The 144,179-nt window shown below is 41.8% G+C and overlaps 1 protein-coding gene across 6 annotated transcripts; it reads left to right on the forward strand.

Annotated features, from left to right (window-relative positions):
- The first annotated feature begins 51,076 nt into the window (after positions 1 to 51,076).
- LOC147463112 (uncharacterized) lies at positions 51,077 to 107,433 on the forward strand. 6 transcript variants are annotated; one of them, XR_015184916.1, is made up of 4 exons: positions 51,077 to 53,700; positions 105,269 to 105,405; positions 105,489 to 105,661; positions 107,120 to 107,433. XR_015184916.1 is itself a non-coding variant. In XM_086487381.1 (1 exon), exon 1 carries the CDS (start codon positions 51,176 to 51,178, stop codon positions 53,600 to 53,602), a length of 2,427 nt encoding a protein of 808 aa, XP_086343507.1. In that variant the 5' UTR covers positions 51,077 to 51,175; the 3' UTR covers positions 53,603 to 53,918. The 6 variants fall into 6 exon arrangements, 1 of the variants encoding a protein (XP_086343507.1); XR_015184917.1 differs by lacking the exons at positions 105,269 to 105,405; positions 105,489 to 105,661 and having other exon boundaries at positions 107,120 to 107,422; XR_015184920.1 differs by lacking the exons at positions 105,269 to 105,405; positions 105,489 to 105,661; positions 107,120 to 107,433 and adding an exon at positions 104,543 to 105,148.
- The last annotated feature ends 36,746 nt before the right edge of the window (positions 107,434 to 144,179 follow it).

A 144,179-nucleotide genomic window follows, 5' to 3' on the forward strand; every position in this document is an offset into this window, starting at 1 on the left:
TTTTCGAATGTAAGATAGAACAATTAATGAACTTTACTTACTCTACACATTCTTGTGGATTGACCAAGGACAAATCTCCTTCTAGTTGGTCATGCCAAGCTCCAACATACTCATTTTAATCATGGCAAGTTTGTCCCTACCCCCCCTCCCCCCACCCCTCTTCTCTCTAGCTATGTGTGTGTGTGTGTGTGTGTGTGCACGCACGCGTGCAAAGGCAGTATTCATGATGGGTGTTGGGTGTAATTGCATGGCTATAGCAACTTTGTCTCTATATGTGGTAAATTTTAAAATTTTTAGGTTGGATTGCACTCAATCTAGCTAGCTTGTACACTATCATCTACCAAGACTCGTCACATGGATGTTGAGGTCTCTTGCAATTCACGATAAGCAGGTTAGTAATATAAGACACATATTGTTTGTTTGTGTACATTTGGGCACCATTGACACCTTAAAATGTGAGGGCAATGAAAGCAGAAAAATTCACTCAAACGTTTCTCTTTGCAAGAGTTTTGGGCATCATACTAAAAGAAAGGGCGTGCTGCAAAATACACACACACATACACATACACACATGCATGTTCTTCTTTGAGAGACCAGATTGTATTCAACCATTCACATGCTTGCCCTGACCCATAGTAGCCATTTGGCTTAGCTCCCACTCCCTTAAATGTGAGATAGAGCATTGAGGCACTACATGGAGGAGAGTCTCTTTTCGTATGCAATTATATGCCTTAACAATTTGTATGCAACATGACAACTTGTTGCCAACAATGTTTGGATTGGATAAGGTTTGCCTAAACATAATAGCTGAGAGTCGAGATTAATCGATCTCAAGACTCACGGGTCTCAAACCGAGTCAATAGGAAGAAATCTCTCTCTCTCTCTCTCTCTCTCTCTCTCTCTCTCTCTCTCTCTCTCTCTCTCTCTCTGAGGCTACGTGTCTAGTTTGTAATATTAAAATGAAGCATGTGAGAGGCTGAGAGCCTGGTCGCGTGTACTAGCGAACCTGCTTTCTGCCCGATCACATGAGCCAACTCTTCTCTCTCTACCTATCTAATCGTGGGAGTTAAGAGCTTCAAAATGGACATAGCCTTTCAAATGGTTGACTTTTGAGACCCTCTCGGTTAGCAGGACCCTGCTCAAGATCTGTCTCACCACTCAAACAAATCAAGAATTTATCTTCGAAGCCACCGATTTTCTTGACTTGCAAAGAAAGCTAGAAGGTTATTTAGCCGTTCCAAAGTGACCATGCTGTAAATGTAAGCAAAATGACATGGAGGCAGTCCTACAATTGACACACATGCATGGAGGAAACCCTACAATAAGAGACCGGAGTCATCATTTCTAGGAGGAGGCAAAGAGCCCACATTAGGTATGCAACACCAAGGAGGATCCAAATGAGCAAAGGATTGCTAACTTGAAGACCAAGGCCAATACCCTCGATTGGCAGTGATATCTTCCAATGCAATCACATCAGTGTTCTGGAAAAATCATTTTTTCAAACATACAAAATTACTTTCCTTTAATTTTCCAAGAGGAAATTTAGAAAATTATGTTTATTTACACTATTTTGGGATGGAATTTCTCCTTTTTCCCTTGCCCTCGACCGACATTTTTGAAATTAAGAACGGCATGATATTAAGCTGAGACACATTTTTCCAAAACACTGAATCGAAGACTCGCCTTGCATGACTGTTGTCGTGAGCACTGTAGCAGTAGGCAAGGCCACCTGTCACCTTGTAGAACCCCTTTTTTCTTGCCCATGTCAGAAGTTCGAGATGTGAAAACTTGAGAAAGCTAAAAAGCTTGGATAGTCCCGTTGGAGCTCTCAACATTGTAGCATCTGTTGATTGGCCGAAAAAAGACAAAGAAAGTGTGGACACGAATGTGGGACTCTCTCTCTCTCTCTCTCTCTCTCACACACACACACACACACACACGTTTGAAGCGAACCAACTTATCGACGCATGGCACATCTCGCTACTCGTTATTTTTCTAGGCCTGCAAAGTAGAGACACCCTTTACAAAAACAAAAGTAGTCACCCTTCAAAATTCAAGGTTAGAGTGAAAACTCCATGGCCTTGATAAAGAGTTTAAATAATATAAATATATATATAGTATACTAAGTATTGTGACTTTTTGACATAACTAAGTCAAAACTAAGTTACTTACCCTTCAGTTTACTTTTACATTTCAAACCAAATGTGTTTTTGAAACGAAGGAGAGAGTGACACATGGATGTTCTCTCTTTCACAATGTTGGTATTTCTATGTTGGTATTTCTATCTCTTTCACATGGATGTTCTCTTTCACAAATAGGAGTTCACATCCATGTTGATATTTCTACATCATTGGGTTTCACTTTGAGCCAAGGATTCTTTGGATGCTTTAGATCTACATAGAGCTCTTACACTCCTCGCATTTCAATACCTTCTAGATTTCTTTGGTTTTATGGATCAATCATTGCACCTAACATAGATTTAAGAGTATAGAAAAATCTTCAATGGTAGGTCACTATATGTAGTAATCAATGAATAAGCTAGAGTAAATCCAAAAACTTCACATTAAAAGAAAAGTAACCATTCATTTATAATTGTTAAAAATGTAGACTGAAGGCTTGTTATTTATAAAATTCCTTAGTTGAACATGATAAAAACCCCATCTTCCTTGGGTAAATTTAAAGCTTAGGTGGATTTGATTATTACATACTTGTGGTAATCTCTCTAATGTTATGCCAAGATAGTAATCTATCAAGGTCAAGCCTCTACTCTGGAAACTCAAGATTTTCTCATAAAACTTAGAGAAATCTATTTGATACAGAAATAAGATATAAAAATTTAGATTTGGTGAATTTATCCACATACATCATCATGAAAATCATACAAAAGAGCCACACCCAAAATCTCATGACGTTCTATGGAAAATTGGAAACTGCACAAATTACAAAAGCCAACTTCCATAATTTGACTTTTACAATACTACCGTGTACTCACCATCACGACTAGAAGTATTAATCATAGGCTCCCTTTTTTTCAACCAACATATGCATGAGATGCCAAGCATGAAAGAAGAACCACTAATGGACACTTATGTGTCATAGCTACTAGCCCAATTTGAGTCTAAAAAAGCATCTAAATTTGGCGGCAATGATACCCCTTGGGATAAAACAACCCAAGATGTTTAGTGCCAATCAATTAGAGAAAAATCCACTTATCAACGTTTAGAATGTGGGCTATGCATAAATTTGCTCATCTGTGAGACTACAAACTGAACATCTAGCCTTGTAATTCATGCATAAACCAAGAAGCCAACAACTTGCTAATAGAGAGTGACATCAAAATTGTCTCCAACGTCACCAACTCTCAAACTTGTCTTTATAGAAGTAGCAAAAGGCTTGCAAACTTCAAGGCCATATCAACACAACAACATCTCAATGTACTTTGATCGACACAAAGAAATACCTCCATCAACTTGTTTAAACTATATGCCCAAATAGCAGCACAAAAGCCCCAATTTGACATCTCAAAAGAGAGAATCAAATTAGCCATAAGATCAACAATATGACCCTCATTTGGTCTAGTGTGCAACAAGGGGATTTCCTCCTCTTCTAGAAACCTATCGCCTTTTGGGAGTAATTGAGGATCTACCCTACTATACGACAATGGCTACCCAATCGACTACTGCTGAACTCCGTGCTTGAGTTTATGTTTGGCCAAAATGTATCTAGCGCAAAAACACATTGTAAATATTTGAAATAAAGATGAATGATAGAAAAGCTACATGTCCAAAATCATCTTGTAAGTTGTATTGTTGTAAGTAAGGGGTAGAGAATGGTCATTTACTGACCATTCCCCATAATATTAATGACCCATGGAGACCGACAGAGACCGAGAGCCATGGTGGGAGTCAATGTTATGGGAATGGTCAGTAAATGACCATTCCCGACCGTCAAGGTCGCTCGGAGGTGGGCCACATGGATCACATGCTGACGATTGTAGAGTTGCACTCTCTCTCTCTCTCTCTCTCTCTCTCTCTCTCTCTCTCTCTCTCTCTCAACACTCACATGATGACCACTACAAAGCTGTAGAGCGCACACTCACATGCTAACGGCATCAGAGTTGCGAGTTTGATTTTTCCATGGCTAATGTGTCGCACGTTGATGTAATTCTCAGCACTGACTTGGCAAGAAATCATTTGATTATTGTGCCTCATGTGACCATACCGTAACACTAGCTAAAAGTCATGCCTCAAAAGGGTGCAATTAAAAGAAAAGGGGTTGAGGGGGCACCCCAAAGTTCACCATCATGACCCTCAAAAAGTTATTTTTCATATCACATGATGTCATACCCATTAACAACTTAATTAATTTTTGGAGATCCTATGAGATTTTAAAAGGCTAAATGATTGACACTATCTCTTGGAAAGCCTCAGGACTAAATAACACATAGTATTAAAGAGGGGGGGGGGGGGGAGGTAAGGGGATCGAGGGCAGAGAAGTGTGCGCACGAAAATCGGAGAGGTTGCAGTCGTAGATGGGCACTTAAAAACTAAATCCGGCCACAGATTAAACCCGGGCAGCGCTTATGTTTTAATAATAAAACCCCCAAAACCCGGGCCATGGATACAACATGTGCACGCGGGTGGGATGGTTACCCAATGCGTCACAATCTGGGCGACGAGACTCTGGGTTCAAATCGAGTCACTGCCCGGGTTCCTTTTCACATTGACTTGCCGCGCGTCCGGGTTTAATCTGCCTCGAGCTTCTCGCATCCACTTCCTCGCCGTCGATCCCCTTCCCCCCCCCCCCCCCCCCCCCCCTCCTTAATGTTATGTGTCCCCCTCTTTAATGTTATGTGTCACTTAGTGTCGTGGCTTGGAAAGGTCACTTTCCTCTTCTTGAAATCAAACTTCAACAAGTCAACTATTTTGGAGTCCATCGGTCAAGGCCACCCACCACGTGTTCAAAGAAAGACATTTCCAAACAAGGTGAAAGTTCACTACAGCCTGCATAAGGCTATTCGGAGAAATATAATAAGAGGCTCCTTTGCGCGAGAGAGAGAGAGAGAGAGAGAGAGAGAGAGAGAGAGAGAGACATTTTAAAACATTTGTTATCACAATAAAATATTATATTCTTTTAAAAAAAGTATAACAATGAACTACTTAAATTATGATAGTTTAAAAAAAAATAAAAAATGATGACAACAAGAACAATTGGAAGCATTGTAGCCAATTTTTAAAAAAAGGTGAAGAAAATGAGAAAGATTGTGTGCGCCCAATCAATGACAGTCTTTAGAGAGAGAGAGAGACACACACAAATGTCAAGAGAGAGAGACACAAATGTCAACAGCCTCTCACAAAGACCAAGGAGAAATACCAAAAGAAAAAGTTTGTTGTCATGTGGCACTAATTCTTACAAAGGCCTTATGCAGCCCAAAAAACAAAACCTTAAGTGGGTTATAGTGACACTTGTTTGTGTGCTTGACTTATCAAGGCCATGAAAAACAAAACTGCGAGTTGTCTTTTAGCTGTGGATTTAAAAATGAAGGGCGTTGCTTACAAAGTGAGATCTAAATTGTCAAATACACTTTCTCTTACGCACAAGGAGGTGTATTTTGCAACTTGTGGCCAGTGTGTGTGTGTGAGAGTGAGAGAGAGTGAGAGTGAGAGAGGGGAAGAGGTTTTCAAGTTTGTGCAACTTGTGGCCATTGTGTGTGTGTGTGTGTGTGTGTGAGAGAGAGAGAGAGAGAGAGAGGGGGAAGAGGTTTTCAAGTTTGTGCAACTCAGTGGCCAGTGTGTGTTTTCTCTCTCTATGTGTGCGGGTACATGTGTTTTCGTGTGTGTGAGGGAGAGAGAAAGAGAGAGGAAAGAGTTTCTTTACAAAAAATTGTGCAACTCATGGCTAATGTGTGTGTGTGCTCTCTCTCTCTCTCTATGTGTGTGTGGATACATGTGTGGGTGAGAGACACACACACACACACACACACAGAGAGAGAGAGAGAGGAGCAACAACACCTATATCACTCCTTTATTCCTCACGTGTGATAAAAACGAATAAAACTAATGTTAATGAGGTCATGTCATTTTGTGGACACGGTGAGAAAATGAGAGATCGAATAGTATTTATGCATCTTTGTATGGTGGAACCAGTTTATTACTTGGTGTGTGTGTGTGTGTGTGTGTATCAATTGCAGCTAGAAATGATGCATCAGAAGGTTTCATGCTAAGAACAATGCCAGATAGGTAGGTTTCGGCTCCAAAATAAAGCCAAATGTTATCGGGCTCCCATTAGTCGATCCGGAATGGTATCGGGCCAAATCTAGTCTGCTTATGGTTTTTGAAAAATTACATGTGTGCTAGTTCGATGAAATGATTGATGGTTTCATTGATTTGTGACCCAAAACTAAACTGGGATTGTGGCCGGTGTGTTTGAGACTTGGTCGATTTTTCCATGGACTCGTTTGGATTCAAATTGCATGTTTTATGGCCAAAAACCAAATCATGCTATGCAAAGGGAGGAAAGAATGGGGTATAAAACCAAAACAACGACATTTCCTTGGGTATCATAGGGGAAAGCCTCCCCTTGCACGGAGCTACTAGCGGCTGACGATGATGACATTGCTATGGTGACCGATCGGTGGCTTGAGTTGGGGTGGTTTCATAGTCGGGTAGTTCCCTAGGTGAGCCCTTATGCCAGAGTAGATTCACACAAAGAAGGAATTTCATTTGGTCATCACGGTGCTGTAACAAGGGATTTGGTAGGAGGCTACATGTGGATGATGTTACATTCCAAAAATAGAAAAAGAAAAACCAAAATTTTTTTTCCCCAAAACTCACAATTGTGAGTGAATTATATTAATCAACCCAAAAAGATTACAACGTCTTGTCATACTCGTGTTGAGCCATGACATCATCCAAGGACCATAATTACATCCCAACCAACTCGCCCCCTTCTCCTTGATACAAAAGTTCCATTATCATGTTCTTTTGAGATCTTTTAATTCCCGATAGCCAAGATTTTCCCCCATCCTAGGCATACCCTCTGCTGACATCAAGGCACAAGTAGTCCTAGACCAATCCTCGGGGTGTTGCTTGCGCCCGCGCATCCAAATTAACACTTTGCTTTCTTGTATAATTTCTGTGAAGCTTGCCACCTCAAGACCTCCTTCAAACACACGGCGGTTCCTTGTCTGCCATACATTATGCAAGAAGAAGTACCTAACGATTTGAGTGCTGATAAGGATGGCAGGACCACCTGAATTCTTCCCTCCAAGGAATAGATCAGTCTTGTAAAAACCAATTTTCCATGTTCTTTGGACCCATTTACAGATTTTCCCTACGAGGCCTTTGATAGTTGGGCAATCCATGAAGAGGAAAACCATTTTATGCTACTTTTTGGAACAAGCATCCAAAAAGAGAGAAACGAGTAATTTGAGAACATTTTGGATTGTTTTGGGTATGAGAGTTTTTGGTAGTTTGGTGGAGCTCTTGAAGGGGAAGAAGAAGAGGAAGGAATGGCGGGTATAGGCTCATTCTCTCTTCTTCAAATGTGCCTACCAAGAAGAAGAGGAAGGGGATGGCACATATAGGCTCATTCTCTCTCCTTCAGTTGTGGTTGCCAAGAAGAAGAGCTCGAGGAAGAAGACCGGATCCTTTCCTATTGTTTTTTTCAGAGTTCTCAACAAGCATGGAAGGTTTTGCTATTGACGGCAGTAGGAAATTTGATAGCTTTTGTTGTGCGAGCTTAATAGGTCTTCATTAGTGCGGCTTGAATGGGATTATAGCTACTTTGAATCAAATTTGAAACTATCTAGTTAATTATTCGTGGTGAATTGTGCAATCAAACTTGAAACTATCTAGGCAACTATTTGTGGTGAATTGTGCAATTGGGGTGTGTAACTATCTTTTTAGTATATGTGGTCGATTTGCAATGTTATTGTGCGAGTGAAGAGGGTTCATTTATAGTGAGTTGAGGTTTGGAGCGAGCTTCTTGAGTGAGCTTTGAAGTAAGCTCTCTCTCTCTCTCTCTCTCTCTCTCTCTCTCTCTCTCTCTCTCACAATCCATCCCTCTGACTCTCTCTATTTCTATCTCCTTCCCCTTTTTATATACCTCCCTTTCTATAAGATCCCCAATTTTTAGGTCTTTAAAGTGAAAAGCAAGGTCATTTTCATGTTCCAGTAGGTCACAAGGATGTTTGGTTCAATTTTGGAAAAATCTGCTTTTTTTTTTTAGCTTTTTGTGCTTTTCGGCGCTTTTTGCAATCAGCAAGGCCGGATCCTTAATCTACAAGTTTCAAAAACCTATGGTTCAATTTTGTAAAACTCTGCTTTTCAAACGCTTTTCATGCTACTTTTAGCTTTTCATGATTTTTAGTGCTTTTTAGTGCTTTTTAGTGAAAAACGAGTTTGCTTTCTTATTCCGGTGGACGAGGGATACCTGTGATTCTCAATTTTAGAAAATATTTTATTTTTCTTCTTTTTACGTTATTTTAAGCTTTTTGTGCTTTTCGACGTATTTGAAAAGCAACGTGCTTTTTAAGATGACCTAATATAAAAATATTATTTTTAGTCATCGTTGGGTATAAAAACGACCACTCGATGAAAAAACGAGATTTTTACGAGAATTATTTTCATAAAAATTGACACCGTAAATATGCTGGGGCAGTACAAGAAATTCATAATTATGTCAGGGCATCATGATGCAACATAGTTTAATCATGGTCACAATAGTTGCCAGGATACTGTCCAATTAGTCAATTTTTACTCTAAAAATTAAAGGGAAATTGGAAATATGACCACCAAAAGAAAGGCCATGTTTTTAGAAAAGTACCAAAAGCTGTGCAACTAATTCTGGCAAAGAAGGGGGCACCATCTCTCAGCTTGGGCAACACTCCAACTGACAGAGCAACTATAAATTGACTTATAAGGATCAATTTTCAGTGCTGATAGTTGTGACTACTACCGCACGGCAATACGTATCTATTATACGGATTGGTGCAAGCTCTCCATCACCATCTCCAAGATCTTCTCTCTAGTTCATGGGAAGAAGAAGAAGATGAACATTCTCTCTCTACTTGCTTACTATGTTCTCTTCTCTTTTCACGGTGTGCGCATTCTCCAACGACTTCGTGGTGAAAACCTCTACATAGCTCTCATCACCGCTCTCTTGCGGCAAAGCAAGAAGCCTTTTGACAACCATAATCAATCCTAAAGCACAATAAGAAGCTCTAAACTCCATAGCCATCATCTCTTTCTCTCTCTACTTTGTCTGAGTAACTACTCTCTCGGTGGTTGTTTTTGCGTATACGAGGACATATATGGACTTGCAGAGTGTATACGAGCATGCACCATGTTCATCAAATCATGTCTAGCACGCTGATTTATGCATATGCTGTGCTTATAGTTCACAAAAGGCGTTTTTTGTTTCAGTTCATGTAGGCGGTATGAACATTGTTTTGGTCATATCTCTCAAACGGCTATGAATCAGGTCGAACCCTTTAAACCAGAGATTAACCACATCATTTAGAACATTTTTCTCCCAGGTACCACATAAAAATTTTGCAGGAGCAAAGAGTTTTCTTCAAAAAACAGCTTGCTGCCCACTCCACTTATCAAATTTTGGGACCCAGGCTCCTTGGAGAACCACTATATAGACTCATTAGATGAGCGAACCCACTTAGCAAAATCAAAACCTTGGTCAAACTTGTTGATAAATTTATTTAGGTCACTCAGATTACTTCATGAGTATGCGTTATTGACCGTTCCATGTAATGGGTTACCTATGTGTATAGGGTGCTACCAAGGGGGAGTACCATATGACATTGTGAGTTAGATGATCTGTTCATATATGTTCTATGGTTTGTTTTGATGATTTGATTTCATGTATTTGATGTCCATAAACTTATATGGGGGTATATGGTTAGCTAATCTGAATCGTATGAGCAAATACGAATAAAATGGCTTTCTTTTTGTGTTATCATTTGTTGCATGAGTTTCATATGGGCAAAGTGATGTGATAAGGTGTTAGTTTATATTATGGGGTTGATCTTGATGGGGCTGAGTCTCATATGGGCAAAGTGATGTGATAAGGTGTTAGTCTATATTATGGGGCTAATCTTGATGCGTTGGTTTGAGGTCAAATACTCTCATTTGTGTATCATGCATGCACCCAAAAATGATTAAAAGTTTTTTTTAACATATATATATATGTGATGTTATGGTTTATCAAAGTGAAGAGGCTGTATCATATTTATGTTGATGGAATGATTTCATGTGATGTACGGAACCTCATGGATGGATGTGGATACCTCATGTGCAGGCGTGTGGCTTTCCACCCCTCAAGGAAAAAAACTAGCTCACGTGCTAGGGGGTAAGGGGCATCATAATGCATCACTTATGCATGGTTAGACAATGTCAAAATTTAATATTGAAGTCATTTTTATTCGCTGGTTGGACTTCTTTTATGCATAAAAATTTCATATCTTAAGGGCCATGTGTATGGGCTCACTTTGGTTGTAATGGATATGTCAAACTCCAAGTGTGGGAGTTGGTTCAGTATGGAATATGGTTTATGATCAAGGGTTGGGATCCCTTATGCATTATGGTTATGGTTTTGATTGTGGAAGCTAGTTTGGCTCTTAGATTTTTTAAATATAGATATGGTTGTACTGTCAAAATTGTTGAAGCTATGTTATGTGGTAAAGTTGTTTTGTAAGATTGGATGTACATCACCATGTGTTGGGTGGGGTGCTCACCCAAACGATGTGATTAGATTATGGTTTATGGTTTTGGATTGGATCATGAAGTGGTTTTGATGGTTTATGGTGGATATATAAGGATAGAGACCCTGTACAGTCTGACTACTTGGAAAGGATCGTTCGTACATATGGAAGATGCTATTGTGATTGGACTCATGTGTTATGTTTCTCATGGTGGCATCGCTACAAGACTAGGATCCCCTCCATCGCTTAGCCTGAGACAATAGGGTTGATGACATAGGGCTTTGTTGGATCAGGGGTGTTGTCCACCTAGATCGCCTGCAGCACAACAAGACTTTGCTGAACAGAACTTCAACCAAAATCAAAGACCTCCTCAAAATCAAGGGAACTTTATACCAGGAAACCCACCTTTTGTGAGAAATGGACAATCTAACAATAACAATGGGAATAACTTCAATTGTCTAGCTCATCTAGGAGGAGGAGGAAATCAAAGACCTCAAGGAAGAGCCCAAGCCAACGAACCTCAAGGTGCTAGGGGCGAAGGGAATTAAGCAAATGCATATGTTCATGCTACGATCAAACATCAAGGAGTGAATGAGCAATTTTTAGTAATTCAGCCCCTAGCAGAGTACGCAGGTAACCATTTTACCTTATTGATTGATTTCGGGAGTACACATTCTTTCATATCTCCTAGATACATTAGAAACCTCATTCTACGTGAACATCCCGATTCATACGTCACAGTGGAATTAGCTATGGGTAGGGAGGTTAAGTATTCTACTTCAATGGGTAACTTGAATTTTGTTTTGGATGGTCATAACACTTCAGCTCACTTTAAAGGATTACCCATAGGAGTCTATGATAGAATTCTACAAATGGATTGGCTTAAGACCAATGATGCTCATATACATTGTAAAAATGCTTCATTAACTTTCATAATTGAGCGAAACTCCAGAGTAACAGTTACAAGGAAGCAAGGGAAACCTAAACTTCAACTAGTAAACTTTACCAAACTTCTGAAACAGTATAGAAAGATGAAATGATTTATTGTTGGAATTAGGGTTGCAGAGAAACACACACATCTTGGAGAAGACGAAGGAAGCTCAAGGCACACAATAGAGAGTGTGTTACTTAGTGTGCAATGGAAAGATAGATAGCCCTAGAGTGATGGGCGCATATACAATGCATGGGGGAAAAACCTCCTAAAGAGGGAAAAAATGCCCCAGCGGTACTAGTGTGTTCACACACATCACTATCATGTGTATATGGTAACAAATCCCCCCTGGAGTGATGCGGTGAACAAGAGCTGGCACATGAGTAAAGGGAAGTGGCATGCCTTGAGGACATGATCAGTCCACAAAGGGGAGTAAGCCCAAAGCTTTGTGGAAAGCTTCTAGCTTCTCACGAGACAATGCCTTTGTGAAAACATCTACAAGGTTGTCCTGTGTTGGCACATAAGCCAAGCTGATCTCTCCTGTTGAGAGCCTCTCCCTGACATAGTGGTAATGCACCTCGATGTGCTTTGTGCGAGCATGAAAAATTGGGTTCCTCGCAACTGCCAATGCGCTCAGCCTGTCAATGTAGATAGTGTTGGCAATGTCCCGTCCAACACCCAAATCAGCCATAAGGCGTCTAAGCCATACACACTCAACCGTAGCTGTGAAGACTGCCCTGTACTCAGCCTCACAACTTGAAATGGCCACAGTAGGTTGCTTCTTACTCAACCATGATATACCGAAACTGCCAAGCATGAAACAAAAACCACTTGTGGACACTCGCGTGTCAAAACAACCAGCCCAATCTGAGTCCAAAAAAGCATGTAAGTCTGACGGCAATGATCCCCCCTTGGGATAAAACAAGCCAAGATGTAAAGTGCCACTAAGGTAGTGGAAAATCCTCTTGACAGCCTGCCAATGCTTAGAACCTTGGCTATGCATAAATCTGATGACCTGTGAGACTACAAAATGAATATCTGGCCTCGTGTTGCATACATAAATGAGGCATCCAACAACATTTGGTAAAGAGTGACATCAGCAGGATCACCAGCATCATGAAGACTCAAATTCAAACCTGTTTCCATGGGAGTGGCAATAACTTTGCAATCCTCAAGTCCAAACTTACGTAGCAATGTCTCTATGTAAGTTTTTTGACACAAGGCAATACCACCATCACACTGCTTAAACTGTATACCCAAGTAATGATGCAACAACCCCAAATCTTTTATCTTGAAAGTAGCATTCAAATCAGCCTTAAATTCAGCAATATGTCTCTCATTTGGTCCACTGATCAGCAAATCATCAACATAAAGAACCACAATGAGAAGTACATCACCCTCACGCTTTACATACAATGTGCTTTCTGTTGGACTGTTACGAAAGCCTTGTTTGACCAAATGAGTGTCAGCTTTCTCATACCAAGCACGAGGAGATTGCTTCAACCCATACAAAGCCTTGTTACATTTGCACACTTTGTCCTCTTGTCCTTTTATGACAAAATCGCGAGGCTGCATTACATGAAGTTCCTCAAATATGTCACCATTCAAGAAAGCAGTAACAATGTCTGATTGATGTACATCCCAACCAAAATGAGGTGCCAATGCCCATAGAAAACGCACAGTATTCATACGACAAGTGGGAGCAAAATTCTCTTCATAATCTATGCCTTTTTGCTGTGCATAACCCTTTGCAACAATCGAGCCTTATGGCGATCAATCTCACCATCCGGCTTGCGTTTCAACTTGTAAACCCACTTCGTACCAATGGCATTTTTGCTAGGAGGCAAATCACATAAAGTCCATATGTCATTTTCTATGAGTGCATCATATTCTGATTGCATGGGAGCCATCCAATTTTTTGAATTCTGTGCTTCATCAAAAGACAGAGGCTCCTCAACATCATGTAAGCTAGACACAGCCAAAGCATAACAATCTGATTCATAAGGTGCATGGCAAGAGCCTGAACGAGTACGAGTAGCCAAAGGTGCATTCAATTTATTGTCACGCAATGTATGCACCAGCCATTTTGGCATACCTCTATCCTGCTCATTTTCAACCCTTTCCTCATCATGTACATCTGCATCGGTAATAGGCTGATCTATAACATTTTCGAAAACCCCCATAGGCTGTACATTTGCCTCAGTGGAATTTACACTCGTATTTCCACGAGTAAAAAGAGGCAACAAAGTGTCATAAATGTCCTATGAGCTTACATTACTGTCTCTAGTACAAGACAACAAGGGCTGAACAGAATCTTCCACAAACACTACATCCTGTGAAACCAGAATACGTTTTGTTTCCGGATGATCCAACCTGTAACCTTTGCTTTCAGCACTATAACCAACAAAAATACATTTGACAGCCTTATCATCCAATTTTCCGCGCTGTGTTTGTGGCACCAAAGCATATGCCAAACAGCCAAAAACACGCATATGCTCAATAGAAGGCTTTCTATCATGCCATGCTTCATATGGAGTAATAGACTACAAAGCTTCTGTAGGACACCTGTTTAGTACATAAGTGGCACACATGATGGCCTCAAGTCAAAAAGAATGCGACAAAGCTTGACTTTTGATCATACATTGTGCCATTTCCATAAGTGACCTGTTTTTCCTCTCAGCAACACCATTTTGCTAAGGTGTATAAGGCAGTGTACATTGGTGTTTTATCCCACGACTAGCCAGAAATGCATTAAGTCCATGAGACATATACTCCTCCCCTCAATCGGAACGGAGGGTGTCCATAGTACATTTCGAGACATTTTCAGCCATAGCTAGAAATTGTTTGAAGCACATAAAAACTTTGGACTTCGCTCTAAGCGGAAAGACCCATGCATGCCTGGAGTAATCATCAATGAAAGTCACGAAGTAAAGGTAATTGCCCAAGGATGGAGTTTGCATGGGCCTACAAACGTCACTATGCACAAGTTGCAACCTGCATGTAGCCCTAACTGAACCGTCCTTTGGAAACTTAGAACGCTGCATGTTACCCAAAATACAACCTTCACAGACATGTTTGACAGCTACTTCAAGTGGCGGCAAAGAATCAACCATATCAGATTTCTGCAAATGTAGCAAGCTGACAAAATTTAGATGACCAAAACGTGCATGCCAAAGTTTTGCATCTGAAATAGCCCTTGAATCTGCAACTGCATTTGCAAAATTTTGTCCACACTTGTCATACAAAGTGAGCTTATACAGCCCGCGACACAAAAGCCCAGATGCAACAATTTCATCACCAAAATGAGATCATAAACTGTACATCTATCATCCGCAAATTTGACTACAAGTCCAAGTCTAGCAAGTGGAGATACAAACAAAAGATTCTTCTTTGTCCCAGGTACATAAAGTGCATCAACAAGTGTGAAAGAACTTCCATTTGCAGCAGTAAGCACAATCTTTCCAACTCCCTGAACTGGATAAGAGGCATTGTTGGCACAAGTGACTGAATTTCCATGAGGGATAGAGTCCAGAGAGGTGAACAATTCACGATGTGAGGTAATGTGCTTTGTAGCACCACTGTCAAAATACCACACATGTGAATCTGCAGCAACTGACATGCATGCATCATGGACAATAGGATTTTAAGTGCACTCTGCACTAAAAACCCATTGTGCATCAACATCAGCATTACAGTCTCCTTTTACAGAAGACTCAATAATGGCTGCATTTGTAGTGGAACTAGCATTTGGAGTGGAACCACCCTCTTTCTTCTTAGCCTCTTTTGCCTTCAACTTAGGACACTGCTTGATCATGTGATCATTAGCTTTACAATAATGGCAACGCATCTTCTTTTTGCCCTTATCACCAGAATTGCCATACAAACCGCTGCCAGCAGAAGCATTAGGAACAAAGTTTTTGCCACTCGTAGAGCAGAACCATAAGAAGTGGTTGCATTGCTGTTACCACCCTTTCTTTGAGAAGCAATAAAAGCCTGTTCAATTGCATACTATCTAGTCTTGTTTTTTCTGGAAAGCGACTCTTGCAACAACAATGTGCATAATGCATTAAACTTGACAACTTCAGGATTTCCTTGGGTCATAAGTCTGGTAAGAATCTAGTTAGGCATCAAGAACACTCTGCACAAGGGAACTGTCTGAAATGACTTCACCTGCAAAAATAAGTTGCTCATTGATATCCTTGACACCAGCAAGAAAAGTGTCCATATCATCTTCCTCATGCATAATCTTCGATTCCAACTCTTTACGCAGCAAAGCAATTTTAGCCTCATTGCGGCTTGCATAAAGACCTGCTAGAATATCCCAAGCGTGTTTTGCATATTTTGCTGAACGAATGTGAGGGACACTGGTGTGCTTCATTGACAACACAATCAAGCATGAGCCTGCACATCCTTTACATCCCAATGAGCTTGTTCTGTCGTAGTCAAAAAACTCTAGTAGCAGCAATTCTTGTAGCAAGACCTGCAACATCCTCAACATCGCCTACATCCTCAGAACCAAGACGTACATCAATGCCCTGCACAATATTCCAGACGCCCTTTGACACAAGAACATGTTGCATCATATAAGCCCACATAGGGTAATTGTCCCCATCCAACCTGTCCTCAGCAGCAAACATCTTGAACACATATGTGTTGTTGTCAGCCATGGTAAATACTGCACCTAATGTGAAAAATGCCCGAAAAGAGGAGAAACGGAGCGGGAACAACACATGCTATATAGCACAAACCGTAGAAGCCTGTAAGGCACCTGTTATGTAGAAAACGGCGTTAACAAAAATTCTGCACAAAATGACGAAATTGCCTTTGCAGACCTACCTGTAGTGGAAACGAAGGCCGAAATGAGCCCGAATCAAAAATCTAAGCGGACTAAGCTCTCCAAGATCTCCCAAAATATTTGTCGACCTGCAAACACTCGCCAAAGCTCACTAAAATTGGAGAAAGTGAGCAGGCATGTGCTGGAGTAGCTGGCGACTAAGCCCGGGAGGACGCAACCTGCTCTGATACCAATTGTTGGAATTAGTGTTGCAGAGAAAAACACACGTCTTGGAGAAGACGAAGGAAGCTCAAGGCACACAATAGAGAGTGTATTACTTAGTGTGTAATGGAAAGATAGATAGCCCTAGAGTGATGGGCGTATATACAATCCACGGGGGAAAAAACCTCCTAAAGAGGGAAAAAAAATGCCCCGGCGGTCCTAGTGTGTTCACTTTATGGGTTTGGACTTCTTAAAAACATTCACTTTACTCATTGAGTTCTATAAACTCAAGTACCGACATCTTGTATGGTCTACGAGCAATTGGTTGAGCTCCTAGAATAAGCTCTATTGCATGATCAACTTTACGCTTGTGTGGTAACTATGAAAGTTTTTCAAGAAATACATCATCAAATTCTGTTAGCACACTAGGACCGCCAAAAGAGCTTTGGTGAATGCTCCAATATTACGGGTTTTGGACTTCTTAAAAACATTCACTTTACTCATTGATGCAAGTGGATAAGCATTTGGTGTGTTATGTCTCAAGAAGGAAGGCCGGTAGCTTATGAATCTCATAAGTAATGCATATATGAGTTTAATTACTCTACGCATGATTTAGAATCGTTGTCTATTGTACATGCTCTTAAAGTATGCCAACCTTATCTTCTTGGAAGGAGATTTGAATTACATACAGATCATAAGAGCCAGTGGGTTTACACCCAACCGGATCTAAATATGTGGCAAAGGAGATGAACGGAGTTATTATGCAAATATGATTTTGAAGTTGAATATAAACCTAGAAAGGAAATCTTGTGGCCAATGCTTTAAGGAGAAATAGTATTGTAGCGGCTATCACAACCTCTACTACCTCTTAACCTATTTGTGAAGGTATGCCTCAGGATCCATATTACACAAAGATTCAGTATTTAATGAACTTGGGTAATCGCACACAGAAGCAAGAAAGACAAATTAAAGGCTTTCATGTTCAAAACAACAACTTTTATTCCAACAATCCTCTTTGTATCACAAACCACGGTGGGATAAAACTTCAAATACTACATGAAGCTCATGATATACCTATTGCAGGGCATCTAGATTACATTAAAACTTACACTACTGTAAGAAAAAGTTTATTTTGGCCAGGATTAATGCGTCATGTGATGAGCTATATTACAAGATGTGTAACACCTCAACATATTAAAGCTGAACGAGTTCGATACCCTGGTAGGCTTCAATCTATTGATGCACCACAAATGAAATGGGAATGCATATCCATGGATTTCATTAGAGGACTTCTTACATCTCTTGAATATGACTATGTTTTTGTGGTTGTTGATTTGCTTACAAAAATGACTCATTCTGTCAAGACAACATTTATAGCTAAGTATATAGCTCAAGTTCTCATGAAAGGTGTTTTCACATATCATGGCTTACCTCGTCGTATAATTTCCAATTGTGATGCACATTTCACCTCAAATTTTTGGAAAGCCTTGTTCTCAGCTACAGGAACCCAAATTTTAGTATTGCTTATCACCCTCAAACATATGGAGAATGGAGGGAACTGACCAAATAATTGAGGATGTGTTGCAAGCTTATCGTATGCAGGAACATAGTAAATGGATCATATATTTGTACTTGGTTGAATTTGCATATAATTTCTCTTTCCAATGCTCAATTGGAACATCTCCTTTCCAAACGTTATATGGACAAGAGTGCCTTAGTCCATTAAAATAGACAGACCCTTTCATAAGGGTTCAAGCATCCAAAGAGATGTTGCTGAAATGCAATTGTAGATGGACCTCATACGCCAAGACATAAAGACTACTCAAGATAGACAAAAGAGCTATGCTGACTCTAAATGATCTATTCAGAGGCTTTGATACTAGGTGAAAGATATACCTCCCCAAGAGTCTATGCAAAAAATATACAATTTACACTTTTATACAATTTCAATATACATCAGATTTGTAGAAGTGTTTGCATAGGGAGGAGTTCTTAGCACCTGATCTAGCATGGAGTTTAGGCCATGAGTCGAATTGCATCTAGAGGTACCTAGCGTCTAGTGCTACCTCTGAATGGGTGATATGAATGAAAGCATACTCAAGAAAATAACAATGTGGAGGGTGAAAATAAGTGTACACCGCATTGCGGGAGAAGAGAGAGAGAGAGAGAGAGAGAGAGAGAGAGAGAGAGAGAGAGAGAGAGAGAGAGAGAGAGATAGAGAATATATGAGGGTGAAATAGAGTGTGCAGAGACATAGGAGAATAGCAATAGAGAATCTTTAAATGCCCCATTTAAATAAACAGGTAACCATGTATTAATGCAATAACAAAATCTGGACATATCATAACATCAAAAATATAAAAATGACTAGCAGAGCACCGGACCCTGTGTAGGGATTGATCGGTCCACCCATCCACTTTCACTCTACTACACACATAGAGAATTTCACTTTGCAAGAGCGAGCCAAAACACCTCCAACCTACCCGCGTCAGACATAGGCTGAGGTCACTTCGCCTCCCTCCATGAACCGGAGCTTTGAAAGGGCCCCAAATACTAGTAGGTGGTAGTGTACCAACACCAACCACACTAGTTTGGCGCCATGCCTCTTCCACTTTAGGAAAAGTTTGGACTCAATTTTGGTCCTTATAAGCAATTTCATGTCAGCATAGAGAGAGATAATAGAAAGTCCATATTATCATTTTCCACGTTTGTTTTCCAAATATCCTAAAATCACCCATACTGTAGGGTACATTTAATAAAAGACTCAAAAATTGTTTAGGCAATGATAACCTTCAATGGCTTGGAATTGAAGGTCGAATATCTCAATCTTTTGCTTTTTTCAAAACTAAGACCTTCCATTGATGTCTTGCATCAAATGTCTTGAAAGGGGTGTGCTCTCACCCCTCATTCGTGCTCTCACCTGCTTTGGCCTCTCCTAGTTCTACTAGTCGTTTTGATGCTGCCATCGTCTCCTCATAGAAGTTCTGCCACGAATTGGAGAGACGTGTATCATTTGCATATAGAGCTCCCACGAGAATATGAGCCCCTCGGCAAGAAAATCAAGCAACAAACCATTTCTAAAAAAGCTTCAAAGGAGAATTTTAGGACACAAGGAAAGAAAAGTATGGACCTTTGGGTCGATGGTAGAATGTATCCTAAGCATCCCATCACAAACTCAACTGCACCTTCTAAGGACATAACCTCATTAGTGAACTATGTGGGAGATGTCCATAATGGTTTATACGTCTATACCAGGCACTTGGCTGCATGGAATGATATTTTGCAGCTTGAGAGAGAAATTGCATACAAAGAAAATCTGTGCTTGAATGAAATTGTAGAGAACTGTGATCAACAAATCAAAGGCAACAACAACATCATCACGAAGCTTACACATAAATTCAGAGAAAAAGAAACCAAGTGGGGTCCACGACAAAGAGAAAGAAGACTATAGGACATCGAACAACTAAAGGTTGGCTCTGGGGGAATTAAGAAAAGAGTTCGACCCATCAAGTAAGTTCATCTAACTCCATATGCTCTTTGTCTTGTATCTTACTCTTGACTTGCTTGCCTAGATCGTTGCTTCACCCCGAGTAGGATGTCGAGTGCAACATGCCTACTTTCTCTGCTCCATACAACCTCACATTGAATCAGGAAAATGTTGCTAGGCTGTTGGACGACAAGCACTATGGCAGATCATCGCCAAACATCTTCACAATATTTTGAAAGAGAACCAGCTTTCTGCACGTGATATTCAGTCTATTTTGGATGAAGCTGGTATTTTAGATAAAGGATATTTTGCAAGTTTTAGGTAATGTTATGTGCATCTCTCTCACACTATAAGGGGACTCAACTCACTGAACTCTGTCCTTTTCAGGCCCATGCAAAAACAAGGTAAGAATTCTCAAATGTAGCACACACTATTGCCAAACCCTTTCTCCATTCAAAAGACAAGGCATCAGGTCAACGAGGAGGTGTTGCAAATGCTGGGGAGCCCTTTCCACATTCAATCAACATATAGATCGCCATCAAGGGAAAAAGTGGTTTATGAAAAGTACAACAATATTTTTTTATAATTTGATCGTTCATGGCATTGTTCTCCATATCTTCAAAATCTTGCTTCCCTCTTCCTTTCTCTCTCTCTCTCTCTCTCTCTCTCTCTCTCTCTCTCTCTCTCTCTCTCTCTCTCTCTCTCTCTCTCTCTCTCTCTCATCTCGAGAGTGGGTGCTAGCGCTCACTCTCAGAGATGCACATGAGAGAGGGGGGGGGGGGGAGCATAGGAAGGAAGAAATATTATGTGGAAAAAGTTTCTTTTTTAAAAAGTGTAAGCCATAAAAAATGAAGGATTTTTTAATCTCTATCCCTCTCTCGCTCAGCCTCTCTCTCTCCCACCTCCCTCCCTCTCTCACTTGTGCTAGAGCAAATTTTTGGATAGGCGTGCATCCATCTCCGCCTCTGGACATGTCGCTTGACACCTTCATAAGCAAACCGACACCCCTGTCCTCCTCGTTTGCTCGCCCTGGCTTCAAAAGCTGTATCTCTCTTTGTATGCAAAACACTTCAAGCTCATTGTCTGTCTGGCCCCTACCTTGAGAGAGAGAGAGAGAGAGAGAGAGAGAGAGAGAGAGAGAGAGAGAGAGAGAGAGAGAGAGAGAGAGAGAGAGAGAGAGAGAGAATGATGGAATGGTGCATGAGCAAACAATTTTGAGAGAGAGAGAGAGAGAGAGAGATGGAATGGTGCATGAGCGTACAAAATTGTAGATGCATGTTCTCTCTCTTTTGCAAGCGAGAGAGACAACTATCTCTCTCTCTCTCTCTCTCTCTCTCTCTCTCTCTCTCTCTCTCTCTCTCTCTCTCTCTCTCTCTCATATGATGCAAGTTGGGAGCAAGCCAATGAGGAGCGCCAATGCGGGTGGCAAAGGCAGGGAGGGAAGCGAGTAGGAGTGATGGTGTCGTTTGGGGGGGGGGGGGGGGGGGGGGGAGGGGGTTGCACATGCCAGATGGTGTGGTCGCGAACTAACTGAGCAAGGGTGATGGTGGGGATGCACAGACTAGATGATAAAAATGGCGATAGGTAGAATTGGTTGATTTTGTGAGAATCTAGAGGCTTAATTAATTAATGAAGCTAATATGTGGTGCAAATTTTGCATTCATTTGTTTTTACCAAAATCTTGGGAGATGCTTCCTTAGATTTGAAGGGAAAAAATGAGGGGATGGGCACGTGTAGGTCTCTCAAATTTTACAAATTGAGTTCACTAGTAGGAATCTCAAGGGAATCTTGTGGAGATTCCAATTAATAAATATGAATAGAGCCATTATGAACAACAGTATTAATGTCAATAATGCCATGTATTATCATGCACAATGGCCATTTAATCCAATGGTTATAGGGCTAGTTTTTTCCTACATTGTCGTACCTACATACTGCCATTTGTTGGGAGAGGTTTTATTTGCACTCATAGGCCATGCATGTGAATTCAAAACCCTTGCAAGCTTGTTTTGAGCTAGCAATAGCAGTAAAGACTGCATGGGTAACCCTATGTAGCCCCCTCCTTCCTCAAGGCTCCCTTCTTCTCACCCTCCCCCTCCACACCCCCTCCTCTCTCCCATGCATGCACACATTTACACAAAGTTTCACACACACACACACACACATCTTGGCCACATTCACACATCCATACACACACACGCACGCACGTGCATGCATGCATACACACACACACACATCCTGGCCACATTCACACATCCATACACACACAGACGCACGTGCATGCATGCACACACACACACACACACACACACACACACAGAAATATGCATATGTGCTCTTGAACACAGACACATTCATATTACATCTTCATGCATAGGAAACTTTGATTGCATTTATAAACTTAACGTTCACTTTTTATTATTTAGACTTACTACTATGAGTAGATTACCATTAATGCTAGTTTGGTAACCTACGAGGACATAAAAGTGTCCTTTCAAGGTTTTGGAAAAAATTTCAATACTCATAGTATATGTGTGAATTTTCAAAAATCCTTACATGAGTGTCAAGCTAAGAACCCATTCCAATTTTGAAAATTAAGTAACATACCTATCTCTTGATTTCTTGGTCATGAAAAGCTTCCAAAGCCAAGGTAGTGCTGCATTTTTATCTAAAACATCATACTTTCACGGTTACCCCCATGGTACATTATATATAAAATTGTTCATGCGACAAACCTATTTTTACCATGAACTTCAATGGGTTCCTAGTCTTAGTATATGGCTGCTATAGCCACAAAAATTATTAAACTATGTGTGGAATTAGATACAAAAAGTGGCATTTTTTGCATTCTATTTGCCCACGCCCATATTCTGCACTATATAACATGCTTATTGATATATCTTGGTACTTCACCCTCATATATTCACCCAAAAACTATCAAAGACATGCAAACATGTCCTATTATGATCAATGATCATTCTAGACACAACCACAAGACACAAAAAGAGCGAGAATGAAAAAATTGAGTTCCCCAACCCAACCTTCTTGTGAAGCTACCCACAGACATGGAATTACAAACTTCCATGGTATAACTACTTCTTGGCCATATACCATCTTGAATGGTGTACAATTAATAGCCACTTTGAAAGTAGTCCGATAAGCCTATAGAGCTGATGTCAGCTTCAAATCCCAATCCGTGCGATGAGCTTCCACTGTTTTGGTCAAGATAGAAATAAAAGTCTTGCTAGTGCTCTCAGCTTGGCCATTTGCTTGTGGATAACAAGGTGTAGACTTATGGTGGGCTATCATGAAGTTTGTCGTGAGTTCCTTTATCACTCCATTTATAAAATGAGTACCATTGTCACTCACAGTCTCAAGGGGACAACAAAATCGTGTAATAATGTTCTCAAAGAGAAACTTAGCAGTTGACCTTGCATTAGCCTTGCGTGTCACCTTGGCTTCCACTCACTTTGTCACATAGTCAGTGTCAACAATAATATATTGAGATTAAGTGTTACGAGATGTCATACTAATTGGGCCTACAAAGTCTAAACCCCATTTTTCAAATGGTTGAGTCACTTTAATAGGATGTAAGGGCATCTTATCCTTCCATTGTGTGATATTGTAATGTTGGCATTCATCACACCCTTTTGCAAAAAGTGATGTATCCTTGAATAAGGTAGGCCACCAATAGCCTGATTGCAACACCTTTCTAGCAGTTAGCTCCCCTGAAAAATGTCCTCGGCTATACCTATGTGGACTTCTTGTAGTATGTATAAATACTCATCCTAACGAGCATAATGTCTAAGAATATCGTCCTTCCCTAGCTTGTAGAGAGTTCCTGCAATTAGAAGATAAAGTTCACATTCCTTTAATAGTTTGTGAGCTATATCTTTACGAAGCTCTTTGGGTGGAAAACCATTAACTAAAAAGTTCACAATCTTCTCACTCCATTCAGGCATGGTCTCGACTAGGAACAACAAAGTATTGGGAAATTCATCATTGATTCTAGTAGGGGCTTCGCCATTGGGTATGCGAGACAAATGATCCGCCATGACATGTCTTTTACCTTGGAACAAGGTTTATTCAGTAGATACAACATTGCTTGATGATCCACATAGAAAACAAACTTGTTGGCAAGTAGGTAGTAGCAAAATTTCTTTACTACATAAATCATAGCTAAACCTTCCCGCTCTGTAGTGGTGTAGTTCCTCTCAGCATCATTTAATTGAGACAACTTGCAAAGCTAATGGGGTAGTCCAATTTATGTTCTCTTGGTTGAGCTAGAACATACCCAATAGCAAAGTTTGATACATCAATATTCACATGGAAAATTACATTCCAATTGGGCACTCATAGGATGGAAGCACTTGTCAAGGCCTTTTTCAATAACTCATAAGCATAGTCACATTCAGCGGTCCAATGGAACTCAATAAGAGGCCTGTACAATGGGCGAGCTATCTCGGCAAAGTTTAAAATAAACCACCGGTAATAACTAACATGGCCCATGAATCTTTGAACTCCTTTATAGTTTGTAGGTGGTAGTAAATTGGAAATGGCTTTAATTTTGCTCTCATCTGTGGAAATCCCATTTTTGGACACTATATGTCCTAAAATGACTCCATGTTTAACCCAAAATTGGCATATGAAAAATTTTAATGATGCGATACAATCTACACTTTTCAAACACTTTTTGTAAACGTGATACATGTTCTTTCCAAGAAGAATAAACACAAAGGTCATCTAAGAAAGCTTCGAACAACTCCCTCAAATATTCCCTAAAAGCAGTGTTTATTAATCTTTAGAAGGTAGCCGGGGCACTGGTTAAGCCAAAAGCCGTAACATGAAATGCGAACACTCCAAATTTGGTTATAAAAGCACTTTTAGCTTGGTCCTCTAGTGCAATTGTGATTTGATTGTAGCAAGAGTATCCATATAAAAAGCTATAATTTTCCTTCCCTGCACTCTTTCAAGCACATGTTCCGAATATGGCAAGGGTAATGGTCTCTCCTAGTGGCGGCATTGACCTTCTTGAGATCTATGCACACTCTGAGTTTCCCTATCATAAAATCTAATATGTAGCCAACCCAAATGTTTTTCTGATATTAAACTGATCATTTAATGTGGGAGAATAAATGGGAACAAGGGTTAGAATATAGACATGTGCTTACAGATCTATCGCAGCATGGGGCCAATGGTAAATGGGTCCAAATGAGAGATGGTCTGTCAAAGAGCAAGGCTACCCAATGGAGCTTAAAAGACCTTAGGGTTAGCTTCATTGAAGACCTCCAAAGGTTAGTGTTAAAAAGTCCTTTGACCTTAGGTAAGCTAGGACTGAGCTTGAGGTGGGAACCTGGCCCAAGCTTGAGGTGCTTGTCGTGCTTACTGACTAAGATTCTTGAGATGCTTGTCGTGCTTGCTGACTAGGAAGCTTGAGATGCTTTTGGAAACATTACCCAAGCTTGAGATGCTTTGTCATACTTACTGACTAAGGTGCTTGAGGATAAGGTGTTCCACAAAGTCAACATCTATCCCTACAAGGAGGGCGCGAGCCCTACAAGAGGAGGCAAGCTTGGTACAAAGAAAGCATATAGGACACTCGTCAAGTTCCTCCTCATGTTGCCCTCATAGTGTGCCTAAAGCCTATTGGTTAGCCTCTCAAGGGGTCCAATGATAATTTAGTAGATTTAATTACTTGTTTTTGCATTTATCAAGTCCTCTCTCTCTCAAAGGGGAAAGGGGGACACTTGTCGCAAGACTACCCTTGTTGCTTGTAATGCATCGTGCATGTGATTGGTCATTCTTGCAGGGGCCCAATGAGCTTCAAGCTTGACCTACAAGGGGGGGGTCAACCAAAGCAAGAAGGGGGCTAGCTTGTGGGGTATACTCTCCCACACACACTCTCATTGTGTGAAGTGCAAAGTGCAAGAGCTCCATCACCTTCTCTAAGCTAGTAGAGAAGTTGAGAGCCTACACCAACACTCTTGGCTATGGAATGCAAATCCAACCAAGAACCATGCTTCAATGCTTAAGATTTCCATCTTCTCCATCTTCATTACTATGCTATTATGCATGCTAGCAAGAAAAGTGATGATAAGTGAGGAACTATTTCTTTTTCCTATGGAATGTTTCTTCTTCCTCTTCCCTACCCTCATTCCCCGCTAGCTCTCTCCACCTTCGAAAGTGTTTGAGGCCTTGGGACTGAGGCTTGGGATAGTTAACGCTTTTTGCAAAGTTCATGTTATGCTTGTGATGCATGAAGCTTTCCATCTTCATTGCATCACCTAGGTCACAAGGAACAAAGATTGTATTGTACCAAGTCTCTCTTCATGGGAGAATCTATAATACAAATGCCTATTGGAGGGGGGACTGGATCCACATAAATCCGGTCCTCAATTGTTGTCATGTTCTCTAAACTCTCTCTCTTGCAAAAGTATTGTTCATGCCAAGTTAAGTAAATACTATTTTTATGTTGCTACCATCAATTAAGTTCACCCTCTATGCTCACAAAGTATTCTCACAAAAGGGCTTTCTTTGATTTCCTAATTTTGTTACTCTCAAAGTTCATAGGCCGTTTCCATTACATTCCCATTCTTTTTTGGCACACTAAGTATTGAGACACCCATTCTGAGTGCTCAATAGGGTATATGAATCCGCATTTAACAAGCTTTTCAATCTCTTCTTGAATAATCTTTGCATACTTAGGATTCATTGGTAGGGTCGTTGCTGGACTCGTTTAGCCATGCTTTTCATGGGAATTCTGTGTTGCACCACGAAAGGTGGAACACCTTTCATATCATGATATGTCCAAGCAAATATATCCTTGAATTTCTTGAGAAGCTCCTTGAGTACATATTCCTCAGTCTCTGTCAGATTTTGGGCAATGAAAACAGGTTTGGACTCCGCACCTGGGTTTGCTAACTGTACTTCCTTAACTATCACTGGACCATCATAGACTCCATTACTTCCATCGATAGGTGTTCTTTGGGCCTTTGCATACACAACCTTACGCTCCTCCGTGGTGTAGGATTTGAAATGCTCAAGTGCAGGATGTAAATCTGTGGGGTCTTGTTGTTCTGTGGACTGTGATTCCTCTTTCGCTTCCTTTTGTTGTTGAGCCAACTCTCGATTTTGTCATCTCCTTACAGTACGGCTCAACTTTGGCTTCTCTGTAGCTTCTAGCTGTGCAATGTCAATGGTTTGTGGGCTGCACCACATGACACTTTGAAGGTATTCACCCGAATTATCTACCAACTTCCTATGAGCATCACATGCCCCCATATAACTGAGCCATTCTGCGGTAGATTTACAAGGTTTAGACCTTATGTTGTTATGCATATACTTATCAATTATGGGATGATGTTAAAGTGCTTTAAGTGCTTATAATAGATGCATATTAAAGATCGGTTGGCACAAATCGGAGGCTGTGTAGGTTTAGAGGGGGTGGATGCCATGCAACTCCGCTTCCATGATGAGAAAAAGAGCAAAGGATGCAAGTTAAGCTTCTTTGAAGCCTATATTTTTATTGAGCATTGATAAGGGCTTGTTAACAAGTAGGTTTAATGCCAAATGTATGTCAAATGTGGCATTAAGGGGCCAGAGACTATGCTATTGATGCTAAAAGTAGAGATGTTTGAATCTATTATAATTGGAAGTTTATGGTCTAAGAATTGCAATACTCGAAGTGATGTATGAGCTTGACTTTATGACTCGTCGATTGGAGCTACAGTCTGGAAGTTATGACAGTTTGAAGTTGAGTGGATGTAGATCCGTACCAGATTGAATAACTGCAGATGCACGGTTAGGGCTAAAGTGAACATATGGGCCCGAAGTGCTCATCTTGTGAAGAGCGTCAATATTTTTAGATCGACAATCAGAGTTCTGGCTGCCAAGATATTGCCCATTTAAGTTTCACAAGAGGTCAGTTTTGTACCACGTTGGTCGCCTCGATCAGTGTGCTATCTAGGAGTTTCTAGGCTTGGACCAGGTTCTAGAATGTGGTGTGCATTGTATGAAGTCAATAGGAATTGATGGCACGACAAATGGAGTCCGGACCGGCAAGATAATGCGAGTTGAAGTCGACGTTAGTTACTAACGGTGAGGTGCCAGATGACTTTTCTCGGTTTTGGTCGCTTTGGTTGGCGGGTCTTGGAAGGTTGGAAATCGGCAAAGACCAAGCGGCTTGAAGTTGGGAAGATGGAGTTTCATTGGGACTTGATGACTTAGCAACTGGGTCTAGGTGCAAAGAATGGGCAGGGTCTAAATGCAAAGGATGAGTTGGGCTCTATAAAGATAATGAGGCGGGTTTTTTTTTAGTTCCCAAGGGGTGAGCACCACAGAGCTGCCACGTGGCCCCCATAAATCCCACATGTTGTGATGTGAGCCTAGAGCTTTTAGGGTGAGAAGGAGAAGAAGCCATAGTTCTGAGTGTAAGAAGAAAGATAGCTATAAATGGAGGGGGGATGAGTTCTGAAAGCTTTCTTAATAGATGGATGGCATATAGTGATGGGAGTATGATAGTGTTTAAATCACTATCTTTCAACACCTTAACGACTATCACAGTCTCTTAACAACGAGTCTACATGTTTATATCACCAACGTCTTAAAAAGAATATGTTCTTACAGAGTATTTTAGAATGTTTTATCTTAGTTCTCAGGCTCCTTGTCGATTGGCACCTCACCCTTGAAAGGTTTCAATAGACTCACATGAAGAGCATTGTGAATCTTCTAAGTATCTGACAACTTCATTTTGAAGGATACATTATTTATCTTCTCTTGAAACTGGAAAGGATCATAATATCAAATTCTTAGTCAAGAAAAAAATCCAAGTAAGCCATGAAAGGCTAATCGATTAGTGGTCATAGTCAACCTACACTTTTGCAACGTATAAAGGCCAACCTTACTCTCCAAGGAGCATACAAGTTGATTTGGATACATACTAGCTTTAACAAGTATACAATTTGTGAAGCCCTTGTGATTGAAAGGTGTTTTCGAAAATTTTGATCAGTTACCAAAACAACCCTATAATTTGAGGCCAAAAGTTCCTTAAATGTTCTTCAATATAGCCACATTTTGAAACTATCCCTAATTTACCTCACTAACATGTCTAGAATAACTTTATTAGCAATTGTTCACAAATAGATTGTTTTTGTTTTGCAAGAGTTGATTAGTGACATTTTAGATGGTATTAAGATCTTTGCATCAGATTGTTTAATCATTTTAGGTACAAATTCTTTTGTCTGCATAATAATACATCATCATTGTTATAAACTGTAAAAATTAAGGCAAAATTCATCCTAAAATGATGCTTGGGTAAATTGGAAATTAATGAAATTTGAAAGAGATTTTGGAAATCTTGACAAAATTCCACAAATTATGAACTTTTTATAAATTACATATCTCCCAAGGGAATTTTCTCCATTAATTGAGCACTACTTTACCTAATTTATAAGGCATATGAGCTATGTTAACAAGATTGAGTATAAACAAATTCTATCAAGAAATGTCAAAGTTGAACGGATTACAAACCCCCATGGTAAACAAGTCATAGTGGGAAGTTTGAATTGGGTCAAATCAAGTGAACCAACTTGTGCTCATTATTGGTGTGAATAATGCATTGGTAGATGTCGCCTTTTTTAAAATCAAGACTAATAAAATAGTGAACCAATGAAAAAAAAAATCGTTGCCATTAAATTCAAGACCAAGTGTTGCTTGCAAGGTACTGCATGACATAGAGGGAAGTATTAGAACAAGATTTTGGCGACCAATGGTCAATTCTCTTAACAAATTCTTTAAAGAATGAGTTACCGCATCAATTGAACCAACAATTTATGTTGACTATCAGTGACAATAAGCTTTGCTTATTATTTATTTAAGGTTAGGTGTTGCTTGCAAAGTAGGATTTGAGCTATATCAATCAATTGTATGGATATACAATACAAGCAAATCAACAGTTGGTATTAGCAAGCAATTACAAGATATGATCATTTTAAAATCAATGCTACCAAGGAATGACAAAGCCCTTGCAATAAAGTATATTAAACTATACCTTAATATTTTATTCAAGACAAGTTTTGATTACAAGGGTGGTTTCTTGAGTGCACAATATTATTTTGAACCAATCATTTAAACGAGCTACCTTACTATAAGGACAAGCATTTGACTGACATCAATATAATATTGGCAAACTTGTGAAGGCATGGTACAACGGCATTCTTGGAGGTCTCATTGCCTGCTCACTTCACATTGGAGTCGACTTCGTTATTGATAAAGAGACAATAAGGACACGTTATTTATTACTTCAATTTAGTCTTCCCCCAGTGTAATCTTTCAAAAATAGTATTCATAATAAAAACTAACCCTGCTTAAGAGTCCTTGAATCAAGGTTCAAGGAAATATATAAACCATCTCCCAATATTCTTAACAAAGTATTATTTACCAAGTAGAGTGTTAAGTATGGAGCCTGATTTACCCTTATAATTTTTTGTGGTAAAAGCGCACATTTGTAAGGCCCCCATTATAAGGAGAAGCCATCGTGCGTAAACGTAAATCACTCACCGGAAACCAAAATTTTCACACAGTCAAAAACCAGGGGCAACTTGTGCGTAAAGGTAAACCTCGCCGGAATATTCCTTTTAGCCAGAATATTATGGCCGGACGGCGGCCGGAAAGTGGTCGGAAAACAACCGTCGGTTGGCCGGTAGTCAATGGCCGGTGGTCGGAAGTCAATGGCTGGTGGCCGGTGGCCGAATTCAAAAGCGGACTTGTCTTCTCAAGGGCGGCCACACATGGGCGGATTGGAGGGTCCGATTTGGACTTATTCGCACAAGGGCGGCTACACATGGCTGCCTCTCATAAGAGAGGGCAGCCCTTTTGGCCTATAAAAGGAGGCCATTTCTACACACATTTCATAGTGTGAAGTTGATGCAACCAGGTGAATGTGAGGTGGTGAGAGTGAAGCAAGGCGGGAGCTCTATTAAGGGTTTAATCCCTTTGTAAACTACTTCTTCTTTTGAAGTGCTAAAGCCATTGAGTGGCTGCTTTCCCGTGGACGTAGCCCACATTGGGTGAATCACGTATATCGTGTGTACTCTCTCTCTCTCTCTCTCTCTCTCTCTCTCTCTCTCTCTCTCTCTCTCTCTCTCTCTCTCTCTACTCTATAATCTCTTGTGTGTGAAATCTATCTCTCTCCATTAAGTAATCTACTCAAATATCTATTTAACTACGTCTTATTTCCTAACATAGAGAAGACAATAGCATCTGCATTTGCTAACCAAATAAACATTGCCCAACATTCTCACTTATTGTTAATATGTTTCTATGAGATTTCACATCCCTAGCAAGAAAAAAGTCAACACACAAATGATGGCATACGCATTAGAATGGACATTAATATTAATATTTCCATAACTTCTTACTCTATTTAGGTGTTGACATCATAGGCGCGTAAAGAAAATTATTCCAGAGTTATCAGCTTGTTTAAAAGCTGCCCATATAGCCCCATGTGCAGTCCAAATTTCCTCAACTTGTGCTCAGAGTTTAGGTAGTACAACGACTGACACAAAGTTTTCCACTGTAGCTTGCCCTTTTGCTCCCTTGTCTTTCATAGCATGTTGATATATTCTAAGAAATTTGGAGACATCACGGCCTTCAAATCACCCCAATTAATTTTTCATTACTTGTCTGGCTTTACAAATCCGGACTTCCATTTCTCTCTCCGTGATTTGAGTCATCATGTTGATAATCCAGACGTTGTTGGTGCATAAGCGCAACAAATTGTTGCATTAACTATTGCATCATGTTATCCTAGCCTAACAACATGGTTAATTCCTTCTACCCTGATCAGTTTTGCATCGGGTTGTTACCATATACATGTGGTAGTGATGTGTGTGAACACACTAGGACCACCGAGGCATTTTTTCCCTCTTTAGGAGGTTTTTTCCCCCGTGCATTGTATATACGCCCATCACTCTAGGGCTATCCATCTTTCCATTGCACACTAAGTAACACACTCTCTATTGTGTGCCTTGAGCTTCCTTCGTCTTCTCCAAGCTGTGTGCGTTTCTCTGCAACCCTAATTCCAACAATTGGTATCAAAGCAGGTTGCGTCCTCCCGGGCTTAGTCGCCAGCTGCTCCAGCACACGCCTGCTCACTTTCTCCAATTTCAGTGAGCTTTGGCAAGCGTTCGTAGGTCAACAAATACTTTGGGAGATCTCATAGAGCTCGGTCTGCCCAAATTTTTTATTTGGGCTCATTTCGGCCTCCGTTTCCACTACAGACAGTACTGCACAGGCTATTTTGTCATTTTGTAAAGAATTTATGTCAGTACCGTTTTCTGCATAACAGGTGCCTTATAGTCTTCTACGGTTTGTGCTATATAACACGTGGTATTCCCGATTTCTCTTATTTTCGGGCAGTTTTCACATCAGGTGCAACATTTACCATGGCTGACAACAACAACACAGATGTGTTCAAGATGTTTGCTGTTGAGGAACAGGTTGGATGGGGACAACTACCCTATGTGGGCTTATATAATGCAACAGGTTCTTGTGTCAAAGGGTGTCTGGAACATTGTGCAGGGCATTGATGTACGTCTTGGTTATGAAGATGTAGCCGATGTGGAGGATGTTGCAGGTCTTGCTGCAAGGATTGCTGATGTTAGAGTTGTTTTGCCTACGGTAGAACAAGCTCGTTGGGATGTTAAGGATGCCCAGGCTCATGCATTAATTGCGTTGTCTGTGAAGCGCACCATTGTTCCTCACATCTGTTCAGCAAAATCTGCAAAACAGGCTTGGGTTATTTTGGTTAGTCTTTATGCAAGTCGCAATGAGGCTAAAATTGCTTTGCTACGTAAAGAGTTGGAATCGAAGATTATGCATGAGGAAGATGATATGGACACTTTCCTTGCTAGTGTCAAGGATATCAATGAGCAGCTTATTTCTGCAGGAGAAGTCATTTCAGACAGTTCCCTTGTGCAAATTGTTCTTGATGCCTTACCAGATTCTTACCAGACTTTTGCTAGTACTTGGAGACTTATCACCCAAGGAAATCCAGAAGTTCTCAAGTTTGATGCATTATGCACATTGCTGTGGCAGGAGTCACTTTCCAAAAAAAACAGGATTGGGCAGCGTGCAGTTGAACAGGCTTTTATTGCTTCTCAAAGAAAGGGTGGTAACAGTAATGCAGCCACTTCTTATGGTTCTGCTGCGAGTGGAAAAAATCTGTTCCTAATGTTTCTGTTGGCAGCAAAATTCGTCTGGAAATTCTAGTGACAAGGGGCAAAAGAAGATGCGTTGCCATTATTGTAAAGCTAATGATAACTTGATTAAGTCGTGTCCTAAGTTGAAGGACAAAGAGGCTAAGAAGAAAGAGGGTGGTTCCACTACAAATGAAGCCATTGTTGAGTCTTCTGTGAAAGGAGACTGTAATGCTGATGTTGATGTAGAATGTGCTTTTAGCACAAAGTGCACTTACAATCGTGCTGTCCATGATGCATGCTTGTCAGTTGCTGCAGTTTCACATGTGTGGTATTTTGACAGTGGTGCTACAAAGCACATTACCTCACATCGTGAATTGTTTACCTCTCTCAAGTCTGTCCCTCATGGGAATTTAGTCACTTGTGGCAACAACGCCTCTTATCTAGTTCAAGGAGTTGGAAAGATTGTGCTCACTACCGCTAATGGCAGCTCCTTCACACTTGTTGATGCACTTTATGTACCTGGGATCAAGAAGAATCTCTTGTCTGTATCCGCACTTGCTAGAATTGGACTTGTAGTCAAATTTGTGGATGACAGATGTACAGTTCATGATCTCAATTTTGGTGATGAAATTGTTGCATCTGGGCTTTTGTGCCATGGGTTGTATAAGCTCACTTTGTATGACAAGTGTGGACAAAATTTTGCAAATGCAGTTGCAGATTCGAGGGCTATTTCAGATGCAAAACTTTGGCATACACGTTTTGGTCATCTGAATTTTGCCAGTTTGCTGCGTTTGTAGAAATTTGATATGGTTGCTTCTTTGCCGCCTCTTGAAGCACATGTCAAACATGTTTGTGAAGGCTGTATTCTGGGTAAAATATAGCGTTCTAAGTTTCCAAAGGATGGTTCAGTTAGGGCCACATGCAAGTTGCAGCTTGTGCATAGTGATGTTTATGGGCCCATGCAAACTCTGTCCTTGGGCAATTACCTGTACTTCGTGACTTTCATTGATGATTACTCCAGGCATGCATAGGTATTTCCGCTTAAAGCGAAGTCCGAAGTTTTTATGTGCTTCAAACAATTTCTAGCTATGGCTGAAAATGTCTCGAAATGTACTATGGGCACCCTCCGTTCCGATCAAGGGGGGGAGTATATGTCTCATGAATTTAATGCATTTCTGGCTAGTTGTGGAATAAAACACCAATGTACAGTGCCTTATACACCTCAGCAAAATGGTGTTGCTGAGAGGAAAAACAGGTCACTGATGGAAATGGCACGATGTATGGTCAAAAGTCAAGCTTTGCCACATTCTTTTTGGCTTGAGGCCATCATGTGTGCCACTTATGTACTTAACAGGTGTCCTAAAATAGCTTTGCAGTCTATTACTCCATATGAAGCATGGCATGATAGAAGGCCTTCTATTGAGCACATGCGTGTTTTTGGCTGTTTGACATATGCTTTGGTGGCACAAGTGCAACGCAGAAAATTGGATGATAAGGCTGTCAAATGTATTTTTGTTGGTTATAGTGCTGAAAGCCAAGGTTACAAGTTGTATCATCCGCAAACAAAACATATTCTGGTTTCACGGTATGTAGTGTTTGTGGAAGATTTTGTTCAGCCCTTGCTGTCTTGTACTAGAGACAGTAATGTAAGCTCACAGGACATTTATGACACTTTGTTGCCTCTTTTTACTGGTGGAAATACGAGTGTAAATTCCAATGAGGAAACGTACAGCCTATTTGGGGTTTTCGAAAATGTTATAGATCAACCTATTACCGATGCAGATGTACATGATGAGAAAAGGGCTGAAAATGAGCAGGATAGAGGTATGCCAAAATGGCTGGTGCATATATTGCGTGACAATAAATTGAATGCACCTTTGGCTATTCATACTCGTTCAGGCTCTTGCCATGCATCTTATACATCAGATTGTTATGCTTTGGCTGTGTCTAGCTTACATGATGTTGAGGAGCCTCTGTCTTTTGATGAAGCACAGAATTCAGAAAATTGGATGGCTACCATGCAATCAGAATATGATGCACTCATAGAAAATGACATATGGACTTTATGTGATTTGCCTCCTGGCAAAAAGGCCATTGGTACGAAGTGGGTTTACAAGTTGAAACGCAAGCCGGATGGTGAGATTGATCGCCATAAGGCTCGATTGTTGCAAAGGGTTATGCACAGCAAAAAGGCATAGATTATGAAGAGACTTTTTCTCCCACTTGTCGTATGACTACTGTGAGTTTTCTATGGAAATTGGCAGCTCATTTTGGTTGGGATGTACATCAATCAGACATTGTTACTGCTTTCTTGAATGGTGACATATTTGAGGAACTTTATGTAATGCAGCCTCGCGATTTTGTCATAAAAGGACAAGAGGACAAAGTGTGCGAATGTAACAAGGCTTTGTATGGGTTGAAGCAATCTCCTCGTGCTTGGTATGAGAAAGCTGACACTCATTTGGTCAAACAAGGCTTTCGTAACAGTCCAACAGAAAGCACATTGTATGTAAAGCGTGAGGGTGATGTACTTCTCATTGTGGTTCTTTATGTTGATGATTTGCTGATCAGTGGACCAAATGAGAGACATATTGCTGAATTAAAGGCTGATTTGAATGCTACTTTCAAGATGAAAGATTTGGGGCTGTTGCATCATTACTTGGGTATACAGTTTAAGCAGTGTGATGGTGGTATTGCCTTGTGTCAGAAAAGTTACATAGAGACATTGCTATGTAAGTTTGGACTTGAGGATTGCAAACCTATTGCAACTCCCATGGAAACAGGTTTGAAGTTGAGTCTACATGATGCTGGCGATCCTGCTGATGTCACTCTTTATCAAACTGTTGTTGGCTGCCTCATTTATGTATGCAACACGAGGCCAGATATTCAGTTTGTAGTCTCACAGGTCAGCAGATTTATGCATAGCCCAGGGTCTAAGCATTGGCAGGCAGTCAAGAGGATTTTCCGCTACCTTAGTGGCACTTTACATCTTGGCTTGTTTTATCCCAAGGGGGGATCATTGCCGCCAGACTTACATGCTTTTTCGGACTCATATTGGGCTGGTTGTTTTGACACGAGAGTGTCCACAAGTGGTTTTTGTTTCATGCTTGGCAGTTCATGTATATCATGGTTGAGCAAGAAGCAACCTATTGTGGCCACTTCGAGTTGTGAGGTTGAGTACAGGGCAGTCTTCATAGCTACGGTTGAGTGTGTATGGCTCAGACGCCATGTGGCTGATTTGGGTGTTGGACAGGACACTGCCAACACTCTCTACACTCACAGTTAGAGCGCATTGGCAGTTGCAAGGAACCCACTTTTTCATGCTCGCACAAAGCACATTGAGGTGCATTACCACTATGTCAGGGAGAGGCTCTTAGCAGGAGAGATCAGCTCGGCTTATGTGCCAACATAGGACAACCTTGCAGATCTTTTCACAAAGGCATTGTCTCGTGAGAAGCTTGAAGCTTTCCGCAAAGCTTTGGGCTTACTCCCCTTTGTGGACTGATCATGTCCTTAGGGCATTGCACTTCCCTTTACTCATGTGCCAACTCTCGTTCGCCGCATCACTCCAGGGGGGATTTGTTACCATATACATGTGGTAGTGATGTGTGTGAACACACTAGGACCGCCGGGGCATTTTTCCCCTGTTTAGGAGGTTTTTTCCCTCGTGCATTGTATACACGCCCATCACTCTAGGGCTATCCATCTTTCCATTGCACACTCTCTATTGTGTGCCTTGAGATTACTTCGTCTTCTCCAAGCTGTGTGCGTTTCTCCGCAACCCTAATTCCAACACGGGTTCACCACATTATCGAAGTGCACGGTACTCTAGGGTCGACTAGGAAAGCCGCCAACTTTTGGTTATAGATGGGAGATCAATGTAGGCTCAAACTTAGAGAAACATGTGTAGATAGAGATATTTTAAGGGTTAATAAGAGTATTCAGTGATGATTAGAGAGGAATTATGAGATGGACACGCATTGGAACACCTTATTATGATTGAAAGCAATAAGAAGCAGATAAACAAGACATAATTGGTGTTGGAACCTAAGAAAAGCTTCAATTCTGATCTCTAATAACCCTACTACAAAATCAATTGCATATGCCACCATCACTATGCCTTTCAATTTACAAAACTATAATTAAAACCCCCCAAAGATGAAGCAATTTGTGATTTTTGAACCAAGAATCCTAGTACAACGTGTTGAATATCCTAAACTCTTGCTCTTCAAAAGATCCCTCAAGAAAAAGAGAGAGATTTTGAATCCTTGAGAGAGAACGTGTAAATTTTCCAAAACCTCTCCCCTCTTCTCCTTTTTTGCTCTCTAATTATGCTCATTCAAAGCTATACGGAGAGATCTCGAGAGGGAACTTTGATGAAAGCTCGAGAGATAGAGTGAGCAAAAGAGAGAAGAATCTATTTTAAGAGAGCTTGGAAGAGAGCAAGAGATCGTGCCTATAGATTTCCCTCCCTCTTTAATTCTCTTGATTTTGATCTCTTTCCCTTCTTTTTTGTACTCTGAGAGCTCAAAAATCCCCCCACAAGCAAGCTCTCCCCTCCTACCCTTTTCTTTTTATTCCTCCCAATACCATCTTTTCTTCATGCAATTCCCCCCTGAAAATAGCTCCCTCCCCTCCCCTTAGCAACGACCATCGTTGTTGTGTGGGAGGGGTCTCGATGATGTGGAAATCGGCTTTCATGAGTAGCACCAAATTGTCAACGAGTGGCATCAAAGATCTTCGCCCCAATCTGCTTTGCACTTTTCGTTTCTTGCTCACTGTCATATGAGCTTTGCATTAGTCACTATGAGCTCTTCTTCCCCCCCTTCACTGCTTGCTATGCTGCCTTCAACACTCCCCCATGATTTCTTTTTCCCTTTTCACAAAAAAAGAAGAAATTATAGTCTTTTCCTCTATTGGGCGGCCATCACCCATGCCCTTATGGGCGGCCACCCTTCCAACATGTGGCATACGTATCTCCAAAGGATTACCTAGCACAACATGTTTCTTTGATAGCCCCCAATCAACAATCTCACCATTAAATCTCTTGCCCATGTCAAAGGAATTTACAAGGCCATTTGCCTTAAAGTGCAAGAATAGATGAAAACATTGGAGAAAGGCCTTCCTTTGCATCCAATTAAAACAAAATCAAAGCTTCACTATCTCAGCTATGTTGGGCATTTACTGCGATCAATGTATTCCAAGTAATGACATTTTGGATGGGGCGCCCAACAAAGAGTTTTTGTGCTTTCATGAGAGTACCACATTCAGTTTATATCAAGTCGAACACAACCAAGGATAACATTTGGCAAACATTTTGCACAACCAGTATTTGGCTTCAAAAAACCTCATTCACAACCCTCACAAAAGGCTAAGCAATGACACACGTATAGTCAAGTCTCAGAAACGACTATCTTTCAAACCACGTCTCAAAAACGGCCCAAACTAATGTACTAGACAAGATGGCTCCACAAATGCGTACAAAGGTAAGTATCTGCAATGACACGATTATAGTCAAGTCTCAGAAATGACTATCTTTCGAACCACGTTTAGAAAAGGCCCAAACTAATGTACTAGACAAGATGGCTCCACAAATGCATGCAAATGTAGTATCTGCAACAAACTTACGTATGATAATATCTACAATAAGCAAGATATGTGCTCAAATTAGCACCAATAAGAGTGCAAGCAATATTTGCAACTCCCATCGAAAATGCAATCCCCTGGAGTAGACCAAAAGCTGGTCAACATCTACTACATGCTCTCAATCATCGAGCTGACCACAATGTCAAACATAGATACCAAACACATATGTCATATCAGAGGTAGATCTCAAGGAAAATGCTCTCCACATGTTATACTTGTATCCAACTACCTGTAGTGGACAAGCAACACTTGTACATGTAACCTATTGTGTCGTAGACAATGACCACACCAAGCTCACATAGAGCATATATAACCCTCATAAGCATACACTGAACCAATGCTCAAAACACTTGTGTTGTGCACCTCAGTTTGTGTGCGCAAAACTTGTGTATGTGTGAGGATGTTGATGTTATGCACGTTGTCACAAAAAAAATTGTTCATAATTAGGCCAAATGGACACTAAAATTGCCTTCAAAACGTGCAAAAACCCTCAAAAAGACTCACAAGCTACGCAAATTTGAGTCCATATGAGGGAGTTATGGCCAAAAACTACATTTGTCGAGCCAAAAAACGCACCCGTAGAAATCAATTTCTGCTATTCTGCCACACTATGGGCTGAATAATCATAGCAAAATAGCCCCAAATCTCAGCAAAATTAGATCGTAAATGAGCTAAACACAAGTTGAAGATCTCACCTCCATAATCCCATGCATGGCTGCAAATTTCTTGCTAGAAATCTTGTTGTGTAAGCACACCCCAATGCACTCCAATGTGTGTGCAATCAAAGGATAACACTTTGGTTGAATGCTCTCATCCCTAAGCACTTATGAATTGTTGCAAATCAGCTCTGAATAGTGCACAAAGCACTCACAATGATGAACCTCTCTCGTTAGTAATCATCCGACTTCGATACCAAAATGAAGGGAATCAGAAGAGCAGAGTCAAATAACTTACACACACACACACACACACACACACACACAGCACAAGACACACATATATGATGAGGGAGAGCCAACCTTCTTCTTCTTAGTAGGCAGATGATGATAGCACATCAGTTTGTGTGTGGCTCAAAATTGCAATTAAAGTCAATGAACATAAGTTAGTGATGGGTGGTGAGCACCCTGCGACCTACAAAATCAACAACTCAACTAGGTTTTTACGCTTGCACAAAGCACATTGAGGTGCATTATCACTATGCCAGGGAGAGACTCTCAACAAGAGAGATTAGCTTGGCTTCTGTGTCGACACAAGACAACCTTGCAAATCTGTTCATGAAGGCCTTCCTTGTGAAAAGTTTGAACCTTTTTGCAAAGATTTGGGCTTGTTTCCCTTTTTGGATTGATCATGTCCTTAAGGCATGGAACTTCCCTATACACTACATGCTATCTCTCATTCACGCTCTCGTTCACCACATCACTCTTGGGGGAAATTTGTTTCCATATATGTGGTAGTGATGTGTGTGAACACTCTTAGGGCCGTTGGGGAATTTTTCCCCACACTAGGAGGTTTTTTCCCTCATGCATTGCATATATTCCTATCAATCTAGGACTAAATTATCTTTGTATTTTCACACTAAGCAACACACATTCTGTTGTGTGCCTTGACCTTCTTCATCTTCTCCAAGTTGTGTGTGCATTTTGCAACCCTAATTCCAACACAAAATTGCCTTATAATACTATCAATAGTTGAACCGAAGGTCAAAATGTGCCCAAAGAAAATATCAAATGATACGAGGTTCTATGAGATATTCATTCTGATGGTTATGTTACCTTACATATGCTCATCAAATGTCATCTCAATCTAAGAAAGTAAGCTAAGAGAGTGGATACATTTTTGAAGCCATTTTGACCCCCAAAAAATTGTGCCAAGATCCTTAAAAGAATTTCTGACATTAAAATGAATTTTCCTAGAGCTTTTGGCACTACTTCTTCATTCATTTTGTTTACAGGGATTCAAGCAATAAAAATACCACCTTGAGGTCATCTTAAGGCATTTTGTCCTTGGAAAACTCTATCAACATCCTTAAGGAGAAAATCCTAGAAGCTTGTAGATTTAAATTTCCTTAAGCATCTCTAGCCAAGTGGAAGTATCATTCTTGCTACTTTTGTAGCTTATTTCACGATAAATACAATTTTTTCTCTCTAGCCAAGTGAGAGATATTCATACTTGAATCATTGTTGGTCACTCACACATGGGAAAATCTATAAATATGAAAAAAGCATTAACTATTAAAATTTTTGATAGAAGGCCATGGAAAAAACCTATCTTAAAGAGAGTGAAAAGTGTCTTGGCCGTATATAGAAAAAGAAAGTGAAAATTTCCTTGGCCACATACATAAAAAAACCTATCTTACAGAGAGTGAAAAGTGCCTTGGCCACATATAGGAAAAGAGATGAGGGACTTTTGGAAGCATTTGAAATATTAGTACCTTGAACCCTTTAAATATGTGTCTTCACTCTTGAATCAAGATGACAAAGGACCACCAAGGCTTGCTAGCAATCAAGAAAGGATGATTGACACATCCTCCATAGTAATGAGACCGTGGAGCACATGTGGTATCACATGTAGGGTGCCTAGTGCACATTGCTTGTGCAAAGCTAGGGGGTGGAGTCCACACAAAATCTCAAGGCTCGATAACAATAGACGAAACCAAAGATGTTTAATCTTAAGCACACCTAGAGGAAATACTCATAATTGTGAATGCAATTACTACTGAAGAAATTCCAAAGGAGAAGCTCAACTAGGCGGACCTGATAACAATGGAAGAAACCAAAGATCTTTAATCTGGAGTACACCTAGAGGAAAGACTCATAATCGGTGAATGCCACTTACTACTTAAGAATTTACAAAGGAGAAGCTCAACTAGGCGGACAAAGGAAGGAGCGACGAAGCTAGGAGGCAAATTCATTGTAGACAAAGAGAGAGAGAGAGAGAGAGAGAGAGAGAGAGAGAGAGAGAGAGAGAGAGAGAGAGAGAGAGAGAGAGATGCCACCCCACTTCTAAAAGGAAACAAAATAGATAGCCCAAAACCATGTAAAGAAAGAATAACAGCTTATTAGCATAGCTAAGAGTCGTGGGGGAAGGCTGAGGGACAAAAATCGCTCGGAATCCATTAGCTTTGATCAGGTTACCCCATAAGCTTAGTGTTGCTAAAGCACTTATGAACGGAAGAACTTGCTACCAAAGTGGCAAATTGTAGGCAAGGGACATGATGCAAGGCATTGCATAGGACATGGAAACCTAGTCCCAAAATGGTTGTTCATTTGCACACCTTTGAATAAAAAAAGTCTATGGTGTACCACACAAGCTCAAAAAAAGTGTAGTTCAAAGAAAAAGGAAAAAAATGCAAACACTTACTCATGCTAGCTAGTAAGGCACCACCAAAACACCCACACACTTTGCGCACTCACTTACACACATTAGTACCCAAAACCTGCAAAAGCACGCACCCTTACATGCACAACACCCTTATGCGCGTGCACGTGCGCGCATGCACACACACACACACACACTTACTCACTATACTCGCTATAGGATGATTATTACCTACTTATGCTAGACATAATCTTGCTAATGGATGTATGGTCGTAGGTGCTTTCCACAAGTTTGGACCTGATACCTCTCTCGATCTGTGATGAATCCAGCTTATGTTAAGCATAAGGAAGGGGATGGACGACCTTTTCTCCTCTCTATGCCATGATATGATGCATGTGATAATTTTAACTATTGGGTTTTAACCATGTGGGACCCTCCCCCTTGGTTGATTTGAGTGGATGCCTAAACAATTACTATTGATTTTAATATTTCCCCCAATGTCGGGTCCTTCCTTGCTTCTACCTGAGTCGTTCTCTTGCCCCAGAGCGTGGCATGTTTCTCTGCGCCTATAACTTTACTTTTTATCCTACCATTCCACCCCTTCCAACCTACTCATCCTCTTGATATTGCTCACCCCCCCCCCCCCCCCCCCCCCCCTCTCTCTCTCTCTCTCTCTCTCTCTCTCTCTCTCTCTCTCTCTCTCTCTCTCTCTGCCATCTTGAAGCTACAACGATTCTGCAGCCTTGTAACATGTTGTAACCTTGGCCCTTTCAAGCCTCAAATTTCGTGGGATTCTTTAGCTGACTGTGGTTAATGCTTTGCTAGTCTCAAGGATACTGAGTGGACTCTACTGGCAGACGAGCCGCATATTTAACCAGGTGAGGGTTTTTTACACTCTCATTTAGCCTTGCCTTGTCTGTATTTGTGCAATATGGCAATCTTTGGGCGACCGGCTCCATCTTAGGTGCTTTTTCATTAAATTGTTTAATATGTTGCTCTTTGATTCTACTGTGCAATGGTCGTAAATCATTACTTAATGATTTAACTAAAACATTCATTGGGTAAATGTTACTGTAACTATTTTTTCGACCACTGGGGTTGAAGGATGTGTGTATTAATGCTTTGTTTGGTGATTCTATCTTCTACATGGAGAAGAATTTATGGAACACGTGCCATAATGGAATGTACCGTTGTGTTTGATTCCATTTAAATATACCAAAAGTTTGTGATGGTGTAATCTATAGTATATGATAGCTTTTTATCGAAAAGTTATTAGTGCAGCCACACTTTCAAATCTAGTAGAAACAATGGCCTAGTGTGGTTTTGGTAGGCATGAACTGATGCTTGAACTGTGTTCACTTGCATTAGTTGAGCAATATTTAGAATTTGAGCGAAGTACTGGTTGTGAAGTGTTGTAGTTTTCCATTAATGATTCTTTTAATAAAACACAGGTGAAAGCCTACCATGGTTTATACTTGCCTATGTTGAGCTACAATAATTGTAATTAGATGCTTGTTAGAAAAGTGGGATCTACAGATTGCCAAATGAAAATCAAAATTGGTTAAAACCATTGTACGTGATCACCCACTAATCACAATGGTTTATTCTGGTTGTTCTGACTTTGAACTTGGGTTTCACTTGTTCATGATTCTAGTTGATTCTCACCTTGTTTACTCTCATGCTAGCCTGGTTGTGATAGCTAAACTCTTTACTATGATGATATGTTGTACATGCTTGGATTGCTATTGGTTTTTTTTTCCCTTGAGCTTTGTTTTGATTACTATGTGATGTAGCTATGTTTTGGCTTCCTTGCTGGATTTTTTGGCTTACACCTGGCACAATAAATCTATTGCTAGTGCTGACTCTTAATCTTTGCTCTAACATGACTTTCATTTGAACATGGATATGATTACTAAACTGACACTCCCCATATGATATGATTAGGATGCTTAACTAGTTTGTGAGTGCCCACTTGTGGGCTTACACTTGCATTTGCAAACACTGCTTGCTTTCTTTTTGGCTCTTGAAAGTGATCTTCAAAGCATGATATGGTCTTACTAGAATTTGATCTTTACTTTAGGTTGAAAACGTGGTAATTTGTGCTGGCTATTGTCGGGATGTAGGCCAGGTGTCCGTGGGAAACCACCCTTACATTTTTCTTCCTAATCAATATAGGGAGAGAAAGTGAGAGAGTTGACCACTCTCTCACTTTCCACTTCACTAACCCACTATGTTGTGCAGCTTCTCCTTCTTCCCCATTTCCCCTTACAGAATCTCCCTTGCTGGTGCACCTACGCACCTACACACACACGCATCCGAACGCATGCGCACTCCTCAATTGGTATCAGAGCTTAGGGCATCCGACCCCAACCCCCAGCTCACCGTGCACACAGCGGCCCCTATCAGGTTTTGGAAAGCTTGGCAAGGTAGAGCTTGAAGCTCTACAGGACTCGGAGAGAAACAAGGAGATCAAGCTCGTTGTCATTTCAAGCAAGAGCTGGAGCAGGAATGGAAGCTCCTATGAGCATTGGGGGGAATTGTAGCCATTTGCAAGCAACAAATACAAAAGCAAAGAGGCCTGCAATAAGAACTGAGTAGGGGATTTGAGGGTACACACTCAATAGCAGCCAGTTGAGAACGCTGAAGAATGGGGGAAATCAACTTGAAGCAAACGATTGGGAGCAGCAAATTGACCTAGTGTGTTTTAGAACCGGGTACCGGAACCGAGTGCAAATCGAGGGCAATTGATTGAGCCGGTTGGGCAGCCACAATAAAATCGAGCAAAATCGATTAGCAAAGAAATGGGTAGGGAGCAGTGGATTGAACCAAGCAGACCCGAGCAACACCCACCTCACGAGTCAAACACACACACACATACACTCGATTTTTCGATAGAGCTTGGGGGTAAGCAACTCGGGCAATCGAGCACAATTGGGGGGCTTTGGATTGCAGTATAGCCACACCCACACGCATTAACTGCAGGTCGATAGAGAGCCAAAGAGGATTGGGGCACTCAAGCTGGTCAGGCCACATCACAGCAGGTACCGAGGGGCAGTGCTGGCAATTACAAATGAACACACACACACACACACACATACACACACACACACACACACAAAGTGTGTCCAAGCTTGCCAATAAGCCTGGGTATCGTGAGCAGCAGGGAATACCGCCAACGAAACAAGCAGGAGAAGCAACACTGGGAGAGAGTGAGAGACGCGCCACTGTGTGTGTCACACACACACACACACACACACACACGCACACACAGTAGGAGCTTGGGGGGCTTCAGTGCATTGGGCAGAAGATGACCTGCAGCTCGTCACCAAATGAGTGAAGTACTAAAGTTAATTTTTAAAAAAACTTGTGCCTTAACACACATTTGTGTGTGCAAGGGTGGGTTCACCCCCCCCCCCATCGACACCCTGACCTATGACCCCGCTCACGCACACCTCTCCCTGCAGTAGTAGAGGACAAACTCACAGACATCCTCCGCTCTCTTGATCGACATCGGTTTTGTTTTTTGAGCCTCGATTTCTCCGCATCGAGCCTACTTACTCTCGAATTTTTTGACAGCGTGTCTATCTGCTCTCAGTTTTCGACTTCGACACCACTCTTGGGCATGCATATATATATATATATATATATATATATATATAGAGAGAGAGAGAGAGAGAGAGAGAGCAAAGACTCCACAGTTTCTTCGACATCGGCTCCAGACTCTCTCTCTCTCTCTCTCTCTCTCTATATATATATAGAGAGAGAGACAGAGAGCGTCGACGGCGGCTTCAAGCATCGTCTACTGCTATTCGGCTAACCACTCCCGTCTGGCGGCGGGAGACGAGATCGACATCGGTGATTAGAGCCTTTCGACAACGACTCTCACGTTTCGGCACCGACTCGACATCCTTACACATTGCGGGGATATCCAACCCAACACCAGTTTCATGCGGATGACATTTTCCCGCGATGGAAAGCTGTACTTGCCATGCGCATGGGTGAGGTGCCTCTACCATAGAGGAGTGACACCCGGCATCGGCATCGAGCGCACCGATCGCGTTGTACGCCTACGATCGATTTTTCAGCCACAACACCTTTGGCGGCTATTTGACTAGCGCATTTTTGCCCAGCGGTAGAAATCGGCACATAGCGACACCGACACCGACACATAGGTTACAGGTTACAAGGGGTTTTTCAACCTATTCGCACACAGATTCTCCAGATTACCAGACACAATGCTTTTAGAGGCGATTTGACAGTCATTTTGACAACAGATTCTCTACAGACAGATGCGTTGTGACAGATGCATTTTGCTGTGAGCACGCCTAGTGCTACTGAGCTCTTTTTTGAGAGCAAATATCCCCGCAGGGATCACTTTTACTGCATGCAACAATTCTTGGCGCCTGTTTGGGTGCGGTTTACTCATGTACGTTGAGTTGCAAACATTGCTCACTGAATTGCAAACCATTTTTGGCAATTTTTCTCGGCCGTTTAAGAGACTCGAACCGGAAGAGCCCTTTCTGAGACTATGGCTAGTCCATTTGTGTCTGCATTAGCCTTTGGAGGGTCGATAGTGTGAGGTTTTCTTTGAGCTAGCGTGTGCTCGACCTTCGATGATACATGTAACTGGAGTTCCCCTTTTACGGTACCCTCGCTATAGGAAATGTATCTGGATGGTTTCATATGCTTTTGACGCCGAGTTGGCGATCACATTGGCAGTGATAGTATCCGTTTTTTGATGCCCAGTTAGTGCAGTTGGCACATTTATGCGTATTTTGAGTTGAGTTTTGACTCCTCATACAAAGGAGACTTTGCCCAAATTTTTGCAGCTTCTCGCCATAGTTTGGCACCTCTCAAACCCTCTTGTCAGTGATGGCTTATTCTTTAGAAAAGGTGGAGTATTTCATTCGCAAGTTCGATGGCAGCAACTTCACCATGTGGAAAGAGCGCATGAAAAATGTTTTGACAAACAAAGGTCTATCAGAACCATTGAAAGAGCATGCAGAGGATGATGACTATACGCAAGCCATGGCTACGATACGTCTACATCTAGCCGAATCAGTGTTCTTCATTATCATTGGGATGACAACAACCAAGGAACTTTGGGATAGCTTATGTTCAACATGGGAGAGCAAAAGTGCATCCAACAAAGTTTTTCTCATGAAAAAGCTTATGAAGCTCAACATGAAAGAAGGTAGCATAGTTTCTGGTCACTTAAATGAGTTCAACTCCTTGTTCAGTCAGTTAACATCTCAGGGCTTTAAAGAGTTTGACGACGACGAACTCAAATCTATATTATTGTTATGCTCTCTACCTAGTTCATGGGACATTTTTTACATAGCCATTAGCAATTCGGCTCCAAATGACAAGTTAGTATTCAATGCTCTCACAGATGTGTTGCTCACTGAAGAAATTCAACGTAGATCTCTCGACGGTGCTAGTCATGGAGATGCATACATGGCTAGCAATTCAATGAAGGCAAGAAACCATGACATGAACAAATACAAAAGAAAAAGTAGAGAGCAAAATCCTTGTAGTCCTAGCAGACACAAAAACTCAAGTAGAGACCGTAGTGTCAGAAATGTCAAGTGTTACTATTGCCATAAGAAGGGCCATTACAAAAAGGATTGTCGCAGTTTCATAAGAGATAAAAAAAACATGCAAAAAGATAATTATGGCAAAGGCAAAAGTACGGTAAAGATCGAGGAGCTCAATGTGGTTGAGTCTCCCATACCTACCACTGTAGTAGAGGATGCTCCTGCTCCAGTGATGATCATTATGTCAACAAAGATTCATGCAGAGGTGGTGGGGTGGCAGAACCCTCAGATGTTCTCATTTTCACTTCAGATCTCACTGCAGATGCTTTGGTTGCACAGGATGAGGGCTATGCATAGAATTGGATTCTTGATTCTGGTGCAAGTTTTCATGTCACACCGCATAGAGAGTGGTTTTCTTCTTATGCATCCATGCATGGCATAGTCAACCTTGGTGATTCCTATGAGCTTGACATTATTGGCATTGGTGATGTGAAACTTCAGATGCATAATGGCACTACTTTTGTGTTGCAAAATGTCAGACATGTGTCCAAGCTTACAAAGATCTTGTTTCTATAGGGCAATTGGTTGATATTGGTTACACTACACTTTTGGTTAGTCGTTCTTGGCTGATCTGCAAGAACAACCTTGTCATGATGAAAGGTTGTAAAAACGGATCCCTACTTTATGTTTGTTTTGAGTGTTGACAAACACTCTATCCATGTTGCCGAGCTGCGGTCTACTGAGTTGTGGCATAGCCGGCTAGGGCATATTAGCCAAAAGGGAATGAAAACACTTCAACCTTTTGCTACTTACCTGTGTTAGATTACTCGGACTTTCCATTGTGTGAGCATTGTCTATACGGAAAACAATATAGGTTGACATATTCGCCATTGAACAAGAAACTAGGCGAACCCCTATACTTAGTGTACAGTGATTTACGTGGTCCAATGCCAGATAAAACTCTAGGGGGGGCAAACTACTTTCTCATGTTCATAGATGATTCTACCAGAAAGGTGTGGGTGTATCTCCTTAAGTGTAAGGAAGAGGTTTTTTCAACATTCCAGAAATTCTCGCCATGGTTGAGAACTAATCAGAATAAAAGGTCAAAGCTTTTTGCACAGACAATGGTGGAGAATATGTCTCCACGGAGTTCAAGGATTTTTGCAATAAAAAAGGTATTCGTCGGTAGTTTACTGCGCAATGTTCAAGAGCGAGTTAGCTCTATGATGTCTATGGCAAAGCTTTCTCCAGAGTTTGGAGGGGAAGCTGTTATGACAGTAGTGCACATCATCAATAGGTCACCTAGTTCTCCTTTGAATTTCAAAATTCCAGAGGAATTATGGACTGGGAAAACACCAAGCTATGATCATTTACGTGTATTTGGATGTGAGGCATATGTACATGTGCCCAAAGAACTTCGTCGCAAGTTAGATCCCAGGTCACACGAATGCATTTTTATCGGCTATGCTGCAAATGGAGAGATGGGCTATCGTCTCTAGCACCCAGAATCCAACAAATTCATTTGTAGCTCATGCGTGATTTTCAATGAAACAAAAATGCACAAGAAGCCCATTGTAGAACTTGAGTACATATGCGTTCGTTTTGAGGATGTAGCCTGCGAACCAACTCAGTTCAGTAGTGTTGCACCTAATTCTCAAGTGCAAGATACTACTATTGCTCATGAGAGAGTAGAGTCTAGCAGTCAGGCACTGAGACGCTCTGTAAGAGTATCATGTGCGCCCGAGCGGTTTGAGCTAGGTACACACTACATTTTGGTCACTGACAGTGGAGAGCCAACCTGCTACAAAGAAGCTATACAAATGGACGATAGCGTTAAGTGGGAGTAAGCTATGCAATCAGAATACAATTTGATTGTGGCTAATGAGACATGGATTTGATTAAATTACCAAAAGGCAAAAATGATTTACCTTGCAAGTGGGTATACAAGAAGTATTATACAACAGAAGATCCTAAACTTAGGTACAAGGCTCGTCTAGTTGTCAAAGGTTTCAAGTAGCAAAAAGGTGTGAATTATGTGGGTGAAACCAACAAATGGGCAACTAGTGTAAACTTGTGATGACCACCATGGCAAATAGAGGCGGCCATAGTAATGAGCCAACCATCTGCCCACATGCTCTTCTGTTTGCTTTGCTATTTTCTCTTCTCCTCTTCTGCTTCTCTGTTTTTGTCTCATTCCTCTCTCTCTCTCTCTCTCTCTCTCTCTCTCCCTCCTCTCCGTTCGCCTCTACAATTTGGTGATTCTTGCGTCCCTAGACTTCAACAACCAAAACATTCAATCTTGAAAATTGAAGCTATCATGGCTTCTTTCTTGTTTTTGGCTTGCTATAATGTTTGTATTTTCTACCTTTATGCACATTGAAGTCAACTACTTTATCTAGGCCTCCCACTTATACACACAGAGTCTCTCTTTGTGCATTGCCCGAGTCTCCCAATCTTGACTCCCGTTTTACTAGTTGGAGCTTAATTATTTCATGCTTTTTATAGCCCAAAAATTTCAGACCTGTCATAATACATGTCATAAAATATTTCTTTATGTCATCCACACATGTATTACTTCCAAAGATCTTTTTGAATGAATTGAATTAGCATGTTTTGTATCTTTGAAACCCGAAACATCTCTCTCTCTCTCTCTCTCTCTCTCTCTCTCTCTCTCTCTCTCAAATGCACCACCTCCACCACCACCAACACTCACTCTAAGGCTGTTTACACACCGCCCGCCCGTGCTTGGGAGTGCAGACATGGAAGACAGCTAGCAAAACATGACGGGTTGAGAAAAAAGGGCAGTGCCCATAATTTAAGACATCCGAACTCACTCGCTAGGTCCCGTGGTCTAACAAATACGCTAGGCCTAAGGGTGGGTTCAGACGGGGCGGCGGTAGTACAATGCATTTTCTTGTTCCGCCACCCATAGAATTCACACAAAGCGGAGGGAGGGTGAGCAGTTTGAGTGGTCAACACCAAATCAATGGCTGGAATTGCACCAATCTCCTACGTGGCTGAAGATGTGCAGCTTTCGGGTGGAAGTACCTCATTTCCGAGGGTGGGAGGGTCGCTCATGAAATGGTGGGTCCGGAAATACCTTTGCTTTTTGCCAGCCAATGAGATGTTGCCATGGAGGAGGCACGCCCCTTTCTCTCTCTCTTCCGCCGCCCCGTCTGAACCCAGCCTAAGGCCACACGCTGAAATCTCAGTCACTTTTATAAATCAAAACCTAGCTGGTGTGTGACAGAGACCCGCCCATGCTCCAAATTGACGGGCAGGCGCAGCAAGTGCCTCAAGAGAGCCAGGCCCGTGGTTTTATCTCTTGGTAGCAGACGGCAGCAATGTCCATGGCGCAGCTGCCTCCATTACATTCTCCTCCTCCTCGACCTTCAGTGGCGAGCACCCCTCCCTCTGTCCCATTAGATGTTCACCCTCCGCCCGCCAGCTTCTCTGCTTTTCCATCCGACGCCAGCTTCGCCCATCTGCTGCCAATTTTTGAAGCGCTACAGCACTCTGCCTCGACCTTTCCTTCCCGCCCACGAGCTGAGATAGACATGCTGCGTGATGAAATGGTGTCCCTCAAGCAAGCATACCGGGCCGCCCCTGGGCTCGGCAGGGAGGACCCATGGCTTCGGCAACTCACAGACGTGGGGGAGCTTGTGTATGGCCAAATTTGCAAGGGCATGGATGTACGCAGTGCCCTTGAGAATCTTCAGATGGAGCTTCCTGTCTCTGATGTACGCAGTATCATCAAGAGCTTTGGAGAAGATCATGATTGGCAGAAGGCCCTATGCGTGTTTGAATGGGCAAGGCGGCAGGAAAATTTTTGCACAGAAGGCCTTGTTTCTGCAATTTTGCAAGTGTTGGGGAAAGAATCACAAATTGCTGCTGCTTGTAAACTGTGTGATGGTCTTATAGAGGACGGGCATGAATTGGATGTATATGCCTACACTGCCCTTCTCAGTGCCTACTCTCGAAGTAGAAAATATAATGAAGCGACTGTGTTGTTTACGAAGATGCAGGAAGAAGGCTGCATGCCCAATCTTGTCACTTACAACGTTATGCTAGACATGTATTGTAGACAGGGGCATTCTTGGCAGGCATTCAAATGCCTTTTCAACAAGATGAGAGAACAGGGTATTACTCCTGACAACTACACATACAACACTCTGATAAGTGCTTGTGCAAAGCACTCTGCGTGTGAGGAGGCCTCCAAGACACTTCAAGAGATGAAGTCGGCAGGGTGTATTCCAGACAGGGTTACGTACAATGCTCTTTTAGATGTTTATGGAAAATCAGGGCGACCTAAAGAGGCAAAGGATGTCCTAAAGGAGATGGAGAGACGAGGTTTCTTCCCCAATATTGTCACGTACAATGAACTTATTGCTGCTTATGGAAGAGCTGGCCTTTACCATGAAGCATCAGCATTTATGGATGCTATGAAGAAGAAAGGAATCACTCCCGATGTTTATACATTTACAAGCCTAGTTACTGCCTTTAGTAAGGCTGGGATGGCAAAGAAGGCTCTAGAAACATTTCAAAAAATGAAAGAGTCGAGATGTGCTCCAAATCGTGTGGTTTTTAATGCTTTGATTGATATGTACGGACAGAAGGCAGAGTTTGAAAAAATGATGTTGATGGTGGAAGAGATGAAAGCGTGCAACTGTGCACCAGACATTGTGACTTGGAACACGTTGTTGAATTCTTTTTCCCAGCATGGTCTGCACTCTCAGGTCACTCAAGTGTTTGAAGACATGAGAAGGGTTGGGCATGAGCCTGACAATAGCACGTTCAATATCCTCATTGAAACCTATGGCAGATTAGGTTCAGCAGAACAGGCACTGGGAGTCTATAAAGCCATGCTCAGAGCTAGTTGCTGTCCTGACATATCGACTTTCAATGTGCTACTGGCTAGTGTTGCACGAGAAGGTTTGTGGAAAATTGGGGAGGGGCTTCTACAGGAGATGCAAATGCGTAAGTTTCAGCCGAATGCAATCAGCTATGCATCCCTGTTGAATGCTTATGCTGTGAGTGGTTATGCTGAAGGTATAAATAGAATAGCCTGTGACATTTCAGCCGGTGTGCTTGAAAGACAGGGAACTATCTTAAAAGCTTTAGTTAGTTCATATAGTAAATGTGGCATGGTTGAGGAAGCAGAGTCCGCATTTTCTAAGCTGCAAGAAGAGGAGATGGATCTGATTGTTTTTAATTCATTGATTTCTGCTTATGGAAAGAAGGGTCTTGTAGACAAAGCATTGGAAACTTTCGAGTTGATGTCCAGGAACAAGATCCAACCAAGTTCAGTAACATATAATAGTCTCATGAGCATGTATAGTAGAGATGGGTTGTATAGAAAAGCTGAGCAGCTGATTGCTGAAATGAAATCAGCTGGAGTGGAGCCTGATGTAGTGTCGTATAATACTTTATTACTAGCTTATAGCAGGCATGGTCACATGGATGAAGCAAGCCGAATTTTTGCAGAAATGCTCCGCGCTGGTATTAAGCCAGACAAAATTACATACAACACTATTGCACATAGCTATGCGTTGAATGGAATGTTTTCTGAGGCTTTGAATGTAATCCAGTACATGAGGAGAAATGGAGTTAAGCCAGGTGAAACAACATACACATTTGTTGTTGATTCATATTGCAGGAAAGGCAGGTTTGAAGAGGCAGCTGCATTATTGAGAAGGATAGAGGGGCGAGAGACATTCTACAAGCAATTATACAAAAGATTTTTAAAGTTTCAAGAAGCAACAACAGGATAAAGGAGGGTAACAAGGAAACAGACTTCTTCAGGATTCAACCTTCAGCTGGAAGCTTGTATATGAAACAAAAGGAATCTATAGCCACTCTGCCATGTAAGGTAAGGGGAAATTTTTCTATTGTAAATGTCTGTAAACTATTCGTAGCCTGCAAAGCAAGGGGCGTTGTACATTTTTAGGCACAAGCTCGTGCGACCTGCCTACGGCGGGTCTCACTCACTCTTACCAATGGTTTTGAATGACCGATCCTATACGGTTTTTCAAGTTGACTCATGAGCACATTTAGAAACACTCAAACTACATCTCTCTCATTTCTCTATTCTCCCTTTTGAATGTCTCTCTGCATCATGTTTGCATGTAAGTATGTATATATGTGTGTACATACCTAGTTTTGTGTGTGTATATATATATCTGTATATATATACACACATATATATACACGCGTGCATGTGAATAAATGTATATGTTTGTGTATGTCTATCATTATACATCTCCCCACGACATACACCACATTCTTCTCTTCGTTGTTGTTATCCCTCACCACTCCCACCTCTCTCTCTCTCTCTCTCTCTCTCTCTCTCTCTCTCTCTCTCCACACACACACACATCAGAGCTAGCCAATTGCAAGAGCTACTAACACGTGCTAGATAGCTCTTGAAAGTCTACTCCACTTCAAACTCATCTTTTCACCTCTGTGTGTGTGTGTGTGTGTGTGTCTCGCAAGCGGGATCTCTCTTTCTCTCTCTCTCACACACACACACACACACACACTCAATTCTTGCGAAAAAAGGTGATGATGTGGTAGTTGTACGAACGTCCGTGATTTACGTCGATGATGTGGCAGGCTGTACGGACTTCCACGAATTGCCCTGGCAAGTGTTGATGTGGTAGTTGTACGGGATTCCTTGTTTTGTGTTGATAGCTTTTGGGGAGGATGCTTTTGAACTAGATGCTTTTGAGTTTGAAGCTTTTCATGTAACTGCTTTTCATAGGCCAAGGGCCTTTAAATATGTGCCATGGGCTCATTCTCTGGCACGCTTCTAGGTGAAGGTGCAGAGCGTGGACTACCAGCTTGTACTTAGTTGAAGCAATATAAAGAAATTTTCAAAGGGGCGCCAAGGTTTGGGGCCAGTGCTCTCTTGGGATGAACTTTTGTCACTCTCCGTCTGTGTCGTGCACTCTCTATCTCTTTCAGTTCAATTGTTATTTGAAGTGCTTAAAGTTGTTTAGTCTGTTCTTTTCTGTTGGCACGTGGTGCCCGTCCCCGTTACACTTAACTTGCTCGTAGACCGTGTCCAAATCTCGGACAAACTCATCCGCTTCAAAAATCTTATCTTTAGTGACAAGGATCGGTGGAAGCAAAGGCTTACCATAAAGAATCTCAAAGGGCACTTTCCCTGTAGACGAATGTACGGTACTATTATTTGCGTACTCAACAAGAGGCAAATGCTTCTCCCAATGAGATTGTTTGTCTGACACACAGGATTTCAACATGTCCAAGGTTGTGCAATTGGCAATCTCACTCTGCTCATCTGTTTGAGGATAATCTTTTTGAGGATAATATGCGGAAGAAAAATTCAACTTCTTGCCAATATTATCAAACAAAGCACGCCAAAAATTTCCTGTCATGTAAGGATCTTGATCACTCACAATAGACTTGGATATCCCATGATGCTCAAAGATTTGTGCTAGAAAAATCCTAGCCATATGACCCGCTTTGATCGTTTTCCAGATTGGAATAAAGTGAGCTTGCTTGCTAAATCTGTCCACAATGGTCCAAATCGCATCATTTTCAGTCCGAGTCTTTGAGAGATCCATAATAAAATCCTTTGCAATACTCTTGCAGGGTTGATTAGGCACAAGCAAAGGTTGGAGAAACCTAGGTGTCTTATGTAGATTGTACTTTACCTTTTGGCAAACCAAACATGCCTTGACATATTGATCAATGCTTGCTTTAAGGCTTGGCCAAAATGAATATCTTTCCAATGCTAAAGTGGTAGGGAGGATTGTCACAAACTGCTAGCGTGTCTAGCCACCGATGAACGGAGCCAACCTGCAGATCCCGATCGAGGGCCTAAACCCATAGAAGAAGAAGCAGCAGAAGAAGAAGAGTTCCCACCAACTTATAAGACCCTGTTAGATAGGGCCGAAGTGACTAAAGGCATTAAAATAAAGCACCCAGAAGACTAGCGTATAAAGCTGATGACGTGGTAGCAGTTGTACGAACAACTCGCAACACCTTGACATCCTGACGTGGTACCTGTACGGATTTTCGCGTTTTACGCTAAAGACGTGGCAGCTATACGGATCTCCGCAAAACACGTTGACAGCTTTAGGACCAATTGCTTTTAGAGTTTGATCCTTTTTGTGTAGCTGGGGCCAGTGCTCTCTTGGGATAGAGCTTCGCCACTCCCCGTCTAGTGTGTCGTGGGTTTATTGTTATTTGAAGTGCTTAAAGGTGTTTAGTTTGTTCTTTTCCGTTGGCACGCGGTGGACGTCCCCGTGACAGTGGTATTAGAGCTTCAAGTGTGTGCTTTTCTGAAAGCATACCGGTCCTACCAAAGAGCATACAGAGCAAGATTTGCACTTCCAAGTTTTTCAGGGAATTTTATCAAAGAATCTTTGTGCCTCGACTCGGGACTTATTAGCCACTCCCACCCTTACTCCATTGTGCATGGGGCACGCTCTCGTCTTCATGGCTATGTCTTATAGGGCATAAGCCATAAGGAATTCAAGATTACTTGCATGAGAAGGATCAATTTTTTTTCAAGCCACCGTTTTTCTCAGAGGCAGTGCCATGAAGTGGTGGAAGTCTATAGCTACCAAGCCCCACACTCCAAGGACTTGGCAAGCTTTCAAGAAAAACTTTTACCTGAAGTTATATGCCTTCAGACATCTTTCTTTGGAGAGTAACTTTTTGCAGAATGGGGTATCCTGAAATGCTTGCCACGGAAACCCTAAGAAGATTACAACTTGAAATTTCTGGACATCTCTCAGCAGGTGTCTCTTCTCGAGTTGATAACCTTGGAGGTCTCGTGTGATTGCTCTGTCTTGAGACTACCATCATCGCCACAAGAACACTGTCAATCGAGGCCTCTTACGACGATTCAAGAGCTTATGGACCATTGCGCGGTCGATTACAATTTTTTTTTGGAAGAAACCTAAGCCTAATTTTTAGTGCAGGTTTCATGATGGAATGCCAGTCGTCTTTTCGAGTTTGACAGATGTTGAGATAGCTTTAAACTTTGTTTGAGAAATTGTTTGGGGAACTTGTTTGGAATTTGTTTGAAATGGATGGTATATGTTTTAAACTTGTCTTGGTGCCAATTTGAATTGTTTGACTCTGGTTTTAATACTGTTTTCAATACTTGGTGACTTACTCCTGGGTGGAGTAGTGAGGAATGCTGTTTTGGTATTATCTGAACCTCGGAACGACCCAGATGGGATGTTTGGGGAGCGTTTCGTTGTATGCTTGAAAACTTGTCTGTAGAGCATTTCGTTGTATGTTGGAAAACCTCCAAACAATGCAGACGGGATGTCTGGGATCGTTAGGTTGTATGCTTGAACCTCCAAGCGATGTAGGCTCGGGTTTGGGGAGCGTTTGGTTGAATCAGTCCTCTAAACTCATGGCCCGGACCTTTTTAGGTTATTTTCAGGGGGAGTGACGAGGTAGTCGTTGAGCAGCTTCATACCGTAGACCGTCTGTCTCGGGGGAGTGCCCAACGGCGCTGCTCGTTGTGTCTTGTAACATGCATATGTGAGCAGTTGTGCTGCATTGTGATGTGCCAACCACTAAATATTCTTAATTGGATGAGATTGCCTCAGTATGTAATTTTAGTGCATCAAGACATCTGTCGGAGATAAGTGCGGTCTGGGTGTGATTGCTAATTTTACTATGTAAGAATATCAAGAGCTCCAATCTGGACTGAATATACTCCTCATTGGATGAGATTTTTTTGGGAAGTCAACGACCCAAGATATCAAGAGCTCCAATTTGGAATGAGAACAATTGATTGTCCCACAGAATGTCCCTCGGAATGACCCTTGGAAATTTTTGAGCTAACTTGAGTTGATTTATAGAAAAGCTATAATTGGAGATGATTTTTTTTTTTCAAGAAGGGGGGATGTCACAAACTACTAACGTGTCAAGCAACTGAAGAACGGAGCCATCCTGCAAAATTCGATGGAGGGGTTTAAACCCTAAGAAGAAGCAACAACAGAAGAAGAAGAGTTTCCACCAACTTATGGGACCCCGTTCAATGGGGCCGAAGTGACTAAAGGCATTAAAATAAGCACCCAGAAGACTAGCATATAAAACCGATGATGTGGGAGCAATTGTACAAACAACCCAAAACGCGTTGACATGCCGACGTGGCACCTGTACGGATTGCCGTGTTTTACGTTGGTGATGTGATAGCTGTACGGATTTCCGCAAAATGATAGCTTTTGGACGAGTTGCTTTTAGAGTTTGATGCTTTTCATGTAAGTGATTCTCATAGGCCAAGGGCCTTTAAATATGAGCCAAGGGCTCATTCTTTGGCATGCTTCCGCGTAAAGGTACAGAGGATGGAGTATCGACGATGTATTGAGTTCAAGCAATATAAAGAAATACCGAAAGGGGCGCCAAGGTTTGAGGCCAGTGCTCTCTTGGGGTGGGACTCGGCCACTCCCTGTCTCGTGTGCTATGCATCTCTTTCAGTTCAATGTTATTTGAAGTGCTTAAAGTTGTTCAGTTTGCTCTTTTCCGTTGGCGCGTGGTGCCCGTCCCTGTGACAAGGATACCCTGATGACCCACATAAGGCGAAGCATGTGCTTCTTCCATGATTTTCTTCCTCAATGGTACCGCCACGCAAATTGCTTGGTGGTGTTAGAGGTAACCATTTCAAATGGAATAGGATATTCATTCTCTCCATTCTGTAACTTGCTTCAAATGGAGAAGTCTGGGTCGTTGGGATACAAACCTAGAAGTGATTCCAGTTCTTGGTGATATACAGAAGTAACTGCATTCACTCTAGGCCGTCTAGACAATGCGTCCGCAGCCACATTCTTACTCCCAGCCGTATGAAGGATCTGGAAGTGAAACATAGACAAAAAGTTGGCCCATCTCATTTGCTTCTTAGATAAGTTCCGTTGTGTGAGAAACTATGACAAACTCTGATGGTCGATATTGAACACAAAATCCGCTACTAAAAGATAATGCTTCCAGGTAGACAAGGTGTGAATCAAGCCATAAGTTCCTTCTCGTAGATCGAGGCATGCAATTCTACATCCTTAAGCCGTCTACTTTCATAAGCTACAGCATGGGCTTCTTGGTTAAGCACTGCACCGATGCAATCACCTGAAGCATTGCAGTGAACCTCGAATGGTATCCTGTTCTCTCCTGCTCACAGGAGAGGGGATCTAGCCCAGATGCCGTTGGGATGGGTGTCCAGTGTCCGGGCGGACGTAGTGTGAATACGGCCAGTGTGGCCGGCCATTATTATAAAAGGGAGGCCAAGGCCTCATTTGGGGTGATCGACCCCCACTGGCAGAGTGCCAGTGGTTAGCCCGCAAGGCTAGGAGTACGCGAGGTCACCTTGAGGAGGTGAGGCCGGGTGGTATGGGATGCTCGGTCTTACAGGTGCACGCCTACGTCCTCGGACACCGGCCCCAGCACGGGGGAGCTACCGGATGGTGGCTATTGGTCGGGTGGTTCGTCCGAGGCGTATCTATAGGCGGTCTGTGTAGCCGGGAGATCCATCTCCTTGCCCCGTCTATTGGTCGGGTGGTTCATCCGACGTGTATCTGTAGGCAGTCTGTGTAGGCAGGAGATCCATCTCCTCGCCCCGTTCATTTCATGGTATCAGAGCCGGCTTGGCTGCACGAAGGATTGTGTGTAATTTTTGATGGTATAATTGTTTGATCCATTATTTTCTTCTCATGGGCATGTTTGTAGGTGTAAATCAATACTATGCTGCTGATTTATGATAAAAATCAGCGAAGTGGCAGGTGAAACTGTTGAAAATTGGAGGATTTTTATTGCTTCTGTTGGTTTTTCGATGAAAATCAGTACACCTCTCATTAATTTGCTGACTTTAGACTAAATTCAGCGAATAAAAGCTCTAATATTTCTCTATGCTCCTCTTTAGTGTGGTGTACACACACACACACACACACACACACACACACACACACACACAGAGAGAGAGAGAGAGAGAGAGAGAGAGAGAGAGAGAGAGAGAGAGAGAGAGAGAGAGAGAGAGAGAGAGAACTACCTCTCTCTGGAGTTTGCAACATGAGCTCTTGCACAGGGAAGGAATCGGCAGGGAAGCCAGCGTGGCTCTTTTTGCGTGGCAGGCACAAGCGGACACACGCCCATATCTTTTCTCTCTCCTCCCACACATCATCTGCCCAATTTCGCTAGCGTTCGATTTGCTTCTTCGCTGGAGATTTTGCGTTGGTTTTTTTTTATACGTTGCTGGTTCAATTTGCGTTGATCTTTTTTAAAGGGGGAGACACCCTTATCTTAAATCATGGCCAGGCCCTTTTAAGTTTGGACTTTTTTTAAAATAAGTCTGAAACCTACAGTTTATTAGAGACTCACTTACAGAGACTTGCAGAAGTTTACAGAGAACGTCATTTTTAGCTCTCCTGCTCCTCTCTCGAGCCTGCTCTCTCTCACCTTCTCGCACTCCCGCACTCCCGCCATCACCTGCTCGCCTTCAGACACTCACACCGATGCGTAGAGCTCCCCGAACTTCAACTTTTTGCGAACGGAAAGTGCAGAAAAGGCCCAGTTTCGTGTGAAATTTCTAGTTTTTTCACACACTTTGCCATGGATTCCTTTAGCTCAGATGTGCAGCGTGACGACGTGCCAGGTAATATCCAAATTCCATTCATGCGTGTTCTCTACACATGGATTACAAGTACTTTCCAGAGTGTCGACCAGCGTGTTACTGCTCTGGAAAACGCGAACGTTTAGACGAACCTTCGCTGGGCCTCTCTCAAAGGGGTCGTGCAAGGGCTTAGTTCCCGACTCTCTACTCTCGAAAATATGGCTTAGTTGACGACTACGCATATTTCCGAGGGCGAAACCCATCTCCAGCAATTGCGGACGCAGATTGCTGCCTTTGGGCGTTCACAGGGTGGTCTGACTGCCACAATTCCTTACAAAACTACAAATTTCTCAGGTGAAGAGAAGGAGTGTATGGAACTGGCCGTAAATAACTGGTTGCATCAGTGGACCATGTATTTTGATCTCCATGGGGAGCATGATGAACGGAGGATTCATACGATTTCTCTCTATCGCGCTGTAAGGCGCTTACTTGGTGGCGCGACATGACAGAGAAGCCTACGACGTGGGCTGATTTTTGTGTGAAATTCAGGAGGGATTTCGCCAAAATGGATTCTTTGAAAGCTTATGCCAAACTGCAGAGTCTTTCGATGAAAACTCTGTCTTTTGATAAGTATACGACAGCTTTCAAAGAGGCGCTCACCTTCTGCAAGGTGGATTCCACGCACGCTGTGCACATGTACTTGCTGGGATTACATGAAGATTACCGTTGGGCCTTAATCAAGGACAAAGCCCCGACTGATGTCAAGGATGCAGTGGCAAAGGCTAGGACGTTCCATTTAATAAATGGAGCGAATCATGAGAAGAAAAGAACTGTAGACCATCAATCCGGTGAGGGTTCTTCGAGGAAGCGACCCCAATTCCAGCATAAGTCTAAATCACCGCCGAGATCTTCTCAGGAGAAGAAGAAAGCCAAAAATGCTTGAGTTGCTGATGCAGTGAAGAAGGGGGCTTGTTTCGGATGTGGCCAGACGGGTCACCAAATCAAGGATTGCCCCAAGAAGAAGAAGATACAGAATCCGCAATTTGGTTCAGATTCATGAGATCTTAGGTAACTCTGTTATTGTTCAAGTTGAAATCCATCATTTAGCGCACAGTTCATGCACTAACTGTACTTTTAGCACCAAAGTGTTTGATAAGCACGATCTTCTCCGTTTCCCCGAGAAGATCAATGGTCACGACGTGACCATACTCCTTGATAATGGAAGCTCACATAATTTTGTGGATGCAAAATTGGTGCAGAAACCGAGCCTGTGGACGCGGGACAGTGACCATGAGTATCGCGTGAAGATGGCTTGTGGCGTGGATACGGATGTATGGAATCGGATGGTTCTAGACTTGTCGCTCGAGCTGGCTGATTACACAGAGAACCTGGATTTCCACATCATGCACCTGGACAGAGCCAGATGTTATTTTAGGAATTCCATGGTTTTATGATAAACAAGACTCGTTGTATATAGACTATGTACATCACTCTCCTGTTTTTGTTAAGCAGAACATGTCTTATGTATCTGTGTCGCTTTGTAATCAGAAGTTTGTAAATAATAATTTTGCAATACCAATTATTATTGCTTTGGAAATGTATAAAAAAATAAAGTCTTCTGATGTTGACTTTTATCAATGTGTACCATCAGCTTGGTTTGATTCATTAGTGCTTGGTACTTCTGTCATTGAATTTCGTAAAAATATTTCATGTTCTTTTGTTGAACTTGGGGATTCCGACGAATCCAACCTTATCCAAGAAATCATGACTAATTTCGAGGATGTTTTTCCTGATGATCTACCTCCTAGCTTGTGGCCTTCGAGAGGAGTAGATCATGGCATTGAGTTGGTGGTTGGCTGCCAACTCTTCTCAAAGCAACCCTATCGGTTTAGTAAAACCGAAGAGGACGAGATTCAGTGGCAACTAAAAGGTTATCTCGACAGGGGTTTTGTTCGACCAAGTAAGTCCCCCTGGGGAGCGCCAGTGTTACTTTCTCGAAAGAAGGATAACACTATGCGAAGCGTGGATTACAAGGGGTTGAATAAGCTCACTGTCAAGAACAAGTATCCGCTCCCGCGCATGGACGATCTGATAGATCGGCTCCATGGAGCGTTGTATTTTACGAAGATAGACCTGCGATCAGGCTATCATCAGATACGAATCAAACTGGAAGATATTCCTAAGGCAGGCTTCCGTACGCGTTATGGTCATTATGAGTTTTTGGTCTTGCCTTTTGGTTTGACCAATGCTCCAGTTATGTTTCAGCAGATGATGAATGATTTGCTGAGACCGTTTCTAGACAATTTTGTTGTTGTATTTCTCGATGACATCTTGATCTACAGTCGAAGTTTGCCTGAGCACTTAGCGCTTATACGCACTGTTCTCGAAGTACTGAGAACTGAGAAGCTTTATGCTAGTGTGAATTCTTTAAGAAAGAGCTTCTGTACTTGGGTCACATCATTACTCGCGATGGAATTCGCGTCGACCGTGAAAAATTGGATAAAGTGCGAAATTGGCCCATTCTAAAGAATGTACGCCAAGTAAAGTCCTTTTTAGGCTTTACTAGATTCTTTCGCAAGTTTATCAAGGATTACTCTAAAGTTGCTGCTCTGCTTACGCAACTTTTAAAAGGAGGGGTGAAAGGGCCAAAGACTTCGGGTCCTCATCGTAAAGTTAATCCCCCTGTTGTCTGGAATGAGCGTCTCGACGAGAGCTTTCGGACACTAAAGCACGTGGTGACTACTGCGCCAATATTGCACATTGTGGATCCTAGCAAACCATTTGTGGTTGAAACGGATGCTAGTGATTATGCTATTGGTGCGGCATTATACCAGGATGGATGTCCTGTTGCGTTTGAAAGTAAGAAGCGTTCTGATGCTGAGATGCATTACCCAACGTATGAAAAGGAGCTTTACACCGTAGTCCATGCCCTGAGGAAATGGCGGCACTACTTGTATGGCTCTACGTTTGTTGCATGGACAAATCATCATTCCTTGGGCTCTATCTGTGATCAGGGTGATCTCAGAGGTTGGAAGGCTAGATGGGTTGAGCTTATGCAAGAGTTTGACTTTGAGATCCGTTATAGAAAAGGATCCAGCAATCGAGTTGCCGATGCGCTTAGCAGGATTCCTGAGGTCAATGCCTTGTCTATGGCTGAAATCTCGATGGATTTCTCTCTCTCTCTCTCTCTCTCTCTCTCCGAGGGCTATGTCGTTTCGATGGCCATTTTGGCAAGATATGGAACGAGGTCGAAGCGGGGCATGACTCGCATACAGGCTTGGGTGGTCCAGAGACCCAAGTGAGTCGTGCTGGAGAGACGAGACAGCGACAATATTCCATTAGAAGTGGACCATTGTTCAGAAATGGTAAAGTCTGCATGCCGGAAATCGATGAGATTCTACAAAGGATTTTGTGCGGATGCCACGATGTTCCTAGCGTTGGGTACCCAGGCATCCAAAGAACTTTGGCTTTGGTCAAGCGATATTTCTATTGGCCAAGGATGCGCTCTTACATAGAGAGCTATGTGAAGAGATGCGCTCAGTGTCAAGTCAATATGTAGTGCGCCTTAGAAAAGCTGGCCTACTACACCCATTGGAAATCCCAGATGCCAAGTGGCAAAGTATTTTCATGGACTTCATCGTTGGTTTACCAAATACTATTTGGGTTGTGGTCGATAGACTCACAAAAATGGCGAAGTTTATACCAACGAAGTTGAGAGTAAAAAGCCATGAGTTGGCGGTTTTATTTGTCGATCAGCTTTATAAGCTATATGGTCTGCCAGAGGATATCGTCAGTGATCGAGATACTAAGTTCACTGGCCGATTTTGGCGAGATGTGTTTGCTCATCTTTAGACGAAGTTGAGTATGTCGTCTTCTGACCATCTTGAGTCTGACGGACAAACTGAGAGGATGAATTAGACGTTAGAGGACATGTTGAGAGTCTATGTCTCTCATAGGCAGTCTGATTGGGAAAGGTATCTTCCACAATTAGAGTTTGCCTATAATAGTAGCAAGCATTCTACTACTGGATTTAGCCCATTCATGCTGATGTATGGATTCGAGCCTAAATCCCCGATTGCTATTGGCTTAGAGAAAGTCAAGGAACGCCAAGCTCGTGATTTCCTGTATGACATGCAGGAAATGCTCGAATTGGCTAAGGATAGTATAAGAACGGCTCGGGATCGAGTCACTACTTATGCTAATCAAAAGAGATCTCCAAGGACTCTAGATGTGGGACAATGGGTCTATCTGAAGATACCCAAGGATTCCAAGACTATGCGAATGGGAAAGCATTCTAAGTTTTCAACTAGATATTGTGGTCCGTTCTTGATCACAAAGAAAATTGGCCAAGTTGCCTACAAACTGGCTCTTCCTTCGGATGTTAGCGTACATCCAGTGTTTCATGTCAGCCGCCTTAGAGTGAAATTGGGCGAAGCCGACGTTGTTGTGCCTATCGAAGAAAATGTATGGCAAGATATGCAAACTGAGTATATTCCTCGAGAACCAGAAGCAGTTTTAGATCATCGTACCCATCATTCACGTCAAAAGTCTTATGACGAGTACTTAATTAAATGGAAGGGTCAATCTGAAAGGTTTGCTACTTGGGAACCTGTTAGAGCTTTGAAGGCTCAGTATCCCCACTTCATTGATGAGGACATCAATGGTTCTTAAGGGGGGAAGTATGTTATGTCCCGCTCACAGGAAAGGGGATCTAGCCCAGATGCCGTCGGGATGGGCGTCCAGTGTCCGGGCGGACGTAGTGTGAACACGGCCAGTGTGGCCGGCCATTATTATAAAAGGGAGGCCAAGGCCTCATTTGGGGTGATCGACCCCCACTGGCAGAGTGCCAGTGGTTAGCCTGCGAGGCTAGGAGTGCGCGAGGTCACCTCGAGGAGGTGAGGCCGGGTGGTATGGGACGTTCGGTCTTACAGGTGCACGCCTACGGCCTTGGACGCTGGCCCCAGCACGGGGGAGTTGCCGGATGGTGGCTATTGGTTAGGGGGTTCGTCCGACGCGTATCTGTAGGCGGTCTGTGTAGCCGGAAGATCCATCTCCTCGCCCTGTCTATTGGTCGAGTGGTTTGTCCGACGTGTATTTGTAGGCGGTCTGTGTAGCCGGGAGATCCATCTCCTCGCCCCGTTCATTTCATTTCCTTAAGTCTGACACTATCAAAATAGGTCCATGACCTAATAGATACTTTAGCCTGTCAAAGGCATCTTGTTTTTTGGATCCCCATTTGAAATGGATTTTCTTCCTTGTTAGGTCATGGAGCAGGCACCTTGTATTCCGGATCCCCATTTGAAAGCTATCTTCTTCCTTGTTAGGTCATGGAGTGGTCCTGCTACTTGAGCAAAGCCTTGGATAGACCTTCGATAATAGGAGCACAATCCCAAAAAGCTACGTACATTGTGTACCGTAGTGGGAGTTGGCCAATCTTGTACCACCTGGATCTTTGCGGGATCCATGCTCACTTGGTTGTCTGAGACTATATGGCCGAGATAGTGTATCTCCGCGAGAAAGAATTCACTTTCCTTTGCATTCACATTCAACTCATGTTTTCGCAATTCCTGAAACAATATGTTCAAGTGCTTGCGATGTCCTTCTTCAGTCTTTGAAAAGACAAGTGTGTCATCAAAGAATACTCCTGTAAAAGCTCGGTGTGGACTGAAAATTCGATTCATCATTCAATTGAATGTGGCAGGAGCTTGGTTAAGCGGAAAGGCATTATGAAACCTGCCCGTAGGGTGGTAGACATAGGCTTTCACCCGAAACTTTACTTTAACTTTATGACACAAAGGAACTTCACGAATAAGCTTGTGATTGGAATTCAACACTTCAAGACATTTCACGACTTGGTAGCTAGAGTGCTACCAAGCAGACAACGACACCCTGTTGGCCCCAAAGACTGGTGCCCCTTTCGGTATTTCTTTATTCTTATTATACTTGAGAAAAACCATAGCATAACCACAATAGAAGTCTCCACGGACAAAATCCCAAGTAAACATTGACTTCCCATGCACTTTCAAGCACTTTACGAAACCTGGCGAGAAATTACAGCACGCTGAAATCTTTGTTTTTGGCTTCCAATTTGCGCCAAAACACCTGTTCGATGATACGCTAGCTTCCCTGAAGCTCCTGGGACCTGTAGGTATCAAAACTAGCCAAAACCAAAAACCTGCAAAAAATTACAGCAAGCTGTAATTCTCTGTTTTGCACTCTGATTCGTGTGCGGATCACTTTTCTGGGTAGCCCGCGAGCTCTCGCACCTGTAGGGTCACTTGCCCCTTAATTATACGAGATTCCTTGTGGGAAATCTCTCTAAACTGTCCTGTACAAGCACCCGAGGCTCCCCTGGCGATATCTTGCCGTTTAGGTGCGAAACCCTAAGCCTGCAGGAAAACACAGCAGGCTGTAATTTTCTGTTTCGCATCATTTCGGGTGGAGCGAACACGTCTACGCGTGTCTCAGAGGCTCCCGCATGCAATGGGACATTTCCCTTTTAAATCGAACGAGTTTTCACGCGAGAAAACTCTCCGTTTTCGCATTCCTTCGCGATGGAACTGGGCGTACCTAAAGGGGATTAGCAATTAGCTAATCCGGTTCCTGTACAAAAGGCTCTTGCCTTATCAAACGCGCATAAAAACCCCAGAACTGTACATGGTCATCCGAGAAGCCCAACTAGTGGGGCATTACCATATGTGCAAAGGGGAGAGAGAGATGTGCGAGAGCAAATCGTCGCGCTACATAGAGCAAGGGAGAAGGCAAGCTTTTGATTAAAGCTGTTAGCACCTGCACCCACTACTCACACACACTGTAGTTGTAACAAACTTGGACACTCCAAGTCAAGATTCTACCACGACACAACAGAGATTCACTTCAAAACAGTTCACAATTCACACTTGATTCGACACGGCCCGGCGGAGTTCCGTGCCTAGAGATATTGGCCCCAAAGACTGGCGCCCCTTTCGGTATTTCTTTTTTGTATTAATCTGTGTTCAAAGTAAAGAGAGTGGGAGGGTTCTCACTCTCAGACTCTGTGTCGAGATGATCTGAGAAGTGAGGGCCCTGCCCACTAATTTATAAGTTACAAGGGATGCCCAAAAGCAGAGCCCCAAAAGCAGTAAGTGAAAAGCTTTCCAAAATAAAGCAATTTTATCCAAAAGCCTTGCTAAAATCAGCCAGCGTAAAATCAGGGATTTTCGTACGCTGCCATGTCATCAGCCCTCACGTAACAACAGGGAATCTGTACATTGTGCCACATCAGCGTGTCTCCGCATTTTACCGGCCTGCAGCTGTTGCTAAATTGGCTTTATCTTACAGAAAAATAATTCTAAATGAATTATTGGATTTATAAGTGAGGGTTTTCTCGCTTGGAACACCAAGGAAAAATAATTCTAAATGAATTATTGGTTTTAAGTGAGAGGGCTTTTCTAACTGGAGACATCCGAGTACAGAGTATTCCTAGTGCGTTATTTAAAGTAATATCTGTAAGGCCACCAGGAACGGGTACTTCTGATGCGTCACATCGGATGGGTGACAGGGAGCATCGGAAAGAAGTATTCGACCATTCGGGAACGGACATCTCTGATGCGTCATAGGATGGGTGACATAGAGCATCGTGAAGGAGATTGTACCGTAAGTTCGGTAGGAAAGGACTAGGTGATGGGTATTCCTGATGCGTCACAAGGTGGGTGACGGGTGCATCGGAAAGGGAATATCTATAGTCGGGAGGAAATTCCGAATTGTGTTAGAATTGTGCACAAGGAAAAAGCAAGCACTTGAATGAAGATGGGTTCAGAGGGAACTTTGAGGAAAAACAGATGCTTTTTGAGAAAGCGGGATTGCCTTTCGGGAAAGTAGATGCTTTCTCGCGAGGAAGTCTATGTCTGCTTTGCAACTGTGCATGTGATTGCATCCAGGGACGCCTGGGAAGTGCTGTGAAAGCATTGTTTTTAACTTATAAGGTTTTATTGAGTTTTTGGACAGATTCAGACCATTTTTAAAGGTGATCGACGGCCCACTTAATAAGTGGGCAGCCATCTGATAAATAAGGCAACAGATTAGCCAGCGTTTTCTCTCTCTCTTTTTCTGGCAGAGGACCGAAAAAAAAAATCGAAAAAAAAATTTTTGAAAAAAAAAAAAAAAACAGCCGCGATCTCTACGCGAGCAGCTATTAGTGCCCGTGGCTAGGAGCTATAAAAGCATCACATGCCCTTACTCAGAGAGGAGGACCAATCTTTTCAAGGAGGAGATACTGCTGCAAATTTCAGCCGTAAAGAAGACGTTGCAAGTGATGCCCATGGCTGCCCCAAGTGTACCAGATGTCGCCAAGACCCAGTGCGCGAGTTCCCTTGCGAAGAAGTGCCTACGGAGCGTGTTTCCATCGCGACAAGCTGTTGTTTTTCTCTGATTTCAGCCCCTAAACGTCGTAGACAGGGCTGATTTGTGAGAAGGAACCGGAGAACACACCTCTTTTGTGTGTAGGATTGGAAGAGAGGATTTTCTATGGAGAGATCTCTTCCGGGGAATTGCTTTTCGAGAACGGAGTTACGTTTCGAGCGTTGAGACTTTGAAGGTAACGATTTGCATGTTATTAACTCTGAGTATTTGTTTGCAGGTGTACTTCCTCTTAGTGAGGGAGTAGGAGCAGAGGAAGGTATGAGCCTCTGCAGGAGAAAAGCGCTCTGAGGAACTAGAGCCAGATCAGCTCAGGGGTTTCGTACCCGAGTTTGGGAAGTAGATCCACATATCGGAGAGAGGTAGTCTCTCAAGTTGGGATCCGGAAGTTGGGATTCCCAAGTAAGGACTTCGTGTCCGGGAAAGCAGAGTTGTTCTGCGGGAAGAGGACTCTGGAAATAGAGTTCTAAAAGAGAGTTGCAGGGATGTCATGCCCTGAGTCTGGAAGGTGAGATGCAGAGGCGAGAACCTTGTTTCTCAAGGATTTGGAATAAGGAACGGAAGTTCCTTGGAATAGGGTTTTACCCTAGGATTCGGAAGCCGAGGCTTCCGGGAACCATCAAGTCTTATTCTAGAACGAACGTGGTAATACGTTCGGTTCAAGTGCTTGTATAGACTTCTCCTCAGTAATAAAGATACTATTAGGGGGGGGGGACCAGCCCATCTTCTGGTCCCAGTATTGTGTCGATCTTCTCACTCTCTATCTCTCTCTCTATCTATTTCTCTCTATATCCTTTGGCTTCAGTACTAAGTGAAGCTCCCGTTTGTGACAGCAGCCAGTAAGTGTGGGTGTGTCGAGGCATGCCATGTCACCAGTTTGTGACATACCCCCCTCTTGAAAGCATTATAATCGCCCTCGATTACGCCTGCAAAACACACAGAGGCCATAAATTGTCTTAGTAGACACTGACTGCTAGTACCGACGCACTAGAACAACACATCTAGCACATGTACCAATCGACAGTCACATCACAGGACATCACTTGACATCACATGACAAATCACATTCAAAATTTCATTCCAAATCTCAGACCATGATTAATCGGCAACATATTTAGCAATCGCATCTAGATCCAGTCAGGACCTCATAGATGCCCAATTAACTAATCTATATTGCAATCATGTCTATTGAGATTTATGAGATCGAAATGCTATAGTCATTTCATGTATCAGTTCCTGCACTCAAAGAAGTCAAGTACAAATCAATTAGTATCATTTTCATTATCGGGAATTCCAATTCATAAAGTCATACAGCAGAATACTGTCAGCTCAGCAGTATCCCTCGGGGCAATCTGTCGACAAAGGAGTGGAGTGACTCCCCTCTTGTGCATACTCGTTGCACTAGATTCGCCCATGTTGAAATCGGAATTCTATTGGAGTAGACTATGCTAAATCGAATGCTTCAAGGTAAAGGTTCACAATCTGAGGAGTATCTGCCAGGTCCTCCTCCTCCATTTACTTCGCATCCAATGCGGGATAGTTCTTGAATTTAACCAAGAACCGCCTTATCAATTTACCTTTTATCTTTCTATCTTTATGTGCCAGTATCTGTTCTAGAACGAGTATCTCCTCCTTTTGCTCCACTTCGGGTTGCTCATCTGGCTCCCCATCATCGGACACATCGCCTTTAAAAGGCTTCAAGAGACTCACATGAAAAGCATTGTCAATTCTCCAAGTATCGGGTAGCTTCAGTCTAAAGGAGACATCATTTATCTCTTTTTTAAAATCTGGAAAGGTCCATAGTATCTCATGGTAAGCTGTGGAAAAAGCGGCTCCTTTCCCTTTTTCTTTCTCAGGTGTGCCTTCTCAAAACGTAAGAGCACCCAATCGTCCTCCTTTAATTTAAAATGGCGACGGTGTCGATTTGTTGCCTTTTTGTGTCTTTCCTGAGATTTCTCTAAAGCCTCCTGGACCTTGGCAAAAGCAGTGTCCAAGTCCCTCGTGTACTGGTCGCCTTCAAAAATCTTATCTTTCGTGCTTAAGAAGGGGGGAACCTTCGGAGCACCTTCAATAATCTCAAATGGCGCCTTCCTCGTCAAAGAGTGAATTGTGTTATTGTAGGCAAATTTCACTAAAGGTAAAAACCTTTCCCATTGAGTCTTCTAATCTGAGATGTAAGATTTCAATATATCCAGTACGACTGAATTTGCAATCTCAGATTGCCCATCTGTCTGCGTGTCGAAAGATGACGAGAACTGCAACTGTGTGCCAATGTTCTTTCAAATAGCCTTCCAAAACAAACTCGTGAATCAGGGATCTCTGTCAGAGACAATTGTCTCAGGCATGCCATGTAATCTGAAAATCTAGGCATTGAACATTCTTGCTAATTGATCCGGCTTGACTGTTTTCTTCACTGGAATGAAAATGAGCTTGCTTGCTAAATCCGTCAATAACAGTCCAGATACCATGGTGCCTACTCTGTGTCTTCGGGAGATAAAAAATGAAATCCATAGCAATACTTTCCCAGGGGCGAGCGGGAATGGGTGAAGGCTGTAACAATCCCTGTGCTTTATGCCTGTCAAACTTGACCTTCTGGCATACCAAGCAACTGTGTACTAAATCGTCCACGTCCTTCTCGAGTCTCGACCAAAAGAAGTATCTCTTTACACCTTTCAAGGTGGCATCAATGTCATGGTGACCCGTAATGGTGGACAATGGCATTTGGTTAGAACTTTTTCCCTCAACGGCTGTGTAATGCACAACATTGTTTGCTTCATCAAGTAGTCATCCGGAATGGAATATCCCGCTACTACCTTCCATTCTGTATTTGACCGATACATCTGCAAAATCTGGATCTGTGGCGTACTGATCGACCGTATACTCGAAGCTTCTATGATGTATCGCGGAAATAGCCAAGACCAACGGCTTCCGGGACAAAGCATCTGCCACCAAGTTCTTTTGTCCCTGCACATGGACAGTCTGAAAGTGAAACTGTGACAAGATGTTCGTCCATCGCATCTGCTTTTCCGAGCTGCTTGTGTGATAAGAAGTAGCGTAAACTCTGGTGATCTGTGAAGATCGTAAAATTGGCTCCGAGTAGGTAATGTCGCCACTGAGTAAGAGCATGGATAACCGCCAAAAGCTCTTTCTCATATATCTGTGCTGTCAATTCCGGCCTTGAAAACAATCGGCTCTCATAGGCAATGACATGGCCTTCTTGCATTAAGACCGCACCTAGACTACGACCACAAGCATCACAATATACTTTGAATGACTTTTGCTAATCCGGCAAAGCCAAAACTAGTCTTGTAGTCAATTTCTCTTTCAAAGTCTGAAAGGCAGTCACCTCCTTGGGTCTCCATGAGAAAGGGACTCCTTTTTGTGTCAAGATATGCAAAGGGGAAGCAACCTCTGCAAACTTTTTTTGATAAACCGCCCGTAGTAAGAACATAAGTCCAAGAAGCTTCTAACTTCATGGAGGTTCTTCAAATCGGGCCAATCACGTATAGTCTCAATCTTGGCCCGGTCCATCTGCACTCTTGCTGCTGAGACGATGTGTCCCAGAAAGTGTATCTTTAATAAGAAAAACTCACTTTTCTTTGCATTGATCACCAACTTGTGATTTCTCAATGCGTGAAAGACCTGTAGCAGATGTTCTCTATGTTTTGCCTCATCCTTGGAGAAGACAATAATGTCACCAAAGAAAGTGCCAACAAAAGATCTGTACTCTTTGAAAATCTTGTCCATCATTCGGTTAAAGGTCGCTGAAGCATTGGTAAGGCCAAAAGGCATCACCAAAAATTCAAATAAACTGAAGGTCGTCCAAAAAGCTGTCTTGTGGACATCTCCCGGTGCGATTCGGATATGATGATATCCTCTCTTCAAATCACTCCTATTGAAACACGAGGATCCGTGTAGTCGGTCAAGAATATCATCGATCCTAGGAATCGGAAATTTGTTCTTGATGGTGATTTTATTGAGAGCTCTATAATCAATGCATATTCTCCAAGATCCATCTTTCTTCAAAACCAACAACACCAGAGAGCAGTAAGGTGAAGTACTCGGCTGGATAAGACCCTTTTCCAAGAGGCCTTTCACTTGGTTCATAATCTCTTCATTCTGGTCTCGACTCACACGATAAGGTGGCCTGCTCAGTGGTGTGCTTCCAGGTATCAGATCAATGGTATGATCCTTAGGACGGCAAGCCCTCAGAAAAGCAATCGGCATGAGTGTGGAGAAAATCTTGGCGTTCTTTATTAAGTTCAGACATATTTGTCCTATGTTCATCATTCAACTCTTTCAAAAAGATCGAGTAAACAAACAGACTAGAATTCATTAATTTCGAAACGATAGAAGCCGATACAATAGGGACATATTCGCCCTTCAGTTTCACATCAAGTACACTGTTTTGGCCCTTTTTAGTAGTCAATGTCGCTTTCTTCGCCCGATAATTGACCACGACGTTGTTCTTATGGTACCAAGGGACTCCCAGGAGGACATCACAACCTTCCAAGGGCATTATGTAGAAGTCCTCGTACCGCAAATACCCTTGACAATGCAACCGAAGTTTGCCAATGACAGGTGTAATGGCCACGTCCCTGCCGCGTGCCGCTAGAACTGCCTCTGCTTGTGGTTCTATCCGATCGGGTGTAATCTCGAGCTGCGCCGCCAATTCAGGTGAAATGAAGTTGACCTTGGCTCCTCCATCAAAGAAAATCAGGGCTTCTTGATCTTTCACTTTGCCCCAAGCTCGGCAAAGTTCTGTACTTCCATCAATCGTGCTTGGGTCAGTACCCATGCAATCTGGAACCAGTCCTGCTTTCATCTTGCCTTTTCGTCCACGTTCCTCAGTTGCTTTCGAACTCTCTGGCCTGTCTTCATTCTGTTCTTGCTGTGCCTTTTTAGGGCACTTCGTTGAGATGTGCCCATGTTCTCCGCATCCAAAACACTTCCCCTCTAGTTGGCTCTCTCTTGAAGAGTGAGCCGGGGTCGTGAATCCTTGTCTTTCTTTTCTTGGGGGCTCTTCTTCTTTCTACTTTCATTATTAGAGGTCTGTTGGGTTCTCTGAGTCACGATCTCATCTGTGGGGTAAGTCAGATTGCTTGAATGTATGGCAAAACCCCGTTTCGCATGACCCATCAATTCTTGAATAGAATCTGACTTTTATTCTAAGCAGTGATCTCGGATCTTTGTAGGAAGTCCGCAGCAAAACCGCTCAATTTGTTCTTTAAACGAGATCTTCTTAAATAAGAGGGTGGTAGAAAATAGCTCCAAAATCTCTCGCAATATGCGTCCAAAGAACATCTCTTGGTCATCCCAAGATGATTCCAAGCAGTTCGTATATCTCGTTCGTACTCCCGAGTTAGCCAAGAAGAAATAAAAAGCCTTTTTAGCCATTTAACGGGCGCTTCCGAGTGCACCACCATGTTCGAGCATTTCCCTTGAAGAAAGAGGTAGCCCTCCGAATCTTGGAGTGCTCTGAGTAATGCCCTCCAGAGAAAGCTATGTCAAACTGCTGTATGAAGGCCAAAGCCCTCGAAGCATCAGGAAATCAATGCTCTTGAAGAAAGAGGTAGCCCTCCGAATCTTGGAGTGCTCTGAGTAATGCTCTCCAGAGAAAGCTATGTCAAACTGCTGTATGAAGGCCAAAGCCCTCGAAGCATCACGAAATCCAGAAAATGTGTCAAACTTAGTTGACTATCCACCTTTTTTAAATTCTCTAACTTTCTTGCTTTTATCTTCGAGGAAGTCATACTGGTTGGCGTTGTAGAAATGCTTCTTCTTTGCGTAAAATCTGTGATGGTCGGAGTCCGAACTATTTGAGGATGAGTCCTATGTAGAACTGTCAAAAACTAGGCGAAACTTAGGCTTCTTTGTCTTTTTCTTGCCCTTTCCGAAGTTTTGCTTTTTGCTTCGCTTTTTCCCTTTTCTGTTTTCTTTGCTAGAGTCAAAAGAGCTAGAAGAACTGTGAGAAGAAGAAGAAGAAGAAGAAGAAGAAGAAGAAGAAGAAGAACTAGATACTCCTTCAAATCTCACACGCTTCTTCTGCTTTCTTGCCGATGCAAAGGTAGATTGACGATCCAAATAACCCGGGAAGTTGGTTCCTTTCTTTTGCTTTTTGTCGTGCTTTTTGGCTTTGTTGTTCGCGTCAAAAAGCTGACTAATCCGTGTATCAACCACCTCTTCCAATTCTTGCTCTGTAAACATCCTCGAAGCGGGAGGTTTCTTGAGTGCTGGTTTGATGGGTGGCTCTGTGGCCCTCTGCCACTGGGCGTGCACTTCTTCGAAGGATGTCTGAGTAAAGAATTTTGCAAATTTCAAATCCTTCGCAATGTTGATCATCATCTTTGTCGCGTCATCAATCAATTGTTGACGTTCCATCTCTTCAATCTCTGCCTGAGTAGGCCGAGGTGGGCCGTACTCTTCATGCGAATCTTCTTCGTGATCTCTTCCCGCGTCTCTAGATGCAGAGGAAGTCTATTGTTCTTTGTTGGAATTCATGTGTCGCGAGAAAAGGATTAGATTTCCCGGTAGAAGAGAAATCGGTCGCGCTCTGATACCACTGTAACAAACTTGGACACTCCAAGTCAAGATTCTACTGTGATACAACAGAGATTCACTTCAAAACAGTTCACAATTCACACTTGATTCCACACATCCTGGCGGAGTTCCGTGCCTAGAGATATTGGCCCCAAAGATTGGCGCCCCTTTCGGTATTTCTTTTTTGTATTAATCTGTGTTCAAGGGAGGGTTCTCACTCTCAGACTTTGTGTCGAGATGATTTGAGAAGTGAATTTATAAGTTACAAGGAATGCCCAAAAGCAGAAAGTGAAAAGCAGAAAGTGAAAAGCAGAAAGTGAAAAGCTTCCCAAAATAAAGCAATTTTATCCAAAAGCCTTGCTAAAATCAGCCAACGTAAAATAAGGGATTTTCGTACGCTGCCACGTCATTAGCCCTCACGCAAAACCAGGGAAACTGTACACTGTGCCACGTCAGCATGTCTCCGCATTTTGCGTCGGAAAATCCGGGACTGCCACGTCAGCAGGTCTCCGCATTTTACTGACCTGCTGCCAGTCAATGTGGGTGTGTCTTGGCATGCCACGTCACCAATTTGTGACAGTAGCACACTTATCAAGTCAAATCAGCCCCCTCTTTTGAAATGAGCGCCCCCTCTTGCTGATGCTTCTGGCATATGCATATGGAGCCGCCATGTGTCCCTAATGCCTCTTTTGAGTTAATTTCCTAGTACCCACCAAAACTTATATAAGTGTCGCGAGTGGCCTAAATGACTTTGAACTGAGCCTAGACACCCTTTTACTACTTGGATTCCAGTGCCGATTGGCCCGACCAACTCATGGTGACTTGTCCTCCCCGACTGCGGGTGAAACTCTCGGCCGTTTCACAGTGGCCATACAATGTCCGGCCATTTGCAACTTCAAAAAGAGGGTGCCAAAAATTAAACAAAAATCATTGGAAAGAAACCAATTCTCAAGTTAGTAATTGCCACGGCCTCGTGACATACCGCCCTCTTAAAATCGCAAACGTCCGTGATTGCGTGCCATATATACATGCCATAGATGATTAAGTGTGGTAAGCACCCTTTTATCATCGCATGTATCCACAAGAAAGACTGTCAAAACATGTGTACAAATGACTTAATGAGACGTTCATACTTTTGTCAAACAATGTACACTGCTATTGCACTGAATCCATGAGTACATCTGATGTGCTAGTTCTATCATTACCCCTCTTTTGCAGATGTTATGTTGGGGCATACGTAGGCTGTAACCCAAAGGCCTCAAGGTAAAGCTACAATACATTTGGTAACTCTTCTGACAGTTCATGCTCTTCCTTCCACTTTGTATCCATAGGCGGATAGTTCTTGAACTTCACCAAATACCATCTTGCAACCTGTCCCTTACCTTTTACCTGTGCAAGAGGCTCTTGCCTCTGCAAACGAGCATAATTCCACAACACTGTAGCGTACAACCCACGACCAAGTAAGCTCAAATTTCAAGATGATTTACCAATGTGTCAAAGAATCCAAGCAATCGCCTCAGAGAATCGGCGAGCAGCGTGCCACGTGGCAGACCCACATCACTCCCGCAAGAGATCTAGTGGCGAGTCTACCACCGTGAGACCTCTCTCTATCTCATCTTGGTTCATACTTGCAAACCCTAAAAACGCAGCAGAAAATCAGCCCTAATTTGACCACTTTTTGGCAGGGGGAACGTTGAAAAGGTTTTGTAAAAAACATGCGGAATTTCTTGTCTGTCCTGTGAAGAGGAACCCTCTATCCGTCCTGTTAGCCATAGTGTAATTCCAAGTTCCTGTGCTTTGTGTCTTTGCTCAAAAACCAACTGAGACTCACTTCTTGAGGAAAAAGTGATTTTGTCCAGGCAACGGAACCATGGAACCTGCCCGTAGGGCGGTAGACGTAGGCTTTCACCTGAAACTTTAACTTTATGACACAAAGGAACTTCACGAATAAGCCCGTGATTGGAATTCAACACTTCAAGACATGTGACTTTACAACGCTATACACGAAGCTAAATTTGAAGGACCTTAAATTTAGAGTCAAGTCTCTTATTTCAAAAGTTTTTGCGTACAAGCTTGAGAAGGATAGGTACAAGGCATTGCTAGTAGAAAAGTCAGCCTTGAACTTTGACTTCTTATGGCTGAAAAGTAAGAATGTAGATGTAGACAAAGGAAGAAAGAGATTCACCAAGATTGTAGATGACATCGACATCATATCTTCGTTAGATTTTCTTTTGGACAATTTAAATTTTATATATAACCATCGGCGACTCTCTTTTCAAGCAAACAATTGGTATCCCTATGGGCACCAATTGTGTTGTTTTTCTTGCTAATTTCTATCTTTTTACTTATGAGTTTGATTTATGGAGCGTCTTGTCCTTGCTAACACTTGCCCAATATTTTTGCACAAGTTATGTAATGTAAGACGCTTTGTAGATGATCTCTTTGTCCTTGATGTTCCTTCTTTTCAAGATTTTATGTACTTGAATTCAAGTTCTATAGGCGGAGGAATTTATCCCAAGGAGTTTTGTGAACTTAACTGTACCACAAATAGTGATTGTTGTGTCTTTTTAGACCTTAAGATTTTTCAGACTCCCTTGTGATTAGAAGTAGATATCTATGATAAGCGCCTTGAACCAGAATATGCCAATCTAAATATCATCCGTATGCCTCACATTTCTTTGAATGTTTCTCTTTTAGCTAAGTACGGTGTCATTTGCTCTCAACTATTTAGATTTTCTTGTCTTTGTTCTAGTAAATCTGCTTTTGTTGTTCAATCTTGCCATCTTATTTCTTTACTAGTTGAAAAAGGATACTCATTCAAAAGAATTATGAAAAACGTTCGTTCGTTTTTGCATCGTAGTAAGTTTATTTTTAATGTTTCTTCCTTTGGAATATTAAAGATAATCAGTAGTAAATTCAATAGAAGTGGGGAGCTAAAAAACCCACTTATTGTTTGACTTAATAACACCTTATGTTTGTTGTTTTGATCTTTAGTGCTTTTAGTATTTTTACTATAGCTTGACAAATGCTAGCCTTTTCATGGCCGAGTATGCCCATCACCTCCAGAGGGTGATAGAAACTCAGCTCGTTGGTTTTGTAGAGTACGTTCAAAGCATGAATGACCACTATACAAACCTGTACCTACTCTTGGCCACTGACGACGTGAGTAGAAATGTCATAGCTGTTGTCCAAGCTATGCATGATAAAGGTGATAATCTTATTCTTCCTGTTTGGACTAGCAGCGGAATTGAGATCACATATTGTGAAGTTTGGTTCTTTGCTGTTTGTAGTAGCATTCATTTTTCGATTTCGTATTTAGCTTATCTGAGGACTTAAGAATGTGTTCCTTTAGAAGTTGTTGTGTGAAGTTTGATTTTTAGGATTAAGTTTTTAAGATGTCTTATCCTTTTTTGCTTAAAGTTGAGTACTTGTCTTAAGCCAAGTAAGTTGCGTCAACTTATTTTACACATGCCTTTTCTAAAAACATTTTTAAGTTAATAATGTTTTGTTTTATCTAGTTTTGCGTAGCAAATAAAGTGATTTAGTTTGTTTGTTTGTTCGTTTTTCTTTTCTTTTCTTTTCTCGTGTTCCTAACCTCACGTTCAAGTGCACACATTTAAATATCTTAATTTTAATTAAAAAAAAACTTATATAAACAAGAAACTAAGTCCATGTAGCAACAAAATCTAGCTCTAACAAGAATCTAGGGTTTTTTTCATTGGAGACATCCGAGTACAAATATTTTTAGTGCGTCATTCAGAGTAATGATGAGAGCACTGTGAAAGGGAATATCTGAAAGGCCACCAGGAACGGGTACTTCTGATGCGTCACATCGGATGGGTGACAGGGAGCATCGGGAAGAAGTATCTGACCATCTGGGAACGGACATTTCTGATGCATCATAGGATGGGTGACATAGAGCATCGCGAAGGAGATTGTATCGTAAGTTCGGTAGGAAAGGAGTTGGTGATGGGTATTTCTGATGCGTCACAAGATGGGTGACGGGTGCATCGGAAAGGAAATTTCGAAGTGCTAGAATTGTGCACAAGGAAAAGCAAGCACTTGAATGAAGATGGGTTGAGAGGAAACTTTGAGAAAAACAGATGCTTTATGGGAAAGCAGATGCTTTTCTGCGAGGAAATCTATGTGTGCATTGCAATTGTGCATGTGATTGCATACAAGGACGCCTGGGAAGCGCTGTGAAAGCATTGTTTTTAACTTACAAGGTTTTATTGAGTTTTTGGGCAGATTCAGACTATTTTTAAAATATGCCGGCCGCTCACTTAATAAGTGGGCAGCCATCTGATAAATAAGGCACAGATCAGCTAGCGTTTTCTCGCTCTCTCTTTTTCTGACAAAACATCGAAAAAAAAATAAAAAATAAAAAAAACGGCTGCGATCTCTACGCGAGCAACTTGCGCTCAGCTATTGGTGCCGTGGCCAGGAGCTATAAACGCATCACATGTCCTCACTCAGAGGAGGAGATCAGTTTTTGCAAGAAGAAAATGCTGCTGTAGATTTCATCCGCAAAGAAGACATTGCCGATGATGCCCATGGCTGCCCCAAGTGTACCAGATGTCGCCAAGACCCAGTGCGCGAGTTCCCTTGCGAAGAAATGCCTACAGAGTGTGTTTCCATCTTGACAAGTTGCTGTTTTTCTCTGTTTTCAGCCCATAAACGTCGTAGACGCGGCTGATTTACGAGAAGGAACCCGAGAACACACCTCTTTTGTGTGTGGGATTGAAAGAGAGGATTTTCTATATAGAGATCTCTTCCGGGGAATTGCTTTTTGAGAACTGAGTTGTGTTTCGAGCGTCGAGACGTTGAAGGTAATGATTTTCATGTTATGAACTCTGAGTATTTGTTTGCAGGTGTACTTCCTCTTAGCGAGGGAGTAGGAGCAGAGGAAGGCATGAGCCTCTGCAAGAGAAAGCGCTCTGAGGAACTAGAGCTAGATCAGCCCAAGGGTTTCGTATTCAAGTTTGGGAAGTAGATCCACGGATCGGAGAAAGGTAGTCTCTCGAGTTGTGATCCGGAAGTTGAGATTCCCAAGTAAGGACTCGCGTCCGGGAAAACAGAGTTGTTCTGCGAGAAGAGGACTCTGGAAATAGAGTCTGAAAAGAGTTGCAGGGATGCCATGCCCTGAGTCTTGAAGGTCAGATCCAGAGGCAAGGTTCTCGAGGATTTAGAATAAGGTACGGAAGTTCCTTGGAATAGGGTTTTGCCCTAGGAATAGGAAGCCGAGGCTTCTGGGAATCATCAAGTCTTATTCTAGAACGAATGTGGAATACGTTCGGTTCAAGTGCTTGTATAGACTTCTCCTCAATAATAAAGATACTATTAGGGGGGGGGGGGGGGGGGACCACCCCATCTTTTGGTCCCCAGTACTGTGTTGATCTTCTCACTCCGGGAACCATCAAGTCTTATTCTAGAACGAATGTGGTAATACGTTCGGTTCAAGTGCTTGTATAGACTTCTCCTCAGTAATAAAGATACTATTACGAGGGGGGACCAGCCCATCTTCTGGTCCCAGTATTGTGTCGATGCTCTCTCTCTCTCTCTCTCTCTCTCTATTTCTCTCTATATCCTCTGGCTTCAGTATTAAGTGATAAATTCTATTTATCTGAGTATATTCTATATTGCTATGTGCTCCCGTTTGTGACAATTCATCGGTTTTTGCATCCACAAGCATCAGAAGCATTCGACATCAGAAGTACAGAAAGCATCCACATGTAGAAGTTCGGCAATTGTGCCTCACCTTTAATAGGGGGGATGTCACGTGCGCATTACACTTGCGCCACGTCGACAAGCTACTGCTATAGTAGCTATAGTATAGCGTCAGTCTTAGTTAGCTTAGGATCTAGTATGACATTTTGTGAGCGTCTAGGACGCGCTTGATCAAGCAAGTCATAGACGCATACCCTCACTTGCACAGTTAAGTCAATGAAGCGTATAGGCATATGAAAAGTCACTCAAGTCATTTATTAATAAGTGACATTGACATGACATTTATTAAAAGTAGGTAGGGCATATGGCTAAAAGACCTATAAAAGAAGCCTTTTAGGCGCTAGAGAAAGCAGAAGACGAAGTAGTATCGACAACCCTCTTCTTAGCAGTACCTAGTAGCCATCAACATTTTCAGCCAGCCTTGGCGTTTTCCCTCGGTGTTTTCCCTCGGCCTTTCTGTAAGTACAAGAAATACATGTCTAGTTATGTAATCTTTCAATCGGAAAGACAACTTGTGGAATCTTTCATAAATTCCTTTGATTTGTATTCGAAAGCGGATGACACAGTACCAAGCATCTTCAACAGTACCCATTAGCACCTCAACAACACCGCAATACAAGTACCCGTCATCGTCGTTGTCATTGATGCAGTACCCTAACATCTTGCACCCCTTGCGTTTTGGCTTGGCTCTTCCCTAGCTTAGCGTAGGGATCATCAGGACCTCCGTGTCCTTAGCACCCAAGTACACTCGGTACCCAAGTACCCGCAGTACCAAGCACCAACAATAGCAAAGTACCGTGCAATACCCAACACTTAGCCTCTCAAGTACCAAGCACCCACCGCAACACTCCTCAGCATCTCCCGCAATACTTAGCATTAGTAGCATCATGTATCCATTATCATCTCAGCATTTAGAATATCTGCATTTGTGTAAGTAATAAAGCAAGAACTTGCTTTGGCAACAGAGCAAGGGGGCCGTTGAGGGTGGTTGGGACCCGACATGTGGTCTCTCTCTCTCTCTCTCTCTCTCTCTCTCTCTCTCTCTCTCTCTCTCTCTCGTTCATTCAGTTCAGTTTAGTTCTTTCAAGTGAAGTAAAGTAAGCTTGTGTTTGTGCGGAGTACTAGATCCAAGCTAAACACTTCCGCTGCACTTGACATTGGTATCAGAGCTCTGTGCGTGCTTCGACCTCACAAACTCAAGGGAAGAACCACCAAGAGCCGAAGCAGAACCAAGAACCCAAAGAACCTCTTTCCGTTTTTTTCCTCAAAGAATCTTCATTCCCTGATCCCGGACTTATTAGCCACTCCTACCCTTAGTCCATTGTGCATCGGGCACGTTGTCTTCATGTCTGTGTCTTTGAAAGAAGTTCGACATTGGAAACTAAAAGAAACTAAACAAATAGTGCAAATTAACAAGTTCCACACACCTACACACACGCGCCCAAGAGCAAGGTTGAAAGCATAGAAAATATAAAAATATACGCCAAAACAAGCCAACACGGAAAAGAAAACCAAAATAAACCGAAGTCCCTTGGTAAGTAGCATTTGGAATAGACGCTCGTTGCTCTGCTGCTTACCCGTGCGCATCTCCCCTCGCTCGAGCCTCGCATGCCCGCAGCCTCTCCCCATCGCCCCATCGCTCCCCTCCCCCCGTTCCTCCTTGCTCGTGCTGACCCCCCCCCCCCCCCCCCCCCCCCCCCCGCCCAATCCAATTGACCCACTAGCCTACATAGATATTGAAGGAGTTGGAGAAAGGATCCCTAACCCTCCTCTACATTCGCATTCGCATGTAGTGTGCATCCACTTTCGTTGACAAACAACCCTTGGAAATACCTCCGAGCACCCTTACCTTTCAACTTCACCCGCAATGTTTCCACGACAGGACTATTTGAGTGGTTGATACTTGCTCGCAAGACAGAGTCAACACCAAGGTTGGTATTTTGCAACAGTAGTAAGGCTACCTAGTAACTCGATTGGTGGGTGTTTACATCACAGGAGTACCTATATCCGTTTGGAGGAGTTTTCATCGGTTATGTATCCACAAGCATCAGAAGCATTCAGCATCAGAAGTACAGAAAGCATCCACAGGTAGAAGTTCGGCAATTGTGTATCACCTTTAATAGGGGGATGTCACGTGCGCACTGCACTTGCGCCGCATCCACAAGCTACTGCTATAGCACCTTAGCATCACCGTAGTACAAGCACCCCTCATCGTCGTCATCGATGCAGTACCCCAGCATCTATCACTCCTTGCGTTTTGGCTTGGCTCATGCCTAGCTCAACGTAGGGATCATTAGGACCTCCGTGTCCTTAGCACCCAAGTACCCGCAGTACCAAGCACTAGCAGTACCAAAGTACCCCGCAATACCGAGTACCCGCAGTACTCAATACTTGCCTCTGAAGTACCAAGCACCCACCACAATACCCCTCAACATCTATCACAATACTTAGCATCAGTAGCATCAAGTACCCATTAGCATCTCAACATTTAGCTTCATTTGTATCAGCATTTGTGCAAGTAATAAAGCAAGTACTTGCTCTGGCAACAAAGCAAGGGGGCCCTTGTGGGTGGTTGGGACCCAACATGCGGTGTCGTCTATGTGTGCGCGCGTGTCACGAGGACGTGGCAGTTATTAACCATGTCACAAGGATGTGGCAACTGCTAACCTTGGTTGTTGGTTTCTTTCCAATGGGGTTTATTTTATTTGTTTTGAGACCCTCTTTTTGAAGTAGCAAACGGTCGGACATTGTATGACCAATGTGAACGGTCGATTCACCCGCAGACGGGAAATGGTCGGCACTGGAATTCGTATGGTAAGGGAATTCGTATGGTAAGAGGATGTCTAGGCTCAGAGCAAGATCATATAGGTCCCCCCGTCACACTTAGCAAGTTGGTGGATACTAGGAAGTGAACTCAATTAAGGCGTAAAGTCAAGGTGGGACTACCAACAAAAAGTATCCGACAGTTGGGCCACATTGCACTTTTGGATGCGGTCCCAATGAGGATAGATGGTCAGAAGACCACTGGGAGCCCAACGGAAGCATCTCCTAAAATTTAGGGAACTGCTATTTTGGGCCGTGAAATGTGTTCGCGTCATTACCTCCGGTATGACTAGGGGAACACTTTATAACTCTGCCGCGAAGTCAACTGACGCGTCGGTTGGGATATTTTTAAGCAGCGAACCCGAAATGGGAAAATGCTTGTAAATGCGCCAAGTGTCACATTTTCGTGAACTTGCCTCTTCCAGAAAAATGGGCGCTGAATTTTTAAGCTGGGAAGGCCTCATTATGCAATCTGTCACAGGTTAAGAGCTATGGAGTGCTTCCTTTCCCTCTCATGTACAGTGTGGTGCTAGGAGTGATGCCTTGCACACTACACACTGCTCTCTCTTCCCCCTACGTGCAGTTATGTGATGCCCCACAAGAGGGCTCCTCATTTGACTGATGTACAGTTGTGTGGGTTCATGCTTTCGTGCTGAGGAAAGAGTCTCCTTGAGCAGGAACAGGGGTAGCTAACTGCTACTCCAAAGTAGGCACTGGTGAGGGTCATAACCTCACCATACAGGTGCAAAATCAGCGCTGTGTATGCGCTGTAATTTGACTGTTTTTCAGCCATCCGGACGCCAGGACACTTGGGAATCGTGCCCCATTGGCTGAGGACAGTAAGGGGACTGTTTGGGGCTGAAAACAGGGCAAAAACCAGTAAATACAGCGTGCTGAATTTACTGTTTTTGGGCAGGAATCAGAGGGTATACGCCAGTGCAAGTGAGTTCTAGTAGGGAGATTGGTTTCGCGCAAGTTTTGGGATTGTTATGTTGTCAAAATTTGGCCAAATCAAATGGTATCTAGGTGGATACATGGGAAGGATTCCCAAGACCTTACCTTGTAATTTACCCTCCTAAAGAATAAAGAAATACGGAAAGGGGCGCCAATTTTGGGGCCTACAGGTTGTCGGCGCATGCTCGGAGCATCCTAGCTTCTGAGCCGTGTGTGCGCTCAAGTGTTAATTCCCGTTACAGGTCTCCTTTGCAAAGTGCTCTGTGTGTGTGTTTAAAGTAAAGAATTTCGGGTGAAAGCCAACGCCTACCGCCCTACGGGCCGGTTACATGGTTCCATTGCCGGGACATCAATCACTTTTTCCTCAAAGAGTGAGCCTGTATTGTTCAGGGTAAAGACATAGAGTGCAGGAACATGGGGATTACACTATGGCCGACAAGGGGAAGGGAATTATGGAAGAGGGTTCCTCTTCAAAGGACAGGTAGGAGATTCCTATGGTTTTTGAGATTGGCGAGAGCTCACGGCCACGTCAGTCTATACCTTCTGTCAATGTGAATGTTTCTCCAGTAGTACAGGGCTTTATGACAGGGCAACTTGAGGATGATGCGTTCAAGACTCAGTTAGTTGCCGCGGTGAATGTCTTTTCGCAGCTGGTGCAGAATGAATGCTGTTATCACCTGGTGATTGGGTTCTATTAAGGTTCGAAAAGGCAAGGTTAAAGAAGATGAAGGGCAAGGAACGGCTGTTTCCTAAGCTCAGCATGTGTTACTATGGGCCTTTTCAAGTGCTTGACAAGATCAGCGATGTGGCTTACAGGCTGAAATTGCCTGATGCATGGAAGATTCATAATGCGTTTCACGTGAGTCTTCTAAGACTCTTCGTGGTTGTTGTGCCAGAAGATATGCCAGTTGAGGATAGGCCAGAAGTTGAGGAACTTGATGAGATCCTAGTACCTGAGCAAGTTTTGGCACATAAGGACAGAAAAGTTAAAGGACAAGTTGCAAGACGCTATTTGGTGAAGTTCAAGAACTATCCGCCTATGGATGCAAAGTGGATGGAAGAGCATGAACTGCGAAGTCAACTGACGCGTCGATTGGGATATTTTTAAGCGGCGAACCTGAAACGGGAAAATGCTTGTAAATGCGCCAAGTGTCACATTTTCGTGAACTTGCCTCTTCCAGAAAAATAGGCGTTGAATTTTTAAGCTGGGAAGGCCTCATTATGCAATCTGTCACCACAGGTTAAGAGCTATGGAGTGCTTCCTTTCCCTCTCATGTACAGTGTGGTGCTAGGAGTGATGCCTTGCACACTACACACTGCTCTCTCTCCCCCCTACGTGCAGTTATGTGATGCCCCACAAGAGGGCTCCTCATTTGACTGATGTACAGCTGTGTGGGTTCATGCTTTCGTGCTGAGGAAAGAGTCTCCTTGAGCAGGAACAGGGGTAGCTAACTGCTACTCCAAAGTAGGCACTGGTGAGGGTCATAACCTCACCATACAGGTGCAAAATCAGCGCTGTGTATGCGCTGTAATTTGACTGTTTTTCAGCCATACGGACGCCAGGACACTTGGGAATCGTGCCCCATTGGCTGAGGACAGTAAGGGGACTGTTTGGGGCTGAAAACAGGGCAAAAACCAGTAAATACAGCGTGCTGAATTTACTGTTTTTGGGCAGGAATCAGAGGGTATACGCCAGTGCAAGTGAGTTCTAGTAGGGAAATTGGTTTCGCGCAAGTTTTGGGACTGTTATGCTGTCAAAATTTGGCCAAATCAAATGGTATCTAGGTGGATACATGGGAAGGATTCCCAAGACCTTACCTTGTAATTTACCCTCCTAAAGAATAAAGAAATACGGAAAGGGGCGCCAATTTTGGGGCCTACAGGTTGTCGGCGCATGCTCGGAGCATTCTAGCTTCTGAGCCGTGTGTGTGCTTAAGTGTTAATTCCCGTTACAGGTCTCCTTTGCAAAGTGCTCTGTGTGTGTGTTTAAAGTAAAGAATTTCGGGTGAAAGCCAACGCCTACCGCCCTGCGGGCCGGTTACAGCGTGCGCGTGCGTCTCTCTTCTATTCAGTTCAGTTCAGTTCTTTCAAGTGAAGTAACGTAACCTTGTGTTTGTGCGGAGTACTAGATCCAAGCTAAATCCTTAAACACTTCCGCTACACCTGACACTTGCTTAGTGTCATGATAGCCGTGTTTTTGCATAGAGAGAACGACTACTGTTGATGGACACCCATAGTGCAGAAAACTTTTCCCTCAAGTCAAGAATGACACTTCGTGTCTCTTAAAATTGAGGGATTCCAATAGCCGGGGCCCATAGGTTGAAGTTTGCTGTTGTTGTTGCTGCTGTGTGTGTGTGGTGCCTCCCTCCCCCTTCAACAAACGGCTCTTTAATTCCCCATGTAACTTGCCATTGTACTATCCATTTGGCTTTCAAACTTCACAAACACAATTAAGTCATTAATAAAGAAGCGTCCGTTCATCTGGGTCACTATTGTGAACAGTGTTTGGGAAAAGTGTGTCTCAACTTACAATCATGCCGCTTTGTACATAAATGTCGGTCTAGAGGAAGAAAAAAGGAAAAATTTCGCCTAGATTTTAAGGAAAGTTGTGTAAAAATTAGCTCAATTCTCATAAATTTCCTCTTGAAAAAAAAAAAAAAACAAATTTTGTATGGTCGTAAAGACGATTTCTCTCGAACACTGGACGTTGGGTTGACATTGTTCTTGGCTACTCAGAGTTCGGCTAGGCTCCTCCCTATTCAACACTCAATGATGTAGCATTCTCGGAGCTAATCTTAAAAATGTACATTTTGAGTTTAGAACGGTTTGTCTTTTGTTTGGGGGGGGGGGGGGGGGGGGGGGGGGGTGTCGAGAGAGAGAGAAGAAGAAGAAGCTATGCATATGAAAAACCAATATTGCAGCGTACCCGCTAGAGAAGCAAGGCAAGGCAATAGGTTGGAGGTTGTTACTCCTCTCTTCTCAACGAGTACAGGATGCCTCCCCCCCCTTGCTTGTCTCTCTTCAATAATAGGTCTTGAGTTCAACTCTCGTTGGATAGATCTTTGAGGTCTCTTGGGATAGTTTCCTACGACTTTAAAATCCTCTTCTTCTTCTTCTTCTCCTCTCTCTCTCTCTCTCTCTCTCTCTCTCTCTCTCTCTCTCTCTCTCTTTTTGGTGGCTCTTTGCCTCCTACCCGTTCACCTCCTGCCTAACCAAACCCTGTCGGCTTTCCGGCTCTTGCCTTTTGGCTCACCTCCTCTGCGTCATCGTTTTTCTCTTCTTGAGCCACGTGGCATTGCCTGAATACGACTCCCCATAATAGAGTAGAAACATGAGGTAAGTTGATTGCAAACAGCTAGGCTTCTTTATTGTGAACCATATGAATTGTTTAATCATGTTGAACAATAAGTGACTATACCTACCAACTCTCTCTCTCTCTCTCTCTCTCTCTCTCTCTGTCTCTCTCTCCCATGCCACATTTATCATGAAGATCAGGGGTTGTTTAAGGTCATCCCAAAACGAGAGGAAAAATTCCATAGTAAGTCCATCCCAACCAGGAGATCTCCAAGCCCAATGCAAGCAAGGCACCATGCAAGTCGGCCCAATGCAAGCAAGGCACCATGCAAGTCGGCGACAAAGAAAGGATCTTCAAGGCATTGTGCGTCCTGCGAAGACAAAATCGGACTAACATAAGAAAGCAACAATTCACGCGCTCTACAAGTTGCCGAAGAAGGCTGAGATGGGGCAGCAAACACCGTACGATAATGAGAAACCATAACATCAGCCAATTCTCGCTTCGAAGAAGTCCAGGCACTCGAAGGAAGCATAATACGTTTAATCCACTGTGAGACTCTCGAATGATGCAACTGCTTAAAAAATTTCTTCGAAGCACAACCTTTATCCATAAAGGCTTGTTGTCGGGCACGCGTCTGCCACTTAGCAAGCTTCCTCTTATCATTTTGCTCACACACACACACACACACACACACACACACACACACACACACTTTTTTTGTAAATTTGCTTTGATTACTTTACAAGTGGGAAACCTCAAAGCGAGGAAAACCCACGAAAAGAAAGGGATACAAAGAGCTGAGCACTATATGGCTCCGAAAGCTAGAAAGAGTCAAAGTAAATCCTGTAGGCATCAAGAGTGATGTCTCCAACATCATGAGCAAAATGTAGTGCTTCACCAAAAGATGATTTGAAATAGGGGAAGGGGTCAACATAGGTGCCTTGGAACATTAAGGAGTTCCTATGGTGCCAGATGGCCCACAGAATCCAAAATCTGACCGAGGTGAAGAACACCGCAAACTGAGAATGCGATGACTGAAGCACTCCAAAAAGCCAAAACCGTCTGTGAAAAGAGCCGGAAGGAAAACGCAGCCGAAGAGCAGCCGACACTTGCCGAATGAAGGCTTTGGAGTGGCGACAACGCCATAGCAAGTGTAGCACGGTCTCCTCAGCTTCAAGGCATCTGGGGTAGTGGGAAGGTGCAATATGCCGAGTATGTAACACACTGCCAACAGGTAGAGCTCCCACCAAGCAACGCCACAAGAAAATCTGTTCCTTCAAAGGTAGATACTCTGCCAAATACGAGACATTGTGTGTTGCCACCACAAGGATGACTCGGAGAGCAACCACAACCGATTACCATGGTGCACAATCCATATATCAGACTGAAGGATGGCATATACACTGCCAGCTGAGATGCAGTCCAATCTAGTCGTAGCCAGATTCCAATCAGAGAAGCGAGAGTCCACATCCAAAGGAGGAATGGGTGAGTAATCAGCAAGTATCCTTTGAATTTCCCGCCAAAGAGAAGAATAGTGAGGACCCAACCAAATGCGGGACACTGCATCAGCGAACGAAAAAGCATAACTCGAGCCATCAAGCACCTGATGCACCTGACAGATTCCTTTCTGGGCAAGAAATATGCTTGGCGAGGAGACTGTTGAACCAAAGTCGAAGCGAAGGCCCTGCTCCAATGCAGACTCTCCAAACGAAGAGAATTACCCACAGCGGATGGTCGACCATTCCAAGCCAAATGCGAAGTGACAACTTTCCAATCAACAATGAGAGAAGAAGTAAAGGGACATCTAGGAATGTGTCCTTCAAGCTTCCCAAAAACAACATCCCAATAAGTCGGTTGCCAATGACCAAAAGCTGGGGTGACAATGTGCGTACACAATGTGTGATCATGAGAGCCCAGGGTTGCTGCTACTCCACCAAAATTGGCAACAACATAGCTTTCCGGGCCAAAAGATGCCGTCGCAAGTCCAAAATATTTAACCCTCCAAGCCGCTTGGGAGAACACAGCTTGTCCACAGAGAGAAGCCGAAGACCCTTCTTGGTAGACGAGGTCCGCCAAAAATGCTCCAAAATATTGGACATGAGGGACTGCAAGCGCAACCGAGGCCAGGATAACAAAGGCAAGTAAAACTGCACATAAGCCACAAGGATGCATTGGACAATCCTGAGACGTACATGAAGTGACCACGTGGACAATTTCCAATAATTTAACTTGGAATGTAGACGTTGGAGCACCCAATCCAGTTTTTGCATAGCGAATACATTCCAACCCAACAGATAACCCAAATGGCGAACAAGAACATGTGGAGGAACAATCTCCCCAGGCCATAATATCTTATGCCAGTCACACTTCTTCAGAGGCAATAGCTTGGATTTACAAAAGTTAACTTTGACACCCGTTGCCAATCCAAACAAGTGAAGAGTATGCATAATTTGCTGTACATCATCATAGTGATTACGAGGCATAAACAAAGAGTCATCTGCATAGGCTTGACCAACAATTTGCCGTCCCGAAGGTAAAGACAGGCCATGTAGCCTGCCACTGGAAGTCAGGGAATCCAAAAACATAAAAACAAGGGGTGAGTAGCAATCGCATAGAGTAGAGCACTCAAAGGGTAGCCCTGTCTCACCGACCGTCCCAAAGGCCAAGATTCTGTAAGAGATCCATCCAGCAAGCCCGTAGAAGTGCTGTGCGCATACAAGAACAGCACGACACGGGATATCCTAGGCCCAAATCCCAAGTGTTGCATGGTGCCCGCAAAGAACAGTATCAAAGGCCTTTTCAATGTCAACCTGCAGGACCAATACATCCTATCGAGTGTATTTTGCATATTCCATACCAATGATGACATTCGCGAGGTTATCAGTAATTTGACGTCGTGGAATGAAGCCGTATAGAGATTGATGCAAGCCTTCATGCAAAAAGCTCTTGAGTCGGTTAGCTAGCATTTTTGCCATCAATTTATATACCACAGGCATAAGTGTAATAGGCCGCCAATGAGAGAAATCTTTGCACAATGCATGCTTAGGTATCAGCTTGAGCAAACCTTCTTTCCAAGAGGAGGGCAGTTCCCGCTGTTCCCAAGCTGTATTCATCATGAACAACAGAGGCATCTTCAAATAATCCCAGAAGGACAAGAAAAATTCCACAGAGAGGCCATCCCAACCAGGAGCTCTCCATCGACCCAAATCAAGCAAACTGGCATGCAATTCCGGCTCAGTGAAAACAGCCTCCAAGTCTTGAGCCTGCCGCATCGAAAGGATGGGAGTAACATGTGATAGAAACATGCGACGCGCTTGACAAGCTGCTCTCGTGGGAGAAGAAGGGGCCTCAAAAATCTTGCCATAATGAGAATGTAGGGCTAGTGCTAGCTCTTGTAAAGTGGAGGTCCATTCCCCTGACCGTAATTTAACTCTTCGTATAGCTTGAGACTGCCTGGAGTGATGCAAATGCCGGAAAAATTGTTTAGAAGAACATCCTTTATCTGCAAAAGCTTGTTGTCGAGCTCGAGTCTGCCATTTGGCCAATTTTCTCTCATCATTGTGCCGTAACATAGCGCGAGCAGAAAACAACTCAGTCGCTTGAGTGTCAATAAGAGAAGAATGATTCGCCAAGTGCATTAGTCTGTTACAAGCGTCCTTCGCCTGATTAACCTGTTCCCTTAATTGTGACAAATAATCCCTGTCATAATCCTGGATAACACATTGAACACGCATAACAAAGCGGAACGAGGATATGTCCATATCAACATACATCTGGGAGATCAAAGGCAGGATGATATCCACAATCATAGCCTGAAAAGGCTCATGCTTGAGATAAGCATTATTGACATGCAAAAGCCTCTTCTTGGGCAAGCGATCATTGACATCAAAGAGCCAAAACGAAGCTTCAAGCATACAGGAAAATGATCCGAAAGACACATAGCATAATCAATCCTCAGCTCGCATACAAAGTCATCATACTGTTGCATGTGAAAAAGATACCAGCGATCTAGCCGAGCGCAATACATAGATTGAGCATTATGCTGAAAAGTGAATCCTGGATCAAGCGCATGCGATAGGGGCCACAAATCAAGCCCATTACATGTCATCATAAATTGATCCCACGATTGCCGTTCCGTATGAAGCATGTGAGAATGCCCAATAGTATTATCTGCAAGGTTGGGTGCATTATTAAAGTCCCCACAGAGAAATGCATTAGAACGCCAACAATAAGAGGAGATAGCACTCCACAACCGTGTCCTATCTGCAGAAGCTGTGTATGCATATAAGCCTCCAAATTCAAAAACTTCTCCATTAACAATGCATTGGATGACCATCCATCTCCCAACTGGGTCATTGAAAACCAAGTTCATGTCGAACAAGTATAAGCACACCAGAATAGCCGGCGGAGCCTGCATAAGCTATCCAGTAGCCTGCAAGGTAAGAGGCCCATCCTGCAAATTGATGCTGGTTATGCTCCTGAAGAACCACAATATCCGCTTGACATGCATGTACATAGTGTCAGGTTAACTGCCACTTGTCGTGATTGCATAACCCACGCACATTATAGGAGATGCAATTCAAAGAACTATGCATTTTGATATGGTATATACAGTGGGCGAGGAAATGGGAAAATGGGAGAAAACTCCAGTACCAGTGCCCACCGACACATCCTCCCCGGCTGCAAGCACCTGAGGTGGGTCAAGACTTGGACCCGGAGGATTGAAAGTAAAAGCACCTTGCGATGAAGAGGCTTCGCTTGTAACAACTTCCTTGTAAGAGCGGACCACCTTGTCCCAAGCTTCAGCCAAAGACGTGTTGTCATTACAAGGGAGCTTTTTCTGAGCAACATTCTTCAAAGGGGGCACATAATTACGAGAAGATGCCGGAATATGTGCTGTAGCAGCTTTAACGGGTTTCTTGGGCAGCATCCAAGTTTGGGAGGTTGAAGCCTGTTCTTTGCCTTTGTCTTTAATATTCGGAGAGGCAGAAAGTGCTGACAATTGTAGTTGTTTCCCCTTGCCTTTATTCACCCCGGCTGTGGGAGAGGAGGTTCAAGCACCTTTGGTTTGAACTTCAGCAGAAGATTTTGGATTTGAGTGAGGTTGAGGAGTAGGAACAGTTGAAGGCGGTGGTTGCAGGTTTGGTTCCAGACATTCGGATTGCATATGACCGAATTTGCCACAGTGGAAGCAAGAGTTTGCAAATTTGCCCCATTTAAGCTTAAATGGACGCTTGCCAACCACTTCATCCCCGGAATCGATGGGAATACCTATTGGTGTGGGGATATCTGTAGAATACAAAAACGGTTTGTATTTGTGTCCAGCTTCGGAGGGCAAATGACTTTGCCCAACTGAGCAGCTAGCAAAGGAAGGAAATGACGCCAGGTGCGAGGAAAATCGACCACCCCAGACGGGACACTTGTGACGAATGATACTCTGATAGTCCTTGGTGAGAGCCCAGGGTAGTACATGAGTCATCTGCGTATTGAAGAAAAGAGGAGACATTTCAAGAAAAGCATCCCGAGCATCCATGTCGGCCAGCAAGACTTCATAGAACCCGCGCGCGCCGAAGTAAACCCCTCGAACTGCTTGCCGTTTGAGCAGGAAATCAACCCATTGGTCCACATCCTGAGCTATAGGCATTCTTCCCGGGAAAAAAAGAATCACCGCGTTGAGTGCATGTTGAGCAACGGGATCCATAAGCTCCTGTATAGGGATGCACACTTCCATGACAGGAGCGGATCCTTCCCAGGCTTGATGTGCATCCTCGAAGTCCTCATGCAAACATTCTTTGATAAGGCTTAAAGAATCCATATCTGAAGATTCCATGGCCTTCCGGCACTTGTATATACACTGCTCAGCCGAATCCATGTGAAGCTCACACACACACACACTCTTTTTTTGGGTTTTTGGATATTTGACTGCAATCGACACAGACAAACACACACAAGCTGGCTGTACAGGAACCTGCTGCTTGAAAACTTTAATCAAACTGAAAACCTAAAGATTTACAGAACCTGCGTCGGAAGCTGGCTGTCAAGGCAAAGCCTGAACTTCAGATGGCGCAGAGTTGAGGGAGGCCAGGGGCGCTCAGAGCTGTTTGTCACAGGAGCAGGACTGCTCGCAGCAGTGGGCGCAGAGCAGACCAGGGGCAGCACAGCGCTGAGGACGCGTGCAGGGCTGCAGGGAATACACTGCCTGACTGTGAAACCCTAATGCGCTGTAACCCGATTGTGAAACCCTAACACTGCTGCCCGACTGTCATTGGCGCTGGCACAGCAGGCTTCAGCACACACACACGCACACACGCCCATGCAATCAGGCTGACAACTGACGCTGACAAACTGGCTGACAACAGCCCGCTGCTGTGGCTCCCATCAGCTCTGACGAGCCGCGTGCAGACGAGGGCAATCCACAGCTCTGGCATGCTGCACAAAGGACGCGCAGGGCAGAACTGCGCGACAGCAGACTGCAGAAGGGTTCGCGACACACACACACACACACGGAGACACACATCTTGCTTGCCCTTCACCTATTTTAAACATAGCTTCATGGATTATGGAAATGCCCGAACCTAGATTTTACCGTTTTGCCATACTATAGTGAACAACTATAATTATCAAACATATGTATAAGAGTTTAATCGAATAGAGCACATCGTAGAATGTACCATCGGCCTCAAACCCATCCTGAAGCTAGTTATGCCTTTCTCTGACTTATAAACTTAACATTATTTACCCTTTTGTTCTTTGTCTGACACTATAACCTTAACAATATTTAAATTTGGTTGAAAAACCTAAAATTACACACATACTTTGTGTGTATGCCTATCTCTTATGCATGTATGTCTTGCTCTCTTTGAAAATAGCAATGGCATCATGTTCTGATTGTACCCTTTGGCCTGAAAATGGAGCAAAAATGTTGTCCAGAACAGTTTGTCGCAATACAATTGAGAAATGTTTCCAAATGGAAAATTGTGATGCCTTCTTTAAGTCTACTATGCACTACTCAAAAACTAAAACAGTACTGCCTCTCACCTACATGGAACACACCAAAAGTCCCCTTTAAAAATATGATTGAAAGGTCTCCTTCATAGGCAACAGGCTAATTCGATCAAAGATTTATGAGTTTACTAAGCACCAAATTTATAGATAACATTGTAAAAAAGATTCTCTCTCTCTCTCTCTCTCTCTCTCCTCGCCCTCTGGCTCTCCTTGTCCGCTTCATTGCTTTTCTCTCCTTGAGCCACATGGCTTGGCCTGATTATGGCTCCCATAATAGAATAGAAAGATTATGGACATTGTTCTACCTGGGTGCATCATTTTATGCTTTAGGTATTCTAGCTTTTGGTGGCAGCTTTACTGCATTGTATGGACTTTTTTGAGATGGCTGATGCATATCAAATGCATGATGCATAATCCCCATCTAAGGGACACGTTCACAGCTAACAAAAATTATTAATGGCTTGTGGCTTCGACGACCATTTGTTTCTGGTTTAGGTTAGATATTACTGACATTATTAATCTCGTTTTACTTAAACTCCCTCTTGAGTCCTAGGAGTTTAGTTTTCAAAATGGCTTAAAAGCCTGTTGAAATTAGAGTTGTAGGAACGAAGGAGACACTCAAGGGCACACAAAAGCAAATAGTGTTAGTGTGCAAGTACAAAGAAAAGCTAGCCCTACACTTATGGGCGCATATACAATGCAAACTTCCTTGTGAGAAAATGCCCAGGGAATTCTATGTGCATTCTATGTGCTAAATTTGGTAACAAATCTCCCTTGGGAGTTATGCGAGAGTCAGCACATGAAGTATAAATAAGTGCTAAGCCCGATGGTTTGGGGCAATCCACAAAGGGGAGTAAGACAGCATTCGTGATAGATTAGCAGGGTTGTCCTATGTTGGCACATACGCCAAGCCGTTCTCTCTGCTGAGATTTTTCTTCAACATAATGATAATGCACACCAACATGCTTTGCATGAGCATGAAAAATTGGGTTCTCCGTAGTTGTTACGTCGCTGATTGACAGGGTAGATAGTGGTGGCTGAGTTTTGTCCAACCCCAAGTCAGCTATAAGCATCTGAGCCATATCCCGTTGGATCGCATGCTATGACATGTATCTGCCACTGTATGTTTCTGTAGAGGATTGCCACTTATCATTCACATGAAAATGGTCCTCTCTACCTCATCAGTGTACACAACAATATGAGGCTCCTCTTCTTGCAGGTCATGCATGCCCTTGCCAGCTCTCCAAGCTTTGCCAAATGGGAGGGGGTCCCATCCTTTTCTCCTCAAGGCAAGAAGGTGGCAGCGATCACCAAGACACCAATGCCATCAAAGAAATTTTAGACTAAGATAATCACCAAGAGCCTTCAGGCACGCGTTGTCGTGGTGCTACAGATTCATGCGCAGAAAATAAGGTCCTATGATCACAAGAAGTTTTGGACAAATTCTCACATTGTGACTTATCTCAACATCATGAGCTTCTCTGAGGGAGGCACCGCATACCTAGCTAGGTACAATTGAAGGCAGGGGACCGCCGGCCCGGTGGAAGGGCCGGTGGTTCTTTGCCCCAATCGTACCTAGCTAGGTATGCGATGCCCCTCTCGAGCAGAAGTTCATGATGTTATGCATTGTATGAAAAACACTGTTTTCCTACATGAGAAAATTTTTAAATCTTCTTGTGATCGGTAAAGGGGTATTGCATCTTTGATTGAGAGGCGATTTAATTAACAGTAATTTACGCACGAGTTTTGGCTTAGGCTATAAAGAGATGTTCGGGATAAAGGGGTTTTTCAGAATAGTGCATTATGAACTTTCCACTCAAATAGACAATTGGCATTTTACCCAATGGATTTGAGCTATGGGTATATTTTTGGGGTCCTCATCTATTGGCTCCAAGCATCATTAAGATTTTGGGCTTTGGCCTCTCAAATGGGCACCAATTTTGAGACAATGTGTCACAAAATGATGATGTGGCATGGCCTAGAGAACAGGACTCTTTTGAGTGGCCAGAAGGTGTTAGGTGTAAAAACCTAACCGAAAGGTTGTGCAACTTATAGTACCTTGGCCGAGGGGCCTAGAACCTAAAAGAATAAAAGCCAACACCAAAAATTGCATAGCGAGTGACGATGTGGCATGCTATGCGGATGTTTGCGATTTACATTGACAATTGTTGACGTGGCACGTGATAGCCCATGGGGCACTAGCTTTTGGGACTTTAGATGCTTTTAGACTCATGCTTTTCATGACTGCTTTTGAGCTAGGCCAAGGGCCTTTATAAGTGTACCCGAGCCTCTTCTCCCGGCAGATTAGCTTGGGAGCTTGCGAGAGAGAGGACCCTTGGATGTTGTACTTTGTGGAAGCTTCATAAGTAAAGAAATACCGAGAAGGGGTGCCAGTCTTTGGGACTAGTGCTTTTGGGCATGGAACTTTGTCGTATCTCTCTCAGTTTTGTTTAGTTGTTTTAGTTCTCTCACATGTAGATCTTCGGCTTGGACTGTCCAAGTCTATTACAATGTTATCAGAGCTTAGATGATTCTTCTTCTACGGAGGATCCGATCTCTCAAATTGCACCATACATGGATTCAATTGATCATTCCTGCCAAGAGGAACGTGTTGTAATTGATCACTTGGGCCACGAAGAAACCAACGGGGATTCCAATGGAAGCCGACCCCTTTCCCGGGAATGGAAAGAGGAGTATGGTCCACCTCCATCCACAACTTATGAAAGTAGATGTAGCGTCAGCAACTGTGCTTGATAGATGCTACAGTACTCTTAAGAATCCCCGGTACATGAATTTTTTGACAAAGTCTCCACTTGACGAGGTGTACTCCCGATGGCGTGCTGTCATCCATTCACCTCTGAAGTCGGCTCTAAAGTAGAGACCTACACTGGTGAAACCTAGATAAAGAATGTAGTCAGAGGATGAATTTGATGAAGTTGTAGAGCGACGAGTCAGTAGACACATGAAGACCAAGAGACAATCATGAAAAACGGGTTGAGCAACAGACTATTCCGACTACTTGGGTCACAAATCTACCTTTGAGGTTGCCATTAAGTCAAAGAAGCATGTTCAGCGCGCTCAATGCACGATGGACGAAGGGTGGGAGTGGATAATAAGCAAACAAAATCTTGACTACTCTTTTTGATTCTCCTCAAGAACCTATGTGTGTTACATAAGGAATTGGATCCTCCGTAGAAGAAGAATCTCTATGAGCTCTCATACCATTGTTACATGCTTGGACACTTCAAGCGAGAAATCAATAGCAACACACACACACAAAAACTTCAAATCATTGAACTTTACTTAGAGAGAGAGAGAGAGAGAGAGAGAGAGAGAGAGAGAGAGAGAGAGAGAGAGAGAGAGAGAGAGAGAGAGAGAGAGAGTCGACACTGCACGACGGAGTTCCATTCCCAGAAGCCAAAGACTGATGCCACTTTTGGTATTTCCTTATTATTGCTCACAACAAAGTACAACTCTTGAGGGTCCTCTGCTCTCAAACTATGCCTCCAGATGCTCTGCAGAGTAGTGAGGCCCCAGGGGCTCTTATAAATAGTACAAGGGTTCCCAAAAGTAGAGCCCCAAAAGCAAACATTTCAAAAGCACTTCCCTCAAAAGCATCTGCTACCAAAAGCTCACGCAAACTGCCACATCATCAGCCCAATACAAATCATGAAAATCCATACAGCTTTCCACGTGGCACCGGCAATGCAAATTGTGGGATTTCGCACAGTCCTACCACGTGTCATTTCAGCTCATTTTACGGGCATCCTTCTGGAAGTTCAAGCTTTTGGTCATTACCGTTTTATGCCCCACGGTTGGTGCTCGTAAGTTCTTCAAGTTGGTCGGTTCACTTTCTCTTGTCCACTCGACCATTTCTCTTCCAATTGGTCATGCCACGTCAACACTTTGTGACAACCCTCCCTCAAATCCTTGGTCTTCTGGCCTTTATCCTCAAGATAGTTGTACTGATTTGTTCCATACAGATATTTTCTCTTCGTTGTGTACATCGCTTGATCAAAATCTGAACTCTTAGAGGATGAGAAGTCCTCATCCGAACTATCAAAATGCTTCCGAGACTTCCTACGAGATTTACTCTTCTTGCCTTTGTTATTTTTCTGTGTCTTTCTATGCTTCCCTCCTTTTTTGCTCTCATCACTAGAGTCGGAGCAAGGACTCTCCAAATTGACTTAGGTTTGAGACGTTTTTAGGTTACTAGGACACCCATTGAGCCCTTGAGTTTATATAGCAGTTTGATGTCGCCTTCTTAGGAGGTTGGCTCACGGAACACTCCAAGGTGCGAAGGGTGGCATCTTCCTTGAAAGGAAATGCACAGAGGTGGTGGTCTACTCTGTTGTTACACAGAGAAGCACCTGTGATGTGGGTAAAATTCAAGAAGAATTTCATGTCGACTTGGATATTAGACGAATATGAAAGAGATGTCATCTCGCTTGGCATCATTTGAGAATACTTAAGAAGGATACATTGGATGACTACCCCTAGAGGTTTTGGAATACTTATTTGCTAGTGTCTTTGTTTCAAAAGATTAGCCCTTTCCAACATTCAATAGGGTGATGGACATGATTTTTAGAGAATATCAATCATTTGTGGGCACCTTTTTCGACGCCAATAGTGAGGCAAAGCACAAACACCATTTGTTGCAGGTTTTCCAGGCACTACAACAACATTGACTAGTGGTTAATGAAAAAAAGAGCGAGTTTTTCTTGCGTGAGATACACTTTTTGGGACACAATGTCTTTGTAGAGGGTGTACAAATGGACCCAGTCAAGGTTGAAACCATTAGAGATTGGCTAGATTTAAAGAATGTGCATGAAGTTCATATTGAGCTTATGCTTGTATTACAGGCGGCTCATCCAAAAGTTTGTGGAGATTACTTCTCCATTACACATTTTAACGTAGAAAAGGGTTGCTTTTCTTGAGAACCATCAGAGATTGCAGCATTCAAGACTCTAAAGAAAAGTTGATGATTGGTCCAGTGTTGATACTACCTGATTTGCAGAAGCCATCTGAGGTTTACTGTGATGCATGTGGGCGCAGTCTAGGATCAGTCTTAATGCAGAAGGGCCATGCTGTAGCTTATGAGAGTAGAATGTTCTTGCAACCAAAGCGGGTTGCACGAATTTATGAAAAGGAGCTATTGGTGGTTTTAGATGCTCTTACTCACAGTGGCATTTTTTTTTTATACTTAGAGTAGATTTTATGGTGTTCATTGATCACCAAGTTTTGAGATACTCCTTATTTGAGAATCAACTTTCGGACAAAGAGATAAGATGGACAAATATTTTGTAGCAGTTTCATTTTTAGATTGTCCATGTTAAGGGAAAAAAGAACTTGGTGGCGAATAAGTTGTCTTGCAAGCCACATATATTGGCTATTACGGCAATTCACCATCAAAATTTCGACAATATGGTTGATCAATATGCCACAAATCTAGATTTTGTAGACATCTTTGGTTGTTTGTAGAGTGGGGAGACAGTTGTAGGCTATGCTCTGAAGCAAGGTTACTTAATGTAGATAATAATGTTGTGTGTTATTCAGGCATTAAGGAATTAGGTTTTGACAGAGTGTCTTTGTCCACCTTTTTTGGGGCATTGTGATTGACACAACCTTGGAAGGTGTCGAGCAAAATTTCTATTGGCCAAGGCTCAAAAAGGATGTGGATGTGTTTGTTTGCAGGTGTTTGGTGTACCAAAAGGTCAAGTTTGGTCGACTTAAGACACCTCGTCTCCTATAACCTTTACCTATTTGTAGCTGACCTTGGGAAAGTATAGCGATGGACTTCATTTTTTAATCTTCCCAAGACTCAAAGTGGGCATGAGTTTGTCTCACAAATTTTCAGACTAGATGGTATGTGTGAATCTATAGTTTCAGTTAAAATCCCCATTTTACGAGCTTGTTTTAAATTCGGGCGAGTATAGACAATTCTTATCCTCGTTTCACCCACAAATAAATGGACAGTGGGAGGTAGCCAATTTAGTGGTCTTGGACTTGTTAAAGTCTTACATTTGTGATCAGATGACTCAATGGATTTTCCCTTCGTGGAGTTTTCCTATAAAAACATAGTTCATATGTCTATGGGGAAGGCACCGTTTGACATTGTTGAGGGTGTCAAGAAGGTTCCACCTATTTTGAGCATCAAAGATAAGATTTTTGAATTTGATTAGTACACATAGGATCTAAACACTGCTTTTGCCAAGGTATGAGGCTTTGGAGAAGTCTCAAGTAGGGCATAAGAAGGCAATAAGAAAGCATCAATGTGACTTGGAGCTGAAGGAAGATGATTGGGTCCTACTATGGTTTGACAAGGCACACCTATCAAAACAAAAGGGTAAGAAAAGGCTTTTTCCAAGGCTAAGTATGCGATACTATGGACCTTTCCAGATCCAAGAAAAGATAAATGATGTATCCTTCAGACTGAAGTTACCAGGTACTTGGAAGATTCACAATGCAATTCATATGAGTCTATTGAGGCCTTTCAAAGGTGAAGTGCCAATGGATAGGGAGCCAGATGAGCAGTCCAAAGTGGAAGAGATAGATTAGATTCTCATTCCCAAATAGGTCTTGGATCACAAGGAAAGAAAAGTGAAAGGTAAGCTGACATGTTGGTATTTGGTCAAGTTCAGGAACTATCTGGCTATGGATGCCAAGTGGATGGAGGAGGACCTAGCAGATACTCCTCAGATATTAGAGCTTTACCTTGAAGGTTTTGGTTTAACACCGACTATTCCAAGGGTTATTGATGCATCAACAGGTTTCGATGAATCGCCAAGTTGAAGCTGGTGCTGTGTAGACTATACAAGAGGGGAGTTACTCCGCTCCTTTGTTGTAGGTTAGCTCGATGGAATAAAGTCATTGATTTCTTTTGAGATTTGAGGGATACTAATGGGCTGACAATATTCTCTGGATGACTTTATGTAAAGAAGTACTTTGTAATGGAAATTTCTTAAATGAGAATTTTACATGTGCTATCTCATGTGTGCCTTGTTTGAGTGCATGTTTGAAAGGTGAAATGACTGCAACATTTCTCCTTGTGCACGTGAGGGGGGATGTGGATATGATAGTAACAAGAAAGATTAGCGCGATCTGGATATGATTGATAAATAAGTTATAATGATCATGATTCTCATCTAAGATCTTGACAGGGATAGTGATGTGAATGTTCAATGACTTTCCTAGTACGTAGGTACTTATAGTCACTGTGTGTTGAAGTGATTTTTGTCCTATGTTAGTTTTGTAGGCATAATCAAGGGCGATTACAATTCTTTCTAGAGGGGCAATGTCACAAAGTGATGATGTGGCATGGCCTAAAGGACAAAAGGGGGCCTAAACTCTAACAAAAGAGACAAAATAAATTTTACCAACTTGCATGACTCTTTTGAGTGGTCGAGAAGGATTTAGGTTTAAAAACCTAACTTGAAAGTTGTCCAACTTTTGATACCCCCAGTCGAGGGGCCTACACCATTCAAATAAAAGCTAGAACCAAAAATTGCATAGCAAGTGAATGACATGGCGGTCTGTACGGACGTTCGTGATTTGCACTGAGAGCTGTTGTTGTGGCACGCTATACAGACAACCTCTCTCAGTTTTGTTTAATTGTTTCGATTCTCTCATGTGTGTTGCTCTACATCTTCGGCTTGGAGTGTAAGTCTATTACACCAAGACTTCAGGTATTTTGAATGTGGGTTTTGGGCATCCCCAAATGACCTTTGTGCAAAAGTTTAGGCACATGAGCTTTGGCCTCTCAAAATGAGGCACCGCTTATCGCTTCTGGTTTAGGGTGTTATTTGGGTTTTGATCCCTAAATGGGCACGCAACTTTGGGCTTTGGCCATCAAACGGCCGCCCAACAAGAGGATAAGAATGTCAATTAGAGGTGAAAACCAAGAAAAATGGCAAGCCAACAGTGTGGTTCAGCATTTTGACCAAAGCGGCGCGTACAGTGAAGATCAACAAAATGGGCTGCCATGTGATCCTGGGAAGTTCCCATGATGATGTGTGTTCAATAGGAGAGAATTCAGGAGTAGACAATCACAGAGTTGAGGGGATTCATCAAGGAAGAAAAAATCAAAGAGTGAGAAGAAGGGATATCAAGTGAAGGCCTTGAGCAAGCAATAAGTCGGACTCAGCATAATGTTGAGAGAAGGGCAATCCGAGAAGGGAGTCCCAAAGTAGAGAAAATTCGGGAGTAGGGAATTAGAGAGAGAGAGAGAGAGAGAGAGAGAGAGAGAGAACTCAAGGAAAACCAGAGCAAGGGAGGTAAATACAGTGCAAATTTTTCCCTGCTTGCTCTGGTTTTCCTTGAGTCTCTCTATCTCTAGAACTCAAGGAAAACCAAAGCAAGCAGGGTAAATACAGTACAAGTTTTTCCCCGCTTGCTCTGGTTTTCCTTGAGTCTCTCTCTCTCTCTCTCTCTCTCTCTCTCTCTCAGCCAGAGGCCCAAAGCTTGTCCGACTAAAGTAACACAAATTCTTCGTGCAAAGCACGTCTCGACTCCACATTTTGTTGAACCCAGTGCAAAATATCCATAATGTGAATTTGGGCGAGATATGGCAGAGGCAAGGATGCTACTGATGATGGACATATTTATTTATCACTTTTCTTCAGCAATAGGGAAATATGATATGCTTTTGGCTTGAGGAGAAAGCTAAACACTAAAGCAAAAAGTGACAGATGATTTAGTTGCAGAAGTACTAGATGTGGTGGTAATGAGAAAAGCTTCTTTGATGGATATGATTCTTAAGGATATATTGGGTGTTACAAAGCGGAGATGAAGCTTTGAAAGGTTCTAGAAGACTAGACAATTGCAGCTTTTGAACAACTAGTGAATCCAGAGCTCAGTGAACGAATTTAGGGGTTTGTAAAACAACTTGATAACAATTGGGATGACTTTGTAAAAGCGGTTATAAAAGAAGGCTCATATTATTCAGAACTAAAGATAAAACAATATGCTTCTAGAGATGGAGATTCCATACATGTGAAAAAAGTTCAAGAATTGTTGCATGTGTGGAATAAAACACTATTTGAAGTTGTTTTAGACACATGTCTTTTGCAAAATGACAAGCTATTATTGGCAATTGATGACAAGCTATTATTGGCTAGTGATGAGGACATATATGAAGCTCTGTTTGCAAGAATCATAGATCCAGATTCCTTACATGAAGTTTGGGGTTCTGGGGATAAAGTTATGATGCTTTAACATTCTCAAATTGAAGATAAGACAGTATTCATGGGTGTCGTACATGTTTGAATTGAGATCAGATAAATTGTGATATGGGTTATTAATATTTCTACTCTATTTGAAGATGCAAATAAGGATGCTTGCCATGATGTGTCTATTATATAGGGCTCTAAGATTTTGGGTTATCTGCAGGTATGCAAACAATAGCAGAAGCTTGAATGCTATTTAAGTTTTGTAGGAAAGGGTAATTACAAGCATGTTTTTGAGAACCTATCTACTACAGAATAGGAAGGGTATACATTGTGTGTAATATGTCACGTTTGAATATGGTTCCAAGATTCAATTGAATAGTTCTTTAGGTAGAGAGTGTAAGTCTTATGTAGATGAGATGTTGAGACAAAAAGCTTACATTCTCTTCTCAATTATGATTATTGAGTAAAGGATAGTTTCACTCTAAAGTAAAATTCAAACTTCAAAGATGTACTCATTGTAATGCTTTACTTTTTAGTGTTTTAGTTTAAAATAGATGGACGAGCTTAAAATAGGATGAAAAAGTCTTGGAGATCCAAAAGTAGGCTTTTTATGGTGCACCATCTAAATTTGCACTTTCTATCAAAATAAGGGGATTTTCACTATTCTTTTCCCATTGCCTTGTCCGTCACACTTGTTCTTGTCATTTTGAGTACTTAGAAGTCTATATATTGAGTTTGCATGATGAAGTTAATACAGGAACAAATTGCAAGCAGCAATAGTCTAGTTTACAGGTAGAGACATACAAGAAACATCTATTTTGATCGATTCAACCAAGAAGTGATGGCACTCCTTTATGATTCTACAATATCATATTTTTTAATTTAATTTTTTGTATTGAAATAATCGTACTAGTATGTAGCTTTGACTATTTTATGGGCATCGAAGAACACAAGGTGACATCCACTCAAAGGAACGAGACAAAGCCTTTATTGTGCTCCATGAGATTGCAATTGAAATTTGTTGTGTGTATGCAACACAAGATAGCTCGAGGTGGTTGGCTGATTCGAGCTGTTTCTTCAAGGGTGTGTATTGACTATATATATCTTGAGTCGATTCTTGTTACAAGTGGTATCAAATCCGATTGATTCTACAATTGTGAACATAGAGGTTATGAGCGATTGGTCAAGGGACAAGAAGATTTGATCTAGACATATTGATAAAGGACAAAGGAGAAGTCAATGAAGTATGAAGAGCTGTTGCCAAGGATTGTGATCGTGCAAGATGGTGACAAGAAGACAAACATGGTGATAATTGTGATCAATGATGTGATTGAGCAAAGTAAGTGCATTGATCTAAGACGAAATTTTATGAGATCTTTTCTGTATAGTTTTAGAGCTTTTGTCATAAATTTTTTGGGGTAGATACACACTAAAAAAGTGAAATTATTAATTAATTTGGGTAGAACATATTATTTTGTTTCATCTAAGTTTGCACAAAAATTGAAATCAACATTGGACTCTAACATGAAACGGTGTGTAGAGTTATCCGATGGAAAGAAATAGTAAATGTGTGGACATTTTGAGAATGTGTTCTTCACACTTAACAAGGAACAAATATTCTGGCAACTTTTATGTGATTGATGTGAATGTTCATGATGTCAAATTGGGAAATCGGCTGGTTATCTTTGGATCAGGATGTTACTGCTTGTAAAAAGAGAATATAGATTTTGAAGGACATGACCATAGAATTAAAGCTATCGAGAGGGACTCAAAATCAATCTCGGTTTTTGTAGTGAAACTTATAAGAGGGGTTAGGTAGGCATGTGAAACATTCTTAGTGTTTGCTCATGAGATCATAGAGGGAAAAAAAGGACCCCAAATCTTTAGTACGTTGAAAAACACTTCTGGATTAGTTTCATGACACGTTTTCGGTTGATATATGTGATCTTCCTTCACCTAGAGCTCTAGACTATGCAATCGATCTCTACACTTGAATGGACAAGGTGTTGAGTTAGTTGAGTGGTGCCTAGGTAATCTGGAAGATTGACCTTTCATCTAGGTATCATCAAATTAGAATCAAACTAAAGAACATTTCAAGGACTGCATTTTAAAAAAGTTATGCACATTATGAATTTAGTTTTATTGCTTTAGAATTCACTAATGCATTGACCACATTTGTATGCTTGATAAACAATATTTGTCATTCATATCTTAATGTCTATATTTTTGTATTCTTGGATGATATTTTTGTTTATTTGGAACATGAAAGAAAAAAAATGCATGACAGTTGTGCAAAATTTTGAGACTCTTCGTGAGCATATATTGTATGCCAAAATGAGTGAATGCTTTTCTGGCAAGGATACAATTTTATTGGGATGGGTGATTTCTGAGGTGGACAAAAGAAATACTAAGAAAAATTTAAGGGACCCATAGAATACAAAAACCACATGTCATTTTCATTAAAAGATTCAGGCATCTCAGGAATAATAGTATTGTCAAAGTTTTCATTAAGTAGCAAAACTCTCTTGTTGAAGATTCCACTTGGGTTGACATCGGTGCTTTGCCTCTACAACTTTGCACATTCTAACTTTGAGGAGCATGGTTTAAAAGTTACAACAATTAGACTTAAATAAGACTTAAACAACAACAATTAGTCTACAGGTAGAGACATTTAGGAAACATCTATTTTGATCGACCCAACCAAGAAGTAATGGGACTACTTTATAATTTTGTAAAATCATATTACCTTATGTGCTGAGTTGGTCTTATGACAATGTTTTTTTTGGCTATTTTATAGAGGCATCAAAGAACACAAGGTGACATCCACTCAGTAGAACGAGACAGAGCCTTTTATCAGGTGCCATGACATTGAGATTAGGATTTTTTGTGGACATGCAACACAAGATAGCTTGGGGTGGTTGGGTGGTTTGAGCTCTTTCTTCAAGGGTGTGCGGTGCTGTTGTATATCTGGACTCTCTCTCTCTCTCTCTCTCTATATATATATATATATATATATATATATATATGAAGCTTTAGAAGGGTTTAAGGCTATCAACAACAAGGGTTTCTCTTAGCTTGATGAGAGATGTGAATAATCTGATGATACTGATTTTTTGCAAATTTTGGATGGGTTCTAAAAGATTTTGTGCCAAATAGTTAGGGCTTGTTGTACAAGTAGATTTGTTGTCTTTTCCTACCAACTGGTTGAAGGGTTATTAATGAAGATATGGATAAGGAAATGAGAAGCGTATTCATAGGTGAAGTCATTTTTGATAGTCCCCTTGTGCTGCGTGGATACTATTTTTGATGCATTTCGAGACTCTTATTAGACCTTTGCTACTAGTACTTGGAGACTTATGACCCTAGGAAACCCTTAAGCTGTCAATTTTGATGCATTATGCACATTGCTGTTACAGGAGTAACTTACAAGAAAGAATAGGGATAAAGAGCGTGTAGTTTGACAACCTTTTATTGTTGCTCAAAGAAAAGGTGGTAATAGCAATGCAACCACTTCTCATGGTTCTTTTGTGAGTAGCAGATCACCTATTTCTAGTGCTTCTGTTGGCAGCAACTTGTATGGGAATTATGGTGAAAAACGCAAGAAGAAGACGTGTTTCCATTATTGTAAGTGTAATGATCACCTAATAAAGCAATGTCCTAAGTTGAAGGCAAAACAAGCCAAGAAGAAAGAGGCAGGATCTACCACTAGTGCAACTATTGTAGAATCTTCTATTAATGGAGATTGTGATGTTGATGTAGATGAAGATTAGGCATTTAGTGAATAGTATACTTATGAGCCTTCTATCCATGATGCATGTATGTCAATTGATGCAGAGTCATATGTTTGGTACTTTGATAGTGGTGCTACAAAGCACATTACTTTGCATCATGATTTATTTGCCTCTCTTGATGTTGTCCATCACGAGAATATAGTCACTTATTCGGTCAAGAGAGTTAGAAAGGTTTTGCTAATTGTTGTGAATGGTAGTTCTTTCACTTGTTGATGCATTTTATGTACTAGGGATAAACAAGAACCTTTTCTAGTATCTGTACTTACAACACTTGGTTTTGTATCACATTTGTAAATGCTGGATATATAGTTCATGATCTCAGTTTGGTGATGAAATTGTTGTATCTGGCATTTTGTACCATGACCGATATAAGATCTCTTTGTATGACAAGTGTGGGTAGAAGTTTTCTTCAATAGCTATGGATTCAAAGGTTGCCTCATATGCCAAACTTTGGCTTGCATGATTTGAACATCTGAATCTTTCCAGTTTATTGTGTTTGTAGAAATCTGATATGGTTGCTTCTTTGCCACCTCTTGAAGCACCTAAGGATATTTGTGAAGGCTATTAAGATGCAACGCTCAAAGTTAAGGATGGTTCAATAAGAGCTATATGCAGGTTGCAACTTGTGCATAGTGATGCTTGTTAGCCTATGCGAACTCCATTCTTGGGTAATTACCTATACTTTGTGACTTTCATTGATGCATGGGTGTCTCTGCTTAAATCCAAGCCAAAGTGTTCATGTGTTTCAATCAATACTTGAATGTGCTTGAAAGTGTCACTAAATGTATTATGCGCACCCTTTGTTTAGATCAAAAGGGGGGAGTATATGTCTCATGAATTTATGCATTTTTGGCTAGTCGTGGTATAAAACACCGATGTACAATGCCATACAAACCTCAACAAAATAGTGGCGCTAAAAGAAAATCCATGTATCTTACGGAGATTGCACAATGTATGGTCAAAGTTCAAGCTTTATTACATTCATTTTGGCTTGAGGCTGTCATGTGTGGTACTTATGTAGTTAACAGGTGTCCTACCAGAGCTTTGCAATCTATGACTCCTTATGAAGCATGGCATGATAAGATGCCATCTATTGATTACGTGCATGTTTTTGGTTGTTTACCTTATGATTTGGTGCCACAAATGTAGTGCAAAAAATTGGTTGATAAGGCTATCAATGCATTTTTGTTGGTTACAGTCCTAAAAACAAAGGTTACAAGTTATACCATTCACAAAAAAGGGTATTTTGGTTTCACAAGATGTTATATTGTGGAAGATTTTTTTCAATATTTATTATCATGTACCAGAGAGTAATGTGAGCTGACATGACATTTGTGACACTTTATTGCCCCTTTTGAATGGTGAAAACTTGAATATAAGTTGCAATGAGACAAATATATAGCCTATGGGGGTTTTGGAAAATGTTACGGATAAGCCTATTAGTGATGTAGATGTACTTGATTGAAAATGTTACGGATCAGCCTATTAGTGATGTAGATGTACTTGATGGGGATTTTTGAAAATGTTACGGATCAATTTATTAGTGATGTAGATGTACTTGATGTGGAAAGGGATGAGAATGAAGAGGCTAGAGGTATTGAAAAAATGGATGGTGCAAACTTTGCGTGATAGTAAATTGGATGCATATAGGTCTAGTTGTACTCGTTCAAGTTCTCACCATGCATCTATTTTTCAGATTGTCATGCTTTGGTTGTTTTTAATTTACGTGATGAAGAGACTCTTTTTTTTAATGAAACATAGAATTCAACTAAATCGAATGGTTACAATGCAATCAAAATATGATGCACTTATAGAGAATGAGACATGGACTTAATGTGAATTGTCTCCTGGCAAAAAGGCCATTGGTACGAAGTGGGTTTACAAGTTGAAACGTAAGTTGGATGGTGAGATTAATTGCTACAAGGCTAGACTTGTTGTTGCAAAAGGTTGGCATTCCCACTTGTCCTATGACTACTGCTATTTTTCTATGTGCATTGGTTGCTCATTTTGGATGGAATGGACATTAATCAGACATTGTTACTACTTTGCTGAATGCTGATATACTTAAGGAAATATATATAACAGATACTCATGGTTTTCTCAAGAAAGGACAAAAAACAAAAGTATGCAAATGCAAGAAAGATTTGTATGGGTTGAAGAAGTCTCATCGTGAGAAAGCTGACATGCATTTGGTTAAACAAAGCTTTCACAACAGTCCAACTGAAAGCACTTTGTATGCCAAATGTGAGGGTGATGTTTATCTCATCGTCATTTTATTTGTGGACGATCTAATTACCAATCTGAGTGTGATGCACATTGCTAAATTAAAGGCTAAATTGATTGCTACTTTCAAGCAAGCTACATAGAGACATTACTATGTAAGTTTAGAATTGAGGACTACAAACCTATTGCTACTTCAAAAACTAGTTTTAAATTGAGTCTTCATGATACTAGAGATCTTGCTGATTTCATTCTTTATCATACTGTTGTTGGATGCCTTATTTATGTATGCAATATAAGTCCAGATATTCAATTTGCAATCTCACATGTTAGCAGATTTATGCATAGCCGAGGGTGTAAGCATTACATAGTGTTAAAAGGATCTTTTGCTACTTGAGTTGCACTTTATATCTTGGGTTGTTTTATCCTAAGGAGGGATCATTGCTGCCAGATTTACATGTTTTTTTGGATTGAGATTGGGTTGTGTGTTATCATACATGAGTATCCACAAGTGGTTCTTCAACAGTTCATGCATACCATGTTTGAGCAAGAAGCAACCTACTATGGCCGCTTCAAGTTATGAAGCTGATTATAGAAGGGCAATCTTCACGGCTACGGTTGAGTTTATTCTCCATCTTTGTGTGCATTGCTACAACCATATTTTTAACAATTGATATCAAAGCAAGCTTTTGCAACTTGTGTAGTGCCACTAACACACTCATGGCTCACGGTTTTAGAGCTAGATGATCTTTTGTGAGCATCACTAGGAGGGAAACAAAACTTTTTGGGAAAGACCATTGAGCTAGGTATCATCAAAGTTTTGATTTAGGCCCATTTTGACCTATATTTCCACTATTTGTAATATTACACATATAATTTTGTCCTTCTGTGTAGGTTTTTCCATAGTGTACATTTTTACAAAATAGACACTTTATAGTCATTTTTGGGTTGTGCTATATAGCATGTTAAGTTTTGTGTAGTTTTTCCTCTATGAAGGCACTTTTGCATTTGGTACAATCACCAGCCATGTATGATGTTTCTCGCATGTTGTCACATGAGGACAAATTGGATGGAGATAGCTCTAGCCACTTTGGGATTACGTGATGCAGCATCTCCTTAACAAAGGGAATTGTAAGGCAAGGTTTTGTGGATATAGGTTTTGTGGATGATGGTGAAGGTTCTAGTAGTTGTACTGATAGAGTTGTTTTGCCTATTATTGAGCAAGCAGAATGGGATGATAAGGATAAAAATCTCATGTATTTGTTGAATTTTCTATTAAGTGTTCCATTTCTCATTTTCTTCTCATTAATAGCAAAATAAGCATGGGATAGACTAGCTTCTTTTTATGAAGGTCCTAATTTGGAAAAAATTGCTTACCTATGTTAGGAGCTACAATTCAAGTTTATGGATGAGGAGTATTTTTGCTATGAATGTATTTCTTGTGGATATTAAAGATGTCAATGAGTAGATCCTTGCCATTGGTGAGGTTGTTCCTTATAGTTTTCTTGTTCAAATAGTTCTTGATGCTTTCCTACACTCTTAAGGTCATTCCTTATAGTTTTTTGGTTCAAATGGTTCTTGATGGTTTGCCACATTCTTACCAAATATTTCTTGATGCTTTGCCACATTCTTATTAAAATTTTCCTTCCACCTTTAGGCTCGTGACATATAATAAACCTGATGAAGTTTGATGGTCTCGTGTATGTATTTTTTCAATAGGCTCAATATAGAGAAAACAAAGCTTAGAAACATACTGCTGAATAAGCATTTGTGGCTATACAGTAAAGCAAGAATATCACTATTGTCACCTTTAATGCTTTTGCAAAAGTAGCAAGTTCTCCCCTACAACTATTGCTTCTTCAAGCAGTGATATGTGTGAGAGGTCTTGGGAGAAAAGAAAAATAAAGTGAGATTTCATTATTGTAAGGAAAATGATCATCTTATCAATAAATTTTCTAAGCTTAAGGCTAAAGGGGCTCATAAGAAAGAGGGATGTGCAACTTGTGTAATTTTTTATTTGAATGCCATTTCAAATGCATCAATTTATTATACATGTTTTCGTCATTTGAATCCCTGTCTTCAAGCACCATCATAACATGTATGTGAAGGTTATAGTTTTGGGAGAATAAAGTATCCTAAATTTCCTAGGCATGACTCCGTGCAACCTACTTGCAAATTGCAGCTTGTCCATAGTGGTGTTTTTGGTCCAATCGATACTCCATCTTTTGGGAATCATTTATACTTGTGCCTTTTATCAACGATTACTTTAGGCATGCATGGATATATACGCATAAGGAAAAGTTCAAAGTATTTATGTGCTTCAATAAATTTTTTCTTATGGCTAAAATATATATAGTTGTATAACCTGTTGTACAATGGGCACCCCTCACTTTGATCCATGGGGGAGTATACATATAAAGAATTCAATCCATTTGTAGAAAATTGTGGGATAAAAAAATAATTTGTAATTGTATATATCCCTCATAAAAATAATATTTCTTAGAGGAAAATCAGGGTACTTATGGAAATGCTATGTATGATCAATATCCAAGACTTGCCACATGTTTTGGCTTGAGGCTATGATGCATATTGTGTATGTATCAAATAGGTATTCCATTAAATCAATGCAATCTATCACTTCATATGAGGCTTGGCATGGCAAGAAGCAATATATTGGTCACTTGAGTGTGTTTGGTTGCTTGTCTTATTCCTTGGTTCTTGAGTAGCAATGCATAAAAGTGGATATAAGATTATGAATTTTTTTGTTGGTTATAGTATGGAAAGGAAAGTTTACAAGTTCTATCATCTACAAACAACTTATATCTTAGTTATTCAAGAGTTTTTTATTGTGGAAGACACAGTTCAAACTTGTTAGGATGTATCTTAATGATATGTATTACTTCACAAATGTATATGATGTGATGTCGCCTCTCTTTCATTCTAGGAGTACAAATGTGAGTTGTAATGAGGCACATATATAGCCTATGTAGGTCTCAAAGGACATTATACGAAACCATTTTCCTAATGTAGATTTACATGATGTGAGTATCTTCGAGCTAAAATTGCGCAAGCTGAAGGCATGCCAAAGTGATTAGTGCAAACCTTGAGCAACTATAAATTGGTGCACCTTTGTCTAGTTGTAATCACTCAAGTTCACTTTATGCCTCTTCTACATTAGATTGTTATGTCAAAGTTGACAATGTAGAAATGTGTGTGTGTGGGTGTGTGTGTGTGTGTGTGAGAGAGAGAGAGAGAGAGAGAGAGAGAGAGAGAGAGAGATTGCTGAACTAACCAATTGGGAAATGAATTCATGATTATACATGTTAGGAAATAAGACATAGCTAAATAGATAATTGAGTAGATTACTTAATGGAGAGAGATAGATTTCACACACAAGAGATTATAGAGGAGAGAGAGAGAGAGAGAGAGAGAGAGAGAGAGAGAGAGAGAGAGAGAGAGAGAGTACACACGATATACGTGGTTCACCCAATGTGGGCTATGTCCACGGGAAAGCAGCCACTCAATGGCTTTAGTACTTCAAAACAAGAAGTTGTTTACAAAGGGATTATACCCTTAATGGAGCTCCCGCCTTGCTTCACTCTCACCACCTCACACTCACCTTGTTGCATCAACTTCACACTATGAAATGTGTGTAGAAATGGCCTCCTTTTATAGGCCAAAAGGGCTGCCCTCTCTTATGAGAGACAGCCATGTGTAGCCGCCCTTGTGCGAATAAGTCCAAATCGGACCCTCCAATCCGCCCATGTGTGGCCGCCCGTGAGAAGACAAGTCCGCTTTTGAATTCGGCCACCGGCCATTGACTTCCAACCACCGGCCATCGGCCATTGACTACCGGCCACCGGCCATTGACTTCCGACCACCGGCCATTGGCCATTGACTACCGGCCACCAGCCATCGGCCATTGACTATCGGACACTGGCCAACCGACCGGTTGTTTTCCGACCACTTTCCGGCCGCCGTCCGGCCATAATATTCCAGCGAAAAAGAATATTCCGGTGAGTGACTTTCCTTCATGCACGATGGCTTCTCCTCATAATGGGGGCCTTACAAATGTGCGCTTTTACCACATAAAATTACAAGGGTAAATCAGGCTCCATACTTAACAATACAATGGGGGTTTTGGGTTTCTTAGCAAATAACTGAAGCGTAACCGTACACTCACAATTCTCACTACCTAGAAACTTATCAAATAAGTAAAACAACTGCCTAAAAGGAAAATAATAATAAGGATCACATTGGGCATTCACTTGAGATGAATAAGCTTCAACACCCTCTATGTAGCTTCTAGTGAACGTGTAGGAAGACCAACTAGATGAAGACGCTACCATGGACACCCCAACACTGGTCCTTGGGTACAAAATACACCTTTGATTTTGTAACACAAGGTTGTCACTTGAGAAGACTGCCACCTTGAGCAGTGTTTACCTCATAGAAAATTGAACTATAGACCACACTATGCAAGAATACCCATTCATGAACTATGAACACATCACATCCAAACTTTCCAAGATAATGAACTTTGAACCACATCTTGCCTACAATTTGGCCAACAACAATGGATTGTGCACATGTCCATAGTGTTTTTCTTACATTATGTTAGTTCCTTGCTAGATGTATGTTCCTCAAACTTTGAACGTGGGTTCAAATATAGATAACTTGAATTCTGACATATGTGTCCAAATCATGTATATGGAGCTTCCTTTCCTCCTTTCTAGTCACAAAAGCCTCTCTCTTGGTCAAGCATGTTGGGACAATATCCACTTGACAAGAAGACTGGAGTTTTTGCTAGTGTAGACTGTACCACATTGGCAGACTTTTGCGAGTCCTTTGATAAGTCATTGTCATTGTTTTCCTCATCACACTTGCCTTTGCCTTTGGATTTGGAATCCCGAGACAAATTACCATGCTTTTCATAGTTAAAAAAAGCATTGGCTCTCAAACTTCTTTGTAGTTTTTGAAGCAGCAAGTGCTTCTCCACCTTATCCTGAAACTCAAACCTTGCCTTGAGTGATTAAGATGGATTCCTCCTCAATAGAGAAAAGAGCCACAAATTCTAGATTTTCCTTCATGATTTGCAAGCGTAAACATTCCAATGAGTTTAGACCACATTCCAATGGTAGCTTTCATAGTCTATATAGCTATAGAGAGTGACCCTCCAATGGCTGACCTAACATTTGCATTGCTCGCATCCTAGTCAATGCGTGATGTGAGATAATCCTTATCCCAAAGTTGGGTGTACCAATTGCTACTATCCCTTATGGGTTGCATCTTCATGCCGTTGACAATGTTCTATAAACCTTTTGTAGATAACCAAAGCTCCTTGATCAAATTCCAATGGGCATAGTTGTCGTTGTTTAGCTTATCGTTGGCATTTGAGCATGGAGGCACCATTGCATGGTACAAGCCCCTTCAAGTCTTTGCACACCACAACACTTTAGAAGTCCCTAAAGCTCCTGTCTCCCAAGCCCTCATGGGGTGCTAGCAAACTGGGGTCTTTGCTTCACCAAGCATCTCAAGGGCCCCTTTGGATGCACTAAGGGTAGCTTGCACATGGGCTTGCAAAAGGTGTTTTAAAATGCTAGGCTAGGAGAGCTTACAAGTATCGCGCAAAACTGCCCCAAAGAAAAGCATTTTAGAATGCTAGGGCAATTATCATCGTTAGAGCATGTAGTCCAACAACCTTGCTTTTCTAGCAAAGTCTTGCAACCACAAAGTTTTAAAAAGCTACTTTTTCAAACTCACAACAGAGGTTCCTCAACTCACCTATTCTGAGACAATGTAGTGAACACTACTCAATAGGGGAAGAGCACCATTTTGAAATGCTCCGCTAGTTGAGCAAAAAAATGCAGAAGAAGATGTTTTACATTTTAAAAGCATCAGTGGTCCACAAGCCAATGCAACACGATTTCTCCCACGGTACTTTGATACCATGTCAAAGTCAATGATGCAAAAGCGGAAAGAAAATGAGAGAATGCATGTGTGTGTGTGTGTGTGTGTGTGTGTGTGTGTGTGAGAGAGAGAGAGAGAGAGAGAGAGAGAGAGAGAGAGAGAGAGAGAGAGAGAGAGAGAGAGAGAGAGAGAGAGAGCACTTGTTGCACCAAATGATTGGGCAATGAATTAATGATTATACAATGGGGGCATTGGGTTACTTATATATTGCCTAAGGAAATTTCCCTATGTAGAATCTTGTCCAATACTAAAATAAATACCTAAAGGGCAAATAGTTAACTAGGATCACATTGGGCATTCACTTGAGATGCATAGGCTTTAACATGCTATGTTTTGATTGTGTCTAGTATATACCTTTGTCTTTTGATGAAGCACTAACTTCAAAAAAATGGTTAGTTGCAATGCAATCTGAGTATGCTGTTATTGTGAAACATGACACATGGTCTTTTAGTGATTTGCCTCTCCAAGAAAAGAGGCAATTGGTATTAAGTGGGTTCTCAAGTTAAAATGTAAGCCTTCTTGTAGTTTTGATCCCTATCAGAATAGACTTGTGGATATATGATCTAGCACTGGAGGAAAAAAGGAACCTTATGCTACTTGATAGAGGCTTGGACTCTTGAGGGCGATAGGAGAATACAAGGCATTTTGTAAGGTACCTCCCTAAACACTAGAGCCATTCAGAACTTTTTCAGCCTAGAAAATAATTTAGGAAAAGCAAGACCGACAAAGAAGTCATGCGGACAACGAGACTTTACTCTAGAATGAAAAGACAAGGATATTTCGGATAAGAAATAACATCATCCCTATATTTTTCCAAAACGATTAAGATTATTTTTATACTTCTTTGTCAAAAGCCACGTGGGAACTGATCTAGATCCAGAACTGGGAGAAAAAGGGACTAACTTGATTGAAAGATAAAGTTAAGAGATAAGAATTAAGAAGAAAATTGGGGTCCAATAGGAATTAAGAAGAGAATTGGGGTCCAATAGCAATTGAGAAGAGAATTGGGGTCCAATAGGAATTGAGAAGAGAATTGGGGTCCAATAGGAATCTCGAGAGGTCCATTGCAAAACATAGATTTAACTAGGAGTTTTGAAGATTGTCTGGAAATGATCAAAAACCAAGATGGATCTTCTTGGGGTCAATTTGATTGAAAGGCCAGCCCATTGAGAGGATTCTCTTAGGGAACTTGACGGAGATTGGCCCTTTTTGGCTAGGGTAGTGTAACCGAAAAGTTTGTTATACCTAGGTCATTCATGCCTGAGTGATAAGGAATGAATGGGTTTGTTTTATTTTTACCCGACTGGGTGAAGTACCCGCGGTTTCTTATTGGAAAACGGCCATAATCCGGGTATGGCCTAATTCCAATAGTTGGATGAGAAGGTCATACTCAGGGAGGATGATGTGAATTTAATTAAGGAAATTTGTTCGACTTGGTTGCTTAAAAAGGAACTGGAAAGGTTAGGAATATAAGGGATATCCTGTGCATCTGTCACCAGATGGTGCTATAACTCTCGAAATAAAATGCTTAGGAAGGAATGATTAAATTACTTGATGATCCTTTCCCAAACACTTAATTCTGGGAAATATTGTGAAGGTGCTGCCATTTTGATGGCTTGTAATCGATTATCTTGGTCCTGAATGGGGAGGCAAGATGAATTGGTTGAAACTAAATGTGTTGCATGATTAGTCAAGAAACTTGTTACAAGCTAATTATAGAAGATAAAGGAAAGGAAATGAATTTAAAAGTTTCTAAATAAAGATCTGGTGGGAAAAACCAGATGAATTTCCATGAATGAGGGTATGCAATAGATTGCATGCTACTTGTTGTCTGATGATGTCTAATAGACTATTGTCTTCCTGATTTTGTAGTAGTTAAGTACTACCTCGGGGAGGGATTTTCAAGAAATGGTTTGGAGGGTGGGTGGATCCGGAGGGTCAATGGCTGAATGTTGATTTAATTTTTTTTTGTTAAACTCTAGAAACACGTGGGATTAAAAAATGGGTAATCGGGGACGAGAGAGACCAGGTAGGATTGCAAGATCCCTCTTCTTAGGGGGAAGTGATAATTACCGTGCCTGCTTGTCAAGAAAAAGGGGTTATCACCATGTACCAAGGGAGAACAAGAAAGCAAGAGCAGATCCTCAAGTTGAAGATAAAGAGAATCAAGACTAAGGACCATGATTTTGGGTGTGGAAAGCTGTCAAGGATAGATTGATTATGACAAGCGGATAGAATCGTTGAATGAAGGGATGTACCCCCTTGGGTTGGCATTCGAGATAGACCGGAGTCCTATCTGAGTGTAGGTCCCAAGTGGGAGGGATACCTGCAGATAGATCTACGCCATTCCCAGGAACGGTCTGGAGGAGTGAGGGAGGTGAGTAGGGTTGAGTCTAGGTATGGCCCTCACAAGTGGTATCAGAGCCTAATTTTGAATCTTGGATTTAAGATTAATGCATGAGAGAAAAACAACTCAGTCTAGCACCCAAATTTCAATTATATTACAAAATGAAGTCTTGAGGTTCCAATAATTATTCAAAATTTTTCAGATGGCTTCGGATCTGTCAGAAGCAATCCAGCGGATTATTTGTGAGAGGATGGAAACTGCTACGCTAGAGCAAAGGCTCACTATGCTGGAACGTTTTCGAGAACTCTTTTTCCCAAAAACAAGTGAAGATCCCACTCAGGAATGTAAGACTACGAAATCAAATGAAGTAACCCGAGTATTGATGTTTGGCCATGAGTACCTTCTAGATAACTTACGTCTGGCCATGATCAAAGAAAAGCTAGGACTAGGACCCAAGAGATACTGCATTCTCAAGAGTTTTGCAACAAAATTTGAGAGAAAAATTTTACTCGTCCTCTCCTGTTTACCTCACAAAAAGATTTGTATCTACCCAAAGCCACTAAAATTAAAGGGACCTTTTCTACATTCCCCCTGGAAAGAAATCGAGGAAGCAATTTGTAAGCAGCCCCATATTTCAAGGAAGGATCATAAGGCTCTATTTGACTACCTAGATTATGACAGGACAGAGTAGTAGGGAATATCCACTTCTTGGATTTTTGTAACCCAATATTTATTCTATGAATCAAAGAGAGATTGTCTTTTGAATCATACTGTCTATCATCTCTAGTGTGTTCCTAAGTCAATAAAATTTTTAATTGAAAGTCTCCGTCTGATAGCAATTGCCTTGAATACCACAAGTCAATAGTCTAATATGGAAGGATAAGAATGGCAAAGTTCAATAATCAAATATTATGAACCGACGCTAAGCATGATATATAATGTTGCTCACAGAATTGAATCATGCCTCCTAGAAGAGCTGCTCCCGGAGGAAGAGGAACTCTTCCTCCTCCTACAAATCAAGCTTTTCCCATAGCAAAAATGGAAGCTATTCCAAAAGAAGAGTTTGGGAGAGACAAAGACCTAAAGTCACTGCTCAAGTCGGTCCAACCTGAAGCTTTTTCAGGAGAAGGCCCAAATGTCAAAAAAGGGCTAAAAGAATGGATCATCTCCATGGAGGACTATTTTGATCTGGCTAAGTATAATTATCTTGCCCAGAGCATCATGGGTAGAGCCAAGTTAACGGGATAAGAAAGCTATGTTGGAAGTTAAACTGCCAGTCAAGAGGCGTGGCAGAAGGTACCTAGAGTTGGGAAGAATTGCAATGCCGCTTGAAGGAGCAATATTGGCCCTTGAATTACTCAACCACAAAGATGAATGAGTTTTTAGCTTGTACTTGGAGAGGAAGAGCTATTGACATCTATTATGAAGACTTTGTCAGACTCTCCAGATATGCCCCTCTGATTAACAAAGAGCAAAACCTCAGCCGCTTCATCTTAGGTTTGGAAGGCAATCTCGCAGATGAAGTAGAGAATCTACGCCCCGCAAATCTAGCAGATGCACTAATACGGGCTAAGCCCAAACTAAGCAGCCTCCTCAAAAGCAATAATTAGCAAGGAGAGCGAAAGCGGGATCCACCCCATCATTTTGAACCATCTTATAGGCCACCAAAGTTCTAGAATATGAACCAATCTAGAAATCAGTGACGTTCAACTTGTTCGAGTAAACACCCTTCCTGTAACTCACGGAAGACAAATTCAATGTTTCGAGTGCCAAGAATGGGGACACAAGAAGACAGATTGTCCTCGGAGAAGTAGAAATCCTGGTCCTCATTACCAAAACCAGGGACCTCAAAGGATACCACCTGCTAACACAAAACAAGCAAGGAACCCTGGCCAGTTATTCAGCATCCCAACCCACCTCCCACAAGGGTTACTGCCAACCATGTGACTATCACGGATGAGGTGGAGGAGCAGGCACAAATCTATGCAGCCCTGGACCCAAGTGGTAAGAATAAGCAATTTTCTATTCTAGAAGCACAAGGGCATTACCAGGGTAAACCCTTAGTTTTTTTAATTGACTCCGGTAGTTTGCATTCATTCATCTCCCCTACCACTATCAAGCGTCTACATTTAGAACCTCAACCTACATGTAAGAATCTAACACTCTCATTAGCTAGCGGGGCAACCTTATCTTGCAAAGAGCAGATTGTAGACCTCCCTTTCCAATTAGAAGGTCATTCCACTAGCCAGAAGCTTAGAGTCCTTAAGATGGGGAAATTCCAGGGAATCTTGGGGATGGACTAGTCAAGTCCGATTAAGGCTGATATCCATTGTAGCCAAGGAACGGTATCCTTCCTTTCAGCTAGTAAGGAATGGGTACAAATCCACGGGAGAAGAGAAAAAGCCTCACTAAGGGTAGTTAAGGCCAAGCAATTAATGAAAGGGTTACGGAAAGGATTGCCTCTCTACGTCCTGAAGTTAAACAAACCCGAGGAAGAGCCAGAAAATCAAGAACCAGAATGGTTGAGTGAATACCAAGACGTCTTTCTTGAGGAGCTAACAAACCTTCCCCCAACCAAAGGGCTAGTACATGATATTACCTTAGTTCCTGGAGCCCAACCCATTTTGCCAAGTCACCCTACAAGATGTCTCTTTCAGAAGCTTTAGAGTTGAAGGATCAGTTGACTCAACTCCTTGAATACGGATTTATCAGGCCAAGTGTTTCTCCCTGGGGTGCTCTAATCTTATTTCAGAAGAAGAAGGATGGAACCTTCAGACTCTATATAGATTACATAGGATTAAATCAATGTACCATAAAAATAAGGAACTTTTTGATCGCCTCGGAGGAGCTCGATATTTTTCAAAGATAGATCTCACATCAGGCTACTATCAAGTGCAAATTCAAGAAGAAGACATCCTGAAGACGGCCTTCAACACCAAGTTTGGGCAATATGAATTCACAGTAATGCCTTTTGGCTTAACTAATGCCCCTGCTACCTTCAATCGACTCATGACGGATCTCTTTTGAAAAGGATTAGATGATTTTGTTCTTATCTCCTTTGATGATATTTTGGTCTACTTCAAAATTAGAGAAGAGCACGAACAACATCTATGTCAAGTCCTGGAGATATTGAGAGAAGCTAAACTCCATGCCAAGCGTAGTAAATGCTCATTCTTTGTGGAAAAATTAGCCTATCTTGGCTTCATTGTATCCAGGGATGGAATATCCCCAAATCCAACTAAGGTGGAAGGAGTGGTCAAATGGCCTATTCCCAAAAACATTACGGAAGTCAGAGGATTTCTTGGTCTTACAGGGTGGTGCAAAATTTTTATCCAAGAATATGCCCTTATCTCAGGACCTCTCACTGAACTTACAAAGCTAGATAAACCCTTTACCTGATGTTGCTTCAATAAACTCAAAGAACTCTTGGCCAGCGATCCTGTCCTCAAACTCCCTGATTTTGAGAAAGCTTTTGAAGTGATTGTGGACGCTTGTGGCCAAGGAGTCGGAGGAATTTTACGGAAAGAAGGTCACCTAGTTGCCTATGAATCCCATCAGCTTTGTGTCCATGAGCGGCATTATCCCACTCATGATCTGGAACTTCTAGCTGTGGTGCATGCTTTGAGAAAGTGGCGACACTACCTTCTAAGCTAGGTCTTTGAGCTCGGATCAGAAGAGTCTCAAATGGATCTTCACACAGTCTGAATTCAACATGAGGCAGTGAAGATGGGTTGAATTTCTTCAAGAATTCAATCTCGAAATCAAGTTTTGACCTGGCAAAGAAAATCAAGCTGCCGATGCCTTAAGCAGAAGAGTATCAACCCTGGCTATTTCACTCCTTAGCTCTTCTTTACTTGAGGAAGTTCAATAAGAAATTCAAGTAGACCCCTATTTTAGACCTCTTCGGCAAGAGATTCAAGCTCAGAACCCAAGGGAGCATTTAGCTGACTATACCCTAGCAGATGGTCTTCTTTACTTCAAACTGCGGATGTGCATTCCCACCAGTTTGCACACCCAAATTTTAAAGGAAGCCCACGATAACCCATTAGCAGCTCATCTCGGGTACCATAAAATGTTTGCTACCCTCCAAAGGAATTTTTACTGGCCTAAGATGAAGAAGGACATCGTGGATTATGTTAGAAAATGCCTTACTTGCCAGAAGACCAAAGCAGAACGCGTCAAGCTACCTGGTAAGCTTAATCCCCTAGATATTCCTCAGATGAAGTGGGAATGTCTGAGTATGGACTTTGTCACTGGTCTTCCAAAGAAAACTAGAAACTATGATTCTATTTTTGTCGTAGTAGAGATGCTCACTAAGGTGGCTCATCTAATCCAGTCAAGCAAATAGCCACCGCCATCGACATAGCCCAAGTATTTGTCAAAGAGGTAGTAAGATTACATGGAATCCCGGCAAGAATCATCAGTGATCGGGATGCCAGATTTAATTCTAAGTTTTGGCAAGCCATGTTTCGATCTCTGGGTACCCAACTGAATCTTAGCTCAGCATATCATCTGAAGATTGATGGTCAGCGAGTGAACCAAGTCATTGAAGATATGCTTCGAGCATACTGCAACCAACAACCCCAATAATGGATCAAGTTTCTTTCCCTAGTTGAGTTTAACTCTTCTCATATCGCAGTCTCAAAATGTCACCCTTTAAAGCCTTATATGGTCAGGAATTGTTGAGTGCTATGGGCTATGGAGCCATGGTGTGCTACAACAGAGAAAGCGAGAGAGAAACATAGAGATCGACTCTCCTTGCAAAAACAACGCACGATACTTTTTGATTGATTGTCAAGTAAATAAAGCTACAAAAACCATGCAAACTGGAAGTGAACTGGAGATCTTTTCTATGGCTAGTATTGGGCTTGAAAAAACCTAACAATCCCCCATCAAGCCCTAACTAGACAGACCCTCTCATGATACCTCGAGTTTTTGGTGTACTCGTCAACCGTGAGTTTTAGGTTCTCTCCCAACCAAGGATTTCTGGTGTATCCATAACCTGGTGCTATGATAAACCCCCCTTTAAATAGATAGGGTGTAGGTCAAAAAAATAGCTACCAAAAATGGAGTTTTTGGTTCACTGCCAAACCCTGGGTTTAAGGTGTACCCAGTAACCTCATGAGAAGTAGGACAAAATAGGACTTGAGCAAAAAATTGATAATTTGGGAGGTCTTCCCACTCATGTGTGGCAGTGTCTATAGCCCGTACAATTTATTTTGACTAAACAACATGAAAAGAGTTGATCTAAAAAGCTTCCTCGTCAACAGAATATATTGGAGATTCAGTGTCTCCCTCAACCACATGAATTTGATCTTTACCCTTTTGAAAGCACCTATTTGACGGATGATTTGTTTTACCACAGTGAGCACAAGGATTCTTCTTGAAACAATCTTTCGTCTGATGATTGTTGCACCCACAAATGGCACAAGATCTGGTTCCATTGAATGGTCGAGATGAAGTTGCTGTAGCAGCACATTTAGTGACTGCATATGCACTGGAAGTATCAGAAGAACTGGTGGGGAATACGGAATTGGAGACTGTGTATGCACTGGGAAAAATAGTAGAATTGGTACTAGGTACCCTGCGTTCTTCTTCCTACAATGAATTGATGATACCATCCAAGGAGGGCAGCGGATCTTTCTCTTTTAAAACAGTAACAATTTGATGAAATTTGTAAGTCAAAATTTTTAACGAAATGGCTATGAGATCTTCTTCTGGTACTAGAGCTTCCACATAAACAAGTTGAGTTTTAATACTCTTCAGTCTATTAGCTAAAGCTGCAATGTTTTCATCTTCACGCATGCGGATGGAATATAATTCCATTTTAAAACTCATTTTTGAATACTTAGATTTGGCACCGAAAAGCTTCTCTAACTCTATCTAGGCAGCACTTGAAGAATCAACATCATCCAAATAATGAATAAAATCGTCTTCTAAGGAGGTTGGAATGATACCAAAAGCTTTTTCGTCTTTCCTTTGTAGCTCAGCAGATAATGCCCTTGTAACTGCAGCGGATGTGCCGGATTTGTCGGCTGCAAGAGGCTTGACCACGTTCCATAAGTTTTTCCGCATCAAATAGCCTTTAACTTTGATCTGCCAAGTGTGGAAGCCGGTCCTGTTGTATTTGTCGGCTTTTGATGCCATATTCGATATGCAAAGGATAGCTGTATATTGGAGAAGGTAAGTAATATCTGTCAAAGAGTCGGCAACAACTGACTTTAATTCAAGAGTCAATTTGCAGTAATCGAATTTCCCGGAAGCAACTTTGATAACAATTGAATTTCTGGAAATTCTGCACACTAGTAAAATGTTGTAGTCCTAGCACACCGGAACACGAGCACATATTGCAATTGTAGCATGAAAGATTTTGCGAGGGTTTTGCCGGGTGGGAATCCTGATTGTGTAAAACCTTAGAACCAAATTGAGTGGTCACTGCAATGTGAAAATCACAATAAAATACAAAACAAGTCGATTTTTTTGCAGCAGACGAACACAGGATGGCGTGGTGATTGAATGTGATTGCAACAGGCGAAGAAGGCCGAACCAGAGAGCACTGGTATGTCGAAAGATCACCACAAGGCCAGGGCGACCATGTTGATAGCGCTTTTGGTCAGTTTTGTTGCAGACCGACGGCTTCCTCTCTACAAGCGGCCATACCTGCGAGGTTGAGTCGAGAGCCGAGAGCCGAGGCCTAGTAGGGCTCTGATACCTGTGTTGAGTGCTATGGGCTATGGAGCCATGGTGTGCTAAAGCAGAGAAAGCAAGAGAGAAACAGAGAGATCGACTCTCCTTGCAAAAACAATGCACGATACTTTTTGATTGATTGTCAAGTAAATAAAGCTACAAAAACCATGCAAACTGGAAGTGAATTGGAGACCTTTTCTATGGCTAGTATTGGGCTTGAAAAACCTAATAAGAATGTTTAGTCCCTCTTCGATTAGCCGACCCAGCTCTTCATGTTCCTGCTGCTAAGTCTACCTTGGAAGAGATGGATCATCAACTTCTAGTCATTAGAGACAACCTGAAAAGAGCTAGTGATAGGCAGAAGAGCTACACTGATCTTCACCGCTCTACTAAAAGCTTTAGCGAAGGAAAAAAAGTTTTCCTTAGAGTCAAACCCAAACGCATCTCCTTAAAGCTAGGGAAATTTGGTAAGCTTGCATTTAGATATTGTGTACCTTTTGAAATCCTTAGAAAGATAGGAGAACAAGCCTACGAGTTAGCCTTACCGCCTCACATGCGCATTAACAATGTTTTTCATGTCAGCCTCCTTAGGAAATATGTTGCTGACCCTCTACATGTTTTGAATCCTGATGACACCATTTTCGTCAATCAGGAAGAATTTCAAATGGAACCAAAACAAGTTCTGGAAACTAAAGATAAGCAACTGCGGCACAGGACAATTCGAGAAGTACTAATCAAGTGGAAGGGCTATCCGGTTGAAGATGCTTCCTGGGAAGATTGAGACCAGCTAATTACCCAATTTCCAAGTTTTGGAGGATGAGCCCATGTAATTCATCTTTTGGAATCAAATCAATATCTCCCTTTTGTCCAAACCCTTGAGCATATTTTTGGTTGGTTCTTCAGAACAACTTATAATTATTCTTCACGATATCGATGGCATTTTTGATGTATGCGGATGTAATCAATCGTCATATTTATGGAATTTAAGCATGTAACATTTAATGGTCTAGTAACTTGTGTGTAGCAAAAAATAGCATGAACATAGTGAGCATTTCATTAGAATAGCTTCCTAATGAGAATAACAAGAGTGCTTGGGTGGAGAGAGCAACAAAAAGCATAACACCTAGTTAGATAGCATGAACAATACTTCAAAAGAGAGAGAAATTAAGCAATTGAGAATAGTTGAGGACCGGATTTTCATGGAGCCGGTCCCCACTCCAAAAGACTTTGTATTATGGTTTCTCCCATCAAGAGAGACATTTTACAATACAATTTTTTGTGTTCCTTCAATACTAGCTAGTGCAATGAAGATGGAAACTTCATGTACTAAGAAAAACACTTATCAAACACAACATCAATTTCCTCACGGTCTCAGACCCAAGACCTCACACACCTTCGAAGATGGTGAGAACTAGCGGGGTATGAGAGTAGATTCTTACGAGAAAGATGTACATCTCCTCACATAATCACTCATATTAGCATAGCTTAGCTTAGTAATTAGCATGGTAGAGCAGATGAACATGCATTAAAGCCTTTGCATAACCAAGAGTTGTTGGTGTAGGCATCCCTTCTCACAAGCTTGGAGTAGGTGGTAAGCTTTGCATTAAAGCTTGAGAAGGAGAGAGAGTCTTCTTTGGTTCACACATGAGATTGTGTGAGTGTGTGTGTGATAATGCCTTGCAAAAATCATCCCCCTCTCTCTCTCTTGGTCGACCCCCCTTGCTAAATGCTCATGCTACAACCCTATTGGACCTCCCCAGGCCTAGCCAATGGAAATTAAGTAGCATAAGTGATAGCCTTCTGATATGTGTCCCCCTTTCCCCTTTTGTGAGAGCTTTAGGTAATTAAAAAATGCAACTAAACTCTCATTGGACCCCTTTGCCTCCTGGCCAATAGGAATCAGGTAGGCCATTGGGCTGCTGAATGCTCATTGGTCCCCTTGGGAGACTCTTCTAGAGAGCTTAATTATTATTGGTTCTTTTATTAAGTGTTTTTAGATTAATTAAACTAGATTTACTCTAGGGTAATTCTCATTGGTCCACCTCCATGGCCATCCAATAGGATTTGAGTACACCTTGTGGGCATCTGGTCTAGGGAGCTCACATATGTCCCTCTTTCCCCTTGTGTACAAATGAAGCTTGTGAGTGTGTGTGGGTGTTTCTCTCTCATCCCTACTTCTTGGGCTCGCCCCCTCCTATGTAGGGCTTGTCAAAGAATTTTTGGGACACACTCAAAGCATCCAATTCCCCTAATGTTTGACCTTTGGACACACACTTTGAATTTTGGAACCTTAGCATTTTGGAAGTCTTAATGGGCTGAACCTTAGGGTCTTTTAAGCCCCATTGTTGCACATAGCTCTTTTGCAGATGGCCCCCCATTTGGATCCCTATTTTCCCTCCTTTGGATCCCTATTGTGGTCGGTCTGCTAGCTTAACCAATATTCTAGCTTTTTCTCCCCAGGCACTTCCCCATATTAAATGATCAGTTTAACATGAGAAAATCATTTAGGAGAATTAGATATTGATTATTATGACATTACCTCTCTCTTGAAATCATAGTCATCCTCGACTATGGGGTATAGAAGATAAAGCATATTCATTAGTCCATTTTGTAGCGGGTAGAGGATCCCTATGTTACCCTACAACATCATTCCAAAGTGGATGACTAATCCATTTGGTGCCTGAGAGCCTAAGCTTCCGCAAGCATGTATGCACATTAGTCCTATCTGTCTTCCATAGTAGAGTGACAAGCTCTACTTGGTGTTCGGGAGACCTCATCTCCGCAATCTTGATCTAAGCATGCAAACTACTTCATTTTTGTGCACAATAAAGAAAAAGAGAGTCTTATAAGACAAAAACTTTGTTCATTTTAAACATTTGTACATGTGCTTACTCTAGGGAAGCATTGTAAGAATTGACAAGGTTTAGGTTATCCGTTAATTGTATGCCTTGCATCCATCTAGCATCTTCAAAAGGATAATTCTTAAACTTAATAAGATATCGTCGGATAGTCTTACCGCCTCTTAGTACCTTGTCTTCATGTCGGAGAATGGACTCGGGTTGCAGCACCTCTTCTTAGTCCTTGATCTCCGGTGGGTCTTCAATAGGTGGTTCTTGAGGTGGCTCTCGTTTGTAAGGCTTTAGTAGACTCACATGGAAAGCATTGTGTACGAGCCAATGACTGGGCAACTTGAGTTGATAGGCCATTTCATTGATTGGCCTAAGAATCTAGAAGGGACCATAGTACCTTTTTGCTAACTTAGCATAGTACTTTTGGTGTCTCGTAGGATTCTTGCCTGTTGTGTGCCTTAATCGAGCCTTGGGAAATTTTCATAAGACCCAATCATTTTCTTTAAAGTCTTGGGATCTTTTGTGCTTGTCAGCAGCAGCCTTAAGCGTTTGCTATGAGATAGAGATAGCATCCTTAATCTTTTGGAAAGATTCTTGTAGGTCTCGGCTATACTCATCTGCAGCGAAGATCTTCCCGTGTACCTTAAGTAGCAAGGGACTTTTTGATCTTCCCTCAATTACCTCAAAAGGTGCTTTTCCCGTGGAAGTATGTACAATGTTATTGTAGGCATACTCCACTAAGGGTAAGTACTTTCCCATTGGGATCTTTGATCTACTTCCGTTACATAGGCTTTTAGTAGATCGAGAATTGTTAGGTTAGCTATTTCACTTTGGCCATCCATTTGCGGGTGATAGGCCGAAGAGAAGTTTAGCCTTGTTCCTAAAGTCTCAAAGAGACCCTTCCAAAAATCACTGGTCATTCTAGGATCTCTATCTGACACTATGGACATTGGCAAGACATGGTACTTGAAGATTTGTGAAATGAAGAGGGTTGCCATTTGATGGGCTTTGATAGTCTTTTTGACAGGTATAAAATGAGCTTGTTTATTGAACCTGTCCATTATCGTCCATATTCGCGTATTCCCATGGATAGGCTTAGGCAATACAAAGATAAAATCCATGGATATGCTCTCCCATGGTGAATTAGGGATTGGCAAAGGTTGAAGCAATCCAAGTTGCTTCCCCCTATCAAACTTTGTCTTTTGGCATACCACACATTTAGAAACATACTCTTGTATGTTTGTTTTCATGGTAGGCCAATAGAAATATGTTTCAATCCCCTTTAGGGTAGACTGAATCCCTCTATGCCCTGCATAAGGAGGAGCATGAGATTCATACATTACTTTCTCATGTAGTGAGCTAGTAATGCATAGTCTATTGGCGTAGAGAAGATAACCATCTTGTAAAGTAAATGGTTCCTCTTTCTTCCCTAGTGCCAGGGCTAAAATCACATCTCTAAAATCGGGATCAATATCATACTCATCTATCATAGAAAATAGATCATTGTGAGTTGCTATGGAAACCGCATTCACTCTCGGCCGTCTTGAGAGTGCATCGGCTACTTGATTATGCTTGCCAACAATGTGAGCAATATGAAAATGAAATTGCAAAAAGAAATTTTCCCACCTCATTTGTTTGTTGGAGAGCTTGGTCTGCGTCATGAAGTACTTAAGACTTTGGTGATCCATTCGCAGAATGAAAGGAGTCCCCAATAAATAGTGCTTCCATGAGTCTAAGGCATGTAGAACTGCGAGGAGTTCCTTTTCATATATACCTAGAGCTTGCTCAACAGGGTCGAGACTTTGACTTACATAGCCTATGGCATTCCCTTCTTGAAGCAAAACAGCTCCAAGGCAATCACCACAAGCATCACATTGGACCTCAAATGGCTTTGAGAGATCCGGTAGTGTAAGCACAGGTTGAGAGATAAGCTTTTCTTGAAGCTTTTTGAAAGCATTGTTCTCCTTGGCAGACCATGTGTACCTAACATTTTTCTTTGTTAGGTCATGTATTGGTCCTGCTATTAGTGAGAACTTTTCTATGAAGCATCTATAGTATGCACACATACCTATAAAGCTTCTTAACTCATGAAGATTACTTGGTTTAGGCCATCCTTTATTACCTCTAACTTTGATGGATCCATTTGGATGCCATCTTGAGAGATAATGTGACCTAAATACTGAATCTCTTGCAAGAAAAAATCACTTTTCTTTTGATTAACATAAAGTTTATTCTCTCTTAGAACTTGAAATATTACCTGGAGGTGTTGCTTGTGTTCATCTAATGAAGTAGAGTAGATGATGATATCATCAAAGAACATTCTAGTAAAGGTTCGGTGAGGCTTGAATAGCTTCTCCATCAAGCGGTTGAATGTGGCTGGTGCATTGGTCAAGCCAAAAAGCATGACAATGTATTCATAAAGACCAAACATAGTGCGAAATGCAATCTTTACAATGTCTTGATCAACTATCCTTATTTGATGTTGCCACTTTTTAGGTCAATCCTACTGAAGTAGGTCGACCCTTGTAGCTTATCAAATAGGTCTTCTACTCGTGGAATGGGAAACCTATTTTTGATAGTGATCCTATTTAGTGCTCTATAGTCGACACACATACGATATGTGCCGTCTTTCTTTTGCACTAGTAGCATAGAAGAACAAAATGGAGATGAGCTAGGCCTAACCATGCCCTTCTCAACTAACTAATGCACTTGCCGCATAATCTCCTCTTGTCGAGCTTGAGAAACTCTATAAGGAGGTTTGTGAGGCGGTGAACTTCCTGGAAGAAGTTCACCGCCTGTCGATCTTGAGAAACTCTATAAGGAGGTTTGTTAGGCGATGAACTTCCTGGAAGAAGTTCAATTGCATGGTCATCATTACCTCGTTTAGGAGGTAGCTCACAAGGGATGTCGTCAATAACGACATCTTGAAACCCCTTGAGAAAATTGGATAACTCTAATTCCTTTTGATTGTGTATATTTTCTTTTGCTAAAACATTAGGTTCATTTTGAGAATCTTTAACAAAAATCATGTACACGGAAATAGAGCTCTTTATTGACTTGTTAAAAGCTTGTGTATGTACAATGGGTATAGTGTTATTCATTTCCTTAGCATCTATATACATATCTTTTTCCCTGAACTTAAAGGAGATTCTCCTTTCAAGGAATTTAACATTGGCAGCCATGCGATCAAGCCATGGTGCCCCTAGGATTATATCCTCATGCTTGAGAGGAGAGATAAAGAAGTCCTCTTTGTCCACATAGATTTGGACATGGAGCCTCAATTTCCCGATTAAGGGAGTGACTGAAGCTTCTTGCCCCTTGAAAGCACCGTTTGCGGGTAGGACATCTCCCATCTCGTAGGCTTGCATGCCTAGCTTGGTGACCAACTCTATAGATATAAAATCGTGAGTAGAACCAGGGTCAAAGAGAATAAAAGCATCATGTTCTCTTACCTTTCCCCAACCATGGCATAGAGGAGCTCCTTTGTGGTGAATTTCCTCCTCTTGGATTTCAACCAAGGTAGCTCTAGGAGGTTCATGCGAGTTTTCTGTTGGGGACAAGCGCCGTACGCATGCCCTTGCTCGCTGCACTTGAAACAACTGTTATCCTTACGATAACGCTCAAGCTCTTCAAGAGAGTGTTTATTTTTGCCTTTATAAACTCCCTTCTCTTTAGCTTTGTTGGAGTTGCCCTTAGGAGACTTTTGGACATTGTCCTTCCCCTTAGGCTCATTGGAACCCTTGTTTTCCGTGGGCTTAGGATTTCTTTTAGCCCCCGTTTGGAAATTGATTTGAGAGGCCACTATAGTATGGTGTATAACTGCTGATATGGTGCGTGGCCTTTGGGAGTTGACATACTCCACCATTTCTATAGTTAAGCCCACACAAAATTGTTGCTTTTGCTCTCCAAAATCCAACTTTTTGAAGATAGTGGCTTTGAGTGGTAGGTCCCAAAACTTGTCTACATATTTGTGGATGGATTTGTAAGAAGAGAGCTTTAAGCTTCTCCATTCGGTGAGTACTTTGTCTTTGGCATCGGTGGCCAAAACTGCTTCATAATGGAAGCTCTTAAAGCTTTCCAAATTTGAGGACTCCGTGAAGCCCTCATCTCAAAATGCCGCATCGAATTGTTGGATAAAGGCCAAGACTTTGTTCGTAGCACCAAAAGTGCCATCATAGGTAAGGAAAGAGATGCTCTTCCCTCCCTCTTTGAACTTCTTGAGCTTGGATGACCTCTTCCACGCTGCATAGGATTTCCTATGGCGTCTTCTTTTTGATGGTTCAAAGGTTGCACCATCACTTTCTTCACAAGATGAAGAATTTGAGGAAGATGGAGAAGAGGGTGACCTCTTTCTTGCCTTTTTCTTTCCTTGATCTTCGTTGTCTTGACCATCACTTTCATAAGAGGAAGAGGATGAAGAAGATGGAGAAGAGGGTGTCCTCTTTCTTGCCTTTTTCTTCTCTTGCCTTTTGTCATCCCTCTTTGAAGTATGGTGTGGAGAAGTATGCGATGATCTTCTCCATTTTGGAGGCAATGGAGAGCGTTTATCCCGCCGTCTTCGTGGAGCCATCTCCGTCGAGGTGGCGGGAGACTCACTTATTTCTCGTTCCTTTGGTGGAGGCTCTTGAGTTCTCCTTTGAGAAGGAGATGCGTCATCAAGGAGAAAACTTCTGATCCCTTCATAGGGATCCTCTTCTTCTTCTTGAATCGGAGAGAGACCTCTTTTGGAAGTCTTGCAAGGAGGCTTCCTAGGTGCTATCTCGTCATGGTGGGGAGCTTGGAGAATCCCATGAGCACAAAGCTACCGTTGCACTTTACTTTGGAGGGATGGATTGCCCATGGCTTGTTGAAGCCTAGAAACAAGATAGTTAACAAGCATCGGGGCATCATTAGTAGCTTGCTCATTAGCAAATTCAAAGTTATCAACATTAATTTCACTCTCTTTACTATTGTCAGCCGTTCTAACAACTTTTAGGTGTACTTTGGCACTTCAAGCCCTAGTTGCTACTCCTCTTTACCCCTTTAGAAAAAGCACTCAAGCTACTGTACCCGTGGCTCGAATACCATTAATTGCAAGGAATAGAAGAGAGGGTCGCTCAACACCAAAACAGCACCGGCTCATTAGGAAATTTCAGAGGTCATTTGGAGGGCCTTCTAAAAAAATGTATTTTTTGCACTCTCTCTCTAGAAAATATGGTGAATAATAGAGGCGGGTCTGTCATGGTAAAAGTTCAAAAAGTTTACTTTAAGTAGATTCTTTACCCTTCTGAACATTTGTCTGTAATGATTGAGGGATAATCTTGTTTTCAGTTGCATTGAATGAACCTCATCAACATGGAGGGAATGAGGCTAACATGGAGGGATGAAGCCGTAGCCGCCTATTCACTTTTTATTAAACCTGCACCTTTGGCTAATGGCGCACTCCTCAAATGGCACAAATGCTACACAAAAATGAGCCAATTATCACCTTCACATTGATTTGGACAACGAGTACCAACCATTGATTAAGTGGAGTAAAGCAAACACACATATACCTCCTGCATCCATAGACACGCTCAGAGCTCAGAGAGCTAAACACATAGATATCTAGATGAGAGGCTCTCTCTATCCTAAGAATCCAATGACTAATGCGTCTCCAGCATTTGTCAATCCTACAAGTTTATTGACCTTTGCTGGTGATGGAGAAAACGGCCTTCTGGGTTATTGTAAATCTCTTACAATGCAAGCTGAAACTTATAAGGGCATTCTCCAAGCTTAAAAATATGAGATTGTTTGTCTTTCACATTTGCATTCTACACATCAGGTTACCATTTTGCAATACAAAATAGAGGTACAGGAACTAAAAGAAAAGGTACAAAGTTGTCAAATGAAGGACACCATCTTGGGTGGTCGTATCCAAAAGAAGAAATTGCGCAATCTTGAAACATTGCAGGTTGCATCCGGAGGTCTCAAGAAAAGAATCCGAGCATTAAGGTGATGCTTCTTGGTTGACTAAATAGTCTTAGTTAAGTAATTTTTTTTTCTAGTTATGCATTGTTTTCATGTGTCTAATAGTGTTAGTTAAGTAAATTTTTTGTTATTTACTTATCAAGCTAGATCACATTAAACCTAGGTTTCTTTTTAGCACTTATCCACACACACCAAACACAAACATTCACCATGCCAGAGAGAGGTAAAGAGCACAAATCAACTTGAGCAACTCAGTCTTAGCCTTAAAGACTAGATACACACAAAGCTTGATGAGAAATAGAGAGACAACACAAATCTTGACCTTGTTGCCAATACACAAATTGTCTTAGGGTCATGGGAGCCCTCTCACCGAGCACCCTCTTACAATTCACCTTTTAGGCAAACAATTCAACAAGCCCTCAAACCACCAAGCATGAAATGGCACAATAAACTTCAAGGACAATATACCTTCAACCACCTGATGAGCCAACTTATCAAGTCATTTTGGAGAGAAGAGTCGTAGTTGCAGCATACAATTGCACCCAAAACTATAAATCTTATTTATGCACAAGAGTAGGCTACAAGTGTGGTGAAGAGTATGGCATACACTCCACTCCTCTAAATGGCATAACTAACTTCAAGCTTCTCCATGCACTTATGTGTAATGATGGAATAGAGCACTCACGATGCACACACTCTATACAACTAGGCTTGAAGAGTGGTGCGTTATGTGTTGAGAATGGTGTGGTGTAGTGTAATCATGTGATGATTTACAAGGGAGAGAAGGGCTCTATTTATAGGTTTTAGAAGTCTCGATTTGGCCTAATCAAGTTTATTTGAAGGAATAAAAGATTATGCATATTTTTATTTTTTTTAATGAGGGTGGGTCTCTCTTGTCCTTTGAGTCACATGGATGTGGGCTCAAGGGAAGAGAATTATTGAGGATGAAAGGAGAGAGGGATTGAGTGAATAATTTGGGAGGGCCTACTCTAGTAGAGGGTGCATTTTACAATAAGGTTAGTGGTTAGTAGTTAGTAATTATCACTAAAAAATATTTACAAAATCATTCACCAAATGGTGAGATATATGATGAGAAAATTTAGAGAAGGGATAAGCTTGTAAAGCAAGGTTGAAGCTTGGAGAAGTTGACATTCACCTCTTTACAGCACCGGTAGAAGAAGCGGTCAGCATGGCGAAGTAGCACGTGTCGATGAAGCTATGTTATCTTCAAACCTTGGAAAATTCATGATAAAAGCCTTCATTTGCAGAGGTTATCCTTGGATTTTTGCTGATTTTTTGAAGTTCTTTACAAAGCTGAAGAGAGTATGGTAATATGGACATATATGTAGAGAGAAAGGGGGACACATAGGGTGTAGAAATGGAGGATGAAGGCTATGGAGGTGTGAGAGATGTGGCAATGGTGGAGAGGGTGAATTAGGACATGGGAGTTGCAGGTTTGGGAGTGGGAAGGAGAGGGAGGAGTGTGTGTGAAAGAGGAAAATGATAAAGTGGAAGAGGGAGTGTGGCTGCATAGCATGGGCAAACTGGGGTCCACCAATAAAATCATAGCTCACAGCTCGTAGCTCAAAAAAATATGAAAAAATTTGAGGTGAAAGTTCAGCTCACAAGCTACAACTTTTGATTGTATCACCTTTTCAAATTTGGGGAGCATGTGATCTTTAAAAATTCAGCAAAACCGACTGTTTTTTCCACTGAACAAGGTCCTTGTGAGGTCCTTCTTTGGATGATTCTTTTGAATACCTCCAAGAGTGAGCTCCCCATGGTGCATGTATGCATTCCACATACCCTTGACCTTATTTGGTAGGTCTATAATTGAAGATATTGTTGAGATCATGATATAAGTGAATAGTATAACTAAGAAAATCAAATATTGAGGGGTCTAAAAAAATATGTACATGTCAAATATAAATAATATAGGTGGAAAAAATATAAAGGGATCAAAATAAATCTCTCTCATTATAAGTCTACCATAAAAAGATGAATATTTTTGGTGGTCTAATTTATGAGAGTAATAAAGAATAGATGTAGGAAGGAAAAAATCACAATAGTGAAAAAATATACATAAATAAACTAGTTTTTTAGGATTTTTGTTGGGATGGAGTTACACCAAAAATAAGAGAAGCTTGCATGAAATTATTTTTATATGGAATAAAGAGTACGCAAAATGGTAAGAAAAAATATGGTAATGTTGAGTCAATGTACATAGCATAAATAACATACCATAGGTAGAAATATTTAAATAAATACCAAAATAATTATGAAAAATCCTTTTATTTAGGCCCTATATACAATGAAATATTTACACACAAATGGGCCATAATATACTTATATTTTTTATATTTTTTATTTTTTTGGCTCAACTAGCCCAGTGACTAGCTAATTAAGGTTTTTAAAAAAGATATGGGAAAAGTCCCCTAACTCACACACACCTATATACAGTGAAATGGTAGGGATAGCCACAGTGTTTGGATGATTTTGGTAGGGTGGGTTAACTCACTATGGCAATTACGGAAAGCTGAAAAACGGCTATCATTAGCCCCCCCCTTAGATAATGGTACATTCATGTACCATTTATCCAACCATACAACATGTAGATTGTGTAACGTCTGTCTTTGTCTGCTCTCATCTTTGAAGAACCTTTGTTGTATGATTTAAAAAACCTTGTGTGATATGAAAGGTTCTCAGAGCCAATAGTAGGATGTAATGAAGTGACTGAGTAAACCTCCTACATTGAGAAAGTTTCCATAAGCACCCCCCAGGATCAAAGATCTTGAAATATCTTTCCCAAAGAGAGATGTCTGGTATGGAATCACTTACTGGTTTCGGTTGAAGAAACTTGTAGATTTTATTGTTGTCCATCATTGCATCTATCACTATGAATGTGATATAAAAGATTGGTTGCTTTTCCTCCTGTGTAAAGTTGATGTATCTGCTACGATCTTCAAGAGCTTGTATGAGAAAATTCCTGAACTGTAGCTCATAAAATTCATTCAACCTGGGTAGGCTCATCAAGTAAAAAATTCTACTACCTTCATGATTTAGGAAAGCTTGATCCATGATTCCAACTGCTATTGGAAGATATTGCAAATAGTTTACCACATAAGTAGATAATAGACGAAGGTTTCTGTTGCTTCCAACACATTGGAAGAGAATATATTTTGGTACTGATTGATGAATTATCCACATGTAGCAATCAACAAGTTTTTCATCTATGATGAAGACCAGAAGCATCTCTATGTGTGACCTCCATACACCAAAGAACCAAATGTAGAAGGTTTGGAAACATCTGTTCATCACCAAGTATTCATGTCCTCTTCCACTTAAGAAGGTATGGTGCTCCTGATGAAAGGTATATGTGAAGAGAGGAGAATTTGACTTTGAAGAGGTGAAACCCAATGTGAAGATGATTGGGGCTTCAAAAGTTTGGATTTTCTTGCTAAGAGATTGTCCCATGAATGAAGAGCCACCCACTAAAACACCGTTGGAGGGAATGATACCCTTCTGACAGTTTCCTTTTATGATTTTATTTTTAAGTACTCTCCCATATTCTTCATCCCCTTCTAAGCCCCCCCTTTGGCAAGGGTGTAACTCCTCACATTGTACCACCTCAAAGGTTGACGGATTACTGTTTGATTTTGTGAAAACTTTGGCTTCTTGCATGATAGGTTCCTCCATGCTTAATATACATGGGTCATACCAATGCTTTTCAACATCCTCAAACACTTCTTGAAGATTATCCTCATATATAGTGAAATGGTAGGGATAGCCACAGTGTTTGGATGATTTTGGTAGGGTGGGTTAACTCACTATGGCAGTACGGAAAGCCGAAAAACGGCTATCAATGGGTTCAATAATATTTTTATGGACCTGCAGATGTTGCAAAAGAGAATGGTGGAGTTTTACAACATCACATTTGAAGAGTCACTAGGGGTATTACATTTTGTGTTGAAACTGGATGAGTATAAGCTTGTTAAAGACAAGAAGCTAGAGCGTGTTACTATTACTTTAATGAATAGATCCCTCTCTCTAGTTAAAAAGTAAAGACAAAACAAAAGCCATGATTATTAAGAAAAGAACCAATGCTCAACGCAAAACAAATACAATAATAAATGAACTGGTTCTATGATCATGAAAAAGCTATGCTATTGATGTTATTAGCGGAATTTTATCTCAGAGGTCTCACCTTACGAAAGTGTCCCACTGATGATCCTTTGTATTTTAGTGTTCAATCAGAATCTAACATATGGTGGCTTGGTGCTTTTGAGGTAAACGAGATTCTCAATTGAGCTCAAATATTCACATCTACTTAAGTCTCATTTATTTTGTGTTGTAGGTAAAGAAAGAAGATCATGAGATTCTATATTGGGTGTTCCATCAAACTAATGTTCTGGAGGTGATTGGTCGACATAATAACCAAGGAGAGGTACTACGTCTAGATGGAAGGGGAGACTTTCAAGTTCAGTGGCATCTTGCAGGTGACCTCAAAACATTAAAGTGCATGTATAATTGTGAAATGGGTGCAATGGCAAAGTCGCCGTGTTTGTTCTGCATGGAGCCTGCAAAGGTCATGGACCCAAAGTGGTGGAGAAAAGCTCCAACATGTCACATTGAGAACCTTGCCTTTCGACCGGTTTTGGGTTTGCTTCGAAAATCAAGAACTCAGCAGAGCAACAGGTGGCCCTGCAGTGCTTAGAATTGGTACTGTCGAATATGGGGCTTCATGGTGGCAATGTGAAAATCCAGCGGGATGAAAAGAGATCAACTGTTGAGAAGGATGTCCCATGCAAACCATCCATCGGTGGGGTGAAGGCACGAATGTTTTTATCTAAACCCCAAGGAATACGAGATCCAAAGCTATCAAAACATGGAAAAATATATAACACATCTTCTGTTAGCAAGGTAGAGTATCAGAGCTAGAAAAAGCTACATATTGCAGTCAAAGATCAAGAACCAAGTACTCGTAAAGCGAAGGCTGAGGTTTGGCGATTGATAGACATGCTATTTTGATGTGCGACAAAGATGATTGGTCACATGGTGATATGACAAGTTCAAGGAGAATCTCAACCTTCTCAAGAAATCATTCACGACAGCATGGACAAACACCCAGATTACTCACTACATGGTATTATTGTGTATTTGCTTCTCTTTTATGTGTAACTATGTGAGTGCAAAACATTCTAAGTAATCTGTTTTCATATCCCACACATCATTTTCAATCATTTTTATACAAAAGTATGGGAACCCGGCCATATGGAATACCCAAGGGATGGAAAAGTCTCATTACATGGCCAGAAATGCGTATTTCAGGCACACACGACATGGTGGCTCTCGAATCAAGGATAACAGTTTGAGAGAACTATTTGAATGGTTCTATCGTAGAATCATTCATCAAATGCAGGCAAAAGAAGTCTTGGCCTCTTTAGCAACAGCACAAGCCATCATACATTTACAACAAAATAAAATTAAAAGATCAATGGCATACAACAACTCCGGTGCTCGTGAAGGTCAACGAAGGTGGAGAGAGACAATGGTGTATGTGAACCACAAGTGGAGAAAGATACTCTGAGTGGATGACATTGCACATAATTTCTATATTTCTGTAATACATGATCTTATACAATTGCTACTTAAAGTGTATCAAGATTTTGAAGGTTCAATTTTGTTTTTTGTCACATCACCCTTGTAACGAATCATGAGATGTTTGCCATACTGTAAAAGTTCATCCGGGTTTTGTCTGCCAAGAGCTAGTGCCATTGCTATGTAAGTGTAGTAATACGCTGCCCGACCACTTGTATATCCCGGGCAATAACCAAAACAATTTCTAGCAAGCACTTTGTCCACAAGAATGACTTTATCTGCACTTTTGGGCAGCACGGGTCCACCCAAGAAGCGTGATAGTGTCTTTAATGTGTAAGTTGCTGCTATACCCTCTTGTGACATTCCATTGTGAAAAACTATTATCGGCGACTCGCAAAGCTTCAAAAGGTACTGTGCTAGGGCCGCATCCCTTTCATGATACTCTCGAGTCCGCCGTCGAAGAAAGTCATCCTTGTCAGCAATCCAAGACTGCACATATCATGTCTGAGTAAGTGACTCGGAGGGAGAGAGAGAGAGAGAGAGAGAGAGAGAGAGAGAGAGAGAGAGAGAGAGAGAGAGAGAGAGAGAGAGAGAGAGAGAGAGAGAGAGAGAGAGAGAGAGAGAGAGAGAGAGAGTTAGAGTTACCATGAAGCTCTCATCCTGCAAAAAGAGGTTTTCCTGCCACAGGTCCATAGACGTAGTTGACTCCTGACCTGAATGGTTAAACCAATCCTCCGACTTGTTGATGGTCTTAGGATTTGTCTTATTGCTTGGAAGGTGACTTCATCCGGTAGTGTCTCCTTGTATTTTTCAGCTTTCTCAAAGCAACTTCGAAGGCATTCCATTGGATTGCTGGATGTTTCCATTGCCTCATCATCGCTACTATCCTCTAAAACAAATCCACTCCTCTCCTCTTGGATTCTGGAAATGATAGCCAGGGAGAAGTCCTCCCTTAAATAAAAGATGCTTTGCACATCATGTAAAAAGATATAGGTCCTGTCTCCAATCGTGAACTCAGGCACAGCAGGCAACATCATATGAGCATGCTTCTCAGTGAAGTTACTGATATCCAAGGGTAGTTTGATTTTTGTTTTTTTCACAGAGAGCATCTTACTTCTTTGAACTTCAATTGCCTCAACCTCAAGGTCGAATGTATCTTCAATCTCCTCGACTTCTTGTATGTGTGTTGTCTCCTCGCATTCTTCGTCTGGTGCTGCATCCTGCTCCTCTATCACCTCATTAGGATTCTGCATGAGGAATCCAAACAGGCTGTTCAGGTAAATCATAAAGCCAAAGGATTCCTGTATAAGTTTGCACTCTTTTTGGTGAAAAGGGCAAGCTGAATGTCGGCAAGCAGGTGGTAATTCCCTATACTTCTTCAGTCCTTGTCCTTTTCCACCGCAGTCATTTAAATGAACCACAGTCATACTGGGCAGAACAACCCTTCCTACTTGCACCATAAGTTCAAATTGATCTCTGTAGGACTGCAAGAATTCACTGTGCTGAGCTAAAAGGTCTTCAATATCAAATTTTGGGTTAAACATAGAATGAACTAGATCATATTTGTCCCCAGCACCACACGATGATGCAAAATCGAACAGCCTCTCATCAGTTACAGCTGGCTCTTCCAGAGAAGGCACATCCTCTTTGGATTTACCTTTACTTGCACAAGGACTGCTTGCTGGGAGATGTGCATCATCTGAGAAGTCTATATTCCTCTTTCTTGTATTTTTCTTGACAAGTACTATAGAGGGTGAGGGACCCTTGTAGGGTGAGGGATACTCTTGGCCAACCGACCTCTCTGAATCATCTTCACAAATTGACTCTTCTTGATCAAAGTCCTGACAAAAGTCAACAGTTCTTTTGGCAAAACACTAAGCAACTGAGCCTGTAAAGGTTGGAATACTGGCACAAGCTTTGGGTCCGATTTTAGTCTCTTCTGCCTACTGGACCTTAATCCTATTCATCAAGAAACAATGTCAAGTCTTTGTTTTCTCTCTCTCTCTCTCTCTCTCTCTCTCTTTCTCTCTCCAAAGCACACCAAAAAACACACACAGACACACAGACAGACTCTCTCTCTCTCTCTCTGTCTCCAAAACACACACACACACACACACAAACTCTCTCTCTCTCTCTCTCTCTCTCTCTCTCTCTCTCTCTCTCTCTCTCTCTCTCTCTCTCTCTCTGTGTGTGTGTGTGTGTGTGTTGATACAACAGATTTTGCCTTTTTTTATGATCAGAGAAAATGCGTTACTGTCGAGGGCCACTACCACCCTAAAAAACCACACTTACCTCTTTTGTACAAACCGTTCAGCCAAATCGATGTACCCTTTGATGCAAATAATACACTACTGATTGATGATACTCCTGAAAAGGGAGACCTAAATCCACCAGGAACAACTATCTCACCACCCTCTTTTGAGGGGCATACCTTTGATTTTTACCTTGAAAACATTTTGATTCCATACTTACAGAAATTGTATTTCAGTCCATTGTTCACAGACGAGTTTGTATTTTCTAATGAATTAAGATGACTCTTCTATCATGTCTTTGTCTTGCCTAACATTGAGAGAGAGAGAGAGAGAGAGAGAGAGAGAGAGAGAGAGAGAGAGAGAGAGAGAGAGAGAGATGTGGCAATGGCTAAAGAAATGTATTTCAAGAAAACTTATATTCATAGACCACAATTGACAAATGAGCTCAAAAAACTTCATGTATTGAAAGTAATTCGTATACACTTGGGTTCACAAGAATCTCTGTTACATTGACACTATTTCAACCCGACCATCCAACTCTTTGCACAAAATATCTTTCTCCCTACGCCGCATCAGCTTATGGCCAGCTAGGAAAAAGGAAAAATCTGAAAGGTCCCTGTCCATTGACTCTTCAATTATGTCGTGCCGCAACTGCAGAAGACTGCTTAGCTCCCTTATTGTAACCACCAACATTAGGCCATGCTCTTTATCAAACACTTCCACATCCACAGCACGATTATCTTCCAAACCTCCAGAAACCTGGTCCATAGGAATGTATTTACCTCTAAGCATTTGTGATCGCATATACCAAAAGGAGACTAATAGTGATTGGCTTGCAATCATGTACTTGACAACTATAGTGTCAAGCGTGACCTCGCACCGTATCCTTTACATACCATCCTCTGTCAAGAAGTTTGTCATAGGATGACTGCTGAAATGACTTGCACATGAACATAGTTTTCATAACACGTATATTGCATAGTTATGAAACAACTCTATGAACAGTGCAGCAGGACAAAAGTTTGCAATTCTAACTAGTTTGGTGGGAATAGAGCTACGTAGAGACCTCTGTATATCCTTGTAGAGAATACTTCACATTGCCTCCACCATTGTTTCCTCAAGAACTGGCCAGTCCACAGTGTTCCGGTTGGTTGGTAGAGGCACTTTCACCAACATGCCATTCTTATTCCCTGGGCAGAGTTGGTAGAAGTGGTCATAGAAAAGTATTCCTTCATCAGCTAGGCTTTTGCTGGTTCTCCCTGGATATTGTAGAGAACCAATGTGGGCATGAACGATAAGTAAGAGGCCTATTATGCACTTCACAAGCTCCCATTGCTCATAAGAAGAGGGATAAACATCTCCAAAATATATAACAAGAGTTAAAATACGAGTATCAATAAGTGAAAATGACAAATCTAATGTAGTTGAGATGTGAGGAATGGAGCCATTGCTCATAAGAAGAGGGATAAACGTTGCAAAATATATAACAAAAGTTAAACTGAGAGTATCAATAAGTGAAATGAAAAATCAAATGTAGTTGATATGTGAAGAATACTTATAATTGCAACGTGGTTGATGTATATCTGACACATTTCCACCGTTTGCTATCACGTCTAGATGGGCAAATACATGCTGAACAAGAACTTCCTTTATAGATCTTTTGCCGATTTCAACTTTGAAATCCAACACTCTGGCCTTCCATGCTGAGTGATAAACATTGATAGCACTAGACCTCTTGGCTCTTCTTGGTTGCATTAGGACCTATGAACCTTTCTTTCTCCTTTGTCCAACCCATTGGTTCTCTGTACTTATTGAAGTTGATATTGTAATCGATGATATGCTACTACTTGGCCTTCTAGGCAAAGTGAAGGTGTGCTAGTTGGTGTGAGAGACCATAAACACCTAGTCGAGCTTCTTGGGCAGGAAGACATGGAAGCCATAGCTCTGAGAGAAAAGCTTTAGTGGAGGGAGATTTACTTTGAAAGAATCCTAATGGAGGGAAAGTGTTTTACAATTCCAATATCTTGTGCGGGGTTAATGGCCACCCTCCAGTACGTTAATGACCCATAAGAGAATATCAGTAGTGGGACCACACATGCACCTAACAGCTCGATAAAAGCAAAGAAGTTACGATGCCACAATCCTAGATTCGTGAGCTCTTTAAGGTATTTTCTTATTTCTTGAGTCTTTCCAT

Source organism: Adiantum capillus-veneris, chromosome 2, assembly GCF_014529385.1.
Source record: "Adiantum capillus-veneris isolate H3 chromosome 2, ASM1452938v2, whole genome shotgun sequence".
Taxonomy (NCBI): Eukaryota; Viridiplantae; Streptophyta; class Polypodiopsida; order Polypodiales; family Pteridaceae; genus Adiantum; species Adiantum capillus-veneris.

Coding starts and splice junctions, on each gene's coding strand:
- LOC147463112 (XM_086487381.1), top strand. CDS start 51,176: ATGTCCATGGCGCAGCTGCCTCCATTACATTCTCCTCCTCCTCGACCT.